The 136,563-nt window shown below is 41.8% G+C and overlaps 3 protein-coding genes, 1 long non-coding RNA gene and 2 pseudogenes across 4 annotated transcripts; 5 read left to right on the top strand and 1 right to left on the bottom strand.

Annotated features, from left to right (window-relative positions):
- Window positions 1–28,732: 28,732 nt before the first annotated feature.
- On the top strand, window positions 28,733–38,392 carry LOC140198593 (uncharacterized; annotated as a pseudogene).
- Window positions 38,393–51,822: 13,430 nt separating this feature from the next.
- On the top strand, window positions 51,823–54,357 carry LOC140198732 (secreted phosphoprotein 24-like; annotated as a pseudogene).
- Window positions 54,358–55,352: 995 nt separating this feature from the next.
- On the bottom strand, window positions 55,353–114,446 carry LOC140198594 (uncharacterized). Its single transcript, XR_011886208.1, has 4 exons — window positions 114,159–114,446; window positions 110,077–110,213; window positions 57,359–57,425; window positions 55,353–55,550 (listed from the first exon to the last, which is right to left on the bottom strand). It is a non-coding gene; the product is annotated as an uncharacterized lncRNA (long non-coding RNA).
- On the top strand, window positions 78,738–85,549 carry LOC140199690 (secreted phosphoprotein 24-like). The gene is made up of 8 exons (XM_072262169.1): window positions 78,738–78,789; window positions 78,932–79,035; window positions 79,679–79,807; window positions 80,020–80,116; window positions 80,549–80,583; window positions 81,709–81,753; window positions 82,949–82,993; window positions 85,490–85,549. The coding sequence occupies exons 1-8, from the start codon at window positions 78,738–78,740 to the stop codon at window positions 85,547–85,549; spliced, it is 567 nt and encodes a 188-aa protein (XP_072118270.1).
- On the top strand, window positions 102,911–108,514 carry LOC140198592 (secreted phosphoprotein 24-like). The gene is made up of 8 exons (XM_072259593.1): window positions 102,911–102,962; window positions 103,105–103,208; window positions 103,869–103,997; window positions 104,219–104,350; window positions 104,465–104,509; window positions 106,497–106,541; window positions 108,107–108,151; window positions 108,274–108,514. The coding sequence occupies exons 1-8, from the start codon at window positions 102,911–102,913 to the stop codon at window positions 108,304–108,306; spliced, it is 585 nt and encodes a 194-aa protein (XP_072115694.1). The 3' UTR covers window positions 108,307–108,514.
- A 4,302-nt stretch (window positions 114,447–118,748) lies between the features above and the next one.
- LOC140198590 (secreted phosphoprotein 24-like) lies at window positions 118,749–127,329 on the top strand. The gene is made up of 8 exons (XM_072259592.1): window positions 118,749–118,800; window positions 118,943–119,046; window positions 119,978–120,106; window positions 120,323–120,454; window positions 124,514–124,558; window positions 125,169–125,213; window positions 126,885–126,929; window positions 127,052–127,329. Exons 1-8 carry the CDS (start codon window positions 118,749–118,751, stop codon window positions 127,082–127,084), a joined length of 585 nt encoding a protein of 194 aa, XP_072115693.1. The 3' UTR covers window positions 127,085–127,329.
- Window positions 127,330–136,563: the final 9,234 nt, after the last annotated feature.

Genomic DNA, 136,563 nt, shown 5'->3' with positions numbered 1-136,563 from the left:
AGGTACCTGTTCACCGGCTCCCTAATGCAAATATCTAATCAAGTAATCATGTGGCAGCAAATCAATGCATTAAAGCATACTGACGTGGTCAAGAGGTTCAGTTGTTGCTCATACCAAACATCAGAATGGGGAAGAAATGGACCTCAGGTGACTTTGTGGAATGAGTGTTGGTGCCAGACAGTGGTTTGAGTATCTCAGAAACTGCCAATCTCCTGGGATTTTCTGCACAACAGTCTCTAGAGTTTAAGAGAATGATGCAAAAACAAAAGAAACATCTGTTGGGCAGTAGATCTGTGGGCAAAAATCTCTTGTTAATGAGAGAGGTCAGAGGAGGATGCCTAGACTGGTTTGAGCAGACAGGAAGGCAACATTAACTCAGGTAACCATGGATTACAACAGTAGTGTGCAGAAGAGCATCTCTGAACCACGTGTTGAACCTTGAAGTGGATGGGCTACAGTGGCAGAAGACCACGAACATTCATTCCGCGACCACCTTCTTAGGCACAGGAGGTCCCTCAAATTGGCCACTGAGTGAATCTTGGCGAGTACTTCAATTCCCAAATCATAGTAGACTATGAACCAAGGGCTGGTAAATGGGATTAGTATAGCTAGGTACGTGATGGCTGGCATGGACATGGTAGGTGGAAGGACTTTGCTCTGTATGCCTCTCAGGTTCTGTCCACTACTCACCTCATGTTTTTACAAATATTGCAGGAACAGCCTTGATTTTCCCCCCCTACATCAAACTGAAAGACATGTTTGATCCTGATCTTCTAACCACACACTTAATACTTCTATTCTCTCCGTTATAACTTCTGTCCCTTAGAAACACGCACTTCAGGGAAAACACGAAAGGCATTAACTTATTTTTGTCTGTGTTGCCAAGGACTGTTTGCACCATTGACTATAGAAGATTTAATGATCTCCACCAATGCCCATCTTATTTGTTTCTGCTAATTACATCCAATTCTCTTTTAATGCATTCAGCTTGCCTTGATTTCTTCAGAGGCCCAGGGGAGTCTCAAAGCCATTTTGAAAGATGCAGAATAAATAGTGATGTATTCTGAAATGCAGTGCTCTGGAAAATTTACAATGTTGAGAAAGACAAGATAGTTTGAGAAAGAGTACAGACTGCATTTAGGAGCATGAGTGCTTTAATTTTTGTGAAAGGGTCATTAATCAATCTTAGCTATCCTGAAAAGTCAACAGCATTACTGTGAAAATTTGTGAATCAGATGCTTGTATATCATGGGATATCTGCACTGCATTAACTTATAAGCAATATTTGGCATGACTACCATAGAGGTCAATCAAATGACTGACATTTATAGATTTAATGTAATTAAAGTGCAGATGAGTGAAAAAGGTAACTCAAGAACAAAAGCCAATTAATCCAGGATTTTGTGAAAAGAGGAAAAAAGCTAAAGAATTCTTATTGGGAAAATTAAGTTGAGCTGGTCAGTTATGTGGGCCAAGTGGACTTGGGTTGACAGCACTGAGAACCAGTGGCAACATGATAATTGGGAAAGACCACTTGCCCATTTTAAAACTGCCCAATTTTTTGTTCTATTCTTGCATCTACCTGGCACCTTTCTCAAGACTCAATTCCAAACCAGTGAAACACCCTCCATCACTATCGTGGTGTAGGAAAGATAATGAAAGAGTACAATGAATGAAAGAGTACAATGATTGGAAAAAAGTTTTTTTTTAAAAAATAAAACATATCCAAACCTCATAACTAAAAGGGTTTGTTAGAACACACACAAAGTGCTGGAGCAGCTTAGTAGATCAGGCAACACCTATGGAAAGGAAGAAACAGTCAACGATTTGGGCCAAGAACCTTCATCAGGACTGAAAAGGGGACGAAACCAGAATAAAAAGATGGTGGAGGGGGAAGGAGTACAAGTTGGCAGGTGATAGGTGAGAGGGAAAGTGGATGGGTGGGGCAGCAGGGATGAAGTAAGAAACTGGGAGGTGATAAGCAGAATAGGTAATGGATTGAAGGAGGAATTTGATAGAAGACAGTGGACCATGGGAGAAAGAAAGAGAAGGGGCACCAGAGGGAGGTGATAGGCAGGTGAGGAGAAGAGAAGAGAGGAAAGATGAAAGCCAGGATGTGGAATGGAAAAAGGGGGAAGAGGGAGAAATTACTGGACACTAGAAAAATTGTTGTGTGTTAGAAACTAGCTTTGTCCTGTTCTCTTCATATGTTAGCCAAGCTGAAAGCCAGCCAGATCTTTTTCTGCTGGAATTGCCTGGCTGAGGAACAGGTCAATATTTTCATTAAGTTTTATATTTTCACTTTTCAGTTCAGAAAAAACATGCCCACCCACAAGCTTATTGGGAAAGTCAATGGGGTGCATGGTGAGAGGTTACTGCACAATAACACCAAGCCTTTTCTCTGTGACATCTACTGAACACTGACTTGAGGACTGCCTCTTAACAAAACTGAATAAGAGTCTAAGCCAAGTCAGTTCCAGAGGACAGAGACAAGGGGTATATTCACCATTCTTCTAAGAAGGGCAAGATATCTGAAAGTATGCATTACTATTTTATAAGAACATTGCTGGAATAAATTAACATTTATAATACTAAATCCTGTGTTACGTACCCCGTAACTGGGTTGCCAAACCAGCAGAAATGGATCACTCAGTTGGAGTCTGGATTACTAGAACTAAGAAAGTTTTATTAAAGAAACAAGCAACACAGTAATCGAAAGGATAATAAATGCAACAGTTCAGCAATGATAAACACACATGTGCACAGAATTAAGATAACAGCATCAATCAGGCTCTATCGTTGTCTAGGGGTAAATGACCAAATTTCAAAGTGACACAAAAGTTCAGTTCGCAGTAATCGTTGCCATGGCGATGGACAACGAGAGGGAGGGGGAGGGGGAGGGCTTTGTGATGTCACCTGAGGTCACCGACTGTGACCCCTCCTTTAGATGCGGTCGATCCTCTGCAGTGAACCCGGCACCCAAGCACACACACCGGGTTCCCGCTGATCGTACCTTTCCACCCTGTGCGTTTAAGGCTGATCCCCGATCAGCCGTCCAGGAGCTTCCCACCGACTTGTGGGAGGCGCACCGCTTCCAGGGTCTCGTTACCTCGGGTGTCGTGTGTGTCCTGCCTTAGCGAACCTGTCCCTTTTTATCCCCCTGCTGGGGTATCGCCTGTCCATCACTTCAAACAGTTCAGGGTTCAAAGGGGGAGCCGATCTTGGCAATACCCAGACTGATGGCTCCTTCATTAACATCTCCACATGCTGCTTCATTGTTCCTTATCTCTCCTTCCCCCTGAGGACAGGTGGCAGACCAACTGTTGATCAAACAGGACAGCTAACATCTATGTGTATTCTCGTCACACCTGAAAATGGATTGCCCAGCATACCCTTTAAAGTACTATGCAGTTCAATTTGCTTGAAGTAGCTCACAGTCATAGACACAAGAGACTGCAAATGCTAGAATTCTGGAGCAACACAGTGGGAAACAGACAGTTCATTCTCTAGGCCAAATCACTGGAGGAATTCAGCAGGTCAATCTAAGAAAGGAATTGGACACTAAACTCAATAGTAATGTGATTTTGATACCATTTAGCTGAGTGATCTGAGTTCTCCTCTTCATATCCCACAGATTTTCTCTTCTATGTTTGCCATTCTAATATTTGGCTCATATCTGAAACTTAATTAACCCAAAGACAGTGAAAAAGATGTGGGCTGCTCTTCTAGAAATGAGCATGGATATCTTGCCATCTTTCAGACAATCTAGCATTAGTGATTATTCTGGAGTTCTGAAATTATGGATAGCAGATATTTATTCAAATGAGTTTTCAAGACTTGGCAGAACAAGCATTTAAAAAATAAAAACTGTTCCAATGTAACTTCAGCTGATACTTTAATGCTATTAAAACCAATCACTGGTGTGGGGCATTCCATATCATTGAAACTAATTCGGGGAAGATAATTGATAAATATTCATCTTAATTGGTAGTCATTGAAAACTTCAGGAAGAGATCAGTGAAGACATTAAGTGGTCATCTTATAAATGCTAAGGGCTATCTGATAAGAAGGAATCTTGATCTCTGATCTACATCATTATGACCTTGCAGCTACTTATCTACCTACACTGCACTTCCTGTAACCATTATTCTGTATCTTGCAATACACACAAGCTGGAAGAACTCAACAGGCCAGGCAGCATCTATGGAAGAGAGTAAACAGTCAGTGTTTCAAGCCGAGACCCTTCATCAGGACTGTTCGCTTTCTTCTATGCATCCTGCCTAGTCTGCTGAGTTCCTTCAGCATTTTCTGTACTGCTTTGATTTCGAGCATCTGCAGGTTTTCTCTTGTTAGTGATTGCTTTTTTACCTCAATGCACAGTTATAAAAATTATGACGAGTATACACATAGATTAAGATCACACACACACACACACACACACACACACACACACACACACACACACAGAGAGAGAGAGAGAGAAAACAATGGAGCAGCATTTGGAGACAGGAGAGAGTAACGGAAAGAGAGCTGTCAAGATCAGCTCCCCCTTTGAACCCTGAACTGTTTGAAGTGATGGACAGGCGATACCCCAGCAGTGGGATAAAAAGGGACAGGTTCGCTAAGACGACACACACGATACCCGAGGTAACGAGACCCTGGAAGCGGTGCGTCTCTCACAAGTCGGTGGGAAGTTTTGGAAGGCCGGTTGCGGGACCAGGCCATAGACGCACAGGGTGGAAAGGCACGATCGGCGGGAACCTGGTGCGTGTCCACCCTTGCCTGGGTGCTGGGTTCACCGCAGAGAAACGATCGTATCTGGAAACGGAGGGGGTCACGGTCGGTGACCTCAGATGATATCACAAAGGGCTCGCATGAAAGCTGACTGCGAAGGTCTGTGTGGAAGCTGCTTTGAATATTCATTCGTTTTGCTCTCTCTCCTTCCCCCCCACTGTCTGCGAACTGAACTGAACTAAATTGAACTGAACTTTGCGTCACCTTGAAACTGGTCATTTACCCCTAGACAACGATAGAGCTTGATTGATCCTGTTATCTTAATTCTGTGTGCATGTGTGCTTTATCATTGCTGAACTGTTGCATTCATTATCCTTTTGATTAGAGTACTGTGTTGCTTGTTTCTTTAATAAAACTTCCTTAGTTCTAATAATCCAGACTCCAACTGAGTGATCCATTTCTGCTGGTTTGGCAACCCAGTTACGGGGTACGTAACATAAGTGGGGTTTTCATCCGCAATTTTGAATGCTAAATTTGGGATGGAGTAAATTGATTGGGTCAAAATTCCCAAAAGAAAGAAAAGACAAACAGCAGAAATGGAGATTGAGGAATTTCTAAAGGTGCCGACCTTGGAGGCATTAGAGGATGCCAGGAAATAGGAATTGGTAGCTGTGGCCAAATGGTTGAATCTTACTAAGGGGAAGTCGACAATGAGGAGAGAGGAGATACACAGAGCTATCGTAGAGCACTATGTATCTAAAGGTGTGTTTCCCCAAGGCGAGCTGGAGGTGGTGTCTATTGAAAAACCTGCTGCAGACGCAGTACAGGTGCACCTTGAAAAACTGAGACTCAAGCACGAGTTCCGGGTACGGCATTTGGAGCGAGAAGAGAAGGAGAGGGACACACAGTTGGAGCGAGAAGAGAAGGAGAGAGAGTTAGAAAGGCAGGAGAGAGAGAGAGAGACAGTTGGAGCGAGAGGAGAAACAGAGGGAAAGGGAATTCGAGCTGGAGAGGTTAAAGATAAGGGCAGAGCAGGGGCCCGTGCCGAACCAAGGTGGAGGGTTCCGGGCGACCCAGGAGGTTAGGCTGGTTCCCCCAATTGACGATACCAACGTGGATCGGTACTTTCTCCATTTCGAAAAAGTTGCTACAAGTCAGGACTGGCCGAGGGATAAGTGGGCTGTTTTGCTTCAGAGTGTACCGAAAGGGAAAGCCCAACAAGCTTACTCAGCTTTGTCCACGGAAGATGCCCAGAGGTATGAGGTGGTGAAAGAGGCCATCCTCAGGATTTATGAGTTAGTCCCGGAGGCATACCGGCAGAGGTTCCGGAATGCGAGGAAGCAGTGGGACCGCACGTATTTAGAGTTTGCCCGTGAGATGCAGACATATTGTGAGCGTTGGTGCGCCTCGAAGGGGGTAGAGGGGGATTATGACAGACTACTACAGCTGATCCTGATTGAGCAGTTTAAAGGTTGTGTCCCTGAGGGTATGAGACCCTACCTAGATGAGAAAGAGGCAGCCACGTTAGCCGCAACTGCTAAGTTAGCGGATGAGTATGTGTTGACGCATAAAATGAAGTTTGCCCCGAGTAAAGGCTACCAGAAGGGTAGTCAGGACGGTGGGGAAGAGTCCGCCAGAAAAGTCAGAAAGTAAGCCGGGGACTAGTGAGAAGGATAAGGTAGACCGGGAGCAGTCTGGCAGGAAGTCTCCTGGGGTCGTCTGTTATAATTGCAGGAAAGTCGGACACTTTGCGTCCAGGTGCTTTACCCCAAAGGAGTCGTCGAGAAAAGGAAAAACGGCGATTTTGTCTGGCTGTATTGAGCTGGTAAATGAACCGCTAGGAGAGGACAGGTCTGCCAAAGTTCAGGAAGGGCGCGAGAAGTTTATCTCGGCCACATTGGTGTCAGTGAAGGAGGGGTTAAAACCAGTTCCAGTGCGGATCTGGAGAGACACGGGAGCGTGTCAGTCACTAATACTGAAGGGTGTATTAGAGTTTAGCTCAGAGACCCAGACTGGGGAGGTCAAGGTCAAAGGTATTGGGGAAGGGACAGAGGCCATCCCTTTGCACCAGATACACTTACAAAGCAACCTGGTCTCTGGACTAGTCACGATCGGGGTGAGGTCCGAATTACCGATGAAAGGCGTGGAAGTCTTGCTCGGTAATGACCTCGCCAGGGGAATCGTGTTCCCAGCAGTGAGATTGACAGGTCAGCCTGCCAGCATTGAGGCCCCGCCCATGGACTCACAGGTTCATCACGGGACTGCGGTAGTAAATTTAGCTGAGACGTTTCTGCCAGCCTTGTACGAGAAGGGGGTAGAAAGTGAAAAGAAGGAGTGTAGTGAAACAAGAGGTAGTGAGGGAACTGAGACAGACTTAGCATTAGCCAGGAAAGAATTTGTGCAGGCGCAGGAGCGAGACGAGGGGCTGATGGTTTTGGCAGAGACAGCTCTCTCTGACGCAGAATTAACAAGGGAACTAGTAGGCTATTGTGTGGAGGAAGTGCTAAGGAAGAAAGGGAAACCAAGTACCGTACCCGCAGATGAGGAATGGGGGGTGGTGCAAAAGAGTTATGGGGATGAGATTTTTAACCTGGCCCACAAGGTACCCCCCGGTGGACATTTTGCGGTGCTGGAGGAAACAGTTGGTGGAATCATGAAAGAGGTTTACCGGCTGCCCAGGAGGAAGGATGTTATTGATTATGACTGACGCGAACTGAGACGGTCACAGGCTTTTGATATGCTCACAAACCTAGTCGGTGTCAATGAAGCGGAAATCAATGAAGCTCGGGGCCCCCTGATAGGAGAAAAAAAACATTTTGAAAAGATGAGTATGGTATGGACCAGATGGGAGAAGGCTATTGTTTTGGCCAGCTCTGCTGATAAGGTCTCTCCCTTAATCCCTGAACAAAGCGACTCTTTAGGAGAAGTAATTAAATGACACACACGTGTGTTTGATTGTCCCAAGGCGATGCAAAGAACTGGGACGTTGGGTGGTGTTTGTTAGCCTAGCGAGCAATATCCATATAGAATGAGTAATTCAGTCACAAAAGGGCTGACGAACACAGAGGTGTGTATTGGCAATGTAATACGGCTGTCTGAAGCCAGCTTGATAGTGAACCTTGAAAAAAAATGAGCTCGGCCACACGAAGGCCACTTATCTGGGAATTGTGGTGACACAGGGGCAGCTGGCAGCGATGCAAGCTAAAGTGCGGGCTATCGCTGACATCCCAACCCCAACAGACAAGAGGGTCCTCAGAAGGCTCTTGGAGATGGTGGGGTATTGTAGGAAGTTTTGCAATAACTCTGCGGTTACTACCCCTCCCCCTCCTACTAAGCCCTTGCGAGAGAAAACTTAAGTCGGAATGGGACGACTCTTGTTATTGTGGTCCGGGACGAAACCCAATGAGAGGTTACATTGATCGTAACTCAGTGTTTTTGGCCACTATGAAGTTTGCTAAATTGGAGCCTGGTCTAAGGGATTATTAATAACACATATAAAAGGAACAGAAAATGTTATGGTTGACTGTCTGCCAGCTGTTGACAACTTCAAACTCGCTGTATTAGCCAGTTAGCTGATAAAGATGTGTATTTGTGTGTATCAAATAATGTATTCATGTTTGTAATTTTTACCCCGGTGAAAATCCTTAAGGGGGGGGGAAATGTGACGAGAATACACATAGATTAAGAGGTTAGCTGTCCTGTGCTGGCACCAGTGGGATCAGCAGTTGGTTTGCCGGGAGAGGAGTGGGAGAGGAGTGGGAGAGGAGTGGGAGAGGAGTGGGAGAGGAGTGGGAGAGGAGTGGGAGAGGAGTGGGAGAGGAGTGGGAGAGGAGTGGGAGAGGAGTGGGAGAGGAAAACAATGGAGCAGCATTTGGAGATGTTAATGAAGGGACAGGAGAGAGTAACGGAAAGAGCTGTCAAGATCAGCTCCCCCTTTGAACCCTGAACTGTTTGAAGTGATGGACAGGCGATACCCCAGCGGGGGGATAAAAAGGGACAGGTTCGCTAAGGCGACACACACGACACCCCGAGGTAACGAGACCCTGGAAGCGGTGTGTCTCTCACAAGTCAGTGGGAAGTTTTGGAAGGCCGGTAGCGGGACCAGGCCATAGATGCACAGGGTGGAAAGGCACGATCGGCAGGAACCTGGTGTGTGTCCACCCTTGCCTGGGTGCCAGGTTCACCACAGAGAAACGATCGTATCTGGAAGCGGAGGGGGTCACAGTCAGTGACCTCAGATGACATCACAAAGGACTTGCCCGAAAGCTGACTGCAAAGGTCTGTGTGGAAGCCGTTTGAATATTCATTCGTTTTGCTCTCTCTCCTTCCCCCCCACTGTCTGCGAACTGAACTGAACTAAATTGAACTGAACTTTGCGTCACCTTGAAACTGGTCATTTACCCCTAGACAACGATAGAGCTTGATTGATCCTGTTATCTTAATTCTGTGTGCATGTGTGTTTATCATTGCTGAACTGTTGCATTCATTATCCTTTTGATTAGAGTACTGTGTTGCTTGTTTCTTTAATAAAACTTTCTTAGTTCTAATAACCCAGACTCCAACTGAGTGATCCATTTCTGCTGGTTTGGCAACCCAGTTACGGGATACGTAACAAAATTTATATAAATGATACACAAGACAAGCTTTTCACTGTACCAATGACAATAATAAACCAATTCAAATTCAATTAATGCACTGCTCAGCGCAGGTCCTTCTGTTACGTAATATTCTGGCTAGTTGCATGTTCATGGAACCCTCCCGCAACACTAACAAAAATGGTTTATTTTGCCTGGACTTTGTGCTGAGAAGCTTTTGGTCTAGCTACCAGTAATATAATGGGATTCTGCTAGTTAGGATATATGCCCATTATAAATGTAATTCTGCACAGTTACCTGTCCATATTGAAAATGTCTGAGTACTAGGAAGTACATGATAAAGTAGGCTGTAGTGCCACACACAAGGCTGCTTAACAAGCTACAAACTCATGGTATTACAGCGAAAGTTCTAGCATGGATAAAGCAGTGGCTGATTGGCAGGAGACAACGAATAAAGGGAGCCTTTTCTGACTGGCTACTGGTGATTAATGGTGTTCCACAGGGGTCTATGTTGGGACAATTCTTTTATGTTCTAAGTCACTGACTTAGATGACGGAATTGATGGCTTTGTTGCAAAGTTTGCAGACGATATGAACATAGGTGGAAGGGCAGGTTGTTTTGAGGAAGTAAAGGCACTATAGAAGGACATAGATTAGGAGAATGGGCAAAGTGGCAGATGCAATACAGAATCAGGAAGTGTATGGTTATGGACTTTGGTAGAAGAAATGAAAGCGTTGACCATTTTATAAATGGCAAGAAAATGGAAAAAACTCAGGTGAAAGGACATTTGGAAGTCCTTGTGCAGGATTCCCTAAAGGTTAATTTTAGCTTGAGTCTGTGGTGAGGAAGACAAATGCAATGATAGCATTCATTCTAAGAGGACTAAAATATAAAAACAACAATGTAATGTTGAAACTTTGAAGCACTGGAGAGGCCTCACTTGGAGTACAGGTGCCCTCCGCTTTTTGAATGTTTGCTTTACGAAAGCTCACTGTTACAAAAGACCTACATTAGTTACCTATTTTCGCTAACAGAAGGCGTTTTCACTGTTACGAAAAAAGGCAGCATAGTGGAAAAGCAGCTCGCAAAAAAAAAAAATCAGTGCGTGATAAAAGGCAGCGCGCCGCGAGCAGCCGCTCTCCCCTGGATTCGGAACGGCATTCTCGCCGACATTGCTTAAACACGTGCCTGTGAGCAGCCGTTTGCAAGATGGTATCAGAAAAGCCTAAAAGAGCTCGTAGGGGTGTTACACTTAGTGTAAAACTAGACTTAATTAAGTGTTTCGATCGTGGTGAACGAAGCAAGGACAAAGTGAGTTTGGCTTGTGGAAGCTGACGAAGATGATGTTGAAGAGGTTTTGGCATCCCATGACCAAGAACTGATAGATGAAGAGCTGATGCAATTGGAAGAGGAAAGGATAACAATCGAAACCGAATGTAGTAGCGAACAGACCGAAAGTGACTGCGTGAGATTTTCGCTGCAATGATAAAGTATGACTTTAATTTTGAAAGGGTACATCAGTTTAGGGCATATTTGCAGGATGGTTTGAGTGTTTACAAAGAACTGTATGATCTTAAAAAAAAAATGTGCGAGGCTCAGCAGTCAAGCAAGCCTTCCACATCAGCCACAGCAGACGACGAACCTGGACCTTCGACATCGTGGCGGGCAGTCATAGGAGAAGATGAGCTGCCTGCCCCAATGGAAACAGAAGACAATGAGATGACACCTCAGTGTCCTGCCACCCCAACCCCCGGACCGATACCGATTCATGGAGAATGCAGCGGTCTAGCGGTAGCCGGGAGGCACACAGCACATCTTTAAGAAAAAAGCCAAAATAAACAAGCTAATTAATTAAGTGCTGCCCAGCATGCAAATGTCAGCCCAGATCAGAGGCGATGCAATTGGTAATCGCCTCTGATCTGGGCCAACATATACGTGCCAGGTGGCACCTAATTAATTAGCTTGTTTATTTCGGCTTTTTTCTTAAAGATGTGCTGTGTGTATCCCAGCTACCGCTGGACCGCTGCATTCTTCGCGGATCGGTATCGGCCCACGGTCTGGGGGCCACTGCATCACCCCAACTTCTGATGACTGAGCCTAACACACCATCATCAGTGTGCTCGGTGTCTTCCCAATTCCCGTAAGTGATACTACACTGTACATACATTATTTCTACTTTATATCAGCTGTGTATTTTTACATGTTATTTGGTATGATTTGGCAGCTTCATAGCTTAAAGGTTACTGGAGAGTGTTTTTGCTGACAGCACTTGCGTGAGATTTTCGCTACGGACAACAGTGCAGGCAGTGATTGTGGAAAAGTATTTCTACTTTATATAGGCTGTGTATTTATCATATCATTCCTACTTTTACTATATGTTACTGTTATTTTAAATTGTGTTATTTGGCATGATTTGGTAGGTTATTTTTGGGTCTGCGAAAGCTCACAAAATGTTCCCATATAAATAAATGGTAATTGCTTCTTCGCTTTACGACATTCCGGCTTACGAACCATTTCATAGGAACGCTCCACCTTGGGATGGCGGGAGAAACCTGTATTGAGCAGGCTTGGTCACCCATCCTGAAAAGGATATGATGAAACTGGAGAGGGTTCAAAGTGGGTTCACGAAAACGATTCCAGAATTGAATGGCTTGTCATACGTAGAGCATCTGATGGCTCTGGGCCTGTATTCACTAGAATTCAGAAGAATGAGGGGTGATCTCATTGAAACCTGCCAAATGGTGGAAGGCCTTGATAGTGGATGTGGAGAGGATGTTTCCTGTGGTGGGAGTGTCTAAGATCAGAGGACACAGGCTCAGAGAGGGGCATCCTTTTAGAACAGAGATGAGGAGGAATTTTTTTTAGCCAGAAGGTGAGAATCTGTGGAATTCTTTGCCACAGGCAGCTGTGGAGGCCAAGTCTTTATATATATTTAAGACAGAAGTTGATAGATTCTTGATTGGTCAGGGCATGAAGGGATACAGGGAGAAGGCAAGAGATTGGGGCTGAGGGGAAAATTGGGTCAGCTATGATGAAATGGCAGAGCAGACGAGATGGGTCTAATGGACTAATTCTGCTCCTATATCTTGTGGTCTTATGTTATAATAGGTGATTATAGCCATTGAAACTGTGGCTAATCATTTATTCTTGTCATTGTGTGGGGGAGAGCTTTCTAGGTTCTTTCCAAAAGACCCGATATGTTCAATAAAAATCTTATGTTTCCCATTTAACACTTCCATGTGATGCAGTTTAATTAGTCACAGCAATGGAATGGGTAGAAGCATCCATTGTGCAATGCACCTTGACAATGGGATACATTTCATGCCCATTACCCATTTTTCGCTTGTTCTCCTTGCCTCTTTTCTGATAATGCCTCTTCTCCACCATAAATTTCTGTCAGCTTTAAAGTTTGTGGTTGTATGCTTCACATCAGTATTTAAGACTGTATGGTCTTTGGCCTGAAATGACTACTGCCCATTTTCCTTCATAGACACTGCCTGACTTGCTGAGTTCCTCCTGTACTTTGTGTGTTGCTTAAGATTTCCAGCATCAGTAGAATCTCTTTATGGTCTTTGGCTACTTTTTCCAGGGTACAGGAAAGCTAACATGATTCCACTTACCAGTAGAGCTGGATTGTACTGACTACAGTTGATTTCCCACCCCCCCCCCCAGAAGGAAATATCAGTGTTGAGCTATTCCAATCATAAAGTTGTACAACATAAGAACAGGCCCTTTATCTCACTGCCAGCCATGATGCCTAGCTACACTAATCACACCTGTATCCCTACATGCACTGCTCATAAGTACCTCTCTAAGTGATCTTAAATATTGAAGATGGTCGTTACCTGGGAAGCCCCGTTGACAGTAGGTGCCCGTCACCTCAAACATGCAGTACTCCAGCCAGAACTTTTTGGTGAAGAGATCACGAGTGCAGGGGTCCCTCTCACTAAGGTCCTTCTCTGCCAACCTGTTATGAATCTTGTGTCTTCCTCTCGAGGCGTTCATCCCTGCAGTCATCATGATGGAGCTGGTTATTTACAGCAGATTTAGTTGTTTGGAAAGGTACTGCATCATCCCCAGGTCAGCAGGTTAAGTTCTCATTTGGCAACCATTTGGTTGTGAAGAGTTGTCTTCCTTCTTGAATGTTTGAGTTCATCCACTATCTTCTTCATCAATCAACCTTCCATGACTGCTGTCCTGCGAGATCAGCATTGGTGATCACGCATTCTCCCCTGTCAGGTGAGGCCCTGGTGATCACTGATTCTCCCTGTCTGGTAAAAATTGGACACTTATACAAGCTGAAGAGAAACCAAGGAGAACTGTCTTTCTGAGCATATTTTCTTTCCTGTTCACTCCAAGGGACTTAAAGCTCTCATCTCTCCTGAACTCAACACTTTTGATGTACACAGTGTGCTGACCCCCTTCCTGATATCAATATCCAGTTTTTTTTTTTGTCTTATTGACATTGAGGGAAAGGTTGTTGTCATGAAGCCATGGAGTACAGGGATCACTGCTGAGTTATTTATTGTTTATCATTAGTGATTTGGGCATGAGTGTTTTCATAATTATTAATTTTGCAGATGGTACCAAAATGAGGACTGTCAGGGATACAAAAGGATCTAGGTTAATTGGAAAAGTGGATAAAGGAATGGCAATTCAGCAAGTTTGAAGTGATGCATTTCTAAAAAACTACACAAAGGTAAGATCTACAGGGTGGATTGTAGGGCACTGGACAGTTTTATAGAACAAAGAACTCAGGGTACAAGTACATAGTTCTGTGAAAATGGTAGCAGTTTGACAGAGGTGAGGATATTGTATGTCATGTTTGCCTTTATCAGAGGAGGCACCAAGCACAAACGTATGGATATCATGTTACACTTGATGAAAATGTTGCTGAGGCCACATTTGGAGTGCTGTATGCTGTTCAGTAGAGAGGTGATTAAGCTAAAGGGTGCAGAAACAATCCACAAGGATGTTGTCTGGATTGGAGTGCGTGGGTTATAAGAGACTGGATAGTCTGAGATTGTTTTCCCTAAAGTGGAGAAGGCTAGTAGGTGACATGTTAGATTCATACAAAATCATGAGGCAGAGATAGGGTAAGTAGCCAGTGCCACTCATCTGTTTCTCAAGTTCAAATCTCAAAGTCAATTTATTATCATTTAATATAAATGTCATTATGTATTACCTTGAGATTAATTTTCTTCCAGGATTTTACAGGAAAATTAGGAGTTTAAAACTAGAAGGCATTGGTTTAAGGCAAGGAGGAGGAAGTTCAAAAGGAATCCAAGGGTCCACTTTTCAGACAAAATGGTTGATATCTGGTCTGAGCCGCAAGAGGAAGCAGGAAGAGTAACAACATTTCAAGTACCTGTTTAGTTGCAGGACAATCGGGAAAAGGGGAATAAGACTCCGCTGTCAACGTTGAAGACACAGCCATGCTTCACCCTCCCCAACCAAAAATAGTGTACGTGCCCATTGTGAATGTCCTCACACTCCTGGTTTGTTACTTTGAGGGAGCAGGCAAGTGCATGGACATCAGGAACCCGTTTTAGATCTGGACCAGCAAAGAAGTGCCAGGTGAAGCTCAAGACCATAGGACATTAGAGCAGAATTAAGCCACTCATTCCATTTGTGTCTGCTCTGTTATTTGATCTTGGCTGATTTATTATCTTCTGAAATCCATTCTCCTGCCTTCTCCTTGTAACCTTTGATGCCCATACTAATCAAGCCATCAAGCTCTGCTTTAAATAGATCCCATGTTGTGGCCTCACAACCACCTGTGGCAAGGAATTCCATAGGTTCACTACCCTCCAGCTAAAGAAATTCCTAATTTCTGTTCTAAATGGATACCCCTCAATTCTATTGGAAATATCCTCTCTACATCCAATCTATCAATACCTTTCAATAAGATCCCCCTCATTCTTCTAAACTCCAGTGAGTACTGTCCAGGGCCATCAAATGCTCCTCATACATTAACCCTTTCATTCCCAGGATAATTCTCATGAATCTCCTTTAGCCCCTCTCTAGTGTCAGCACATCCTTTCTTAGATAAGGGGCCCAAAACTGCTCACAATACTCCAAATGCAGCCTGACTATAAAGCCTCAGCTAAGATGGATGCAAATTGAACTGTCATCTGTCCTCCCACAGGGTTTGCTATCAATAGACAATAGGTGCAGGAATAGGCCATTTGGCCCTTCCAGCCAGCACCACCATTCACTGTGATCATGGCTGATCATCCACAATCAGTATCCAGTTCCTGCCTTATCCCCATAACCTTTGATTCCGCTATCATTAAGAGCTCTATCCATCTCTTTCTTGAAAGCATCCAGAGACTTGGCCTCCACTGCCTTCTGGGACAGACCATATCCACCACTCTGGGTGAAAAAGTTTTTCCTCAACTCCGTTCTAAATGGCATACCCCTTACTCTTAAACTGTGGCCTCTGGTTCTGGACTCACCTATCAGCAGGAACATGTTTCCTGCCTCCAGCGTGTCCAATCCCTTAATAATCTTATGTTTCAATCAGATCCCCTTTCATCCTTCTAAATTCCAGTGTATACAAGCCCAGTGGCTCCAATCGTTCAACATATGATAGTACCGCCATCCCAGGAATTAACCTTGTGAACCTACGCTGCACTCCCTCAATAGCAAGAATGTCCTTCCTCAAATTGAGACCAAAACTGCACAAAACTGCAGAGGGAACTCATACTACAAGTTGGACAGCCCATGTCATTATTGCAATTAAACTGGACATATTGTGGCCCAGGACCATGCAGTCATTTGCAAGATAGTCAAGCAGGAAGGTCACCAGACCAAGGACTGCAGAGTAAGTAAAGCATGCAATCTGTATGGTGAGGCTTGCCACCTGTGCAAGACCTGCCCAAAATATGCCTATAACTTCACCCAGGCAATAAGAGGAGCCAACTCGAACAACTGCCAGAAGATGTCAGGCTTCCACAGGCAGACACCTCGCATGCTCCACCTAGCTCACAGTAATCACCTGCCAATCATTTCCAACTCATCACCTGCAGCCTATTTAAACCCAGCTGCCATCCACAACCCTTGTTCACCCATCAAACGAGCCAGCCTCAACCACTTGCTCTTAGATTTCAGTTACCTTATTGCATGCGGTGCTTAGTATCTGTTCTCTCATTTCATGGCTCCTCATGGCTTGTTATTTTGCAGTTTATTATCAGTCACCACTAAATAGACTCTGCTGCTCTGCTTTTGGGTCAAGCATCCTCTACATTACCTGACGGGGGAATGCTCATGCACCTCCTACCTTTGCAGAGACAGAGACCGAGAATGAGACCAGCACTGACAAGAGGCCACACTGAGCTCCCAAACCTGTCACTGGACTCATTCCCCAAGAAGGGGAGTCAATGGAAGAGGGGACAAGGGAATGGCAGGTGGTGAAAAGGAAGAATTCCAAGAAAACAACAACCCAAGTGACAACAGGCCTCAGAGTAAAAGTAATTAGAAAAGGGGAATGCAACAGACAGTCAGCTCTGACATGAATGGTTCCAACCCCAGCTGCTAAAGGAGGGGGGTTGGGCATAGGCCTAGCAACCCTGTCCCATAGAAACCCAGTACTACAGCAACACCAGAAGCTCCAAAGTCCTCATTTCTGGGAAAGGAAAGATGCATCAAGATGGGAGACAACTAAGGACAATTTGAAACCAGGACAGAAGACTCTGGTGAGCTATTGTTGGTGACCTATACCCCAGTAGGGGTGATGGGCGTAAGTAACAGACACCAGCAACCACCCCCAATGGCACTGAGAGAAAGCATCAAAACAGATGGAACAAAGTATGGGAGCCTGCAGACAAATTGTGAAGGGAAAACTCAGTCTGCTCCCCTCCATCTCAGAGGGAGAGAGTAGCACAATGTACAATGCCCCACAGCTCTGGAATCTGGGAGCAGTACATAAAAGTATCTCCCAGATCTGATAGACTGAGAAGAGCACAATGTCCGACATACTCCACCTCCAAGAGATGGAGGGTTTAGAACAATCAGATCAGAAATGGAATGCTCTGATCTCTTCTCCCCCCCCCCACCCCCCAGAGAAACCACCAGCATCATCACAACTTGGGAAAGGCATTCCCAGAACCTGAGCCCAAAAGCAATGGGGCATATCACCAAGGCTTTGAGTATGAGAGATCAGGTTGGTTGACAATGGAATGCATTTGCAAAACCATGAACTCTTAACTTAGCTATGGAGGTAAAACTGGCAACTTCAAATGTGTGCAGTGTGAAGAGAACCATTTGAAATGTTAATGCCTTGCAATACCTTGCCAAGATCAAGGTGGTTATGACATTTATACAGGAGTGCAGAGTACTACGCTTCTATAACTATTGGAGGTATTCGTGATAGTGGTCCTAAGGATTGTCTACATGGTCAGGGGCAGGGATGGAGGTTGGGAAGTGGCTGTTGCACATTCAACTGAGGAACTCTGCTGCAGGGAGGCAACTTTAAGTGCAAGTTTCAAATTCAAGTTCATTGTCAGCCAGTCATACACCTAAATACAGCTAAATGAAATATCGTTTCTCTGGGGCCAAGGTACGAAACTCAATACACAGTCAAACACAGCATAGCACATATAGTCACACTCAGTTATGATCCAGCACATAGTCACAAAATAACATTAGCAATCCCTGAGTGGCATGGCCTGAAAGTTGATGGATTAACAGAAAGTATGAGCTGCATGTTTATGTAAGACATTATAATGTTACTGACACCATGACATACAGCAGTTGAATTTAACTATTCGGCTTAAGTCAGTTCTGCCATTTCATGACAGCAGTTCCATTTCCCTCTCAGGCTAATGATCTTGCCTTCTGCCTGTTGCCCTTCAAGCCTTGACTAAGAACCTATCAAACTCTGCCTTAAGTACACCCAATGACCTGACCTCCACACCTGCTTATGGCAACAGATTCACCACTCTAGCTAAAGAAATTCTTCCTCACCTTCCATTCTAAATGAACATCCCTCCATTCTGAGGCTATGCCCTCTGGTCCTAGACTTCCCCACTATAGGAAACATCCTCTCCACATCCACTCTATCTAGGCCTTTCAACATTCAATAGATTTCAAATAGACCCCCACATCATTCTTCTAAATTCCAGCAGGAATTCTAAAACCATCAAAATGTTCTTCATACAATAACCCTTTCATTCCTGGAATCATTCTCATGAACCTCCTATAAACCCTGTCCAATGCTGGGATATCCCTTCTCAGATAAGGAGCCCAAAACAGCTTACAGTACACCAAGTGTGGCCTCACCAGTGCCTCCACATTACATCCTCTCTTTTATATACTAATCCTCTCAAAATGAATACTAACAATGCAATTGCCTCCCTCACCACCTTCTCAAAGGCCATCTAAAAACCCAAGTACAAAACTTCCACTGATTCTCCTTTGTCTATCCTGCTTGTTATTTCCTCAGAATTCAAACAGATTTGTCAGGCAAAATTTTCCCTTGAGGAAACCATGCCGATTACAAACTATTATGTGCTTCCAAGTACCCTGAAACCTCATCCTTAACAATTAACTCCAACATCTTCCCAGCCACTGAAGTCAGGCTAACCAGCCAATAATTTCCTTTACTCACAACACGCTGGAGGAACTCTGCAGGTCAGACAGCCTCCGTGGAAAAGATCTGTCGATGTTTCAGGCCGGAACCCTTCATCAGGACCGAAACGTCGACAGATCTTTTCCGCGGATGCTGCCCGCCCTGCTGAGCTCCTCCAGCGTGTTGTGAGTATTGCTTTGACCCCAGCATCTGCAGATTATTTTGTGTTTACAATAATTTCCTTTCTTCTGCCTCCCTCCCTTCTTGAAATTCACAATTTCAGTCCTCTGGGATCGTGCCAGAATCTATTGATTCTTGATAAAGCATTACTAATGTCTCAACAATCTCTTTACCTTCCTCTTTTGGAACCCTGGGGTGGAGTCCACCTGGTCCAGGTGACTTATCTACCTTCAGAGTTTCAGCTTCCCAAGCACCTTCTTCCTAGTAATAGCAACTGCACTCATATCTGCCCTGACACACTGCTAGTGTTTTCCACAGTGAAGGTTGATGCAAAATAAGTATTTAGTTCATCCTCCAGTTCCTTGTCCCCTATTACTACTTCTCCAGTGTAATTTTCCAGCAGTTCAATATCTAGTCTTTCCCCTCTTTTACCCTTTGTATCTGAAAACCTTTGATATTCTCTTTATTATTGGCTAGTTTACCTTCATATTTCATCTATTCACTCCTTATAGCTTTCTGGTGGTTTTTAAAAGCTGCCAAACATTTGATTACCCACTGATTTGTGCTCTAGTATATGCCCTCTCTTGTGCTTTTATGGTGGCTTTGAATTCCTTTGTCAGACACAGTTGCATCTTCCTGCCTTTAAAATACTACTTCATTGGGATATGTCTGTCCTGAGCCTTCTAAATTGTTCCCAGAAACTCCAGCCATTGTTGCTCTGCCGTCATCCTTGCTAGTGTCACTTTCCAATCAACTTTGGCCATCTGTTCCCTTGTGCCTCTGAAATTCCCTTTACTCCACTGTAATAGTGATACATTTGACTTCAGCTTTTCCTCTCAAATTAGAGTGAGTTCTACCATATTATGTTCACTGCCTCCTAAGGGTTCATTCACCTTAAGCTTCCCCATGATTATTGAAACATTGCCCTTTTGACTTACCTTTTCTATCCCCCATTGTAATTTGTAGCCCACATCCTGGCTACTGTTTGGAGGCCTGTATATACAGGCTGTCTTTTCCTTTGCAGTTTTGTAACTCTACCCTCGAAGATTGTACATCTGATCCTATGTCACCTCTTTCTAAGGAATTGATTTTTTTTTTTTTTTTTTTAAAAAAACCAACAGAGCCAACCCACCTCCTCTGCCTACCTGATTGTCCTTTGAATACATTGGGAGATTAAAATCCAAGGATACACAATGCATGAGGACCCTGGAACAGGGATCCAATTGCAGATCCAGTACGGTGCACACAGTGATATTAATCCCAAGGTCAAAAAAAAAAGTCCACTTCAAAGTTCAGGCAGAGATCAAAACATCCAGAGAAATCCAAAAACCAGAATCAGCAAATAGACAGAGTCAATATTTAGCCGGACAAAGTACAGATACGAATGCTGGAAAGGCTCAGGAAAATTCACTGGCACAATCTGGGAACAAACAAGTGAAAACACAGGACTAAAATACACTGAGCAGTAAACAGAGGCAGATGATAGGTGGAGCACAATAAGACAGAAGTGGCAGCAAAACAGGTAATAATGAGAAACAGGTGAGAGAGTACTCAGTAATACAGTAGAGCAGGAGCAGGGACAGCAGCACATAGGACATGAAAACAAACAACAGCACATGGCAATACAAAACAACAGACTGACGACTAAGGGGAAAACACACAAAAAGACAGTTCAACTGGAGGTACTGACAGAATGATAAGCTTCTTTCAGCCATGACTTAATGATACCCACAACATCATACATGCCAATCTCCAAATGTGCTACAAGATCATCTACCTTGTTCTGTATTCTATATACATTCAGATATAAAACTTTCAGTCTTGTATTTGTCACCTCTTTCATTTTTGTCCCCCATTACACCACAACTGATCCCATTGGCTGAAAATTTTCCCCATCATCTGCCTGTCCTTCCTGACAGTCTCAGTGCACACTGCTTCTACTTGTATACCAGTTGCCCCATCCTCAGCTTTGTCACTCCAAATTAGTTTAAACCCTCCCCAACAGTCCTAGCAAACCTGCCCGCAAGGATATAGGTCATCCTCTGGTTTAGGTATAACCCACCCCTTTTGTACAGGTCATACATTCTCCAGAAGAGATCCCAATGATCCAAAAATCTGAAGCCCTACTAAGTGCACCAGTTCCTCAGCCACAGATTCATCTGCCAAGTTGTCTTAGGCTTACCCTCTCTAGCATATGCCACAGGCAGCATGCCAGAGTGTACTACCCAGGAGGTCCTGCTTTTCAGCTTTCTACCTGACTCCCTAACTTCTCTCTTCAGGTCCTCCTCCCTTTTCCTACCCATGTCATTGGTGCCAATATGTACCAAGACTTCAGGTTACTCACCCTCCCAGTTTAGAATGTCATAGACCTGATCTGAGACATCCCTGACCCTGGCACCTGGTAGGCAACATACCAACTGGTTCTCTCTATCATATCCACAGAATCTTCTGTCTACTCCTCAAACTGTGGAATTCCCTTTCACTACTGCACTCTCCCCATCCCCCTTCCCTTTTGAACCACAGTGCCAGAGACCCAGTTGCTGCAACTCCCCCAGTAGGTCATCCCCTCAAATGTATCCATTTGTATACTTATTATTATGGGGAATAGCCACAGGGGTACTCTGCACTGGCTGCCCATTTCCTTTCCCTCTCCTGACACTCACCCAGGTACCTGCCTCCTGCAATTTACAGGTAACTACCTCCCTTGTAGCTTGTTTCTATCACCTTCTCTGTTTCCCATATGAGCCAAAGCTCTAGTTCCCTAACACATTCTGAGGAGCTGCAGCTTAGTGCACCTAGTGCAGATGTGGTTATCTGAGAGACTGAAGGTCTCACAGAATACCCACATCTCACACACACAACATATTACAACCCCTGGAGACATCCTCATTACTCTACTTATGCACTAACAGATAAAGGATGAAGAAGAAACTTGCCAGATATCAATCAATGCAACTGAACTTGCTGTGAAGACAGTCCACCACTCAACCCAGAAGCTTCTTCAGCTCTGATCCATGGTGGGTAGTTTTCTACCTAATAAACCCTTATAAACTCTTATAGCACTCACATGAGGATTGTTAAGGGTCGTAAAGGTAATGAGAGGGTCATTAGTCTTATCTTTGCATGAATGGAGGTGTGAACTATTGTGGAAATGCCTGGATAGAGATGTTAGGATTTCATTGTAAGTAGCTGATAGGTACCCAACCTTTCTGTTCAGGGATGGGTTTTCCAGTTTGACAAAACTGGCTTCTTTGACCCCTTTTTGAAACCACCTGTCCTCCCTGTCCAAAATGTGCACATTGTTATCATCAAAGGAGTGTCCCTTGTCCTTTAGGTGTAGAGATACAGCTGAGTCCTGACCAGAGGATTTATCCCTCTTATGTTGGGCCATCTGTTTGTGAAGTGGTTGTTTTCTCTCTCCAATATACAAATCTGTGCTGTTCTCAATGCACTGGATAGCATATACAATATTGCTCTGTTTATGCTTGGGTATAGGATCCTTAGGGTGGACGAGTTTCTATCTGAGTGTGTTTGCAGGTTTGAAAAACACAGGGACTTGGTGTTTGTTGAAAATCCTCCCGAGTTTCTCAAACTCCAGCTACATATAGGATGGTTATGTTTTTCTGTCTGCTTTGCTCCTCACCTCTGTCTGTTGGGCTGATGTCCCTGCTGGTTTTGGTTGCTGTCTTGGTGATTGTGGAGCAAATTGAGATGTGCTCGTGCTTCATCTTCTGAAAGGTTCAGAGAAGAGCTCTGAGATCCACAACCTTAAGGAAGAGGACCACTCAGTAGCTGTCCTCGCAGGCAGACATATAGATTCTACTATGCTGGTCCATAAGATAGGAAGGCTACAGACAACACAACTTCCAAGAACTTCCTGTCTTCCTTCACACAGAGGTGTTAAATGACAGTAAGCAAGAAAGTCTGGACCTGTCACTAACCCTGGAGAAGGAGCAGCCTGGCTCCATCCATTTCCTCGGCATGAATAAAACTCCCAGAAAACATGGCTTACCGACAGAATTGTACTTGGTTCTGCCAGAGCTGCTGGAAATGTATATCGCTACATCCCTGGCTGGCTGCATGTTAGACTCCATGTAGAACGGCATTATCATCTTCATTGACAAGCAGAAGGGAGAGAGGGAGGATGTAATCTACTGGAGTTCCATTTATCGTTTGAATATGGATTGTGCGATCCTTTCCAAAGCCATCGCCAACCATGTCAACTGTCTCAAGCTGGGTCTGAGGCAGGTGATTCACTTAGACTAAACCTGTGATGCACCATGCAGGAAAGTCACTGACTGCCTTGCACTGCTCAGGGATAGCATTGCCTACATGTAGGACAGATGAGTGGATCTTGTCTGGTCAGCTTGGATCAGAGGAAGGCCTTCGAATGAATATCACACATGTATATGATGGACAAGATCTCCAAAATGAGTTTTGGAGAGCGAGTCAGAAATTCGATCCAATTGTTCTATTTAGATGTCTTAGTGCAGTCTGAATTAATGCATGGGAAACAGATAGTTTCCCCATCAAGTCTAGAATCAGGCAGGATTGTCCACTCTCCCCTGTTTTGTTTGTGTGCTATTTAGAGGTCTTTGCTGATTCTGTCAGGAAGGATGAGAGTATAAGAGGGGTGATACTGTTAGTCAGTGGAATCACACAAGACAAAAATTCCTTGTACATGGACGATGTTCCCATCTTCAGCCTGGATCCAATGAAAATTTACAGCTTGATTGGCATCTGTGACCAGTCTGAGACTGCATTTGTTCCCACAGTCAAGCGCAGTCAAAACAAGACCAGGCCACAGTCTTTGGCAAATGGCCTGACCAATCCAATGTCTTCTTCGCTGTCAGGTCTGATTACCTGAAAGTGCTGAGAATTTGCTTTGGAGAGTCTAAGATGTGTAACAAGAATTGGCAAAGTAAAACAAAAACTGTGTTTGTGAAAATGGTGTTCTCTGTCAATAACTGGGAAGAACTTGGTCATAAGGTGCGATGTGCTCTCGGGGTTGCTGTACTTGGTGAAGTTGTAGACTGTTCTGCATTCCTCTGCCTTCGTAATTGCCTGGGACAAAGTCCAATTTATCAGAGGGTCTGAGATGGAGTTAGTCCGTTAGGGCAGGTTGCACGTCCCCTGAGAATGTGGGCAAAATCATACCCAACTTGGCTCTCAACTTGATGACCATCTTCAAGTGTGGCTGTATCAGGCAGTGTATGGACCAAAATACATGGGCACTACATGCTGAGGTTCAATCTGCTGGTGTTGCAGAGGATCAGCCTCACCCTGTTACCAAGCAACATCCTAGTCAGCTAGACATTACTGCCCTACCTGTCATTCATGGAAGAGTTCTTCCAAATAAACGTTTTGACTACAAGTCTATCGGGCAGTGGTAAGTACAAAACGTTATGCAGACACTGTGGGGCAGGGTCATTTTGAATACTGTGGGGTGGTTCCCTGAGTAAACAATCCAAATCATCTGGCAGAATGCTTTATCACCATATCTCACCAACAAGCATCAAGACTTCACTTAGCTGGTGGTGAGAGGGACCCTCTCAGTCAGAGCTTTATTCTACAGCCAGCATCTATCACTCTCACCGGCTCCACCCCCTTGCATGTTGCCCTTGAGATGGCTGTGATGGAAAGAAATGGTTATTCTCCATTTTGCAAACTGTGGTCTTGCTATCAGGGTGAGCAAATATATGCAAAATTCCATGACCTGGTTCATCCCAAGCAGCTGAGCATCAGGGGACTTTCTGATCTGTGGACACACACTGAGACAGACATGAAGTACTACTGGAAGGCCATCAACTTAATGAAAGATGCACTTTGTTCTGCTCGAAGCTTGCTGGTCTTCCAGCACATCAAGATGTCTGTAAGGGAATGCTATGCAAAAGCACAGTCCAGGTGCAGGAGTATGTGCTGAGGGTTGCGCTGAAGCTCAGTGCAGCCAATGCTCAAGCTCTCTGGTGAAGGAACACAGTCCAGTCTCCTTCTGCTACCTCATATGGAAGGGCAGAGTTGGGGGGAGGATACCCCTCAAACAATGAAAAGGTGTTTCCTCAGAGAGCCACGTGCGTGACAATGGTGTTATTTGTTGTCTTTTAAAGTTTACACCACTGAAGCAGTAACTATGAATGTAAAAACCCTTTGCACTCCTTCATTTGAATATATTTTTATTATCAATAAAGCCTATTTTTGATATAAAAAATCATAGAAAGCATTCCATCCTACTGCATCATGGAGTATGGCAAATACTCTGCCTGAGACCATTGTGGACGCAACTCAGCACATCATGAAAACCAGTCTCCTCTCTGTGGGCTTTGTCTACACTTGTTGCTGCCTCAGTAATGCAGTCAATATAATCAAGGACTTAACCTACCCTGGTTGTTCTCTCTTCTCCTGGCTCCCATTGGGCAGGAGTTACACGAGCCTGAAATCACGTAGCACCGGCCTCAAGTACAACTCCTATCCCCCTGTTATAAGAGTATTGAATGGTCCACTTATACAATAAGATTGAGTTTTGACCTTAAAACCTACCTCGTCATGCCTTGCACCTTATTGTCTGCCTGCACTATGCTTTTTCTGTAGCTGTAACACTATATATTATATTCTGACATTACTTTTCCCTTGCATTCTCTCAACGTATGATGTGATGAAGTGATTTGCAATGATAACATGCAAAACACTGCTTTTCACCATGCCTCTGTGCATGTGACAATAATAATCCAATCCTCCAATCTGAAATCAACCCTACACTACCATTTTCTGACACTTATAACCAAGCCTTTTTGTATCAAACTAGCTAATTTGCCCTGGATTCCATGCAATCTAACGTTCCAGATCAGCTACCACATTAAAGGATTTAATGAAGACCATACAGATAACATCTACTGCTCTGACCTCATCAATCCTCTTGGTCTCCTCTCACATCTTTCCATGCACAAAGCCATGCTGACTATCCATAATTTGTTATTGCTTTCCTGAATGCAAATAAAATATGTCCCATAGATTTAAACACGCTCCTTAGAATTCCTTCCAGTAACCTTCCCACCACTGATGTGAGCTTCCCTGCTGCCCTTCTTGAATAAAGACAACAATAGCTATCTTGTGGTCTTCCAATACCTCACCCATGGCTAACAAAGGTACAAATACCTCTGCCAGGATCCCAGCAGTATCCTCCCTAGCTTTCCATAATATCCTTGTTAACACCTGTTTGGACACCAGGGATTTATCCATTTAATATGTTTTAAGACATCTGACACATCCTCCTTTGTTATGTTGACATATTCCAGGATAACTCAGTTCAGTCTGTGTATATTAGATTCTGATGTTCTGGTGCAGAAATAATGACAAATCCTTTATCCCCACAGATGCTGTTTGAACTAGACACAAGAGATTCGGCAGATGCTAGAAAGCTTGAGCAATACACACAAAAATCTGGTGGAACTCAGCAGATCAAGCATGATATATGGAAGGGAATAAACAGCCGACATTTCTGGCCTAGACTCTTCAGTCCTGTTGACGGTTTTTCCCGAGCTCCTCCAGCATTTAGTGTGTTTTGCTGTTTGAACTGCTGATTTCCTGCAGCAGTTTGTGTTTATCACTAGCTTCCACTTCCTTCTCCATGGTAAATACAGATGGGAAGTATTTATTTAAGACCTTGCCCATTTCCCATCACTCCACACATAGACTACCACATTCATAAATTCCCAACATATGTGGAGCCACTACAAGACTAAGACTTCAAAATCGACAGTTTTCACTTACATTTCTCATTCTGTGGTACTCAGACCTAGCAGCTGAGTGTAAGGGAGCTGGTTGGAGGACCATCATCTACCCTGTGGAGGTAGGATGCCGGGGCTTCGTCGGCACTTTGTTACTCCTTGATATGGCAGTGACTGGAGCGAGAGTCAGGAAGGCCATGAGAGAGATGGCTGAGGAGGTAGAAAAGGGCAACATTTGCCTGTGGCTGAGGAGAAGGACAGGACTTGGACGACCGACTAACTCCATTGGAAAATGCAGGTGGTGGTAAGATGTCCCTGCCACTGCTCTGCCACCAGGAGAGGTACCATGGCTAAGGGAGCGAAACGTCAATGAGCGGTGGTCCCTGGCTGATGACCCTGCAGCTGACCTAAGGGCAGAGTTGGATGTCTGGCAGGTAGCCATGCCAAGGAGGAAACAACATCTTACTGTGAATCTCATTGTGGACCCCAGATTTGCTGGGAATTGTTATCATTGTCCTAGGCAACTTGCTTCTTGCATTTCTGTCCAGCCCAGATGAATGAAATTCATTGTTAAATGGTTCTTCAAGTTTTGCTAAATGCAAATTCTTGGGGCAGATTTCAACGTACATTCAGTATGGCTCCTTGCTTGACTTGAAGAGGCAGATAGTCAATGTTTGTGCTGATCATGATGGCAATCTGGACGGGTGCCATTTTCCTGAACCTTGTCTCCATCCTTACATTCTCTGCCAGTTTATGTGCCTGTCTAAATGGCCTATTTATGTTGCTCTGTTATCTGCTTCCACCACTGCCCCAGGCAGCATGTCCCTACTGCCTTACAAATCTCTTTCAAACTTACCACCTCTCACCCTAAAGTTATACCCTTTAGGATTTGACACATCCACCCGGGAAAATGACTCTGACTCCCTACCCTATCTATACCTCTCATAATTTAATGTACTTCTATTAGATTGCCCCTTAACCTTTCATACCCCGGAGAAACCAATCCAAGTTTTTCCACCTTCTCCTTATATACTCTCAAATCCAGGAAACATCCTGGTAAAGCAAAATAAAGTATATTTGCATGTAAGTGCCGATTGTCAGTGATTGATAATTTACTAAACTCAATTATTAAGGATTTAGTAATGGACTTCCAAGGAAATTATAACTTGATTAGTTAATATGACATTTTTATAGAAGAGAAATGGAGATTCTTGAGGATAGAATGTGGGAACTGGTTGGTGAAGAATATTTGGATCTTCACCATTCAGTTAATGATCTGCCTTTCAAAAGATAGTCATAAAGAATAAGGACTCACTGAGTTGAATGGTAGTTAAAGGTCAGGAAAAAGAAAGTAAAGAGTAAAAAGAAACATTCTGTTCAATGGTTTTTCAGCTGAAACACTAACTGTGTTTCTCGCTCCACAGATGCTGTCAGGCCGACTGGATATTTCCAGCTTTTTCTGATTTATTTAATGATTCCATGATTCATACAGTTTTGCTTTAAGAATCTCAGGTGGGACAATCCTTCTAACCCTCTCACAATAGTTGCTTTGTTTTCTCTCCAACCTCTGGTCAAGATCATTGCCACCATATACTTCATGCGTCAAATGAATGAGCCATGTGGGAGAATTTGGTTGCTTTGTATATATTTTCATCTGAGGAAAACAATAAATCTTTTGAAAAGCAGACTCACTACAACAACATGCCAATGATCAACTCAATTGAAGAAAAATTCTTAAAGGAAATTACTTTACTGAGAATTCATGCATAATTCTGTTATTTGCTGTTACTTCTACACTCTGAAAAGTTTGCAACTGAGTGTTTACATTTTTAGAACAGAAACATCTGGCTGTAGTTACAAAACTTTAATCATATTACAGCTCAGTTGTCAGCAGATTTCTGTGCCCACAATCACCAAACTGTGCAAATATGAGTCAGTGTTTAAATGTGGTGGAGGTGCGGTATAAAAAGACTGAAGCCAGTGAGGCGAAGGCAGATCGAGAGAGAGAGAAACAGCTCCTTCACTCTGAAAAACCAGCCTGCTCATCTCACACGAAGCAGAATGAAAACTTTCCTGCTCGCCATCGCTGCCTTGCAGATCCTCCACTGCTTAGGTAGGTACTGGCACCTCAGAGAGTAGGGAGTTATTGATAATGAGCTTCCATCAGTGTAATTTCACCCATGTGTAAGAAGAATTGATTGTAAAGGGTTCCCGCAAATTGTATAACTTTATTCTAACTAGTTCTGACTAATATCATTTCAACAAAGCAGCTGAGTTTATTCTGGAATATTTTCTGCAACTGTTCCTTTTCTATCTGCAGGAGTACCAAACCCCGAGGATGCCCTGAGAGCGGCGATTATAAAGCTGAACGAAATAAGTGAAATCAGTCATCTTTGCGGCATTGTCAGCGGCACAATAACAGATGTAAGCATGTTCTCGTCTCTGAGTGTTGCTTAAACTCCGGAAAAATACCAGTGAGAGCAGAATTTTACTGTCACTCTGCAGAGGGTGAAACACAGTTGGACGTCAACCCTTCTTTGAGTCTGATTAGAGTCAAATCTGTGCGAAACAAATGTAAAGTTCTTTTGAGGGTTTGCTAAGAAGTCGTCTTTCCTTTTCTGCTTCTTTGCTCCTTTGCAATTAACTACCTGGTGAATTATCAAGAGGAGATTTTGATTCGCTCTCACCTCTGGAGGCAAGGTAGTGTTAGGATTGGCTTTCAGCCGGGTATTGTTCTCCTGGGGCCTCCCATAGTCAACCCAGATCACATGAGGACCTCATTTCACACACTGGAGGTTACTGCAGTTCAGTGGCTTCCTGGGTTGTGATCTACTCAGTGTCATCCAATGCCAGGATCAAGAGACCCTGAACATTAAGAAGGTTAGCCCCATTCTTCAATGATCAGGGTGAGCAGCAACACCTCCCGAAGGCACTGCAATCATAATGTGCACAAATGTAATCCATTCCACCCCTAACCTCCTGTGACTCCACACAACCAGCTGTCACCTAGTTCAGAAACTACCTGTGATCGTAGCACCTTAGCTCCATTCACATGGAAAGCCACCCCATGAAAACCCTTTGACAACCTTTCCCACACCTAACCTTCTAAAATCCAGGTCTTACTGTTGCTGCCACAACACCCCTAGTCACAGACGGCACACACAATTACAACCCCTGAATGAACAATCCACCCCCTTCCTGAGATCACCATCACCTCCACAGTGACTAACACCAACCCCATCACATCTCCTTCCACAAGGTCAGCTCCCCAGGGAAGACAATCATATGCTTCCTGTGCTCACAGCCCCACCCACAGTAAACACAATCCTTCTAAAATCATTATGCAACACTCTAATTTTCCCATTATCCATTAAATTCCTTCAAGATCACAGCCTAACCCCTCACGATCACACCACTCTTCATAAATCTCCCATAATAACATCCACCCAATCCCATGATGTTAGACCACATCTGCTTCCCTCACTTACAACAGCTTTTAATTTGCACCAGAAGGACACATTGATTTAATTTATTTAATCTGATTAAATTCATTCCGATCTCTTTATGTGGAGTGTACAGCAATTCTGACAACATATTGCTTGTAAGAGGAGTATAGCATTCCATTTACCAGTACTGAGTCGCCCCAGAAAACTGGGAAGTGGTCTCACCTCTTGGTCAGAAAATTGCCTGGAGTCAATGGTCTTTGGTGTAACCTACTGATGATCTTCTACAGCCCATCTTTCACAGACAAGTGCACCGAGCTTCTAAATGCCACATCACATGAAGCAGAAAATAACTAAGCTGGAAACTGGGCAACTTTCTTGTTGTGATACTGAAAGCAACAGCTGATACACCTCAAAGCATAGCTTGTGGTCATGTTCGAGAGTTTATAACTGATACCTGTTTTTTTCATGTAGCTTTCTCCCACAGGAAAATTGTCATACAATGTGGATTTGGCATTTGCTGTGCAAGAAACGGTCTGCTCCAAAAATTCTGGGCTAGAATTTGATGACTCTAGTTGCCCTTTCCGGCCAGCAAGAATAGCTGTAAGTACTGAGGTTATGGCTCTCTCTTCAGTAGTTTTCGGTGAAGTTAACAAGCAATGCAAAACACTTCATAAACAACGGTGAATATTATGTAACCCCTGCTTACTGGGAGCTTGTCAGCTCTCAGCCACAGAGTCCTGCACTTTTGCTTTACAAGATCCTCACATATTTTCATTAAAGTGAAGAGAGAGTTGAGCCTGACATCCAACAGGTTTCAGCACAGAACGTCTATATTATATTAATTGTCAGAGGCATTTAACTCGGCATGGTGTTGAGTTGGCTGTTCCTAGCACTGTGGAGAACTGAAATTGTTTCTCTCCAAATAGAAGGCCTCAGGAAAGGGGGAAGTGTGGCAGAGGCAACTCCGCCAATCAAGCAAATTCAGGCTTCGATCAGAAATGAGTTGAATAAATCCAAATTAGCCTCAGGGATAAAAGGATATGGCCCTATTGAATTGATTTTATGCTCTAATTAGTTCAATACTGTTTTGCTGCGTCAATTCTTGTAAACTTCTAGGATCTTTTATTCATTCCTTAACCGGAAGGAACGTAAAAAAAAAACTCCACATTATGGAAATGTTAAATAAGCTGCACAGTTTTGTGGTTTGATCCTGGGAGGCAGTAATGAGATGACATCAAGGCAGATATAAAAACATTTTAAAAATTTAATATTTCAAGTGCATGAACATCCACGTTCTTTATATTGCATTCCTCTTTCAGCATGTTGTGTAATTGGCCAACAACAGCTTGCTGAGAACTTAACCCTTCCATGACTAGGTGATTCTCAAGGCCCAGGTGTTGGCTGAGCTCCATCCTTGCCTTGATCTCCAGGGAACTGGCAATGGACGAACAGGAAAGAAGCTGAGCAGCAGAGGAAGTGTGTAATGCTGGAATACAGTAGAGGCTACTATATACCACATTCCCATTGCATCCCAATATCAGCTCTGTGAGGCAGGCATTTTCCTTGCTCCTTGCACAAATGTTCTTAGTTGGGTGGAAACAGAGTGGGCCAAAATGCAAGATGACTGGTAAATCTACTCCTCCATCCTGTAGTTCCTTCTATATTATTTATTTTTCTCTGGCAAAAGAAAATGCCATCTTCTCTTTTCCCTGCGTTTACCTTCTGCTCATAGCACCTATGAGAAATAAAACATTTATAAAAATTAAAAAAAAACAATTCTTTCAAAGCGAATGTCAATTATACCCAATGACTTCACCTCTACAGTTGCATGTGGCAATGCATTCCACAGAGTCACAACCCTCTGGCTGATGAAAGGCCCCACCCCATCTTTGTTCTAAAGGGACTTTCTTCTATTCTGAGGCTGTGTCCTCTCATGACGTTCTGAAGTCTTAAACTGGGTTATCTAGAGGAAACATCAACTGCAAGAAATTGTGAGCTCTAGTATGTATAGGCAGAAGTCAGATCTACTCCTGGCATTCACCACCACCACCACTCCTCCCATGCTTACTGGACTGACTCCCTACTAAAACGATGCTGGTGGGGTGGAGACCAGGAAACTGTGCAGACTGAGCATGCTGACAAGTTCCACCCTACTATCACCATAGATATACCATAGGTGAAGGACCAGGAAAAGATTACCTGTCTGAGCTCATCCCAAGTATTGGCGACACCTTGCACTTCTCTTTATATATGAACACCAAACAGATTCCACTCAGAATCTCCATGTAGACACCAAACTCAGGCTAAAAATATGGACATACATAGTCATATAGTTATATTCTATAAATATAAACTATTGAGAAGATCAATTTTTGCCTCCTTAACACACACCACAATTCTTTAAGAGCAAGATATCTCTCTGGTCAATCATTCCGTCAGTTTATTTCATTAACCAATTGGGGCAGCATGCTAGCATAATGATTAGTGTAATGCTATGACAGCAACAGCAATCCGGGTTCAATTCTCACTGCTGCCTGTAAGGATTTTGTACATTCTCGCTGTGACCGTGGGGGATTTGGTTTCCTTCCACATTCCAAGGATGTATGGGTTAGTGGGTTAATTGGTGACATGGGTGTAATTGGACAGGCTGACTTGTTAGACTAGAAAGGCCTACAATTGTGCCCTGTCTATAAAAACAAATTAGAAACTAAATAAGATGGTTAGGTTCTCATTATGAATATTGTTAGAATAATGCCAAGAGGAAAATACAATCATTTCAGTTGACTACTTTACTCAAGAAAACGTAAGCTGCAACTCTTGAGAGTGAGTTAATGAAGCACAGGATTTTAAAGGGCCCAGTAAATATGCTTCAAGAACTTGAGTTTTGTTTTCTCAGGAAACTGCTAACTGCAGAAGTCGTGTTAAGTACATGGCTGATGAGGTGCTGGACGTGGATGTGGAATGCCATGGCTTTAGGAAGGCCAAAGGCAACGGAAACTCAATGGAAAGGGTGAAAGCGAATGGAGGAGTATCCAATGGAGGGAGAGGTCAGAGTGAACCAGCTGCAGGAACAAAGAGTCACACTAAGCCACCCAAAAGGGGGAAAGGACACAGAAGGCCATCCCAAAGATTCATCTATAGTGGAGGATCTTCAGAATTAATAAACAGCAGTGAAGAGGTAACCTCCAAACAAACATAAGACACAGGAGCAGATTTAGACTGTTTAGACCATTAAGTCTGTTCCACCATTCCATCATGGCTGCTTTATGATTCCTCTCAACATCATTCTCCTGCCTTCTCCCCTTAACCTTTAACACCCTTACTAATTAAGAACCTATTAACCTACCCTTTAAATATTCCCAAAGACTTGGCCTCCACAGGTTCACGTGACAATGTATTCCATAGAGTCACCACTCTCTATCTCAAGAAATTCTTTCTCACCTCTGTTCTAAAGGGACTTCCATCTATTTTGAGGCTGTGCTCTCTCATGATGTTCTGAGATCTTCAATCGGGCCATCCTGACCCTTTCTCACTTCACGCTAACAAAATGTTCATTTTTTAGAATGTATAATATGGAGGAGAGAAAAAAACTGTCAGCTATAAGATAGTGTTGTCCTCAGATCTAGGCTGCTGTACAGACGCTTATTCCATACTGTTTAATCTTCTCCTATAATCAGCAAAGTGATTGATTATAGAAGAATTCCTTATGTCCTTCATACACTACATCTGCCACATCTACCTTCAAAAATAAAATTTCTTTAAAGAACTCTGTGAGTTCTATTAAGCAGAAACCACTCTCCAGAAATTTGTGTATTTGCTGGGCAGCACAGTGATAGACCTTTTAGAGAAGCTGCCAGAGATCCAGGTTCAATCCTGACCTCAGGTACTGTCTGCGTGGAGTTTGCATGCTCTCTCTCTGACTGCATATATTTCCTCCAAGTACTCCAGTTTTGTCCCACATCCCAAAGATGTGTGGGTCAGTAGATTAATTAAGCACCGGAAATTATGCATGGTAGAATCTGGGGGAGAATGTGGCAATGTGGGGACAATAAAATGGGTAAGTTAGGATCAATGCAAGTAGGAGCTTAATGGTTAGTGTTGACTTGCTGGGCCAAAGCTCCTGTGTTTGTACCGCTTCTCTCTATGATTCAATGCATTTTCTATTTACCAAACGAATCTGAGAGAGCAACATTATTTTGTCGAGTTAGATGACACCATGGTTCAACGTGATGCAATTTTTCCTCTAATCCTTGCCATAAAGCTTTCAACAAATAAAGGTAAATATTGATCTCAGTAAGCTCCAGCAATGAGAATGAAGGGCCAAGGCTTGCAAATCTGCAATGAGACTGCCTTTCCAGATCATTCTCCAAGGCGGTTCAATTCCAGAACCTGGCTGGCCCAAGAGGGAGCCAAGTTATGATAGCCGAGAGGCTGCCTGCCTTGCTTTGCAGAAGCTAAATAGAATTTATAGATCCCATTGGCAGAGATAGGATTGTACTAATCTGAGTTCCCAAAGTTATTCAAAGGTCCAAAAGTTAATTTTATGCATGTACAGAACAACTCTGATATTCGTCCTTCTCCAGATAGCCATGAAATACAGAAAAACATGGGAGTTGTTGAAAGAGAAGGTATCAACATTCCCACCTCCCAGCCCAATAGCATCATATTGGCACATATTCTGCAAACATGGAAAATTATGAGCGAGGAGCAATTAGAAATTCCTCCCTAAATAATGGCTTAGCTTCATGCTCCTCCCTTATTCCCAAATATTACTCCTGCATTTCCCAACCTCTGATTTGGTGTGCTGCTTGTTCAATGCCCAAGGACCAACCATCCATAGTCAGTACAGATATGCTGGGTTGAAGGGCCTTTTCACAGACTTTACTGTTCTATATTTTATGTTCTGTGTTCCATGATCTGCTCATCAATTTTTTTTGCGCCCTTTCTTGGGAATAACATTGAGGATGGTAACATAGAGTTCTGTTGCTTGTCAGTATTGTTTGATGATCAACTTCACTTTGCTAAACATAGATATTTTATTAATTCCCCTGTACTAACATGAACTTCTTAATATTTTAATACAGCTGAGAATCACCTCAGAAGAATTATCACATGAGTCATCATCAAAGGTATGTGAGCTGAGCTTTCTTGGATTAGGAATAGCACACTCTAAGGATCGAGAAACACGCACACTAGTATGTTTCCTTTGGCATTCAGACTGACCGCTGTTGAGTCTAGAGCAACCAAAGCCTTCAAAACTATCATTGATAACCTCCGCCATGTTACATTCTTTCCTACAAAGCAGTTTAAGATTACTTTGGTGTCACCTTCAGCAAGACATGAATGCAGTTGTGGTAGTTCTTATTATACATTCAGCAGCCATTTTATTTGGTAAAGAGGTTCGGTTGTTGTTCAGACTAAACATCAGAAAGGGGAAGAAAGGTTTAACATATTGTGCATTCAGAGATGTTCTTCTGCACACCACTGTTCTAATATCTGGCTATTTGAGTTACTGTCACCATCCTGTCAGCCTGAGCTAGCCTAGCCATTCTCCTCTGACCTCTGTCATTAACAGGACCCAAGAACTGCCACACACTAGATGTGTTTTTTTTTTGTTTGTTGCACCATCCTCTGTAAACTCTAGAAATCCCAGGAGATCAGCAGTTTCTGAGAAACTCAAACCACCCCATCTGGCACCAACAATCATTCCACAGTCAAAGTCACTTAGACCATATTTCTTGATCATATCTGCATGTTTTTATTTATTGAGTTGCTGCTTCGTGATTGGCAGATTAGATATTTGCATTAATGAGCTGGTATACAGTTGTCTCTAATAAAGAGTTTATATTCCCCAGTTCTGGGCACACCTACCCTGGGAAACAAACATTGGGCACTTCCCTGCACTGTGCCCTTCATAATTTTATATACCTCTATTATATCACCTCTCAGCCTACTTTACTGCAAACAAACTAGATCCAGCCTCTCCAATCTTTCCTTTCAACCCATGCTCTACCTTGTGAATCTTTCCTGCACTGTCTCCAGATTAATGATGGCTCTCCTGTACTGTGGTGACCAGAAATGCACATGAGCAATCTAACCAAAATGTTGTGAAATTGTAGCATGACTTGCCAGCTGTTGTACTCAGTAACTGGCTAAGGAGGACAAGCATGCTCTGTCTACCTCTTGGAATTTTCCATGGAGCAAAGGAGGCTGAATCTGGTCCTGATAGACACATGCTAACTTTTGAGGACCATAGACTGGGGAACCAGAGGACAGAGGTCCAAGGTGATAGGTCAGAGAGGTCTGTGAAGTTTTATTTTTAACTAAAAGGTGATTGCAGTCTGGAATTTACTGCCTCACACTTCTTTCATTCATGTACTAAAAGGTGTTTAAGAAGAACCCAAAGAAAGGCTGAGTCTTGGCTCACATTTGTAATTAAGAAATTAATAGCTTTCATATTTTTTGTCCAATATTACTTAGATTGCGTTTTTCAGTGTTGTTTCCAAGGTCTGAGGTCATTGGACCCCTGATCGTAATAAGTATATTGTATATTTTAATGCAGCTGAAATTCACCTCAGAAGAGTCATCATTCGGTGCCTCAAGGGTATGTATAATTTTGGATTTTTTTCTATGATTTCATATTTATGTTATCAACCATAATAACTTGTTTAAATCTGGATTTGGTCAATAAATGATTCCATTCATTACAGGAATACAATGAGGATTCAAGAGTCCGACATCGCAGACACTAACCATGAATGGCATTTTTGAAAGGCAAAGTTTGGGATGAACTCAAAGAGACCTTGTTCAGATTAAAGTTAACATTTGTATTTGTTGATATATAAGGGAGACATTTTGCGACAACAAAGAAATCTCTGTACTTCGTAACTGTCCTCCTATGTATACTGCCTTTCATTTTAAACGTATGTGAAATATTGCACTCTAACATTCATCAACTTGTTGTTACTTTTCCCTTCAATGCCAAGCATGGAATTCTAACTCAGGCACCTAGTAACCTGCCTATGAAGTGCTTATAACAAGGTTCCTCTGTCTAATGGTTGCTGCTTCTGGAAATGGGCCATTAGCTGCAAAAGAACTGATGTGGGACAGATAGGCTACAACTTTAGAGCCTCTTATCTTCCCAGTATGAAGGTTTAAGTTCATGAGGTACCTGTATTCACATTTGGTCTGCAACAGCATGCTGGAAGCATTTGTGAGATGGTACCTACAGTTGGACAAAAGCAAATAATGAATATAAATGAGTCTTGTTTTGTTGAAAACTTCCCTCCTCAATTGGGTTCCTACAACCATACTTACAACTTTAGTCTCCTAAGTATAGTGAGATTTAAAAAAAAGATTAGGGCAGGACATATGCAGCAGGTCTGTAAACTTACGAAGAGAGGGAGATGAAGTTAATGTTTCAGCAGGAGTCTTCAGTCCTAAATATTTTTCAATCCAGCAAATTCTGGATCAAGTTTAAGAATTTAGCTGAGCTTAAAAGACTGTATGTACTTTTCCTCCAACGAGTGTCATACGAGGGGCAATGTGGCGGTAACAGAAGGCTCATTAAGAAACATTGGCGAGAAAGCTTCAATGGTCCCATTCATTGGAGGTTCAGGGCAGCAGCTGTTGGGGGTGAAGAGCAAGAGGAGAGAGAAGGATGTGGATGTGAGGCTGAAGCCTATAAATTATCCTCTTATTTGTTTGTTCCCATTTTTCTTCTTCAGTGTTTACGTAGGATTGCGCCTGTTTCCTGCCCCAGGTTGTCGGGTGCAGCTCTCTGTAGCTGCTCTCCACACTGGCCTACTTTCAGCTGGCGCAGAGTATGTGTGTGTGTGTGTGTGTGTGTGTGTGTGTGTGTGTATGTGTTTGTGTGTGTGTGTGTGTGTGTGTGTGTGTGTGTGTGTTTGTGTGTGTATGTGCCTGTGTGTGTGTTTGAGGCTGGGGAGGCCTTTGCCAATTCCAGTAAGAAGAACTTGTACATTTGAAATAGAGAAATAATTTCAGAGAACTGTTTAAATGTTCTGCCTGTTTCATGTGTTGCCTTTTGCTGCCAACATCAATGCAATATATTTTTAAAATCTAATTCTACACAGTTTACTGAAAGTAGATCAATAAAAATGATTTTATTGTTGACAGCAAGAATGATTAATTGCCCTGTTTCTGCTTAATGACTGTTTTCCTTACACTGTGCATTGTTGCAGGTTCTCCTATAATTTTCTTTTTCTCAGTCTAAGTCAAACATGTGTAATGAGCTCAAGAATGTAACGCCACCAGAGTTATGACCACATCACAAAATTGCTCCTAAAAATAGCAAAATTTGGAACAAAATTATTTGAACTGATACAGGGGTGATAAGTGTGAGTTATGGAAAAGTTGAATAATTTGTGATACCATTACTCATGAATGAAAAAAAAATGAAGTGTTCATGACGCATTAAACACTCCTCATTGTCTATTAAAGCTTATAATTGACTTGAAGAGGTGAAAGATCTGCCAGATTCACTCCTCACCAGGCCAGCTAAAACCAGTAGGCACTTTACCTCCAATAAGATCTCCAATAAGCTGCTGAAATTAATGCTAATGTGGACAGTGACCTGATCCTTCCTGACCTGATTAAACCCTGAAACATTCACATGACGTGGGACACCACACTCAAGCAAGCAAGATACTAGCTACTTATTCGGACAAACTGCACAAAGGTATCATACCTTACCTACAAATTCAGCGGCAACAATGTTCCCTCTAAGGTGTGCATGTGTGTGCGCGCAAACATCTTTTTGCTACTAGCACATAAGGGAATTTGCACTGCGCACAAAAGGTTGTTACCCTCTACCTTGTTGGCATGTTAAGGATATTTCACAATCGTACACTATCACATTTCCTTTTTCAATTCCTGATGTGGGTGGTGTCGACAACGTGGAGTTTGCGATGACTTGTCTGCAGATTTTAGAACTGGCTTATTTATACTGTTTTTATTGAAGAAACTATTCAATGTGCACACGTTGTTGTCACTGGGCAAATAAAACTGCACAGCACAAGATTTTTGTGCACGCTGGTCATTACAAGTTAGAGGGAACATTGTGACTGTGATGTGTCAGTGACGAAATGCTGCAGAAATGATCTGTCTTTAATTTAGAGAAAGAGAGAATTAAGAACTGAATGGTTAAAAAAATAAATGGGACGGCCTTGAAGTTGAATATTGGAGAGAGGCTGAAATATCACATCATAGAATTAAACTTGGAAGGCGGAAGCAAGAGTGTTATTCAGTGAGTTATGTAACAAGTCTTGTTCAATGTTTGTTAACATGGATCTCAAGCCTTCATCTTTGCTACTTTTTTTTTCGTTAATTAACTCCAAGCTAACTATTTCAACTAATCTGTATTGTTTATGCTCGTAAGGATTAATGTGTTTTGTATAATATACCCTTCAATTTTCTTTCCAAATGCACAATGACCCAAAAGAATCTGCGGACAGTGCCAGTGAAATCAAACACTCATGATAACATTTCCATTTCCATTTCTTGTCCTCCATAGCAATTTGGAAAATCCAACATCCTGACTGAAGCAAGAGAGGATGAGATATTCCACCAAAAAAATGCGTAAATAGTTGGAGTAACAGGGAGATCAAGGAAAAATCATGACACAACTGCAGACACACTTTCACCCTAAATCAAATGTGAACACTACGCATCATTGGTACATTCCTGGGCTCTTCACTTTGGTGAACAAGCAGTGACTGCTGACACCCTTTAGGGACAAAGCAGAAATAATTGGAGAAAGACATTATGACACAATTGTGGCATCATAGCAGCGAATTTAGGGGAGCTGCTGCTTCACAACTCCAGCCATCTGGTTTTGATAGTGATATCTGAGTTTGTATGTTCTCTCTGAGACTGTGTGTGTGATTCCCTCAGATGCTCCAGTTTCTTCCCACATCCTAATGACATGCAGATAGCTAGGTTAATTAGCCACTGTAAATTGCTCCCTCGTGTACAGATGAAGGGTAGAATCTTGGACAAGGTGAATGCAGGGAGAATAAAATTAGATTGTTTAGAAACAAATGGGTGTTTTCATCCAGGAATTAAATGGGTGTTAGAAAGGGTTTTTGTTGTCTGTGTGGATTCACTGAAGAGCATGGTCTTATGCTGTTTCACTATGACACCATGATGGCAATGGTCGTGCGCACAATGTAAAAAAATGCAAGGGAATGTTTTGCAGTTTTCTTCCTGCACATATCTGGCAGAATCCACAATTGAAGATCCTTGTCCCGTGAGTCTCAAAGCCATCACCTGCAAGTATATGACATGCAGGGTGCAGAAGTGTGACCCTTTCATTCTGTTGGCCTTCCTTCTGTTCCTGCTGTCTTTTCCCTGAATAGAGCAAAGTTCAAAGTTCATGGTAAAATTTATTATTAGAGTACATACATGTCACCATATACAACCCTGAGGTTCTTTTCCTCTTTTTCTGCGGGCATACTTAGCAAATCTATAGAATAGTAACTGTAGACAGTAATCATCAGGAACTATAAACTGGAAACAAACTGTACAAATGCAGGTATAAATAAATGACAATAAATAACGAGTGTGAAATAACAATATAACAGAGTCTTTAAATGAGTTTAGTTATCTTATTTTGCTCAAGAGCTTGATGACAGAGAGGCAGTAACTTCTTCTTGAACCTCGTAGAGCGAGTCCAGAGGTATCAGATGGCAGTAGTGAGAAAAGAGCACAGCCCTGGTGGTGAGGATCTGTGATGATGGATGCTGCTTTTCTTTAGCAACGTTTCATGTAGATTTGCTCAATGGTTGGAAGGGTTTTACCTGTGATGTACTGGACCGAATCCACTACCTTCTGTAGGATTTTCCACTCAAAGGGATTTGTGTTCCCATGTAAGGTTGTAAGGCAGCCAGTCAGCACACTTTCCACCACACGTCTATAGAAGTTTGCCAAGGTTTTCGATGACATGCTGAACCTCTGCAGATTCATGATGAAGTAGAGGCTTTCTTCGCAATAATGTTTATATAATGGGTCCAGGGCAGGTCCTCTGAGATAGTGACACACAGGAATTTACTGACCTTCTCCACTGCTGATCCTACAATGATAATTGGCTCCTGGACTTTGACAAGTGAAAAATCGTAAAGTCACTAAGTCATTACTTCATGGTTAGTGGACTTTTACTACTGGCAATGACTGCTCTGGCCTCCAGTTGCTTGACTTTTTGTAGAGCAGCCCTAGTCAATCTCCTGCACACTTTCCTCTAAGAAGAGGACCTCTCTCCTGGATCTACTGCTGACACCAGCACCTCATCTTCTCTTTGCATACATCTGGGAGCTCGATCCCTCTTAATGAAAGAATCTCTGCTCGGCCCCGTTGCAGACAGTGTACAGTTATGGGCTGAGAACCTGCCAAACAGATGAGTCTACAATAATCTCAACTAAGGTAGATGGCTGCAGGAAATGAACAGGTCGAAATATGACTCTGTGTGCAAACTGTAACAATAATTTTTAATGGCCACTTTGTTCAACTTTCCCATTGTTTGCAAGTTCCCCTGATTTTGTACAAAAGGAAAAAAAAATGGAGCTATATTCGGGAGCACAAAACTGGATGAAATCCAATTTCTAGCCTAAAGATACATACACCAATGAAACAATTGAGCATTATGTGAGTATGAAACGATAGAAAAGTACTAGGTTTTGAAATGGTGAAAAGCAGATACATGTATACAGAGGATCCCCGTAAACAAGCATGAACAGAAGATCCCAGTAAACATCATGTGTAGAGGATCTCAGTAAACATGCATATGCAGACAATCCTGGAAAACAGACTAATCTAGAGGATCACAATAAACATATGAATGTAGAGGATCTCAGAAAACATTTGTGCAAGGGATCTTAGTGTGAGTGGCCTGGTCATTCAGTCTGTAACTGTGACATACTCTAGGCATTACAAGCATTGTACTCATGTTTGAGCAGGCATCTTGCATGTTCCTTGTTGAATAACAAGGTCTGTGTTCGAAGATGAACCCTGCAAGCAATAACTTGTTTTCTGGATTTATGTGGGATTTCTATGGTTTCACTTGTTCATCCAATGGAAAATAGCAAATCAATTATCTGCAGACCAAAAGCAATTTATTTATTCCAGTTACCATATCATATTGGAATGTTCATTTTAATACCCAATTTTCTTTCTTCTTCTGCTAAGTGGAGAGTTTCAACTTTTTACTTCATTCTAAATACCACCAAGATGGGCCTCCCATTAAAATCATCATCCATATAACCAGAAAAATGTTGAAAACTAGTCAGTTTCTAGAACACCTGATCAATTCATAACAATTACTATCATTGGAATCCCTGCCAGACCCTTCCAGTGAAAGGATTGACAGATGTCAAATGCTGTTATTCTACTGGGACTTTGAAGTCTCAAAAACTACAGAATAGAAAAAGAGCTAATGGTTATATTTAAAGTGGAGGTTGATAGGTTCTGGATTAGTAACGGCATCAAAGGTTATGGGGAGAAGGGGAATAGGGTTGAGAGAGAAAATAAATCAGGCATGATCAAATGGAAGAGCAAACTTGATGGGCTAAAGGGCCTAATTCTGCTCCTATGTCTTATGGTCTTATGATCTTCCTTGAGGAAGAAAAAACTTCTGCGTTTTGTGCATATGATGGATCTTGAACTGATCTTCCATAAATAATTGAAGCCCTTTCAAGGAAGTCAATTAATTTTTCCAATGATAATATGATCAGAGTGGCAATGATCCAGATTTTGAACTAAAACTAATAAAGAAGTTATCAATCCTTATTATTATCAGGGAACAAGCACAGCATCAATCTCTGCCAGATACTGCTAAATCCGGAGCTCTGAAAACTGAAATTCTCTACAAGCAATACGTAACCGTATCTCACTGATGTGGCAGCATGGTAGCATAGGAGTTAGCATTACAATTTTACAGAGCCAGTGATTTCCAATTGGAGTTCAACACTCACCACAGTCTGTAAGGAATTTGTACATTCTCTCTGTGATCATGTGGATTTCCTCCAGGTGCTCCTGTTTCCTCCCACATTCCAAAGACTTATGATTCAGGTTAGTGAGTTGTGGGCATGTCGCTCTGGCGCCGGAAGAGTCTTGATACTTGAAGGCAACCCAGCAAAATCCTGATTTGATTTCATACCAACAATGCATTTCATGGTATGTTTTGATGTACATGTGACAAATAAAGCTAATCTTTATCTAGCATTGTGCACCTTCACGTGTTCTGCATTTTTGTCGAGTTTTATTGAGAGTTGGAATGCTGTGATAGGGTTTGTCCTGAATTATTACATAACATAGGACTCAGTGATGTATGACAGGTCCTAGGAATATCATTGAAATAAATGGAATACCAGCAACTGAGTGAATGATACTTGCTGGTATGTCTCAGGTTCACTGCATTCCCGAGCAAAGTATCGACCAGACAGAGAGTTCAAACTGGCAGGCTCTAATGTCCAGATATAATTGCTAAGGGATGGACTACTGCAAGACTCCGTGAAAATTATCCACCATTGTACATGTACCAAAAAAGAACAAGCTAACATGCCTGAATGACTGGCATCCTGTTCCCCTCACCTCAATAATAAGCAAATGCTTTGAGAGGCTGGTCAAGGACTACATCTGCAACAGGCTACCACCCACACTGGATCCCCCACAATTCGCCTACCGACGCAACCGATCAACAGAAGACGCAATAGCCACTGCTCTATATACCGTCCTTACACATCTGGAGAAGAAAGATGCTTATGTGAGAATGCTGTTCTTGGACTACAGTTCAGCATTCAACATAATTCCATCCAGGCTCAGTAGGAAGCTCAGAGATCTTGGCCTTGACCCTGCCTTGTGCAGCTGGATCATGAGTTTCCTGTCAGATCACTGGCAGGTGGTAAGAGTGGGCTCTCTCACCTCCATCCCTCTGATTCTCAACACAGGAGCCCCTCAGGTTGTGTACTGAGTCCCCTCCTTTACTCCCTGTATACCCACGACTGTGTCACCACCCACAGCTCTAAACTACTAATTAAATTTGCCAACGACACTACATTGATTGGCTTAATCTCAAACAATAATGAGGAAGAAGTCACCTCTCTGACACAGAGGTGTCAAGAAAACAACCTCTCCCTCAATGTTGCAAAAACAAAAGAGCTGGTTGTCGATTACAGGAGCAATGGAGACAGGTTATCCCCTTTTGATATTTCAATCTCAATCTGAGGAGGTTGAGAGGGTAAACAGCTTTAAGTTCCTCGGCTACCACATCACCGAGGACCTCATGTGGTCTGTACACACCAGCTATGTGGTGAAAAAGGCATAATAGTGCCTCTTTCACCTCAGATGGTTGAGGAAGCTTGGTACAGGCCCCCAAATCCTCAGAGCTTTCTACAGGGGTACAATTGAGAGCATCCTGACTGGCTGCATCCCTGCCTGGTATGGGAACTGTACTTCCCTCAATCACAGGACTTTGCAGAGAGTGGTGCAGACAGCCCAGCACATCTGTAGTTGGGAACTTCCCATTATTCAGAACATTTACAAAGACAGGTGTGAAAAAAGGGCCCGAAGCATCCTTGGGGATCTGAGTCACCCCAACCACAAACTGTTTCAGCTGCTACCATCCGGGAAACAGTACAGCAGCATAAAAGCCAGAACCAACAACCTCCAGGACAGCTTCTTCCACCAGGCCATCAGACTGATGAACTTACGCTGATTTGAGTGTATTCTCTGTTACATTGACTGTTCTATTTATTAAAGTTATTATAAATTACTATGATTGCACATTGTACATTTAGACGGAGACGTAACATAAAGATTTTTGCTCCTCATGTACGTGAAGGATGTAAGAAATAAAGTTAATTCAATTTTAAAAAGATCAAGTTTATTCCTTTCCTAACACTACACATTAATTGGATTAGATTTGTTAAGACTGCATAAGCTATTTGCTTTAAAGTTGTAAATCAATTATAATTGACGATGTGCTGACATTAACTAGTAGGAATAACATAATTGCGAGAGCTTCTTCGTTATAAAGTAAGACGTTTAAAACTGAGATAGCGAATCTCTGGAATTTATGGTGAAGGACAGGTCATCAGATATATTTCAAGGGAAGACGAATAAATATTCGGAAGACTGAGGGGAAGTAGCACAGAAAGGGAGCTGAGATCACCACAGATCACTCATGGTCACATTGAATGCAGGACCAGTTCCGAACCAGGATGACGTTTATCATCACTGACTTACGGTGTCATGAAATTTGTTGTTTGATGGCTGTATATAAAATAATTAAATTAGATATGTAGTGCAAAAATAATGAGGTAATGCTTGTGGGTTGGTTCATTGTCCATTCAGAGTTCTGATGGTCGAGGGGAAGAAGCTGTTCCTGAAATGCAAACAACAGGAATTCTGCAGATGCTGGAAATTCAAGCAACACACATCAAAGTTGCTGGTGAACGCAGCAGACCAGGCAGCATCTCTAGGAAGAGGTGCAGTCGACGTTTCAGGCCGAGACCCTTTGTCCTGATGAAGGGTCTCGGCCTGAAACGTCGACTGCACCTCTTCCTAGAGATGCTGCCTGGCCTGCTGCGTTCACCAGCAACTTTGATGTGTGTTCCTGAAATGTTGAGTGTGTGTTTCTGGGTTCCTCTCCGATGGCAGTGATGCGAAAAGCGCATGTCCTGTGGAGTGGGGGTCCTTAATACTGGATGACAGGTTTGAGGAGCTGAGTGGCCTCCTCCTGTTTCTATATTCTTGTGCTCTTGTGACTTGACATAAAAATGTTGATCTGAATGATCTGTATGACATAATTAAGGTCTTCTGTGAATAAAGAATGTTTTGGATAACTTAAAAGACTGAAATCTACATGCATCAGAAGTATGATTTGCCTATTTAATGTGGCAGTAAACATTGGATTAGCTGAATTGAAGGATAAATTAACTTTTAATTCTACCTTTCATTCCGTATCTTTAGTTCATAGTTTGCACATGATGCAGATGTCATCAGAGCTCCCTGGTTTGATCCTGAATAGCTTAGTGTGAATATTTTCAGCCTGACTTGTTGAAAAGGACACAGCCCATTGAAACATGCCAGGTCCGTTGAAGGGTGCCGTACAGGAACAGACACCTGATTTCAGCAAGGCCACACAGAGACTATACCAGAAGCACTGAGAGCAATGGCAGAGTCAGGCAAGGAAAAGGTATTCTCTGGTAGTTGAATGGAAAATATTGGTTGTCCTTGACAGTAATGTTTTCAAAGTTTCAATGTTTTAGGCTGCATTTCTACAGAAAATACAGATATTGACCATGCCATACAGTAGTGATAAGGAATGTATACAGCATGCCTGCCTTCATTAGATGGGCATTGGCTGTGGGAGTAGGGACATCATGTTACAGTTGTATAAAATGTTGGTGAAACTGCACCATGTCTACAGGAAAAGATTCTCAAGGATGTTGCCTAGATCCGAGGGTTTTAATTATGGAGAAAGACTGAAAAGGCATTGTCTGCTTTCCCTGCAGTGAAGGAGGTTGAGAAGTGATCTTACAGTAGTTTATAAAATTATCAGGGAGATAGTCGGCGTCTCTTTCCTGTGGTAGTGGTATTTAAATCCAGAGAGTATGGTATTAAGTAGACGGGGCATAGAAGAACATGGAATGAATGCAGGCAACCATATAAGCATGATAGTTGGGACTGAGGCAGTGGGACAAATGAGCTGTTTCTGTTTCTATGCTTAGCAAATTCATAATTCAAGAATTTCTTAAGGCTAGTGCAGATGGATACCTGCAAGACAAGTGGCTGAGAGATTATATGGTGTGTGGAGGTGAGGTTATAAAGAGATCAGCATGATCACATTGAATGGTGAAGCAAATCTGAGGGGCTGACTGGTGTCAGTGTCCAGGGCTTGTTTAGAACTTCAGATTCAGATTTATTTGTCAAGTGTATTTCAAAACATACTGTGAAATGCATCATTTGCATTAACAACCAACACACCCAAGGATGTGCTAGGGACAGTCCACAAGTGTCGCCACACATTCTGGCGCCAACGGATAAAGATAGACATATAGCCACAGACACAAACACATATGAAAACACATACACACACACACACACACACACACACACACACACACGCACGCACACACATACACAGATACACATGCACACATATGCGTACCTACAAACACACATACAAATGATAAAGGCACCTACATAAACACACACACACACATACATGGAGATACACATGCACACACAAACATACACATAGACATGCATAATGCACATAGATACACGTGCACACACACATACACACAAACACACACAAATAGACGCACAATCACACATGCAGAGGCAAAGGGTCAGTTTCTTCATGACTTCCATCAAACCTCACTGACAGGGAACATTGCTCAGTTTCGCCATCATGTGGAAAAACCAGGATCAACTTCATGTGGTGAAATACACATTTCTTGATACAGAAGTTCTGATTCTCATAACATCCCAGTGACACAATAGACAATTCAGAATGTTAGCCCTAAAAATAATTTTGGTTGAAGTAAACAAAAACAGCAAATCTGTATGTAAATTTAGATGCAAACATAATTATTTTGGTACCAAATGCTGCAGATGCTGGAAATCTGAAACCAAAAAAAACTGAACAAACAGAAAAAACCTATTCTGGAAAGAGCCAAAAGGATGGGGAGCATCGGCTGAGGAATAATTGCATTTCAGGTTGAAATCTTTGCATCAGAAGAGGAAGGAAGTAAAGATGTGGCAGGCTTTGGGGTATAGAAAAGGGGAAGAAGCAAAGATCTAGAGTAAATGTTTATCAAAAGGTGAAAATACAGAGATTAATTGACATGAGGGATGCTTGTAGAAAGTTAAAGAGGTGAAGTTTTGGGACAAGGGAGGGTTAAATAGTCATCTCAACAATCAGAAACTGTCAGCAGGTTAGGGAGTGTGGGATAAACAGTTAGAAAGAGAGAAAGTGAGAGCAGTAGGGGAAGAAATTGCTGAAATGTGAGAACATTTTAGAGCATCACAGTAACACAGGGGTTAGCTGAGCTGGAGTTGAAGTTCAGTTCAGATACTGTCTGTAAGAAGCTCGTATGTCTGTCCCGTGAGCGCATGGGTTTCCTCTGGGTGCTCTGGTTTCCTCCCCGGTCCAAAGACGTACCGGTTAATTGGTCATAAAAAGTTGTCCTGTAATTAGGCTAGGGTTAAATAGATGAGTTGCTGGGCAATGCAGCTTGTTGGGCTGGAAGGGCCCGTTCCACACTGTATCTCTAAATAAAGAACATTAAATTGGACTGAAGCAGGTTGTGATGACTGAGCAGTGTTTGGCTTCTGAAGAAACATAAGGCCCTCGGATCAGATATAAGGAGAGTTGTGTAAAGTCATTGTTTAAGGGGAAATTATTAATGGTGGAACACGGTAACTTTCTAAGGAGCCCAAAATGTCAGGAATGATGTAGATGATGATAGAAGATTGACAGGAGAATTGGAAAAGGAAGGAATAAATTTCTTCTATTTGCTTTTCACCCGCCCTCATATGGATCCACCTATTGCTCGCTAGCTCTTGCTCCACCCCTTCCCTTCACCTTTTTAAACTGGTTGTCTCCTCTCTACTCTTCAGTCTTGATGAAGTGTCTTGGTCTGAAGTGTTGACTGTTCACTTCTTTCCACAGATACTGCCTGATACATTAAGTTCCCATAGATCTTGTTTATTACTCTGGATTCAAGCATCTTCAGTTTCTTATATTGACAAGAAATCAGTTCCTCTGGATGTTTTGCTCATGGATTGGTTAGGAGGCAGAGGACTACTTCAGATCCCCACCACCACCCCCCGCCCTTCCATAATTTGAAAACAGCTTAGAGTAATGTAAGAAAATGCAACTGTTCATAAATGCTCAGCAAGGAGGCACAAACAACATTGATTAAATGATTAGATTATTTGCTTCCGGTTACCTCAGCCAAATATTGACCAACTTGTCTGGTTTATCTTCTCCTAGGTCTTCAAAATTCTTCACTCTTGACCTTAAGCACCCCTTCCCTCACAACATCTTGCCCTCAGTTCCATCAGGGCCGAAAAGCAGGAAACCTCAAGTATGAAGTTCTCCACATCGGTCAACAAACCCCTAGTCCAACACAAATCCCTGGTGTATTTCCTACGCATGTGGACTGAATGACCTCTTTTGTCAGGCATACGTTGCTGAGATCACTCTCAAAGGTTTCTTTTCATAACCTTCTCATATACCAGCTCCACTGAATTGAATTAAAGGAAACTAATGACTAAATTCATCTCCAATCAATCAGCTGAAATGATGGAACCAGGGTGGCTTTAGCTAGCAAAATTAGGTTATATTTAAAATGTAATTTGGTGTTTTATAAATCTGCTGTTTATTTGAAAACATCAAACTGAAACAGAAAAACATCTTAACGCGCAAATCTAATTTGGATCTTAAGGCTAAAATTTTAGCCTTTGTAAACCAATTTTTTTTCTAAACCCTCTTAAAAATTCAAACTATGTGTGAATCAAGGAAAGTAAAAAAATACAATTGTGTTTCAGGAACTGTTGCAAGCACTGTGCTGTTTGGAAGATGTAGGCTAATGCTCTTCTGCCTTATTTATGAGAACATGCTGAAAATGAATTACATGTCTACCTATAGAGAGAGAGATACCAAGCTTTGCAGGACCTAATTATAAATATTTTCCACGCATAAGTATAGTTACAGGTTCCACCGGCTAGGGAGAGCTCATTTCTCCCTGCTAGCTTATATTGCCAGTTATGCTTCATACAGTCCTCCTCTCACCTCAGTCCACTCAATATTCCCCACTAATTTTCCATCTCTGTCTCTGCTGCTGTTCTTATCCAGTACTTGTGGAGGGCTTACCATGTTCTTAACATTCTTTGAGTAAAATAGGTATTTCTGAACTCTCTATTGGATTTGATAATGATAATCTTATGTTCATTGGGCTTTGGTTTCACCCAAGTCTGGGAGCATTGTTATTTTGAAGACGTTAATCAGGCCACTGGGAGCCTCTGTTTTCTTGGGAAAAATAGATAGCCTGTTTGGTATCCCCTGGTCAGTATATCTCCTCAGACCTAATGTCACCCTTGTAAACCTTTACTGGATCTTCTATGACATTTTTATAACATAGAGACTCAAACAATTTGGAGTACACCAAGTGTGCACTAATCAAAGATCTACATGTCTAACTTCCCTACTTTATAACATAATCCCATTAAAATAAACAGCAAGATGTTATTTATTATCTTTAATAACTTAATCTGACTTTTGGTCCATGATCTTACTTTGTCACTTATTTTCCTCAATTTCCTCTAATTTTCTGATGAAATTTGCTTTGAACTTTGATATTCAACATGATCGTAAGCAAATGAGCTGCAGCTGTTAACGTCTTAAGTGTGTTTCAGATTTGTTTTACATCCTCTCAGGTCTAAAATCAAGTTTAACAATTTCATATTATAATGTTACTATTTCCACATACATTTCACCCGGTGCCATGATTTATTTCAAATCGAAAACCAAATCAAATCAAATCAAGTTTAATTATCATTCAAACCATACATAGTTATAACTGAACAAGAGAGTGTTCCTTTGGGGCCAAGGTGCAAAACATTCAAAATAGCAAGCAAACATTCAAAGTTAGCAAGTAACATAATTCAGTATAACAAGCAAAGAAGCAATGTCACATCCTTTTACACTTTCACCGTTTTTAATCCTCCCCCGCTTTCCACTTTATAAGTGATGTTTGTTTCTTCACTTATCCTTATTCTCATCCCACTATTCAGCCTCCATCTCCACTCTCCTTTCTCCTTATTGTAAGATTTATTTTTATCTCAAACCTTTCCCAGTTTTCAATGAATCATCTAAAAAAATTAACTTTGTTTCTTTCTGCACATCGGAACTGGCTGATATATGAAGAACTTCCTGCATATTCTGTATTTCTTGTGTATTTTCCAAGCAGTTTGAAACCTTCCTACCAAATGCAACACCTCACAAAAAGACAACCTAAGCCACTGACTTAAAAAAGACCCGCCGATGCAAGAGATTATGATGCAGAGATGCCTCAGCTTGGACATTGGCAGAGTGAAATTCCTTCTTGTATAAATAGATGATTGGGCAGGGGAGTTTATGATTGCATTTCTGGCTTTCAACTGGCATTAAATTAAGCTTGCAAAATATTGCCATTGCTATAAGCGGTCACTGTCCCAATAATTTCAAGTACTAATTGTAATAGATGACAGTGGCATTGTATAGATACAGATATCAGAACCAATTCTGCTTACTAACACATACAAAATGCTGAAGTAACTCAGCAGGTCAGGCAGCATCGTTGGAAAGGAATAAAGAGTTGATGTTTCCAGCCGAGACCCTTCATCAGAACTCCGCTTACTTTTGTTCTTCTCTCAGGAATAAAGCCTGATCTCTCCCTTTTACCAGTGGATCTTAAAATAATGATGCTATTCGGAGGAAGCACTGCCCAGATCACAGCTCACTTGTCAGCAGATTTCTGTGCCCACAGTCAACAAGCTGAGCAAATATGAATCAATGTTTGAATGTGGTGGAGGCGCAGTATAAAAAGACCAAAGGCAGTGAGGTGAAGGCAGATCGAGAGAGAGAGAACGAGAGAGAAGCAGCTCCTTCACACTGAGAACCAGCTGACCGATCCCACTCGAGGCAAAATGAAAACCTTCTTGCTCGCCATCGCTGCCATGCAGATCCTCCACTGCTCAGGTAGGTACTGGGGAGAGTGGGACCTCAAAGAGTGGTGATAATCCAGCTAATGAGCTTCAGTTGGCAACATTTCACACGTGTGCAAGAAAAATTCACTGAGGTTTGTTGGAATGTCTTGTACAACTTTCCCTCTCCTTCTGCAGGAGGGCCAAGCACCAAGGAAGCTCTGAGAGCCTCAGTTATAAAGCTGAATGAAATGACCGAGATCCCCAACCTCTGTGGTATCACTGGCAGAAGAGGGAAGAATGTAAGTTTGCCCTGTTTCCAGATCCTTCACAGGTGATGCTCTTTTAACAGTGTTACTAAGTGTAGGTAGACCCATCATTGGTAATTGGTTCATTATAGACACAAGTACAGTGAAATGCTTCTGCTTGAATGCCATGGAGACAGATCATTCCATACATAAGTAAGATTATTCCAGTCATATTCACACAGGAGCTGAGCATGATAGGCATGTAACTGGCCAATTTTTGTTCAAATCAAAACTGTGTCTATTATTTTGGAGATTTGAATTGGAACTAGGGTTCAGATTAGAAAATGGAAATTTCCAGAGGTTGGGATTTGGGGTTTATTTATGTCTTGGTTACTTCCAAATCCCATAATGGGATAATCTGTTTGTTAGATTCTTTTCGTTATTAACTCCTGTGTTTCAAGCATCTCCAGTTTAATGGCTAAAGAGGTGATTTAGTGATTGGACAAATTATATCTTGTGCCTTTGCCATTGATGATTCTGAGTATCTCAGGGGAGGCAGATCCTGAAAGTAAAGACCAATGTTCTGAGTTTTATCTAATCAGAAATGGTAACACATTAACTGTATGGTTTCCTATCATTAGGTCTATCGCACGGGGAAACTGTCATACAGCGTGGATCTAATATTTTCAGTGAAAGAAACTGTCTGTTCCAAAAATTCCAGACTGGAATTTGATGATCGCAGATGTCACTTCCGTCCCAAAAAGACTGCGGTAAGACCTGATCTACGTTATCGCATCCAAACCACCATTTCTACTGAGGTGTATCACAAAAAGGCTGTGAATGTTCAAGTAACTGATCGAGGCATGAATACTGAGCCATTTGATAGAAAGGGCTAGTTATACTGCAGTTAGTCATGGAATATGCCAGTAGTACTGACTTAAATCATAGAAGTAGCTGTGAGCAGTGAATTATCTCAAAGAAATTACTGCAGGTACTGAATTATTATCTCACCAAAGGGTCATTAGTATTGAGTTATTTCATAGAAATTGCCTATTAATTACATTGCGCCATAAAGAGCAACACGTAACAATAATTTTTCTTTTGCTATTTTGACAGGCAAAAGGAATCTGCAGAAGCAGCGTTGAGTACTTTGCTGGCAAGGTTGTTGGCATTGATGTGGATTGTCGAGGTCTGAGGAGAACTGATAGCAAAAGTCATTCATTTGAGTCGAGAGAAAACAGCATTGAGGTAAGTTCCTTATCTACAGATCAGTTCAAGGCAACACACACAAAATGCTGGTGGAACTCAGCAGGTCAGGCAGCATCTATGGAAATAAATGAACAGTTTTCGGTCGAGACCCATCTTGTGATTGTGATACAGTTCAGTTTAATGGGCCTTTGTGATCTGGACCAGGTTTATAATTTTGCTTACTTTATTTAGAGAAAGCCAGGAAGCATTGGAGCAGACCTCTGAGCTCTATTTTTTTTGTTTCATTGGATGCACAGATGTCTGGAAATATCAGAATTCTGTCATAACTTACTTGTGCAAAGTGTGCTGTACGTTAATCAGTAATGGACACCATGCTTCTATAAAATATGGTTCTGTTCAAGTCAACAGAATAGAATTTCAGAAGTGTATTGCATGCTGCCTATGTTACAAGACTGGGTGTTTAGAGTTTGCAGATGAGGTCCAACTGCAGCCAGAGCTAAGCAAACAATACCTCTCTATTGATGAAGGAATAAGACAACAGAGTTCATTGCGTGACTGGCTGTATTGCTATTGCTAGGATACTCAAATCCCTTGCCCTTTCTGAGCCAGTCCAACTACAAGTGAATATTAAAGATGCAGTATTAGTGTCTCCTCATTTCTTATTTGATTTTAGAATAAACTTTATCAACTTTATTTACTTTATGCATTTTCATGTAAAGGAATTAGCAGTGGAGTGTTTGCGTGACGTAACAAAAAACAATAGTCAATAATTATCAGTTAGAAGTTTGACTTTTGAGATAACACTTAAGCATTGGATTAAAAAAATCTCATCTATCATCGTACTAATCCTAATTATGTTAATATTTTATATAGATGAAAGCCTGGAGAACACCTGTTCGAGATGTCTATAAGCGTAAGTACTGTTTGCCAGATTATTAATAATGCAGCATCAACACCTGGGCTTTACCAGCTGGATTACAATTTGTCACAACAATGATTCAGAATTAGCTTCCATGGAGTCATTGATAGGACCTTCAGCCCAAATCATCCATGTCAACCAAGTTGACTATCAGAGCTTGTCCTATTGGCCTACATTTTAGTCATATCTCTCCAAACCTCTCCTATCCATGCAACTGTTTAAATTCCATGCATGTTCCCACCACTAACATTAAGCTGACCAGTGTGTGATTCCCTGGACATGTCCCATTCCCCTTTTCAAATAAAGGCACTTATACTGCTTCAGTCCTCCAGTACTCTGCAATTACTTGAATATTGCAGAGCACTGGAGAACTCCATTTCCAACCAAAAGATTTTCAATTTAGCCTACACAACTGAGAGGTTTTTATTATTTTGTAAATGTTAGGTCAAAATAAATTAATATCTTGGTTTCATAGGTATAGCTGCTTCCATTGACATAATCTACTAGATCATCATTGCTAGTTCTTTTGGGTGTAGAGCAGAATATAGGCTAATTAGTTTCAGCAATCATGAGTTATCCATTGACTCCACAGCCTCACTCTATCTGGGACATAGTGACTGAAGTGGTACTGTAGAATGTGTAAAATTTAATAAGGACTTTCCATTTCACTTAGTCATTGAAGCAACATAGATACTTATAGAGTTAGCACATCAGCATATTTTCATTTAGTTATATGGTATCTGTTACTTACAGATTATTATGATAGATTTCAAATATTAAGAATATTCTCTGGTACCTAGATTAAACAGGAAACCTAATATTTCATTATAGGTGTAAAACACGTCAAACGAATCGTTGGTTGAAGAATCTTCAAATGTAAGTGTACACTGTTTTGTGGAAGATAATTCAATGATCTTGATCACCTTTATCAATAATAATAAAACACTTGAGTTCAGATGGAATTCATCTCATTTCTTTATTCCAGGAGAACAAGAGGATTCAAAAGTCAAAAACCAAAGATGAATGAAATGCCTGAAAGATCAAGTATGAACACAAGACAACCTCATTCAGTTTAAATATTTAATCAATTATACAGTACATGTTCATATTTAGTGGGGGTTCCGGGGATTCCTGACTGTACATTTTGTTGCGACTGGAAGATTCAATAGATTGTATATGTTCTGTCATTCAGTTTGTATTGTAATCTTGCATTCTGTGAATCAAATTAAAGGTGTAAAGAAAATATTTACTGCTCTTCCAATTGCTGTTTCTCAGTTCACACAAACCATCCATGCATACATTTGGGAGAAGTGTCCTCAGTCTATTGACAGCTGCTGGTAGTTTTGCTTGTTTAAGGCTTGTGTGGGTTGGGGTGGGTGGGTGTAGGAGGATTTGGTGGACAGGCATTGCAGTTTCCAATCATAAGCACTACTCACCTTCTCTCTTGTTCAAGATAATGGACTAACAATAAACTGGGAAATTATAGGCCAGTGAGCCTGACGTCAGTCATGGGTAAATTATTGGAAGATATTCTAAAGGACAGGATATATAAATATTTGGATAGATATAACCTGATTACAGATAATCAATATGGCTTTGTGTGTGGTTGGTAATGCTTCATGATTATTATAGACTTTTTTGAGAAGGGTTCCAAGAAGGTTGATGAAGGAAAGGTGGTGGATGTTATCTATATGGGTTATCGCAAGGCCTTTGACAAAGTTATGCATGGTAGGGTGCCCAAGAAGGTTAACTTGCTTTGCATTCAGTATGAAATATTCAATTGGATTGAATATCAACTTAGCAGGAGAAGCCAGAGAGTAGTAGTAGATGTCTCTCTGACTGGAGGTTTGTGACTAGTAGTATGCTGGTGGAATTGGTGCTGGGCTCATTTGTCATCTATTTTGTATGACTTAGATGATAATGCGGTAAACTGGATCAAGAAATTTGAGGATGACACCAAATTTGGGGACACAGTGAACAGCGACAAAGGATACCAAAGCTTTTAGTGTGATCTCAACTGGTTGAGAAAATGGGCTGAAAAATGGCAGATGGAATTTAATGCAGACAAAACAGAGGTGTTTTCCTTTGGAAGAACATACCAGGATAGATGAACACAGTGAATGGTAGTGCATGGAGGCACAGGGGCCTGGAATACAGTTCCATAATTCCTTAAAAGTCACATTGCAAGTAGATAGTATCATCAGAGAGAATTTAGCACGTTGGACTCCATAAATCAGGACATTGATTACAGGAGTTCGGATGTTATGTTGACATGAGTTAAGTTGAATTTGGAGTATTGTATGCAGTTCTGGTCACTTACCTATTAAAAAAACTTATCAATAATCATGAAAGAATACAGAGAAAATGTACAAGAATTTTTTCAGTATAATTGAAGACCTCAATTTTAGGGAAAGGTTCAATAGATTGGGACTTCATTCTTAAAATGCAGGTCAATGAGGTATAGAGGTTATTATAAAGGCATACAAAATCACAAGGGGCATATATGGTACAAGGTCAATGCATGCAGGCTTTTTACCCTCAGGTTGGGTTAGACTAAAACTAGTTTAGGGGGCAAGAGTAATATTTAAGACAATCTGAAGGGGAACTTCTTCACTCAGACGTTAGAGCAAGAGTGGAACGAGCTGCTAACAGATGGGGTAGGAATGGGTTCAATTATAATATTTAAGAGGTTTGTTTATGTACATGGATGAGAAGGGTATGGAGCACTATGGCAGGATGAGGACTGGGCAGAAGACCGGGTTGGCATGGACTAGATGAACCAAAGGGCCTGTATCTGTGCTGTGTTATACCTTTTAACTCTTTGACTACTCATTTAGTTGTTTGGCTTGTTGGAGTCACTTCCTGTACCCTAGGTGGAAGTGAACAATGATGAACTGAACCAATATCCTTCATGCTTACGTTCCACCTCATTAATTATGACCGGTATATTAGTGGAGTATACAAGAAGGAAGATGATGAGGCAGTTAGAGGGTGAACATGCTGGAAAGGTGAGATGCATACCTTGTGCATTTTGTGGAAATCTGGAGTAAAATAAAGCACTGGACATATTCAGCAGGCCAGGTAGCATCTAAGGAGATAAAAATACTGAGTGAATGTAAGTCCAGCAATGGAACTGTGGTTTGTGACACTATTGCTGGCTTAAAGCTTCTGTTTCCTTCCTTTGGTATCAACCAGACAAATTCAAAGAAGAGCAGAGAACTTCTACAACTCCTTCAGTCCACGTTGACGTGTGAGGCCTGATCCGTGAGCTGCCCTGGACCAACTGCTCTCTGAGGCTGCATAGCAGCCTAGCGCATGTCTCATTGATTTGGAGAAGCTCTGTTCACTATTACCTAGAGTTACAAATAAAATTCAGTTCAGCAACAGGCTTTGTTTTAATGTCAATATTAGAGTTGTTATATATTTATAAAGAAAAAGTCCATGGTGAGTTCCAAAACCTCCATGCACGCTAGTGTTCAGACAATTAATATGGCATATCTCTAGCTATGAAAACTTAATCTGTTTAGTTGATTCTAGTTTGGCCCAAATTCTGAAACAATATTTCCTTTCTGAATCTCGAAGCAGCCATCTAAACGACAAAAATATGTTTGTGTGTTTCATAACTTCCTTTGTTATATACAACTCTACCAAAGTTTGTGTCATCAGAAAACTTAGTAATCAGTCCACCTATATTTTCTCCTATTTTTATATATGTAAAGCATAGAACATAGAACATGCAACACAAGAACAGGTCTTTCAGTGGACGATGTCTTTGCGAACTGTGATGCTGAATCAAATTAAGACTGTTTGCCTGCACATGGTCTCTCTATTCCCTGCATGTAGCTGTCTAAATGCCTCTTAAATGCAATCTTTGTTCCGGCTTCCACCACCATACCTGGCAGCATGTTCCAGGTCCCTACCATTCTCTGCATTAAAAAAATTACCTCACACATCTCCTATAAACTTCAACCTTCACCTCAGAGCTATTTCCGTTAGTATTCAACATTTCCATTTGGGAAAAAGACTCTGACTGTCTGCCCCAAACAAGCATCTCATAATTTTAGAAACGTCTATCAAGTATCCTCTCCTCCAATAATGATCTAGAGAGGACCACCCAAGTTTGTTCAAACTCTCCTAATAGCTAATCTCTCTAATCTAGACAGCATCCTTTTGAACCTTCTCCAAACTCTCCACATCCTTTCTAGAAAAGGGAGACCAGAACTGCATACAATAATAAACAATGTTCCTAGCATCATTCCCTGTGGTAAACCACTGGTTACAGACCTCTAGTCAGAAAAACAGCCCACCCATTGGTTTCTGCATCCTATACACAAGTCATTGAAGGTCAATGTGTAGATACAGTGGTATGCAAAAGTTTGGGCACCCCTGGTCAAAATTTCTGCTACTGTGAATAGCTAAGTGGGTAAAAGATGAACTGATTTCCAAAAGGCATAAAGTTAAAGATGACACATTTCTTTAATATTTTAAGCAAGAAAACTTTTTTATTTCCATCTTTTACAGTTTCAGAATAACTAAAAATGAAAAGGGCTCAAAGCAAAAGTTTGGGCACCCTACATGGTCAGTACTTAGTAATACCCCGTTTGGCAAGTATCACAGCTTGTAAATGCTTTCCGTAGCCAGCTAAGTGTCCTTCAATTCTTGTTTGGGGGATTTTCACCCATTTTTCCTTGCAAAAGCCTTCTAGTTCTGTGAAATTTTTGGGCCGTCTTGCATGCACTGCTCTTTTGAGGTCTATCCACAGATTCTCGATGATGTTTAGGTCGGGGGACTGTGAGGGCCATAGCAAAACTTTCAGCTTGCGCCTCTTGAGGTAGTACATTGTGGATTTTGAGGTGTGTTAAGGATCATTATCCTGTTGTAGAAGCCAACCTCTTTTCATCTTCGGCTTTTTTACAGACAGTGTGAAGTTTGATTCCAGAATTTGCTAGTATTTAATTGAATTCATTCTTCCCTCTACCAGTAAATGTTCCCTGTGCCACTGGCTGCAACACAAGCCCAAAGCATGATCGATCCACCCCCATGCTTAACAGTTGGAGAGGGGTTCTTTTCATGAAATTCTGCACCTTTTTTCTCCAAACATACCTTTGCTCATTGCAGGCAAAAAGTTCTATTCAAAAGGTTCAAAGGAACATCTAAACAAGCCTGATGCATTTTGGAAACAAGTCCTGTGGACTGATGAAGTTAAAATAGACACTGGTTCTGTTCTTTTAGTCATTTCACAAAATGAGTTTGAACAGCATTTCAAAGATAATACACTGAAGCCTGCAGATATCCAACTAAGAACATATACTGGACAAAAGATAACTACTGTGGGAATGACATTTGTAACTGTGAAATACGACAGCCAATAAGTCACATTGGGCTTGTATGTGGAAAAAACTGAAGGACCGGCGTTGTGGGGCATGATTGGCTAAGACAACTATCACTTGATTGGAGATCCATTCACAATTTGCATGCTATATCCCCGCAATGAAGCCAAATTAAACTGAATTAAGAAAGGTACTGGATGATGCCACAGCAGTGCTCAGGGATGGCATTGAAAAACTCAAACATATCAAAGGCTTTAAATAAAAATGTCACACCCAAGTTTTGAAAAGCCCATCCGGTACTTACACCATCTGTGATAAAGTGGCCAGTGAGCTAAATTGTATTGAGGTTGAAGGAACTCTTTCCAAGGTTGAGTGGAGCCCATGGGTAATGCCAGAGGTCCCAGCAGCCAAAAAGAATGGATCTATCAGGATCTGTGACGACTTTAAGATTACCATCCACCCAGTACTGGAAGCAAATCAGTACCCTCTGACCAGAATAGAGGATATCTTTGCAAACTTTTTCGGGGGGAAAACACTTCAGAAAATTGGACTTAGCCGAGGCCCATTTGCAGATGGAAATGGAAGAAGAATCCAAAGTGTTTCTCACCATAGGCATTCTCAATGGGCTTTATCACTATAATAGGCTTCTTTTTGGAGTGGCATCTGCAGCTACATATCGGCAGAAAACTATGGGCCAGGGACTGCAAGGCCGCTTTGGCACTCAGGGTTACCTGAATGGCATTGTTACTGGTAAGAATGAAAAAGAACATCCCCAAAACCTAACGACAGCGTTAAAAAATTAGAAGATTATGGGCTCAGAGCCAGATGTGACTGCTGTGAATTCTTTAAACCAAGTATCACTTACTGTGGTCACACAATTGACACACAAGAATTACATGTGTTCTGAGAAAATTCAAGCAGTGGTGGATGCTCCAAAGCCAAAGGATGTGACCCATTTGTGGTTCTTTTCGGGATTTGTCAATTACTATAACAGGTTTCTGCAAAACCTGGCTACTGTGCTGAACCCCTTGAACTCATTACTGAAGATTCAGAAAGAAATGGCAATGGAGAAAGCAGTGCTTCAAAAAGGTGAAGGAAATGGTGACGTCAGACACTGTACTGACACACTGTGATTCACATTGTCCAGTGAAACTTGCCTGTGACACCTGGCCTTATGGTATAGGTGCAATCATGTCACGTGACGAGTGACGGAAGTGAACATCCTGTCACCTTTGCATCATGTTCCCTTACTGCTGCAAAATCATGCGCAGATTGACAGGGAGGCCTTGAGTCTGGTTTGGGGTGTAAAACATTTCAACCAGTACCTGTATGGGAGAGAGTTTACCCTCATGACTGATCATCAACCACTGGTGTTCATTTTCAATCTACAGAAGTTTGTTCCACGAACAGCAGCAACACAAATGCAGAGATGGGCTCTGCTTCTTGGAGGACACAATTACAAGACTAAATTCAAGATGACTAATCATTGAAATGCTGATGGATTACCCTTGGAAAAGGAAGTACCAGAAAATTTTACTAAAATAGACACTCCCCTTGAAGTATTCTCCCTAACTCCCTTTTACAGCAGGGTGATCCATAGGGAAACCAGAAAAGACCCCACACTGTCTGAGGTCTACAAGGTCACCCAAAGTGGCTGGAATGTGCAACAGAATATCCAGTTTCCCCTTTTTTTAACCAGTGCCAAAAGGAACTTACCCTTGACGGAGGTTGCCTTATGTGGGGATTGAGAGTTGTTGTACTATCCAAGCTGAGAGCTAAAGAGTTAGGTGAGACACATCATCCGGATATGTTTAAAATAAAAGCATTTGCTCGAAGCTTTGTCTGATGTCCTGGGAGAGATCAGCAGATCGAGCAGCTAGCCAGGTACTGTACAGGATGCCAACATGTCCAGAAGGCGCCAAAAGCAGTGCTTACCTCCACCTCTGGAATGGTCTGCATTGCCATGGTGGAAGAATCATGTGGATTTTGCTGTACTGTCCAAATTTCTGCTGCAAAGTGGCCAGAAGTGTTCCCAATAGCCTCCACTACAGGTTTGCACACTGTTGATGTGTTGGGAAGCCTCTTCTCAAGGACTGGTGCTGCAGAAAACATCGTCAGTGACAATGGAGCACTGTTTGTGTGGGAACAGTTTCAATCATTCCTAAAAATGAATGGAATAAGACATAGTACTTTTGTACTGTACCACTCAGCTACAAATAGTTTGGTGGAAGGCTTTGTCCAGAGTCTAAAGAATACTGTTAGCAGACACATTGTACTAACGCTGAACCAGAAGCTCATCAGCTTCCTCCTTGCACATTGTAATGCCACACACTCCACAAACAATGACTCACCAACTGTGCTGTTCCTTGGTCGTCCTTTGTGTTCATGCTCAGATCTCTGCAAATCCAATCTCAGAATCAAAATGCAGAACAAGCAGTTGAAACAGATTAAAGGCTCCTCAAAGAAGTTCGACATTTCGCTCCTGGACAAGGCATCCTGGCGAGGGACTACAGAGGTGATCAAAATTGGGTACTTGGGAGGATTAAGGACAGAACTGGACCACTCTCCCATACAGTGGAGATTGAAATCATCTGGAGGTGACACATTGATCAGTTGAGGAGAGCAGAATCAATTGATAGAGTAGAAAGTTGGCTACCACTATCAGAATCACTTTCTGCAGTCTAGAAGTCAACTGCTACAACCACCAGGGAGGAGACCACAGAACCAGAAATTGTTTCACAGCCACAAGTCTCACCTGATAAGCAGAGTGATCCCCCCTTGTCAGGAAAGATATAATCCCACAAGGGTAAGAGATCCTTCACAGCAATTAAATCTTTAGGATTAAATAGGACAATTTAAAATTTACTATGCTATGGGTGTTTGAATATTATAGTTGTGTTATATAATACACTGTGTATACTGTATAGTAGAGATGAGTTCTGCATTGAGTTGGAGTTTATAGCCAAGCAGGGAGGATTGTGTGTATTTGTGAGTAATCTTGTATATATTTTGCTCAACTAAGCATTCTTGGTCATTTAAATGCATAACTACATCAATTGCATGCATCATCACATACTACGTGCATGCCTTGCCTAAAGTAAAGATTAAGTTCCAGCATATTTCGGACTCCTGTGTTTTTCTTTTGAATTGTTTAATATTTTGAAGTTACAAAGCTTAACAGGTGCACTTCAGAGAAAGAGAAGATAAGAAAAGAAGCAGAGAAAGGGAAAGGGGGGAGTATAAAAGGAACATCTCTGAAAGTGGGGAGAAACTTAATGCTGCAAGTGTACAATGCTGAAACCATCCGGTACAAACCACTGCAGTTGCTGAAAACCTAACATAAAAGAGAATGCTGGAATACCCAGCAAGTCAGACAGCTTCTGTGTGTAGTGAGGTAGTTCAGTCCCTTTGATAAGCAGATCCTAACTCGGGTCATAGCACAGAGATCTTGAGGTTGGGCTTGGTGGGTGGCAGATGCTTCCCAGGGGTCATCAGGTGGGCACCCCCCTTCTTAGATGTTCTGTCTGTTTAAGCCCACTACATCTCCAGAGAGCTCAACAGTGCGACCCGGTGTCCCAGGTGCACCCACTTCACATCTGGCCACCCAGGCATCATTTTAAGGCCCAGTTGCCGTCACTCCTCTTCATCCATAACCAGTGGCTGCTTCGCTCAGCTGCCTCAGAGAGGTCTTTTATAGCTTGCCGCTGGCCCTGGCCTCGGACTCCCAATCCCTCCAACAATCTGAACATGGAAGTAGCAACAAACCCTCTGCAGCCAACCTCTTCTGGGAAAATCTGCACCTTCCATCCACGCTGCTTATCATCTGTGGCCACCTCAGTGTACCTGACATGCTTCCGATCATACACCTCGCAGGCTGCATCTTCGCAGGGCACAGTGAGCTCTGAGATTACTACAGCTTCCAACTACTGGGCCACGAGACCAAGTCTGACAAAAAGCTAATAGCTCCCCCGAGATAGCCACTACAACCCTCACAGGGTCGACAGCCATGTTTCAGTCACGAGCAGGCACCAGTGTGCCTGACACCGACTGCTTCAGTGAGGGTGGCACTATCTGTCCTTGCCAGACAAAGGGGATGGTGGTTCTTCCAGTCATATGGGGCTTAGATCTGTTATTCAGTCTTTGCTTCTCCACAATGAATGCCAAACGTCTGAGGACCTAGTTGTGCCTCCATGTGTAACAGCCTCGAGTGAGCCTTACATTGCAAGATGAGAGAATGTGCTTGTGGTTTGCTGTTCTTCCACAGAGTGGACAAGCTGGGTCTTCATCAAGCCACTGGTTCAGATTTTTGGGGGTTGGGCGAACATCATAAACTGCTCTTATAAGGAAGCTAATCCTCCTTCCTTCCTTTTCCCATCAGTCTTTCCAGCTGAATTTTCTTTCCTCAATGTTTTCCCACCTTCTCCACTGTCCCCATTTTGCCTGAGACACTGCTCCTGCATACCTCATCTACTCCTCCTGTCACTGTATTTGCTCCACCACCATAGCTCGCCTTTGCTTTTGTGTTGCCGCCTTCTGCCAAATGGGCCTATTTGAACCTGCGCCAAGGCTCCCTCTTCCAGATTGCACCTGGCCCACCATATCTTCAAACCTGAGTACTGATTTTGCCTGTTTCACTGACTCTGCCGGACACCACTTTTTCCCTGTTAAAGTCCTGGGTGCAGTATCCTGTACAACACTGTCACAAGATCCCAAGAGAGTTGTCTCAAGCCTCACCGTGGCACACTTGAATCTTCATGCAGCCCCATGACAGTCACCTCCAGAGCTCCTTTGCCATACAGGTAGATGTCATTTCGCAAATTTGGTAGGCCCATCCCTTCTTAATGAAGGAACTAACTGTCCTCTCCAGCTTTTCAACGTGAGTGATGGGGACTTCATACACCAAGGGAACAATCCAAACTGAAGGCACCAGAGCTTGAGGTTTCCCGGCAGCAAGGTCTTATCGGTGGTTTTAAGCCCTCTGATGATTTCTTTTCTCAGCAGTTTCACTTGATTTGTGTCACTGTGGTTTACATCGTACCAATGCCCCAAACTTTTAACTGGCATTTCTGACACAGTAGGAATTACTTTCCCATCCACATGGAACTTAAAGTCCACCAGCCTTCCCTTGACTATAGAAATGCTCCTAGACTTCTTCGTTTTAATCATCATTCAGGCCCATTTGACGTTTGAATGGAGCTTCTCAAGGAACCATTTGGTACATGTGATGGTAGTGGTCTGGATGGTTAAATCATCCATAAGTGCCCAGATTGTTGGTAGGCGTAGTCCTGACTTCAGTTGTTCTCCTCCTACTACCCACTTAGAAACTCTAATGATTACTTCCATTGCCATGGTAAAGGCTAGTGGAGAGATGGTGCAACCTGTCATTATGCCTTATCTCCACAGGCTGGCAGGCTGTGTTGTACTCTGTGGCTATCAATGAGAACTGGAGATCTTGAAAGTAGGCTTTGACCAGGGTTGTTTATTGTTTAACACTGAACTTTATTCTCCAGTGATGAGGCTGCTTTCTTGACACATTAAGGTCCGACTGGACCTACTAAATATTACCTATGGTCCGAACACGCACATGGTCCTTGGCATCATCTGTGAATTATTCTTGAACGCCTTCATCCAGCGGATTCCTAAAGCAGTAAAGAGCAATGGACCCAGCAGTATAGGACACCGTGGGAGTCTGATCATCAGGCAGATCCAAAACCATCTATAGATTTGTCTTCACCTTTCCAGACAGGCTATGAGAAGGTTTAAGCCACAAAGTAATACATATAGAGAGAGAAATGAGAGTTTGTACTCAGGCTGGGCAATGTCACAGTATTCTGAACCTGAGCTGCAGACTCCCAGAAAGAGTGGCCACAACACGTAAAGCTAGTTTCTCTCTAGGTCCTACTGATTCCTCCCATGAACCAAAGACATATGAGCTGGTAGGTTAACTGCCACTGTAATTTACAGGTGAGTGGTGGAATCCGGCAACAGTAATTTAATGTAATCAAATACTGTACTATACACTTGCTTTCTGTACTTATGAACAGGAATATTTTGCATCAAAAAGCCCATAATCCATTTCACCCAGCCTTTTCTCTGAATGAAATTTCCACTGACTAAGATGTTTACCTGGAAACTCCTGTTTTTTCAAGTCCACGAAACGCTGCCCATGTACCTCTTAAATACAGAAGTGTTGTCTTGGATACCAAAGATGGATGAGCAATTTGAAAGGGGTTCATTGATAATTAAAACAATGTGTCAATATGATTGAGGAGAGAAATGGTTCATCTCATGAAGATAGGGGAACAAGGAATAAAGCTCAACCATCACAGAGACCAATCAGGAAACAATTTCCCAAAGGTTGCTGGAACCTGGAACTGCCTTGCTCAGAAGACTGGAGTTGATGGAGCAACTTAAGGCTTTATGAAGGGGGCAGCCGGATTTCTGTGATGCTTTCATCTTAAGGTATCAGGATCAAGTGATTAAGTGGCACAGGTCAGTCCCAATCTTCCTGAAAAGTCAAGGCCCATTCTGGTGTTCCTACAGATCCAATCCACCTTATATTAATGTATAGAATGTAAATTTGCTCACACGTTATTTCCTCTGCCAGTGACAATTTCGGCATCCTATTCTGCTTTGAAAGAGGAGTCAGTAGCACTTCAAGCAGCTACTACTGACTGAAACTTGCTTCAGCGAGCAACATGAAGATGAAACACCTGCCACAGCTAATGAATTTTTCCATGTAAAGGGTTAACTGAAATGCACTGCGCAGCAAAATCTGGGGACAAGTGCTCTTCTCACAAGGCAAATTGATTCAAGTCTTCCAACTTCTAAAATACCTTGCAATTTGTTTTTGTACAAAAGATGATAATGTTATTCTTGTTCAAAGTACGATTGATATTTTTGTGGATATGTTGACACATCTATTCTTGGCCAGTCAGCCTTCCCTTGAACTATTTATCTCCACTAATTGTTTTGATGTTCTCATTTCACTCTCCACTTCCCCTCCCACACAAACACTGAGGCCAGCATGCAGGCTAGGAGCCAAGAAGCCTGACTACAGGTTTCTTTACAGCTGTCAACCATTATCCATCTAAAACAAAGTCCTAGGTGAAACACCCATGCTCGGAGTACTAAATAGCTTCTGTTATTAGGAACACGTTGCAGAAAAATCTTTGTATACAGACACAACTCTGCTGTAAACAGAACTCATTGTGTGTAGAGGTTTGAGCAAATGGTCAATCTGTGCAACACAGTGAGGATCAATCTGTGACCATGGTCTAAACTGCCCCAAGGACCTGTGAGCATTAACAATGGGTTTAATGTGAACATAGGGTCATGAGCATGCCAGGTATTTTCTGCACTATTGATTGCTTTGGCATGAATTTACTTGAACAGAATGGCACATTCTGACATAAATTTGTCAGACCTCCACTGGGGCTTTTGCCTGTTGCACTGTGAATGCTTCAATTCCTGGATGCCATAACACTCATAATCCTTGCCAACTGTTTATCTGTGTGTTTTCTCATTTATGTATCACCAAATTGTGAAGATGCAATCTTGGGAGTGAACTGGGGAATGTATCTCACACAGTCTTTCCTGGCAGATAAAGTGAGTGTCAGTTCACAAGCTGCCCACGAAACTATGTTGGTCGTGGCCAATGTGAACCCGCTGACCCTGCATCAGTGAACTGGTACACCCACACATGGCATGGTGAATCACCTCAATGGTCAGTGCAGCTCAGAAATACTCAACTGTGTGAAATCATCAACATGTGTTTACAGATCAGATTAACCAAACATTGCCATGTTTCCTTAAGGGGAAGTCAAACATTTGAACCAAAAACATTTTCTTAAGAGGAAACCTTGCTTGGCAGACCTTTTGGAACTCTTTGAAGAAAGAGCAGGCAGAATAGAAAAAAGCGGAGTTAGTGGATGTTGTTTATCTGAATTTTGATATGACCTTTAACAAGGTGACTGAGGCTGCTTAATAAGGTAAGAGCTCATGGTATTATAGGGAAGGTACTACTGTGTGTATCTGATTGACTGGCAGGAGACAAAGAAAGGGAAGAAAAAAGGCCTATTCTGGTTGTCTGCTGGAGACTAGTGGAATTCAGTAGGGGTTGGTATTGGGACAGCTTCTTTGCACGTCATATGTCAATGATTTGGATGAAGGAATTGATTGCTTTGTGACAAAGTTGGAGGATGAAATGAAGATAAGTAAATGGAGGGGCAGGTAGTGTTGAGGAAGCAGGAAGTCACCAGAAGGACATAGACAGATTGGGGAGATGACCAAGATGATTGCAAAGTGACCAAGTAAACTCTGGACTGGTGATGCCTTGAACTAAATAGAAGGATATAGAATTTAGTAGTGGTCAGTGGAGACTATTAATTCCTCAGAATGGTGGGCAAGCTGTGAGGGCCATTGATTTACAATATACTTGTCACCAAGAGAGTGGGAGGGGAAAATGTTGGAAGAGATTAGCAGATTGTGCAGAAGCTATGGAAAAACAATTGGCATTTCAGGTTGATGACCAGTTGATCAGAACATTTCTGAAGAAGGCACGTCTATTTTCCTCAAAGAATTTCCTTTAGAACAGAGATGAGTAGGAATATCTTTAGGCAGTGGTGGTGGTGAATCCAAGGAATTCATTGCCACAGACAGCTGTGCTGGCCAAGTCATTGAGTATATTTAAAGAGGAGGTTGATAGGTTCTTGATTAGTAGGGGCATCAAAGATATAGAGAGAAGGCAGGAAAATGGGGTTGAGAGGGATAATAAACCCACAATGATGGAATGGTAGAGCAGCAGAATGGATGGGCTGAATGGTCTAATTCTGCTCTTGTATCTTATGGATCTGCAAAATCAGCTCTCTCACACGTACTCTCTCTTCCTCTCTCTTTGTTGCTCTCTTTCTCTCTCTCTCTCTGCAGATGCCATCTGATTCACTGAATTTCTTTAAATATTTTCTGTTTTTATTTCAGATTTCCAGTGCCTGCAGATACGTTTGTTCCCACCTTGTGAGAAGTGAGGGTTGGATAAGTTTCTTCATATGGAACAACTAGAATATTCTTTGTGCTGCCATTTTAAAGATCTGTACATTTTAAGGAAAAGATATAAAAGCAATAAAGCAAAAGAAATAATTCTAATAATGCTTAAGCCAGGCTACAGTGTCATACCCTGTCAAATCTTGCTTCACCCCTTTCCTCACTTTATTTCCAGCCCAGATGAAGAGATTTAAACCAAAATCTTGCTCGTCCATTTCCCGCCATTCATGCTGCCTGACTTGCTAAGTTCCTCCAACGTTTTTGTGTGGTAGTCCAGATTTCTCCCAGCCATAGTCTCTTGTGTGAACATAGTATATTAGAGCACAGTACAGGCCCTTCAGCCAACAATGCTGTGCTGACCTCTTAATCTATTCTAAGATCAATCTAACCATAAGACCATAAGACATTGGAGCAGAATTAGGCCATTCAGCCCGAGTCTGCTCTGCCATTCCATCATGACTGATCCCGGATCCCACTCAACCCCATACACCTGCCTTCTCGCCATAAACTTTGATGTCTGACCAATCAGGAAATGATCAACTTTTGCATTATATATCCTACGGACTTGACCTCCACAACTGTCTGTGGCAGAGTGTTCCACAGATACACTACTGTCTGGCTTAAAAAAAATGTCCTTACCTCTGTTCTAAAAGATCGTCCCTCAATTTTGAGGCTGTGCACTCTAGTTCTGGACATGCCCACCATATGAAACATCCTCTCTGCATCCACCTTATCTAGTCCTTTCAACATTCAGTAGGTTACAATGAGATCCCCCTGCATTCTTCTACTTTCCAATGAGTATAGACCCAAAGCTGCCAAATGCTCCTAGTATGTTAACCCTTTCATTCCCAGAATCATCCTCGTGAACTTCCTTCGGACTCTCTCCAATAACAGCACATCCATTCTGAGATATGGGGCCTAAAACTGTTGACAATATTCCAAAGTAAGGCCTGACTTGGACTAATGTCATAAAACCTTAGCATTATCTCCTTGATTTTAGATTCTATTCTCCTTAGCTCTTCCCTTTATTTTTCTATCATCCATGTACCTTTCTAAGAGTCTCAACTATCGCTAATGTATCTGCCTCTACCCCACCCCACATCCCTAACAGGGCATTCCATGGATCCATCACTCTCTGTATAAAATACTTACTTCTGACATCCCCTTTATACTTCACTCCAATCACCTTAAATTTATGTCCACTTATGTTAGTCATTTCCGCCCAAGGAAAAAGTCTCTGGCAGCCCAGTGCATCAATGCATTTTAATTTGTACATCTTTATCACTTCATTTAGATTAGATTATTTTACAAACGTAGATTAGATTATGAGGACACACAGTCCTGTTTTATTGTCATTTAGTAATGCATGCATTAAGAAAGGATACAACGTTTTTCCGGAATGATATCACAGAAACACATGACAAACCAAGACTGAAAAACTGACAAAAACCACATAATTATAACATATAGTTACAACAGTGCAAAGCAATACCATAATTTGATAAGAACAGACCATGGGCACGGTAAAGTCTCAGAGTCTCTCGAAAGTCCCATCATCTCACGCAGACGGTGAACCTCCAGCGCCGCAAACTTGCCGATGCAGCATCCCGGAAGCATCCGACCACAGTCTGACTCCGAGTCCGTCTGAAAACTCTGAGCCTCCGACCAGCTCCCCGACACCGATGCACCGAGCACCATCTCTGTCGAGCGCTTCGACCCTGGCCCCAGCAACAGGCAATAGGCAAGGCCGAGGATTTGGGGCCTTCCCTCCGGAGATTCTCGATCGCGCAGTAGCAGCGGCAGCGAAGCAGGCATTTCAAAGTTACTCCAGATGTTCATCCGTGCTTCTTCACGTCTGTCTCTATCAAATCAGGATTGTGCATGGCATCCTTCTTCACAGATACGATATCAATTCGGAACGGCCACGTGCGCTGCGTCACACCGCCATCTTCCTCCTTCACTCCAAAGTGAAAAGATCGAGCTTGCTCAACCTGTCCTCATAAGAAATGTTACCTTTAGGCAGCATCTGGGTAAATCTCCTCTATACTCTCTCTGAAGGTTCCACATCCTTCCTATATTTTGTAAGGTGGATTAGAGGTCAGGCCGGAGTTTAAGTCTCCGCTCCGGGTTCGATCACCAGTGACACAGATGAAGGACATCTGTGGCTAGATGTCAGATGTTGGGTGACAAACCTGCAGAGGATGAACAAGACCCCTCCCCACCAGGTCAATGAGTTAGAGTCATGGAGGCATAGAGACCTACAGCAGAGAAACTGGCTCCTTGGCCCATCTAAACTGCCAGACCATTTAAACTGCCTGGACCCGTCGACCTGCACCTGGACTGTAGCCTTGTATACCCCTGCCATCCATATACCTATCCAGATGTCTCTTAAACATTGAAAACAAAATCGCATCCACCACTTGTTCCACACTCTGAACACCCTCTGAGTGAAGAGGTTTCGCCTGAAGTACTGCTTAATCATTTCACATTTCAACCTTAACCCATGACCTCTAGTTGTAATCTCACACATTGGAAAAAGCCTGCTTGCATTTACTCTGTCCATACTCCTCATAATTTTGTATACCCCTATCAAATCTCCATTCAGTCTTCTATGTTCCAAAGAATAAAATTCTAACCTATTCAATCTTTCCTTACAACTCAGGTCCTCCAGTCCTGGCCACGTCCTTGTAAATTTTGTCTGTACTCTTTTAATCAAAATTTACATCTTTCCTGTAAGTGACCAAAGCTGCACACAATACTCCAAATTAGGCCTCACCAACATCTTATACAACATCAACATAACATTCCAATTCCTGAACTTTGATCTATGAAGGCAAATGTGCCAAAAACTTCCTTTCTGGGCCTATCTGCTTGTGACGCAACTTTCAATGAATTATGGACCTGTATTCCCAGATCATTTTGTTCTACTGCATTCCTCTAGTGTTCTCCCACTCACAGTGTAAGACGTACCCTGAAAGTCCAACGCTTCACACTTCTCTGCACTAAATTCTGTCTGCCATTTTTCAGCCCATTTTTTTCAGCTGGTCCAAGTCCCACTGCAAGCTTTGATAGACTTTTTGCTGTCCATTGTTCTGCTGAGTATTGTGGGCCTACTCAGTTGGTGTTGGAATGTGTGATGGCATTTGTGGGCTGCCCCTAGCAGATCCTCAAGTGACACACATCAAAGTTGCTGGTGAACGCAGCAGGCCAGGCAGCATCTCTAGGAAGAGGTACAGTCGACGTTTCAGGCCGAGACCCTTCGGTAGAGGGAAAGTGTTCAGAGACCAGGAGGAAGAAAGACGATTCGGGGGGACGGCTTTTGGTTTCCGGCGTCTGAGAAGAGAGTGGCCGAGTTGGCTCGACTGGAAGCTGGCTGTGTTTTGCTTGATGCGTGAATGTGGTTTGGAACCTGTTGAGGGAAAGAGAGTGGGGAAGGAACGGAAATTGCTGGGAGGGGATCGTATGGGTCCGGTAATGGCGGACAAGATAAGAGGCGGGTTTGAGGGAAAGAAAGTGGAGAAGGAGAGGGATAGAGACTTGGGACCAGAGGTAGGCAGCTGGGGAGAGGTGGATTATTGTGAAGGGAGAAATAAAGGGAATGAGGAGGTAGTGAGGGGTCGGATGAATAAAAACCAAGACAAAGAGAATAAAAGAATAAGAAATGATAGTGGAGAAAGCTCTGAAAGTGAGGAAGATGAACAAGCTCAGAGAGGAGGTGTTGTCATAATTAGGTTTAATGAGAAGGCTCAGGGACATATGAAGAAAATTAACCCATTTGTGCTAACAACAACTCTGACAAATAAGATAGGGGAAATAGTATTTGCAAAAGTCCGTAATGATGGCAACTTATTGGTAAGATGTGCGAATGAGGAACAACTTGAGAAAGCACTCAAGCTAAAAGAGATAGGAAAATGCAAGGTGGAATACACTGGGAGGGTTGGAGCACAAAACAATGGTTGTAAAGGAGTGATCACGGGGATACCAATGAGTATAAATATGGAGGAGATAAAGAGGAATATCAAAGGAGGGAAAGTAATGAATGTTCAAAGACTGAAAACAACAAAGGAGGGAGTGAAAAAGGAAAGTGAATTTGTATCAATTGAATTTGAAGAAGAAAGAGTGCCAAGGAAGGTGTTCCTGGGTTTCATGAGTTACCCAGTAAGGGTGTATGTGCCAAAGCCATTGAGGTGCTATAATTGTCAAAGGTTTGGACACGTGGCTAAAAGGCAGAGGAGATGTGCTAGATGTGGGGGTGATCATGAATATGGAAAGTGCGGAACAGGAGTTCAACCAAAATGCTGCAATTGTGGAGGAGCTCATAATGTGGCATATAGTGGGTGTGAGGTTGTCAGACGGGACACTAAAATTCAAGAAATAAGAGTGAAAAGAAAGATCACTTATGCAGAAGCTGTAAGAATGTCAAGAGAACAGAATAATGCTCCTAATGAACATGGAGCAATAGGGATACGAGAGATGCAACAAAGAACAAATGACAGGATTTATGTAGACAAAAGGGCTCTAGTAACATTCATTGCAGGAGTGATTAATAGTACTGCTGAGGTAAAGTCAAAAAGTGACAAAATTCAGCTGGTGGTAAAAGCAGCAGTAAACCATTTAGGGTTAGTAGGACTGACATGGGAGGAAGTGAGGGAGAACCTCAGTAATTAGTCAAGCCAGGAAGTGTCATATGTTGGTTAATACTAATTATGGTGATTCTTTTACAATGGAATGCAAGGAGCTTACTGGCCAATAGCCAGGAATTCAAGCACTTTATTAAAGAAATGGTTGTAAAACCGGATGTAGTGTGTATTCAGGAAACTTGGTTGAAACCAACTTTAGACTTTGTGGTATATGGGTATACAATGATAAGGAAAGATAGAAATTTAGGGGGAGGAGGGGGTTGTGCTATGTTAATCAAGCAAGGTATACCATAGAGGATACTGAAAAAAGGAGATGATCAGGAATACATAGTGGTGGAAGTGTGGGAGAGAGGGGAGGGAGTGGTTATAATTAACTACTACAATCCATGTAAAAGGTTGGATTTGGACAGCCTATTAAAGATACAAGGACAAAACAGACATAAAGTAGTGTGGTGTGCAGATCTCAATGCTCATAGCACAATATGGGGGGATCAGATTACAGATCCAAATGGAAAGGTAATTGAAGATTTGATGGAAGAAAGGGATTTGGTGTGTATGAATGATGGTAGCGGCACAAGGATAGATACAACAAGGAACTGAGTCAGTGTTAGATATTATGTTAGTGTCTAATACCTTGGCTGGCATTAGTAACTGGGGAGTTTGGACTGCTTCAACAGTAGGCAGTGATCACTACCCAGCTTTGTGTTCAGTGGGTGAAAGAGTTGAAGTAAGACCAGGTGGCGGAACCCCAAAGTGGGTGTTTGAAGAAGCTGATTGGGGTAAGTTCCAGAAGTTGAGTGAAGAAGGGTTGACAAAGATTGATATTTCTGGAAATGTAGATGAATTAAACAGTCAGGTGACTTCAACAATTATCATGGCAGCAGAAGGATCTGGGAGGAGATAGAAGGGAATGGGAATATCCAGTAATGATATCTGAGGAGGAAATTGCAGTCTCCAGTAGGGATAAGGCTGAGGTCATGGCTAAGTCATTTGTACTGATACACAGTTCAGAAAATTTGTCTGAAGAAGGGAGAAGAAGAAGGGAAAGAATAATGAGCCAACACCCAGGTGTGTTAAGCAGGAGGGAAGGAACAGATGATATAATTGATGATCCATTTACATTAGCAGAAATGGTGAGAGCAATAAAGAGATCGAGACCAACCTCCCCAGGGAAAGATCTGATATGCTCTGTGATGCTAAAAAATCTAGGAGAAGGAGCGCTCTTGAAGTTGCTGTATTTTTATAACAGAGTGTGGGAGGAGGGAAGATTACCAAGTGCATGGAAAGAAGCAGTAGTAATTCCAATAAGGAAGCCTGGCAAGGATCTGTCAAAACCCACTAGCTACAGACCAATTGCATTAACATCAAGTACATGTAAGATAATGGAAAGGATGATAACAGAAAGGTTATCATATGAGCTTGAGAAAAGGGGAATGCTGACAAGTTATCAGAGTGGTTTTAGAAAGGGAAGGAATTCCATGGACTCAGTGATTATGTTAGAGACTGAAATAAGGAAGGCCCAGGCAAATAGAGAGACAGTAGTGGCAGTGTTCTTTGACATTGAAAAAGCCTATGATATGATGTGGAATGAAGGATTATTAATTAAACTGCACAAGATGGGGGTTGGTGGGAGAGTTTTTAATTGGATTAAAGATTTTTTGTTTGGTAGAAAAATTCAAGTTCGGATTGGATCAGAATTATCAAAACAGTACATAGTGGAAAATGGCACACCTCAAGGTAGCGTGATTAGCCCGTTACTTTTCATCATTATGATCAATGACATCTTCACTAAGGTACCAGTGGATATAGGTAGGTCACTGTTTGCGGACGATGGGGCCTTGTGGGAAAGAGGCAGGAACATGGACCATATAATCAGGAAACTACAGGAAACAATTGATGAAGTTGTGGAGTGGGGTTATGATTGGGGATGTAGATTTTCAGTAGGTAAAACTCAAACTGTATTTTTTATCAGGAAAAGGGTTGAGGTAGGGAAGAAGTTAAGAATGTGTGGGGTTGAATTAGAAAGGGTTGCATCATTTAAATTTCTGGGAGTTATATTTGATTCACGATTAACATGGGCAGACCATATCAGGAAAGTTGAGGAGAAATGTAAAAAAGTAATAAATGTGATGAGATGTTTGACTGGTAGGGAATGGGGAGCAAGTTGTTCAGCTTTGAAGAGAATGTATGTGGCTTTAGTGAGATCTGTATTGGATTATGGAAATATAGTATATGGATCAGCAGCTAGGTCTCTTATAAGGAAACTGGATGTGATTCAGGCTCAGGCCTTGAGAGTGTGCAGTGGGGCTTTTAAAATGTCACCAGTGTCAGCCCTACAGGTAGAAATGGGAATAATGCCTTTGGAACTAAGAAGGATGCAACTGATGGCAAACTACTGGGCTAACTTGCAGGGGCACAATGATTCTCACCCTACTAAAGGAGTGTTGCAGGAGTGCTGGGAAAATGGGAGGCTTCAGAGGGATACCTTTAGTTGGGTAGGGAATGATATTGCGAAAGAATGTGGAGTATTTGATCTGAGGATAAGCCCTTCAGTAGTTTATCCGGTTGTAGCTCCATGGAAGCTTGTATGGCCTGACATAGACTGGCATTTGTTAGAGGTAAAAAGGAAAGAAAGATATAAAACAGATTTGGTAAATGCATTTAACTGTCATGTGATGGAAAAGTATAGTGATTATACTCACATCTATACGGATGGTGCGAGGGAACCTGAAACAGGAGTGACAGGGTTTGGGGTGGTAATACCAGCAAAAGAAATTGGAATCAGCAGAAGAACATCTAATAAGTTAGGGGTGTTTACAGTGGAGATGCTGGCAGTGTTGGTTGCATTGCAATGGGTGCAGAAAGCCAGACAAGCCAAAGCATTGATATGTTCAGATTCATCCTCAGCTCTAGCAAGTTTAAGGTCTTTTCACACAAACAGTCGGCAAGATGTACTTTATGAAGTCCTTCAGTTAGTTACAAGAATTGCAAATCAGAGAGGTCAGGTAAAATTTCTATGGGTTCCAGCACATGTAGGGGTGAAGGGGAATGAGAGGGTGGATGAGTTGGCAAAGAGGGCGTTAAAGAACAAAAATATGGAAATGCACATTAGTATCAGTAAAGCAGAGGTTAAGTGTGTAATCTGGGAAAAAGTCAACCGAATGTGGCAAGAAAGATGGGACAGGGAGGGGAAAGGGAGGCATTTATATCAAATATAAAAAAGTGTTGCAGTTACTAGGGTAGGTAATGGAAACAGAAGAGAGGAAATTGTGTGGACTAGGTTAAGGCTGGGGCATTGTGCATTAAACAAAACATTGAAAATGATAGGGGAGCACCAGACAGGATTGTGTGAGGAATGTCAGGAAGAGGAGTCAGTAGAACGTGTAGTTCTGAGTTGCAGGAAGTATGGGATACAGAGAGAGATGATGAGAAATAAATTAAGGGAGTTGGGGATGCAGGAATTCACATTAAAAGGGGTGCTGGGCATGGGTGAGAGAGCACAAGTCCGGGTATTTTTAACATTTTTAAGGGGTACAGAGGTTTTTTATAGAATATGACGAATAAACAGGAATAGGATACTAGGATGGTCAAAGATGGGAGGGTGAAGTGTAGGTTTGTATATATATGTGTGTGTGTGTGTGTGTGTGTGTGTGTGTGTGTGTGTGTGTGTGTGTGATTGGGTGAAGGGATTTAGAATGTATGTCTAGTGCACATTCTGGAGCAGAGGGTGGTGGTAATGCATCATTAAGCTGGATGCCAACCGCCGTAAAACAAGATACAGACAGACAGAACACACCAAGTGCCTTCTTAACAATCCTGTCAACTTTTGCTGCAACCTTGAGATAATCTGTGGACATGGAACCAAGATTCCTCTTTTTCTCCACACTCCTAAGAATCTTGCCATTAACACCATATTTTGCCTTCAAATTTGACTTTCCAAAGTCAATTACTTCTCAATTGTACCCTCAATTTGAAGATGCTAACTCTGATTGGTGATATTCCTGGAGTAGTAATTGGACAAATTCTTCCAATTGCCCACAAAGCTTATTTACCTCTAAAAATGTCATCAATATTACTGTAAACATTGATAGAACATGAAAAACATACAAGGTTTCTCTCAACATACTTTGGATTTATCCCTCAGGTTTCTTTCAGCAGTGTGCTGGTAATTCCAGCACATTCTTCAGAGGGTGGAGCAAAGTCAAGATGGTGCTAAATGGTAACTCCCTTGCTTGCATCTTCAGAAGCAGCTCTATTTCTATCTTTGATATCTCTTTTTTTCCTTTTCAGGGTTCTTTTGAAGACCCTGACCCTTACACACTGACTTCAGTGCTTTGCGGGAATGGAACCCGTTCTTGGGACCACACGACTGGCCGCTTTTTGATATCCCAAGGACACAGCCTGGAAGACTAACATTGTTTCAGGGTGCTAGACTTTCATGGCTCTGGAGATGGGCTGATTCAAGGCCAATGCCCCTGACAGAGGCGTCGCGGAAGAACAAGGAACATCAGGAGCAGCGAGTTATCTGCCAACTGCGTGCCCAGAGACCTAAGCCTTTTCAGGGCCGATTCTCTGGACGCAGAGCTCGGAAAAAGCGACACAACAGACTTCTAACATCGTAAATCAGTGAGCTGTTTGTTATGTCTCCCCTTTCACTGTGAAACGGGGACACTTCTTTTTCCCTTATTAGGGAGAGAGAAAGAGCCTGTGGTATGTTGAATTACCGGGTAAACAAGTAGTCTTTGGGGTACTGCAAGTCTGTGACATTACTGATGCTTTGTTGCACACTTGAGTGCTCAGTAGGGGGGCACAGATACTTTTTTTGCTGGTGGGGGAGGGGCTGTCATCTTGCTGCTGCTTGTGCGTGGAGAGGGAGGGGTTAAGGAGGGCTTTGGGGTTCTAACATTTAACTGTCATTCATTCTTTGGGGCACTGCTCTGTTTTTGTGGATGTTCTCAATGAAAAGATTTCAGGATGCATATTGTATACATTTCTCTGACATTCGATGTACCTATTGAACATTGGAGGTGCATTGGAGGTAAATCATCATGGTGCAAAGTGGTTTTGTACAAGTTTGAGATGATTGCTTCTTCTCTGTACATATACTATTTCATATTCCAAGGAATGAAACATGAACGGGCTCAATTTCCCAGCAAATCTAAACATGATGATGATACTAGGAGGAAGCTTGCCCATAAGTGGAGCCCACCTTTCATCTGGTTCCGGTGCCCACAGTCAGCAAGCTGAGCAAACACGGGCCAGTGTTTGAATGTGGTGGAGGTGCAGGATATAAAGACTGAAGGCAGCCTGGTGAAGGTAGATCAATAGAAAGAGAAAAGCTGTTCCTTCGATTTGAAAAACCAGCTGGCTGACCCCATACGAGGCAGAATGAAAACCTTCCTGCTTGCAGTTGCTGCTGTGCAGATCTTCTACTGCTCAGGTAGGTACTGGTAAGAATGGAACTTCAGGGAGCAGTGCGTTGTTCATAATGAGCTTCAGATAGCAACATTTCAGCCATGTGTAAGAAGAATTCACTGGGGTCTGTTGGAATGTCTTTTACAACTTTCCCTCTCTTTCTGCAGGAGTGCCAAGCACCAAGGAAGCCCTGAGAGCCTCAGTTATAAAGCTGAATGAAATGACTGAGATCCCCAACCTCTGTAGTATCACCAGGAGAGGAGTGACAAATGTAAGTGCGTCCTTGGCTAATTGTGTTTCACAAACTATGTCAGAGTGCAAGTTAATTGGCTGCTAAAACTTATCCTAAGATTAGGTTAACAGAAAAATATCTGAGGAGACATGATGGTATGTAATAGGGACAACATTATGGAGATTTGAATTGAAGGGAAGGAGAGTAGGATTGATGGGATTGGTCTGCTGGGAGCCAGTGTAGGCCAGACGGGGTGAATGACACAAAATGTATAATTCTAGGTGTAAGTTCTATAACATAGAAGATAAGATGGAATCTAAGTATTCAACAAGAGCTGAATATTACATTGTGTTCAGCAATTTAATTCCTAATCAGTGTTTGAGTTGTGGACCAAAATTTTGGAATTAACATTCAAAGATCTATCGGTCTTTGATTTGGAAGTCCCTGAAAGTTTTTCCAAAATTGTTTGTTTTTTCCCTCCAATAATTAAGGGTTCCTGCAAACTAAGTAACCATATCATGATGGTTTTAGTAACAGTTTTACCATTGGGCAAAGTAATTCTCTTGTCCATTTTGGTTGATTGCTCAGATACGAAAAGCCCCTAGTAACTCTCAGTTTTAACAGAGTGGTGAAAGAACACCAGACACAATAATTCACCAATAATCTCTTTTTCTTCCTTCAGACATATCACACAGGTAAACTGTCCTACAGCATGGATTTAACATTCTCTGTGAAAGAAACTGTCTGCTCCAAGAATTCTGGACAGGAATTTGATGATCCCAGCTGCTCCTTCCGCCATAAAAACATTGCGGTGAGTCCAGAGTTATATTAGATCATGCAAGTCCGTGTATGTAAAGGCATCAAAACGCAAGCTTTAATTATGACATATTTGATAGAAATGACCATACATATGCAGTTATATCAAAGTAAAAGCTAAGAATTGACTTAGAGCTTAATCACATTGATTTATTGTCTTGCTTGGAATCATGAATAATTTCCTTCCATTATGCTTCATACTAACAGGAGAAAGGGTTTTGCAAAAGCCATGTGGAATTTTTTGCTGATAAGGTAGCTGATGTTGAATTGGAGTGTGACGGTCTGACAACAGCTGACAGCGAGAGTGGACTCAACAGAATCAAGTGAAAACAGTATTGAGATAACTGTATTCATACAATTCAGGACAATGGAATTTGTAACACAAGATCGTTTACTGAACATTTCATTGTTTATGTATGCTGAAGATCTAAAAATAAATATCTTTATCTTACAGGCACAAAGCAAATCAAAAGAAACATCACTTGAGGAAACCTCAGATGTGAGTATTAATCAGTAATTTATCAGATTCTTTTTTTCTTGTTGATTTCAATTGTTCGTGATGAAGTCATAATTGTTAGCAATGAAATGTTAAGTTCTCCATTAGGAATAGTGGATAAGACAGCATGTTATCCCAGTCTGATGTTTAGGGAGGGGATCCTAATATTAGATTTCAGTGCATGATGAGTTTGTTCTCTGCTGAAGATGAACTGAGCAATTGCAGAACAGGGTAGAAGAGAAGTGTCTGTCAAACTCTCATCACTGAGTCATGAAGTACCAATCCTTCCATGGATTCAATATAACAGATGGCATGATGCCTGCGCCATCTATTGCAGGAATAGCCATTCATTCTGCTCCAGGCACTTACTGTAGCCAGGCACTTTTTTGAATATCAGTGTACTATTGACATTAGTCTTTTTATTGAAGCTTCTGTAATCTAATGCTAAGTAATCGAATCATCATTTAGAAATGTCAGGATTACTAACCTTCATCTAATGTTATAAATGTTCATGCTTTTATAGGAGAAAAGTAAATTGGAAGACTCTTCACTGGAAATATCTTCAAATGTAAGTTTAATTTGGGCGGTGATGCCTCAGTCTTTCAATGGAATGTGAAATCTAGATTGATCTGTCAGAATAGAGTCTGAGGATCTTACTTCATTCTCGGCCAAATTCCAGACAGTGGTGAGCGAAGATAGAGAGAATATTAAGTATTAGCTTCCACCTCAATGCATTTTCCTGTAGAACACTGTTGGCCTTGATTCTGTTAACATCCAACAATTCACCAATCCCTGTTTTGAATGAACTTGCGATTGAGACTCCAGAGCTCTCTGGGGGGGGGGGGGGGGGTGAGGGTAGCAAATTCCAAAGACTCACCAACTGAGTTTCACCCCATTCCTCACAGCAAAGCTCTTATTTTGAGACTATGAGCCAAGCTGTCAACTCCTTAGATTGGTGAAAATCCTTCCCCTGATATCCAATCAAACCCTCTCGGTATTTTGCTCATGGTAAGGCACCTCTCATTCTTCCAATCTGTCATAGATAGAGTCTATCATACTTAAACTCTCCTCATAGGGCAGATGCACCATTCTGGAAACTATACTTGTATATCTTTGCTGTATCCTCTGTCTCAAGCATATCCTTCTTCAGAAAAGCAGACCAAAACCATAAAATCCTCACCAAGGTTCAATACAATTGTGGTATTCTTCTTTTCAAATCCTCTTGCAATAAAGGCAATTTGCCTTCCCAATGGACTGCTGCATTTGCTGCTGAAGTGCTCAGAGTAAACAAAGACTTTGCTATATTTCAATACTTAATACTTGAGCAAACTGAAAATTTTTCAGTTTATGTCTTTTCAAAATTCCTCACATAAACATATATAAATATTATTTCCATACAGGAAAAAGACAAGTCAAAAGAGACATCTCTTGAAGATTCAGCTGATGTGAGTATAAATGGAAAAAAATCAGATGATCTTTTTGATCTTGACAGAAAGTCAATATGTTAAATATATTCAATTCAACTATGTCTGAACAGAGGGAGGGAGGACCATTTAGACCATAAGAAATAAGACATAGGAGCAGAATTAGGCCATTTGGCCCATCAAGTCTGCTCCACATACTTTAAGTCTAGGGTTGCCAACTTTCTCACTCCCAAATAAGGGACAAAAGTAGCAGTCAAATACGGGACACTTGTGTTTACCCCGAGAAAGACTACCATGACCATGAAGCCTTGCGCGGGCACCTGTGTGCGCATGAGTGACGCGCGCATGCATGATGTGTGCATACGTGTACGTGCCGATTTTTTTCTACAAATCGGTTTTGGCTTAATCTTCCTGACTGTACATACATTATCTCTACTTTATAGAGGCAGTGTATTTATCATATCATTCCTGCTTTTACTATATGTTAGTGTTACTTTAGGTTTTATGTGTTATTTGGTATGATTTGGTAGGTTATTTTTTGGGTCTGGGAACGCTCAAAAATATTTCCCATATAAATTAATGGTAATTACTTCTTCGCTTTACGCCATTTCGACACGAAAGGTTTCACAGGAACGCTCTACCTCAGCAGGGGAAATATGGGACAAGGCAGTCCTGTATTGGACAAACCAATTTAGCCCAATATACGGGATGTCCCAGCTAATACGGGACAGTTGGCAACCCTATTTAGGTCAATGCATTGAGAAAGGTATTGTGATGTTTTGTTCCTTGGGGAAGTTTGACCGAGGGGCTCCAATACAGAGAACGAGTTTGCTTCCCTTCAAGGATAAAGTGAGCTGGATATCAACATGATTGGGTGCTAGGCATGAGGGAAATAGCTGTAACATTCACCAGTTTTGGAGACCAAGATGCAGAGCAGTTTCAATATACTTAATGCCAATTAATTAAGTGAGAGTGACATTTTACCCAAATTATCTACAGACCCTCCACACCTCACATTATCCGGGCGATATGATTATTGTCGCAGAATGTAATTGTTCTGGTGAGCACTTCTCCACTACAATACTGAATCACAAATCATGATAAATCTAGGTTTACATGTAATAAATCATTAAAGGTTTTGTTCAAAGGTTACTCTACAAATTTTCATTGATTAACATGCTGAGCATATAAATATTGATTTTTTTTCTTCATGCAGGTAGAGAGAAAGTCAAATGAGACATCAGTTGAGGAGTCTTCCGATGTAAGTCTAATCATGGAATTTTTATCTATTGATTTTCAACTATAATATAGTGAAGAAATGTAATTAAATGTCTACATAGAGCAGGGAGAGGATGGCATATTAATGCACAGATTCTCCAAAATATTCTCTAGTCATTTCTTCTAATGCAATTCTAATCTTGGATTTTTCATTTATTTATTTTTCAACCATAATATACTGATGAAACCTAATTTGGGAAAACATAATAAATGACTACTTAGAGCAGGGAGACGATGGCATATTAATGCACAAATTCACCATCTTAGATGACCAACTTCACCCTGAGTTTGTTCTTCACTTAATTTTGAAATAAAATTAGAAAGGACACTGTCTCCTGAGGTCAATCATGGTCTGTGGATTGATATAACTGGTGTTTTCATGAAAGGAGGATCCACTAGTTTTCCCTTGTTCAATTGATTATAACCACTGGCTCAGGGTTACTCTTGATGGTGTGGAGGATCAGCAAGATCAGGGGTCGATGTCCATAGGCCACTCAAAGCTGCTGCACATGTTGACAGTGTTGTTAAGAAGGCATATGGTGTATTGGTCTTCATCAACTGTGGGATTGAGTTCAAGAGCCGTGAGATAATGTTATGGCTATATAAAGCCTTAGTTAGACCCCACTTGGAGTACTGTGTTCAGTTCTGGTCACCTCACTACAGGAAGGATGTGGATGCTATAGAGAGTGCAGAGGAGATTTACAAGGATGTTGCCTGGATTGGAGAGCATGCCTTGTGAGAATAGGTTGCGTGAACTTGCCCATTTCTCTTTGGAGCGACAGAGGATGAGAAGTGATCTGATAAGGGTGTAAAAGATGATGAGAGGCATTGATCGCGTAGATAGCCAAAGGATTATTCCCAGGGTTGAAATGGCTAACACAAGGGGGCATAGTTTTAAGATTCTTGAAAGTAGGTACAAGGGGATGTCAGAGGTAGGTTTTCCACACAGAGTGGTGGGTGTGTGGAATGCACTGCTGGTGACAGTGGTAGAGGCGGATACAATAGGTTACAAGAGCCTCTTAGATAGGTACATGGAGCTTAGAAAAATTATAGGGCTATGTGGTAGGAAAATCTAGTCAGTTTCTAGAGTAGGCTACATAGTTGGCACAACATTGTGGGCTGAAGGATCTGTAATGTGCTGGAGATTTCTATGTTCATTGTCTAGAAGTGTATGGTGCAGGGAGATGTCAGCACTGAGGCTCTCTGTTGGTCTGGGCCGACCATGGGAGGTGGTGTCCCAGCTGTCTAAGTGGCACACAAGCCAGGGCGGTATGATATGGAGAGCAAGCTGTTGTCCATGTAGCAGCCTTACCCTCTCCACTTAGCTGATGAGTCCAAAGGACGGCAGAGACTGATACAGTTTGGCATCAGTGGTGCCGCAGGAGTTGCCAGTCAGCTTTGAACTCAACATAGGACTATCTTAGGGACTGCAGATCCAGAGCTTTCCTTGTGGTTTTACTCTGAAAGCAATTCCCATGGGTGGCTGTAGATGCAATGCAGTGGAGGTTTGAGATCAGAGTTTTGCTTCTTCAAGCTGAGCTGCCAACTAGTTGTAAGGCACCAGTAAATCATCTTTGCCCTTTCTCCGGTCAGTAGGAACAGTTCCATGGAGTTGGTAGCTAAGGCACACGTGAAGGCCTGGAGCTGGGTTTGGTTGTCAGAGGCTATTTAAGATACACGGCATTGAGCGCATTTAATAAGTAGTGGGAGCTTATCCTATAACAACCTTAAGCAACCAATGTCAGCATAGTTGAGAACAAATGAAGGAATTAATCACCCCTCTATTAATGATTAATGTTTAATAGAATCATTGAACTATACAATGCAGGAGCTGGTCCTTTGTCCAATTCATCTGTGCTGAGCAAGTTGCATACATTTGGCCCATATCTCTTAAAAATCCTTCCTGTCCATGGAACTGTCTAAATGCATTTTAAATGTCACCTACTTCTATCAATTCTATTGGTCATTCATTCCCTAAAACCACCATCTCTGTTGGAAAAAGTTGCCCCTCACATCATTTTTGAATCTTTCCCCTTGCACCTTTAAACCTATGTTCTCTCATTTTAGACTCCTCTACCCCGTGGAAAATACTTTGGCTATCTGCCTTATCTTTTCACCTCATAATTTTATAAAGCTTCCCCTACTTTATTGCACTCCAGAGAATCTAGAGAATCAACTCCTCACCTATCCAGTCTCTCCTTATAGCACAAACCCTCCAGTTCTGGTAATATCTTCATAATTCTTGTTTGCACCTTCTCCAAGATAATGACATCCTTGTAATATTCAATCTTAGAGTACCATTACATTAATACTTTGCTGAAATTCAGATTGTTTGTGAAGCAAAGTGTTTGCTGGGATTTCTCGGTGACTTGAAATTCTGAATTTAAAGTGATTTCACTTGCCCATTTACCAAAAAAAACTTTAAACCTTGCATCTGGTGATGATTTCTAATGCTGCAATAATTTATCTCGTAAAACAGATGAAAAGCAAGTCAACGGAATTATCATCCGAGCCGTCTTCAAATATAAGTATAAACTGAAGATCTGTGACTGATGTGACCATCATTAAAAATAATGACAAAATATTGATGTCAGAGTGAGCTCAGTCGAGCTGAAAATTACAAATCTGTTCATCTTTCTATTCCAGGAACAAAATGAGGACTCGAGAGCCCAGCACTAACCACGAATGAAACTCCACAGAGTCTGAACTCAATGTGAACACAAGAAAACCTCATTCAGAATATGTAAAATGTTAACAATTGTACTGTACCTACTGATTTCAAGACTGAGGGGCCTGGAGCTCCTGACTGAAGATCTTATTGTAGATGGGAGATTTGATTGTTTGTAAATGCTCTGTCCTTTGCTGTATATTATTGTTTAATATATTGTGGATCAAAATAAAGTAATAAATACTATATTGTATATCGATGGAACTGCTTACGGAAGTTGTTTTGGTTGTCACTGACCTATGGGAGCTCATCTAGTTATTATGCTCATGTTCACCTGTCGCCTGCTGATAGTGCATCTCCTTCATCTGGTGGGCATTCCTGGTGTGTGGCCAACTGCTGGTGCAGATGCTTTGTCTGGTGGGACCTCTAGATGTGGGATCTCCTGGTGATTTAATTCCTTTTTCTGTTGAAATCTCCTGACGTGTTGGCAAATTTGCTGCTTGAAGATTAACATCAGGCACAGAATGATTTGTCATGCATTCGGATTGCTAATTTATCTGCAGCAAGTTTGAAGTCTTTGGATTGTTTAATTCTGCCTTTTTATTTTGTTTATAATTTGCAACAGCTATATTTTGAAGGAATGAGAATTTGGGGCCCATGAGATCTTTTAGACGTAATTAGGAATGAGATATCATTGGAGTGAATGTCTGCCACATTGCAGCAGCTCCAATATTTATAAACTCGAGTAATTCTGCAGACGCTGGAAATCCAAAGCAACATGCTCAAAATGTTGGAGGAGCTCAGTAGATCAGGCAGCTTCTCTGGAAATTAATAAACAGTTGTCATTTCAGGCTGAGGCCCTTTCTCAGGAGGAAAGGAAGGGGGAAGAAGCCAGAATAAAAAGGTAAGGGGAGGGGAAGGAGGATAGCTAGAAGATGGTTGCTGAAGGACTGGAGAAGGAGGAATCTGATAGGAGAGGAGAGCGGACCATAGGAGCAAGGAAAGGAGGAGGGGGCCCAGGGAGAGGTCATAGGCAGGTGAGAAGAGATAAGAAGCCAATGGGGAATAGAAGAAAAGGGGAGGGGAGGGAATTTTTTTTTCTCTCCTGTTCAGAGGGTAAATATCCAAACGTGTACAGTTGAGTATAGGTATGCAGGCTCCTCTACCTCCTGCACAATTTCAGTAACTAGAGGACAGCATATATCAGATGTTTAGGGTCTTCAGTGAAGGATGCTGCCTTCCTGAGGCGCTGCCTCCTGAATAAGTCCTTGATGGTGTCCCGTACTCCTTTGTCTGGTGCATTCACGAGACATGTTGATCAATTTACTGCCTTCAAATTGACGTGTTACAAGTATCTACCCCTCAGGGAGGCACAGAGAGAATCTGTAAGTGCCAACAAGTACCTTTATTGTCTCAGCGGAAGAGCACATGAACTTAGACAACCAAGTGCCTGTGTGCATACCTACTAAGTTTTCCTGACCTTCCATGAACAATTAAAGTATAGAAAAGGTAATAGCAGTAAAAAGGAGTCTCTGCTGGCCAAGTTTTCCTCATGGTCCATTTTTAATCTTCACATAAATGCCCGTGGGACACTTCACATTAGTAATGGTGCACCTCTAAAGAGTCATCGCATACCTAGCGTACCTGAAGCGTCAGCTTTTATATTCATTCCTTACCAATTCAAATGTTGCACTTCTGTGTTATTGGCTAAGGGTAATCTGACTGATCTTTAACACCTTCTTACTGGGTTTGATCCAAGCCAGTATCCATTTATTACACTACTTCTGTAAGTGACAACTGGTAATTTATGGCTCTTTGTTCTCAATCAGTAACCAGTTTGAATCACTCAGGACAGACACAGACCACAACATTCACAAATCTGCATGTTATATTATATCAAAGAATGCCTTACAGATAACTTCTTATTTGGAAATGATCTCTGGCCCAGCAGATTACCTGGAGCACCATTGTGTCTACTTTAAAGCATTAATCAAGTCAAGGAACTTCAGTTTAAAAACTAGAGGGCGCAGAGGCATTGCACAAAATAGCAGTCCCCATCTCCTTCAAACTCATGACAAGAATGAAGACAATTGATCCGACTTTCCTCCGCTGTCCTTGATTCTTTCGAATTTACTGATTTGTAGACTGTAGTTCTTTCTGGCCAACATCTCTCCTCTTGATCCAAAGATATTTATCTTAGAATCACTATCCCTCCTCTCATTCTGTTGACTACCCATAGGATTGCCATGAACCTCCTGCAGATGTGCTACAGTTACGTTATACAAAAATGAAGGTACCATTTACTTACTGAATTGATACACTCTTTATACTGGCAATCACCTTCTCTGTATTCCAAAACGATCATCCTCTACCTTTTGCACAAATTCAACCTTCCACCTTCTAAGGTGGTACATCTTGAACAGTAATATTATCAGCGTACATAAAATTAATACTACAGCAGCATACAATACTATCCTCACCCATGGATGTATTTGAACATTTGATCCCCAACTCCAAAACTTATCCCAAGAGTCTGACTCATGCAATATTTAATTTGCTTTATCAGCGTGCCTTAATAACTTTTGTAAGTTTAGTCCATTGATTAATGATCTCCTTTACCTCCTCCACAACTCATGGCCAGTCTGCAGTTCAGTGAGGAATCAGTGGCAAATCTGAAGCAACATGGTCCCACAAATATTAATCCATATCAGTTCTTTGGATTGTGAGCTTCTATTCACTACAGCATTTATTGCTAGCTGAGACAAAGTTCATTTTCCAACAGTCAGACCTAGTTTTACTCCCAAGTGCAGCATTATGGCTTTACAAAGGGCATTATTTCCATTCCTTGGTATAACTCGTTGCTGCTGCTACGTATAATATGTCTGTCCGACCAATGCATATTGTAAGAAAAATGCATTGAACTGTAGTAAATTCATAACATTCATGGCACGCAACCAACTACCATATGTAGCATAGATTTCAGTTTTCTCTGTTTCTTTAGACATGAGGTCTAGGGAGGTAGGAAACAACCTTTTCCTTATTTTCTTGACAAAACTTTGCCGGTTCTCAAAATTAGGAGAATGGACAAATTCCTCCTTGGTCAAGTCTGTCTCCATTTTCTTGAAACAGCTGTTCCGACCCCAAGTCTTCCAAATCAGGATTACCATGTACATTGATTGTCAAGTCTCCGAAATCAGGATCATCATGTGCATCAATTGTTATGTGCCAATGGTGATAACACTTTGGTTTTCTCTCCGCCAATTTCAACTGGGTGGTATGACACCACCCACTTTTATCTGGAGAAATCAGTGCTATATACACTGATGGACTTGTCTATAATTTAATAGGGCCCTACAATACTTACATTTAAAAATCAGGTGGGTTAGTGTATTCTAATCATCACTCTTTGTCCTGGACTTAATTCTATGGAACTGACTTCTGAGTCAAAATAGGCTTTGCTCTGTTGACTTTTCTTTCCTAGTTGATGGGCTGCCCCACATAATAGGCCTCTTTCACTACCTCTACCAATTATTGTACCTACTTTTCTGACATAATCTACTCTATTTCAGGTTCTAACAAATCTAATCTTAACAATTCCTTCAACCCTCTCATGTCTCTTCCAGTCATGAGTTTATAAGGAGTGTAACCCATCGATGATGCCACTCTATTCCTTATCATCATCAGTACATAAGACAAAACTACCTGCCATGTTGTTGCACCATTTTGGCAATTATATTTTTTAGTGTTCAATTCATCCTTTCCATAATTCCACAAGACTGTGGTCAATAGCATATGTGAAATCTCTGCCTGATCCCTAAAAATGCCTTGATATCTTGCATTACCTGTGCTGTAAAATATGTGCCTTAATCTGATTCTACATTCTGAGGTCATCACCAGTGAGTAAAGACCCTTTCCAATAAGATTTTTGCAGTGCCTTTGACCATGTTTGTCTAAGTCAGGATAGCTTCCACCTACTTGGTGAAAGTATCTAGCACTAGAAGAATATATTTGTAATCTCCTGGGGTGAGTGACAAGGATCCAACATAATCTAATGCAAATTAGTCCAAGGCCCTTCCACTGTCAGTATGTCAGAGGGTTGCTTTCTTTACATTTCTTTTTAATTATTTCTTCTGCTAATCAGTTAAATCCATAACCCATCTCCTTCATCTTTAGCTGCCACGCCTACCCATTTAAAACACCTTGCTTCACTAATTCATCAGCCTTCTTATTCCCTTTAGGCAATAATTTTTAACCTTTAAGATTCCTTATTCTTTCCCTTTTGTTTCTTCAAATATATACTGCAACAGAGCAGTATATTGGAGGGGCTTTCAGTCAGTTGAAACAAACCCTCTTGCTTCTCACAGAGAAATATGTTTTGCAAAGTTATTACAAACATACATACTATCAGAATGGATGACTGATCCAGGCAAACTACATATGCCACTTCTGCTGCCTGTGCACTCATGATGTTGGATAACTTTGAAGCTATACTCTACCTTTCTGGCCACGTTCATCCTCTACATATGTACCACATCCAGTTCTCCTCTCATCCATTTTACTGATGAGCCATCTACAAGAAATTTTCAAATACAGTTTTTTTCATTTGGTTGTGTCTTTGTTCTTGAGTATTGCTTTCTGTTGTTCAAGCTCGACCTTATTATTTTGCTATAGGTGATCCCTCGGGATAATTTACTATCATAACCTGATGCCCATGTGGTTCTCCAATACCATAAAGATTTTGTTCAAGGAAGGTAGAAACTTTGATACCTTCTACAGCTACATCGCAACCATGCAGTGCAAAGGTTGACAGACCAAGACATTTTAATTCAAACATCTTGCAGCAGCCAGATAAATGTGTGCTTTAAAATGGTGAAGAAATTAATGATGAAATGCTGTTTGCATCAGTCCAATATTTAAATTGAAATTCCATTTGCAGTTCGCGTAACTAAACATTAGTTACTTCAAAACTATTTTCCAAAGGATCTCAAACTCAAAATCAATATGTCAAAAGTCTCAAGCAATGTCATTTATATTCTGTAAATGGAAGTGCTCTTGTTAATTAAACCAACTTTTATGATTGCTCCTGACATGCTCCAATCAAAATTTAACTGTCCACTAATGAGCAATTTTCCTGAATGCTAATTTCCGTCAGAAATGTGGACATCACATGTTCGGAATAGAGATGCACAGATTTCCATCTCACCCCAGATTACACCTGGCCAGTGTGGAAGCTGAGTTTCACTAAAATCAATTCCACGGAAAACAAATAAAGAAATACAATCCAAAAACACAGACAGGACAAACAAAAATCCATGCTTTCACTGTTCTTCTTTTTGAACATTCTGCAAGTAACTGTAAAAATTAAAATAAACAGTTTATTCCCACCATGAATAGCTTTCACACATTTTTCAAAGAACCAAGAAAAGAGAAAGAACTGTGGGGTGGGGGCTTATGCCACATTAACACATTAATACAACTTCTTAAAGACACAGCCTCTTAAAAACTGCCTTTGCACTCTTTGTCTCACACACACACACACACACACACACACACTATCAGTCTTTCTCTTTCTCTCAAGAGAATTCACAAGTGGCCATACTTTACATACTCGAGACCTGCATACCTACCACACTTTAAACTATTTCAGAAAATTTCTTGTGTGTAAGGGTTAAAATGTTACCACAATATTCAGTTACAATTTGATAACTTTGAAGAAATATGTTATTCTAAACTTTTAAAAGAAAAGAATATTGGAATTTATTCATCATGCACATGTAAACAACTGTCAACAAGTTTAAAGCATGAAATCCCCACATTAACAAAATTCCAATATATTCTGACCCTTCTGTAACTCCAATCTTTGATTTTTGTTAGGATTTAGATTATATGAACTGTTTGCTGTACAGTTCCAGGCATAATAACTCATGTTACCACAGATAAAACAGCAGGTTTGAACACCCTACTGCCCCTGACAATGGCGCCCATGATTGAGTGAGGGTGCACTCCAGCACTATGTTACTCCCCTTCTACAGTCTCTCTGCTGGCTTATGTCCCCACATGATACCCCGTGCATTTTCTCAAAGGGAAAACACCTCAGCTGTCTCTGGACTGTTCCTAAAGTTAAAATCTCATTCTTGCACTTCCTTCTCCCATGCTCTAATAATCTTCCTAAGTACTCATGCCTCGGTATGTGTAGGATCACTGGGATCAAACAATTCCAATGTCTCCAGATTCATCAGTACTATGAGACACTAATGTTCTTAACCATCTATTTTTGGGTTCTGGCTCTAAATGATTGCAATCTAATGTTGATCCATGCACCCCTTGGACACCATCCACAGACGGGAGGTAAATGCAGTGGGGTGTTCTCCTTTATTCCTGGTAGCATTTATGTAACTCATCTATTAGATCCCCACTAGTAATACTCATAACAGTCAGCATAGCATTCCTTAACTCATTTGTTTCCTCTGCATCTTGCTGTGTTTCTGGCAAAGTGGTGCGCATGTTAGGATGCAAGCATATTATAATCAGTCACCTTTGTTTGGTATCATCTAGTCCATGTATTGCTCTCTGGTAACTAATTGCTTGGAACAGTTCCCTATGATCATCCCTGGGCATATCTGTCCCGATATCCTTAGCAATATCCCTCAGCAACCGTACCTTGAATGGTACAGTGTATGTTTTATTCTGGTTTTGATTTTATGCCCTGGTTTATCCCTCTCTGATAGTAACTAAGGGGTGCCAATCATGCTGTTGATAGCACAGGCTCTTTTTGGTTATGCATCGATGGGAAATCCTCCAGTGAATGTTCCTCAGCATAATCATATCTCTTCTTCTTATCTGCTAAATCACTCCAATCCATATCTCCATATTCATCCTCCCGCTGTGTACGTACATCTATTGATGCTTCTGGACACATCTTCAGTGATGTCTCTGGAATCATCGGGTGTTTCGGGTCTTTCAACATCATACAACCTCCTCCAGGTGACCCAGCCGGGGCTGATCAGACCCCAGCTTGCGTCCATGTGGCTAGCTACTTATGACTCCATGGCTCCCCTCTTTTGAGCCATAGCCATCTTGAGGCCCTCTCTGCCGCATCGGCGATACTGCGGATGGCTCTCCTCTTCCTCTCTCCCTCGATGCCCAAAATGCTGAATGCTCTAACTAAAGAACGGGCTATGAATCCCCTACAACCAACCTCCACTGGGAGACACCTTGCTCTCCATCCAGCCTACTGACAGTTGCTGACCAGTCCTGAGTACTTGGAGAGCTTCCTTTCAAAGGCCTCCTCCAAGCTATCTTCCCATGGGACTGTCAGCTCCAGCAGCACCACTTGCTTAGTAGACTCAGACACTAGGACAATGTCTGGTCGCAGGGTGGTGGCTGCGATATGGTTGGGGAACTTCAGCTGCCCTTCGAGGTCTACCAACAGCTGCCAGTCCCTTGCAGAGGTCAGAATGCCTGCAGATGTTCTTTTGGCAGGTATTGGCTGCTCCCCGGCTCTGACAAAGGCAATGGTCTGCTTGGATGGTCGGGACCGCTTCGCCCACTCAACTCCTGCGCTGACGGCTTCAGCGATGGTCTTCAGGACCTGATCATGCCTCTAGCTGTACCATCTCTCACCAAGTTCCCTTGCGCAGCCGCGGAGGATGTGCTCCAGGGTTCCTCGCTTGGAGCACAGTGGGCACGCAGGTGACTCTGCCTTGCCCCATGTGTGCAGGTTTGATGGGCTTGGAAGCACATCGTACACTGCCTGGATGAGAAATTGGATGCGGTGTGGTTCGGCTTTCCAAAGATCAGCCCAGGTCACTTTCCTCTCAACCGCACTCTCCCATCTTGTCCAAGCTCCCTGTTGCTTCATTCCCACCGCCTTGCAGGCTCTCATCTCCTCCACTACTGCTCTCACCTCCTCCTGAACTAGACGACGCCTTTCCTTCCCTCTGGTGTCCATTTGGGGAGTTGGAAAGGATCCTAGCTCAGCTCGGCCTCGTGTGACCTCTCCCACCAGCCTCCTGTGACGCAGCCTCACCTCTGCCTCCTGAACAGCTTCCTCTACCCTCCACTTCCTGCCAGTACTTACTTGGATCCCTGCTCTAGCCACCTTCAGGTCACTTGAGTCCCTATACTGTAGCACTTCTCTGGCTCTTGTTACCTTGAATTCTTCCTCCAAGGATTTGAAGCGCAGTTGCAGTTTGTTGTGGTGTCCATAGAGTGTGATGCTGCTCAGGCTCTTTGGCAGCCCCAGCCATCTCCTGAGGTGGTTGCTAACCCTCCTCTCTAAGGTTTCAACTGTTGAGATCGGAACTGCATAGACGAGGAGGGGCCACAGGATTCTGGGCAGAATGCCATGCTGATACACCGACAGGCTTACAGGCTTTAAACTTCCCAGGTAGGCCAGACTTGTTCACAGATTTCAGCCAGCCATCCAACTTGGTGCAGGTTGCCTGAATGGATGTTGTGTCCCTTAAAGAGCTGTCAAAAACCTTGCCTAAGCTCTTGACTGGCTTTTCTGTGATGGCTGGGATGGCTGTGCCTGCAATGCTGAACTGGAACTTGTTCTCTACCTTCCCTTTCCTCAGCACCATTGATCTTGATTTGGCAGGTTTGAAACGCATCTGGGCCCACTCCACCAGCTTTTCGAGCCCTTGCGGAATCCTCCGGCAGCCTGGGACTGATTCTGTGGTGAGTGTGAGGTCATCCATGAATGCCCTGATAGGTGGTTGCCGTTGAGCGGAATTCATTCTGGGCCCTCTGCACTCTGGTTCAGCAGACTTAGTGAGCATGTTCATGGCTGGGGAGAACAGTGTCACTGAGATAGTGCACCCGGTGATGATGCCGATCTCCATCTTGTGCCAGGTTGATATAATTGCTCCTGAAGCGACCCCCATCCTGAAATTGCTGTAATAATCAGCGATAAGGTCTCTGATTCTGCTGGGGACGTGATACTTGGTCAGTGTGAGTTGCACCAGCTTGTGTGGAATGGAGCCATATGCATTTGCCAGTTCGAGCCACACACTGACAGGTTGCCCTTGTTCTCTCTGGCCTCCCTGATGAGCTGTGTCACCACACCGATGTGCTCCAGACAGCCCGGCATCCCTGAAATGCCACCCTTCTGGACTGATGTATCAATAAAGGTGTTCTTTGCTAGGTAGGTGCACAGCCGCTTAGAAACTGCACTGAAGAAGATCCTCGCCTCGACACACAGCAGGGAGATGATGCGAAACTGATCTATCTGGGTGGCATTTTCCTCCTTCGGGATCCACACCCCTTCAGCCACTCTCCACTGTTCTGGGATCTTCCCCCTTCTCTAGAAGATTCTCAGGATCTTCCACAGACACAGCAGGAGTTTGGGGCAGTTCTTGTACACTTTGTATGAGGTGTTGCTTGGTCCTGGAGCTGAGTTTGCCCTTGCTTTGCGGACGACCTCTCTGACTTCCTTTAGTTGCAGCTCTGACATGTCGAACTGCACATCCGGTTCAGGTGGGTCTATTAGGATGTCACACTCTCCCAACTCCTGCTCTCTTTTAGGATCATTATATATCTTCTTCAGATGTTGGTCTATGTCTTCCTGCAAACAGGCCAGTTTCCCACTGCGCTTCTCCCCCAGCAACTCCTTGAAGGCTTTGGCGATAAAGGCAGCACATTTTCGAGCCCTTTCACAACGCCGCCTCCGATGCTACTCTGCCCGGCGGAGGACCCTGATCTTCTTTCGTAGTATGCACATCAGCTGGGTCAAGCCAATGCGCTCCTCTTCTCCTGCCTCCTTGTATTGGGACTTCAGCGCTTTCATCTCCTGCCTGATGTTGCGGATCCTCAATGCTCTTTGGTTCTTCGAGTAAGATGTTTTGGAGCCTTCCTTCTCCTCTTCTCCAAACCGTTCAGCTGCGATATTGACAATAATTGTTGTCATGGCTTGCAGCTTCCTATCAACCCCTCCCTTTGCCGTTGCCTCCAGAATTTGGTTAACATCTTCATCAAACTGCTTCCACAGTGAAGTCATGTTAGCTGCAGGCCATTTGATCCGCCTCCTGTTAGACTTCATGTTCGAGGGATTAGTTTGCAACACTTGGAGGTTCCGGGCACTATGGGGTGATTCCGGGCCTGGCCCCTCCTTCGTATCACCAGGTTGGACACCTGCGCGTTGTGCTGCTCCTGCTCCCGCCAAACACTTCATCCTCGCTTGGTGGATCTTCAAGCCGCGATCATTCCAGATCTTTCAGATCCAAAAGCACATATTATTCCTCTCTAGGCAGCAAGATGATCCTACAGCTTTTGTATCACTTTGCATGGTCCTCAATGCTGTGTTTCTTTTCATTTACTGACTTCTGTATCACATTCATTGCTTTCTTTAAATCATTGTACTGTTTCTTTAATCCCTCAACCTTGTTTTTTAGCTAAATTGGTTTCCTTCTCCAGTTTATTCTTTTTTTTAATGAATTCTTTACACTCTAACTGAAATCCATATTTCTCTGTCCCTGTAAATCAGTAAGCTTCCCCATAAGGTTTAACACCTCCTTGCAAAGTCTTTTGTTTTCCTGTCTCAATATATCTTGCTTGTGCCGACCTTCTCTCAAATCCTCAATTAGACAGGCAACTGCTATTGGCTTCTGTAACCCTTTAAATTCCTCATCTGACAATTTCCCCTGAGCAATCTTAAAAAGAGCTTCACCAGCAGTTTTCCCTTCAGCACAATTGTGACCAGCATACTCCCCATATTGTGGCCTGTTCCCCAATGTGTATTTCTAGAGGAATCCCCTTCAATCAAAACAATCCAAATACTCTAGACTTGCAGAATTCCCTCAATTAACTACCCAGCCTCACATTTCTCTGTTTCTCACTCTTGTGGTCTGTCTCTAGTCTCCTGCTTTTCTATTCATTCCTTACCAATTCAAATATTGTATTTCAGCGTTATTGGTTAAGTGTCATCTGACTGACATTTACCACCTTCTTATTGGCTCCAATCCAAGCCAGCATCCATTTATTGCCCTACTTCCACAAGTGACAACTGGTAATTTATGGTTATTTGTTCTCAATCAGTAACCAGCTCACATCACTCAGGGCAGACACAGACCCTAACATTTGCAAACCTGTATGTTTTATTATATAAAAGGACACCTCACAACTAACTTTTTATTTGGAAATGATCTCTAGTCCAGCAGAGTACCTAGAGCATCATTGTGTCTACTTTAAAATATTAATCAAGCCAAGCAACTTCAGTTCACAAAATGGAGGATGCCAAGCTGTTTCACAAAATGGCAGCCTCCATCTCCTTTGTTCTTGTGGCAAGAAAATAGATAATTGATCTGTCTGCTTCCAGTGTTCTTGATTCATTCAAATTGACTGATTTGTAGACTGTAGCTCTTTCTGGCAAACAAACATTAGACACTGGAGAGGTTGACATGCATCCTGGACTGCTGATTTCAGAGTCGAAGTCTTTGGGCTGTTTAATTTTTCCATCAGCTTTTTTTTTAACTTTGCTTAAAATCTGCAATAATGATGTTTTGAAGGAATGAGTCCTTGGGGGCCATAAGATTCATCTGACGTCATTAGAGAGCAAAAAGTGGGGCAGTGTTTATGGGTTAATGATTCATTCTGAAATCTGATGGCTGAGAGAATGAACCTATAGATGCCACCCAGTTGAAGCACTGCCTTTCAATATGTCTTTGATGGTGAGAAGGCTAGTGCCAATAATGGAGATGTAGATGGTGATGCAACCAGACAGGATGCTTTTGACAGTACATCTGTAGAAATTTGTTAGAGTAATTGGTGACATGCTAAATCTCCTCAAACTGTATGAAATATAGCTGCTGTTGTGCCTTCTTCATAATTGCATCAATATGTTAGGCCCAGGATAGATCTTCAGAGATGCTGACAACCAGGTATGAGAAGCTGCTCTCTCTTTACACTGCTGGCATCTCGATAAAGACTGTTCTTCCAGCTTCCTCTTCCTGAAATCCACAATAAATTCCTTGGTCTTATGGACATTGAGTGCAATGTTGTTGTCACAACACCACTCAACTAGCTGATGTCTTATGGCTGTATGCCTCTTTGTCACCCTCTGAGATTCTGCCAACAACAGCTGTGTCATCGGTGAATTGAGAGATGGCGTTCTGGTGTTTCTCTGGATCCAATCTGCCTTGTATAATACATAGAGTGTAAACTTGCTCATACTTAGTTTTCTCTGCAAATGCCAGTCATCAAACTATTCTGGGATCCCATCATCCTTTGAAAGCAGAGTCTGCGGCATCTCGTACAGCTACATTACTGACAGAAACTTCGCTTCAACGAGCAAACATGAAGATGGAACACCAGCCACAACTAATGAATTTTGTCTTGAAAAGAGTTAATTTAAATGTACTGCCCAGTAAAAACTGGGGATAAATGGACTTCTCACAATATAACTTGATTGCAGTCTTCCTAGTTTTAAAGCATTTTGTAAGTATTTATGTTGAAAAGATGAGGGCTTAGATCTGTTCAAAATATGACTGATAATTTTATGCAAATGTTGGCACATGTTTTCCAGGCAGATGTTGAACTGAACTGTTTACTTGCACTAATTAATTTAGCTTTTTTTCTTTCACTCTTCCCTTCCCCTCCCACATGAAATCTGGGCATACAGCCCAGGATCCAGGAACCCTGACCACAGCTTTCATGACCACTGTCAATAACTCCCAGTCCAAAACAAAGCTCTGGCTGAATTACCCATGCTTGGGTCACTAAATACTTTCTGTTTATTCAGATGCCCTTCCCTTTATTTGGATACTATTCTGTAGTAATGCTACAATAATATGAACTCAATGTGTGTAGAGGCAGCTGCTAGATATGAAATAGTCTCTTTATTCAACAACATGAGACACAGCAGGCATCATATTGAGACCCTTTTGGAGGAAGAGGCTTGCTTGTCCCAACATTACATGACATTTTATATGCTAAAGATCAAAGGACAATTCTATATTTATGATGTATCTACAATACTTTGAATTACATACATCTTTCACACCTCCTTCTTTGTCCCCACACTACAGATATCCAATTGAATGTTAAATCATCATTGGCTGTTTTTCAATGGGCACGTTGGAGCCCATTGACCAGATCTGCATTTTAAGTTTAATCTGCAGAACATATTCAGATCTGAAGATTGGTGGCTGAAGTTAATAGTTAATATTTTGCCATATGTCCTAAAGAGGTTTGAGCAAGTGCTCCACACATTGAAGATAAATGCATGACCATGGTCAAAACTTCCCCAAAGACCTGTGATTCAAATCTTTGAGCATTAACTCTGGGGTAAACACGAACACAGGATTATCAACACATTTGGTGTTTACTGCACTATTGCTATTGTTGACAATAGGTGACTGGAACAGAATAACATATTCTTATATCACTGTCTCAGAGACTGCACTGGAGCTTTGCAGCATCTTGTTGCCTGTTGCAGAATGAATGCTTCAGTTTCTGTGTGCTGGATTACTCATAATCCTTGATTACTGTTTATCAGAATGTTTGTTAATTTATTTATCAGCAAACTGGATTCTTGGGAGTGAAATGGGGAATTTATCCCACACAAACTTGGCTGGTAGATAGAGACCATCAGTTCATGAGCTTACCACAAAACCATGTTGGACGTGGCCAACGTGTGCACACTGCCCCTGCATCAGTGAACTGGTACTCCCACACAGCACTGTGGATCATCTCAACGGTCAGTGCTGCTCAGAAATACACAACTGTGTGTAATCATCATTCTGTTTACGGATCAGATTAACCAAACACTGACATGTTTGCTCCAAGTTCAACCCATTGAAAATGAATGAGTTAAAGTCAGTGTTACTGGAATGATGCCTGGAAAATTGTGGCAGAGCTAAGAGATGTCCAGCACACCACAAGCCAAATCAGAGTTGAGTGTTATTGAATGCTCTTACGTCAGAACTTTGCAGATGACGGAGTGGAACGATGTTGCTTCAGGTCTCTGTCCTTCACTCAGACTTCACCCTTGACGTTACCTACCAGTTGGCGACCACGTAAAGTGCTACATCAATGATGCCAAGAAATGGTCTCAACAGCAATAAACCTCTTGAACTGGTCATGTCTCACATGCTCCTGTAACATCCTGTATTGGGATCTGCTGGGACCAAGGAAACAAGCTGCCAGAGAGGTAGAGAGGGCATTGAAACTACAAAAAGTGGATAGAATGGAAATACTGGCATGTTACAAATGATAAGATACCGAAAACAGGAAATTTGAGATTCCAAGATAATTTTCATCAGTGCAGAGAAGGATTAATAGGAAGTCAATAGAGCTTCATTGCAGTCAATGGGAGATGATCATTTCCTAAGAATAAAGAGTGGGTTGTGAGGGCCATTGATTTAAACCTGTCCCCAAGAGACTGAGAGTGATGTGGTGATGTGAAATCAGGCAATGCTGGAAATAATTGCCAGGTCAGGCAGTGTTATGGAGAAACTGTGGAGAAACAATTGACATTTCAGGTTGTTGACCAGTTGATCAGAGCAGTTCTTGTTCTTTCTCTCTTTCTGTCTCTCTCTCCCCCCTTCTCCCTCTCCCTCTCCCTCCCTCCCTCTCCCCTCCCTCTCCCCTCCCTCTCCTTCTCTCTCTCTCTCTCCCTCTCCCTCTCTCTCTCTCTCTCTCTCTCTCTCTCTCTCTCTCTCTCTCTATCCACTAACTTTCTCTCATACTTTCTGTTTTTATTTCAGTTCTTCAACATCTGCAGGTATTTTTCTTCTCACTTTGTAGGAGTGACAGCTGGAGACATTTCATGTGTAGCTATTAGAATAGTTATTGCAATGCTGTTTTAATGATCTGTACACTTTAAAGAAAAGGTATAAAAGCAATAAAGCCAAAGAAATAGTTCTAATAATGATTAAACCAGGCTACAGTGTGGTACCCATTCAAATCTTGCTCCCCTTCCCTCTCTTTTTCATACAAACCATCTCCTCTCTTTAGTTCCAGCCAAGCTGAAGAGACTAAACCGAAATCTTTCCTGTTGATTTCCTGCCATAGATGCTGCCTGACCTGCAGAGTTCCTCCAACACCTTCGTATGGTAGTCCAGATTTCTACCATTCGCAGTCCCTTGTGTCTTCAAAATTAGATCATAATACATTAGAGCACAATACAGGCCTTATGGCCCACAATGTTGTGTTGACCTTTTAACATACTCCAAGATCAATCTCACCCTTCCGTTTAATTTTCTATCCATTATTTTTCTATCATCCATGTGCCTTTCCAAGTGTCTCTTAAATATCCCTGATGTGACTGCCTCTACCACCAACCCAGGCAGCGTATTCCATGGACAAATCACTCTTTGGATAAAAAACTTACTTCTGACATCCTCTTTATACTTTCCTCCAACCACCTTAAACTGATTGTCAAGGATGAGGTTACAGAGCACCTGGAGGCATATGACAAGATAGGCAGAACTCAGCATGGATTCCTTAAAGGAAAATCCTGCCTGACAAACCTATTACAATTTTTTGAGGAAATTACCAGTAGTCTAGACAAGGGAGATGCAGTGGATGTTGTATATTTGGATTTTCAGAAGGCCTTTGACAAGGTGCCACACATGAGGCTGCTTAACAAGATAAGAGCCCTTGGAATTACAGGAAAGTTACATATGTGGATAGAGCGTTGGCTGATTGGCAGGAAACAGAGAGTGGGAATAAAGGGATCTTATTCTGGTTGGCTGCCGGTTACCAGTGGTGTTCCACAGGGATCAGTGTTGGGGCCGCTTCTTTTCACATTGTACATCAACGATTTGGATTATGGAATAGATGGCTTTGTGGCTAAGTTTGCTGACGATACGAAGATAGGTGGAGGGGCCGGTAGTGCTGAAGAAACGGAGAGTCTGCAGAGAGACTTGGATAGATTGGAAGAATGGGCAGAGAAGTGGCAAATGAAGTACAATGTTGGAAAGTGTATGGTTATGCACTTTGGCAGAAAAAATAAACAGGCAGACTATTATTTAAATGAGGAAAGAATTCAAAGTTCTGAGATGCAACGGGACTTGGGAGTCCTCGTACAGGATTCCCTTAAAGTTAACCTCCAGGTTGAGTCAGTAGTGAAGAAGGCAAATGCAATGTTGACATTCATTTCTAGAGGAATAGAGTATAGGAGCAGGGATGTGATGTTGAGGCTCTATAAGGCGCTGGTGAGACCTCACGGAGTACTGTGGGCAGTTTTGGTCTCCTTATTTAAGAAAGGATGTGCTGACGTTGGAGAGGGTACAGAGAAGATTCACTAGAATGATTCCACGAATGAGAGGGTTAACATATGAGGAACGTTTGTCTGCTCTTGGACTGTATTCCTCGGAGTTTAGAAGAATGAGGGGAGACCTCATAGAAACATTTCGAATGTTAAAAGGCATGGACAGAGTGGATGTGGCAAAGTTGTTTCCCATGATGGGGGAGTCTAGTACGAGAGGGCATGACTTCAGGATTGAAGGGCGCCCTTTCAAAACAGAAATGCGAAAAAATTTTTTTAGTCAGAGGGTGGTGAATCTATGGAATTTGTTGCCATGGGCAGCAGTGGAGGCCAAGTCATTGGGTGTATTTAAGGCAGAGATTGATAGGTATCTGAGTAGCCAGGGCATCAAAGGTTATGGTGAGAAGGTGGGGCAGTGGGACTAAATAGGATAAAATGGATCAGCTCATGATAAAATGGCGGAGCAGACTCGACGGGCCGAATGGCCTACTTCTGCTCCTTTGTCTTATGGTCTTATGGTCTTATTATATAGAAACGTAGATAGAAAATAAAAAAATAGAAGATTTCTCTAAACATACCTCGGATTTTTCACTCAGGTATCTTTCAGCAGTGTGCTGGTAATTCTAGCACATTCCTTGAACACTGGATGTGCATTGGAGTTAAATCATCATGGAATGTAGTTTAACTGCATGGTGACTTTGTACAAGTTTGTGATGATTGTTTCTTCTTTTCTGTAAATTTATTTTTTCATATTCCAAGAAATGAAACACGATCTCACCCAATTTCCCACCAAACCTAAACATGATGATGATACTAGGAGGAAGCTTGCCCATAATTGGACCCACCTTTCATCTGGTTCCGGTGCCCACGGTCAGCAAGCTATACAAACACCAGCCAGTGTTTGAATGTGGTGGAGCTGCAGGATATAAAGACTGAAGGCAGCCTGGTGAAGGCAGATCGAGAGAGAGAGAAGCATTTCCTTCACTCTGAGAAGTCATTTGACTGATTCCACACGAGGCAGAATGAAAATGTTCCTGCTTTCCATCTTTGCAGTGCAGATCCTCTACTGCTCAGGTAAGTACTGGGGAGAGTGGAAAATCAGAGAGCAGAAAGTTGTTGGTACTGAGCTTCAGTCAGCGGTATTTCACCCAGGTGTGAGAAGAATTCACAGAGTTTTGTTGGGATGCCTTGTATGACTTTCCCTCTCTTTCTGCAGGAGTGCCAAGCACCAAGGAAGCTCTGAGAGCTTCAGTTATAAAGCTGAATGAAATCACGGAGATCAGCAACCTCTGTGGTATCACCAGGAGAGGCGTGGCAAATGTAAGTGTGCCTTTGGCTGATTGTGTTTCACAAACTATGGATATGTCTGAGTATTTTAACAGCAAAAAACAAATTAACGGAGAGATATGTTTGTGATAGGGAAAATAAGTTGCTACATCATGGGGATTTAATGAAGGGGGAATTGGATTGATTGGATTGGTTTGCTGGGAGCCAGTGTAGGCCTGAAGGGCTGAGTGGCTTCAAACTGCATAATTCTAAGTAAGAGATATATTTTAAGATAAGATGAAGTCTTGAGTGTTCGACAGGAGCTGACTATTATATTATGTACAGAGTGGTCTGCTATTTAACTCTCCATCAGTATTTCAGTTGTGGTACTTTGATTGGACCAAAGCTTTGGAAATAAGTTTGGAAGTTCAACCAGTCTTTGATTTGGATGCTTTCCCAATTTTGTTTACTAATTACCTCCAATAATTAAGCATTCCTGAAAACTATGCAGCTATGTATCCCTATTCATGATGGTTTAAGTGGTAATCTTATCATTGGAAAAATTAAATGCATTGTCCATTTTGGTTGATTGCTCAGACACTATCCATGTTATCATCTGCTGGAAATAAAGCCCTGTGTAACTCTAAGTTTTATCTATCACTGTAAGAACACCAGACATAATAGTTCACCAATAATCTTGTTTCCTTTCTTCAGACATATCGTACAGGTAAACTGTCGTACAATGTAGATTTAACATTCTCCGTGAAAGAAACTATCTGCTCCAAGAATTCTGGACAGGAATTTGATGATCCCAGCTGTTTCTTCCGCCCTAAAAACATTGCGGTGAGTCCAGAGTTATATCTTAGATCATGCAAGTCCGTGTGTGTCGTAGCATCAAAACACCGGCTTTAATTACAACCTTTTTCATGTAAATGACCATACATATGCAGTTATATCAAAGCAAAGGCTAGGTCACATTGGTTGAGTTAGATCATAATCATGTTGGTTTTGTGTCTTGCTTGCAATAAGGAATGATTTCCATGCATTATGCTTCATTCCAACAGGAGAAAGGGTTTTGCAAAAGCCATGTGGAATTTCTTGCTGATAAGGTAGCTGACGTTGAAGTGGAGTGTGACGGTCTGTCGACGGTTGACAGCGAGAGTGACTCAACAGAAACAAGTGAAAACAGTATTGAGGTAACTGCATTCATACAATTCAGGACAATGGAATTTCTAACATAAGGTCCTTTACCGAACATTTCATTGTTTATGTATGCTGAAGATCTAAAAATAAATATCTTTATCTTACAGGGACAAAACAAATCAAAAGAAACATCGCCTGAGGAAACCGCAAATGTGAGTATTAATCAGTAATTTATCAGATTTTATCTTGTTGATTTCAATTGTTCATGATGAGGTGATTATAATTGTTTGCAATGAAATGTTAAGCTCTCCATTAGGAATAGTGGATGAGACAGCATGTGTCCCAGTCTGATGTGTAGGGAGGGGATCCTAATATTAGATTTCAGTGCATGATGAGTTTGTTCTCTGCTGAAGATGAACTGAGCATCAGCAGAACAGGACTACGGGAGAAGTGTCTGACAAACTCTCATCACTGAGATTCACGAAGTACCAATCCTTCCATGGATTCAATAAAGCAGATGGCATGATGCCTGCGCCATCTATTGTAGGAACATCTATTCACTCTGCCCCAGGCGTTTACTGTAGCCAGGCACCTTTTTTGAATATCAGTGTAGTATTGGGGGTAGTCTTTTTATTGAAGCCCCTGCAATCTAATGCTAAGTAATGGGAACATCATTCAGAAATGTCATGATTAATAGCTCTTCATTCGTAATTCAGTATTCTGGTCTGTTAATTGCTGGGAATGTTTTCTGGTATCTTCAATTTCTCAATAAGATGTGAAACCTAGATTGATCTGTCAGAATAGAGTATGAGGATCTTAATTCATTCTTGGCCTGCTCCAGACAGTGGGGGTGAGAAGACAGAGAATATTGAATATTAGCTAGAGCCCACCTCAAACCATTTTTCTATAGTAAAACTGTAAGTCTTGTTTCCCTTAATATCCAACAATCCACCAATCCCTGTTTTGAATGAACTCATGATTGAGCCTTCACAGCTCTCTGGGGGCAGCGAATTTCAAAGATTCACCATTTGAGTTTCACCTCATTCCTCATTGGACAAGCACCTAGTTTGAGACGTGAGCCAAGCTCTCAATGCCTTAGACTGGCAGAAACATACCTACATTACCAATCAAACCCTCTCATAATTTTGCTCATGGTCAGGCAATAACCCCTCATTGTTTTAACCTGTAATGATTATCCAAATTATCCAACACAATTCATCCTCTTCTCATGTGGCATATGCATCTTTCCAGGAAACTATACCATTGCTGTATCCATTACCTCATGCAGATCCTTTTTCAGAGAGCAGACCAAAACTACACAATACAGGGATCACTACAATTTTAGTATCCCTCTTTTCAAATCCTCCTGCAATAAAGTCAATATGCCTTCCCAATGGCCTGCTGCATTTGTTGCTGAAATGCCCAGAGAGAACAAAAACTCCATGATAATTCAATATTTAATACTTGTCCAAGCAGGAATTTTTCAGTTCATGTATTTTCAAAATTCATCAGTGTCCTGTGGTAAACATATAAATATTATTTCCATGCAGGAAAAAGGCAAATCAAATGAGACATCTCTTGAGAATTCAGCTGATGTAAGTATAAATGGAAAAAAAAATCAGATGATCTTTTTGACCTTGACGCTATGTAAATATGTTAAACATCTTAGATTCAACTATGTCAGAATAGAGAGAGAGTGGGCCATTTAGAGAATAAGATATAAGATAGGTTGGTGCATTGGGAAAGGTATTGTGATGTTTGATTCCTATGGGGAAGTTTGACTGAGGGGTTCCAATACAGAGAGTGAGTTTGCTTTCCCTCAAGGATAAAGTGAGCTGGATATCAACAAGATTGGGTACTAGACATGAGGGTGATGTCTGTAACAATCACCAATTACAGAGACCAAGTGTTGGTGCAGAGCAGCTTCAATATATCCAATGCCAATTAATTGAGTGTGAGTGATATTGTTACCCAAATTATATACTAACCCCCACACCTCACATTATCCAGGTGATGTTGATCATTGTACAGAATGTAATTGTTCTGAGGAACACTTCTCCACTGCAATACTGAAGCACAAATCATGATAAATGTAGGTTTACATGTAATTAAATCATTAAAGGTTTTGTTCAAAGGTTACTTGACAAATTTTCATTGATTAACATGCTGAGCATATAAATTTTGATTTTTTTCATGTAGGTAGAGAGCAAATCAAAAGAGACATCAAATGAGGAGTCTTCCAATGTAAGTCTAATCAATGGAATTTTTATCTATTGACTTTCAATCATAATACATGGTGAAACCATAGTTGGGCAAACATGATTAAGTGACTACCTAGAGCAGGGAGGGGATAGCACATTAATGCACAAATTCTCTAAAGTATTCTCTATTCATTTCCTGAGGATGACCAACTTCACCCTGAGTGTGAGTTTGTTCTTCACTTTAGTTTGAAATAGAATTTGAAAGGGCACTCTCACCTGGGGTCAATCCTGGTCTGTGGGAAGACATAACTAGTGTTTTCATGAAAGGAGGATCCATTGCATTTGTGAAGCAAGCCAGTGCACAAGCCAGGGCAGAATGATATGGAGAGCAAACCGTTGCTCATCCTCCTCACGCAGTTGATGAATCAAAAGGACGGCAGAGACTGTTACAGATTGGCACCACTGGTGTCAGAGGAGTTGCCAGTCAGCTTTGAACCCAACATAGGATTTCCTTAGGGACTGCTGCTCCAAAGTCTTCCTTGTGGTTTATTCCCGCACCCTATCATATGAGCCGCTATAACCACAAAGCAGCGGAGGTTGAGATCAGAGATTTCCTTCTCCAAGAAGGAAAGCATGGCTGACGTGCCCCATCTGCCCAAAGGACTTATTTCAAGGCACCAGTAAACCACCTTTGCACTTTCTCCCGTCAGCAGAAACTGTTCAACCAGGCTTAGTAGCTAAGGCACGCATGAAGGCCAGAATCTTGACTTGGTTGCCAGAACTATTTGAGATACACACCATTGGTGGCATTTAATAGGTAGCGGGAGCTTATCCCTATTATCATCTCCAGCTATAACAGTCGTAAAGAACTGATGTCAGCACATCACGACCCACTGAAGGAATAAATCATCTGTCTTAGATTAATAGAGTCATAGAGTTGTACAATGCAGAAACAGGTCCTCTCAACCAATTCATCTGTGCTGACCAAGTTGCTTACGTAATGTAATCCCATTTTGCCTACATCTCTTAAAAATGTTCCTATTCATGGAATCATCTAAATGCATTTTAAATGTCATACGTGTACCCAACTCCACCAATTTGACTGGCAGTTCATTCCATAAACCCACCATCTCTGCTTGAAAAAGTTGCCCCTCAGATCACTTCTGAATCTTTCCCCTTTCAATTTAAAATTATACTCTCTAATTTTAGACTTCCCCTGTGGAAAATACTTCGGTTATTTGCCTTATCTATTCACCTCATAATTTTGTAAACCTCTTTTATGTCTTCCCCTACTTTCTTGCACTCCATGGAAACAACACCTCACCTACACAGCCTCTCCTTATAACACAAACCCTGCAATACAAGTAATACACTTACAATTTTTGTTGGCACCTTCTCCAAGATGATGACGTCCTTTGTAATAAACTATCTTAGAGTCTTATTATGTTAATATTTTGCTGAAATTCAGACTGATTGTATGATATGGATCTCTCAGTGCTGTGCAATTCTGATTTTAAAGTGGTTCTACTTAATAATTTAGAAACTAAATCTCATTAAACTGTGCATCTGGAAACGTTCTAAAATGCAAAATTTCTTCTCGTAAAACAGATGAAAAGCAAGTCAACAGAAATATCACTGGAGGAGCCTTCAAACGTAAGTATAAACTAAAGCTTTGTGTCTGATGTGATCATCATTAAAACTAATGACAGAACATTGATGTTAGAGTGAGCTCAGTCCAGCTGAAAATTACAAATCTGTTCATCTTTCCATTCCAGGAACAAAATGAGGACTCTAGAGCCCTGCACTGACCATGAATGAAACTCCACAGAGTCTGAATTCAATGTGAACACAAGAAGACCTCATTCAGAATCTACAAGATGTTAACAATTGTACTGTACTCACTCATGTCCAAGACTGAGGGGCCTGGAGCTCCTGACTGTAAATTTTGTTGTAAATGGGAGATTTGATTGTTTGTAAGTGTTCTGTCTTTTGTTGTATATTATTGTTTAATATATTGTGGATCAAAATAAAGTAATAAATACTGTATGGTATATTCACAGAACAGCTTCTGGAAGTTGTTTTGGTTGTCATTGACCTACGGGAGTTCATCCAGTTATTATGCTGATGTTCACTTGTCCCTTGGTGATAGTGTATCTCCTTTGTCTGGTAGGACCTCCTGATATGGGGCCATCTGCTGGTGCAGCCGCTTTGTCCGCTGGGACCGTCTGATGTGATGCCAGCTGCTTTGTCTGGTAAACACAAAATACTCTGCAGATGCTGGGGTCAAAGCAACACTCACAACACACTGGAGGAACTCAGCAGGTCAAGCCCCTTCCCTCTACAGTCCTGACGAAGGGTTCCGGCCCGAAACGTCGACTCATCGTTTCTACGGATGCTGCCCAACCTGCTGAGTTCCTCCAGCGTGTTGTGAGTATTGCTTTGTCTGGTGGGACCTCCAGAAGTGAGATCTCCTGGTGATGTACCTTCTTTTTCTGTTGGAACCTCCTGACATGTTGGCTAGTTTTCTGCTTTAAGATTAAGGTCATGCACTGAATGAGCTGGCATGCATCCTGGGCTGCTTTTTTCAACTGCAGCAAATCTGAAATCTTTGGAATGTTGAAATTGTTTTTTTTTTATTTTGTTTAAAATCTCCAATTAAAGGCATGAGACTGTGGGGTCCATGAAATTGTTTAGACATATTTTGAAATGAGATATCATTGAAATGAACTTTTTACCTCATTGCAGCAGCTCTAATATTAATAAACACAAGAAATTCTGCAGATGCTGGCAATCCAAGCAACACACACAAAATGTTGGAGTAACTCAACAGGTCAGGCATCTTCTATGGAAATCATTAATCTGTTGCTGTTTACCTGTTACTCTTTTTCTGGACTGGAAAGGAAGTGGGAAGATGCCAGAATAAAAGGTGGGGAGGGGGAAGGAGGTGATAGGTGACAGTAGGTGGGTTGAAAAAGGAAGTGCTGGAGAGGAACGAATCTGATAGGAGAGGAGAGTGGGTGACAGGAGCAAGGGAATGTGTAGGGCACCCAGGGGGAGGTGATAGGCAGGTGAGAAGAGATATGAGCCAGAGTGGGGAATAGAAGAAAAGTGAAGGGAGAGAGAAATTTATTTTTTTCTTGTTCGGTGGGTAAATATCCAAAGGTTTACAGTTGAGTATATGTCTTCAGGCTTCTGTACCTCCTTCCCAATTTCAGAAATTAAAGGACAACAGGTGTTAGATGGATAGGGTCTTTTTGAAGGATGCCACTTTCTTGAGCCCCTGCCTCTTGAAGATGTCCTTGGCAGTGTGAGGGGTGTTCCTGTGATGGAGCTTTCTGGGTCTACAACTCTCTGCAGCATCTTTCAATCTTGTGCCTTGGAGCCTTCATACCAGATGCCGATGCAACCATTTCGAAAGCTCATCATTCTACATCTGTAGAAATTCACAAAGACCTTTGATGACATCCCAAATCTTCTCAAACTACTAATGAATTGGAGCTGCTGGAATGCCTTTCTAATTGCAAAAATGTGCTGGGACTGACAGATATGTGGATGCTCAGGAACTTGAAACTGCTCACCTTTTCCACCACTAACACCTGAATGAGGGCTAGTGTGTGCTTTCCCGACTTCTCCTTCCTGAAGTTAACAATCAGGTCCTTGATCTTGATGATGCTGAATATCAGTTTGTTGTTGTGGGACCATTCAACCAGCTGATCTATCACAAAATCACAGAGTCTTAGAGAAGTACAGCACAGAAACAGGCCCTCATCCCATCCAGACAGAACCAATCATTTAAACTGTGTACTCCCATTGACATACATTGGGACTATAGTCCTCCATACCCCTACCTATCCAATCTTAGCCTGAATGTTGAAATTTAGCTTGCTTGTCCCATTTCTTCTGGCAGCTTGTTCCACACACTGATGACACTCTGAGTGAAGAAGTTCTCCCTCAAGTTCCCCTTAAAATTTTCACCTTTCGCCCTTAACCCATGACCTCTGTTTGTTGTCCCATTCAACCTCAGTAGAAAAAGCCTGCTTTTATTTACTCTATTGATACCCCTCATAATTTTGAATACCTCTATCAAATCTCCTCTCTATCTTCTCCATGCCAAGTAAGTAAAACCTAATCTATACAATTTTTCCTTATAGTCCAGGTCTTCCAGACCTTGCAAAACCCTTGTAAATTTTCTTTGTTCTTTTTCAACCTTATTTACATCTTTCCTGTAGGTCGGTGACCAAAATTGCACACAATACTTCAAATCAGGCCTCACCAATATCTTATACAACTTCAACATAACATCTCATCAATACATTGATATATGTACTTGATAGTGTGAGAGATGATACATTGATCAATGTGCCGAAAGCTTTCTTTATGACTCTATCTACCTGTGACGCCACTTTCGATGAATTATGGACCTGTATTCCTAGATCCCCATTGTCCTATCACACTCCTCAGTGCCCTACTGTTCACTGTGTAAGACCTATCCTGGTTGGTCCTACCGAAGTGCAACACCACATACTTGTCTGCATTAAATGCCATCTATCATTTTTCAGTACATTTTCTAGCTGGTTCAGATCCCACTGAAACTGTCTCTTCTGTACAAGTCCCACCTTCCCTGGATAGAGCCCAACAATTTAAAAATCTTATGCCCTCTCTCCTGCAGCAACTCCTTTGCCATGTGTTAAACTGTATCATATTCCTAGTTCTGGCCTCACTTGCATGTAGCATGAATAGCAATCCTGATACAACAACCCTGGAGGTCCTGCCCTTTAACTTGGCACCTAACTCCATGAACTCACTTTGCAGAACCTCATCACTCTTCCTACCCATGTCATTGCCACCTACATGGACCACGACCTCTGGCTGTTTGCACTCCCACTTAAGAATGCTGAGGACTCAATCCGATATGTCCTGGACTCTGGCAATTGGGAGGCAACATACCATCCAGGAATCTCGTTCTCGTCCACAGAATGTCCTTTCTGTTCCCCTAACTATCAAACCCTATCGCCACAGCTCGCCTCTTCTCTCCCCTTTCCTTCTGAGTCACGGAGACAGACTCAGTGCTGGACACATGCTAGGTCAGTCCTCCAACAGTATTCAAAGTAGTCTTCCTGTTGTTGAGGGGGCAGGCCTCAGGAGTACTGTGCAATGGCTGTTTAACGCCTTTCCCCTCCCTGAGTGTCACCCAATCCATTTGCCCTGCACCTTGGGTGTAACAATGTCTCTACATATCCTCCCTGGCACCCCCACAGCCCCCCAGATGATCTAGAGTTCTTCCAGTTCCAACTACAACTCCTTAATGTGGAGTGTTAGAAGCTGCAGCTGGATGCACTTCTCACAGGTACCAATAAGTGAACATGAGTGATCTATGTCTTCTCAGGCTTCTGATCTCTGATTTGGCACTGCTTTTTAAATTATATTAACTCTTTCCACTGTTTGGAATTAATGCAGAGACCTTGTGACAGAACAACCCATCAGCAGACCTATGGGCAGTGCTTATCCTACCAGCTGCTCTGTGGCCTGGCACTTGCTGATGGAATGGCTGAGGCTGGGAGATCACAGGACCCAAAAGATTAATGTAACCATAGTTTGGGGTAAGGCATGAGAGGGGTGAGACCACAGGCTGTGGCTTGAGTGGGTTGTAATCCACAAAAGTTTCAGGCCGCGGATAGGTGAAACAACTTTTACGATGCAGAGGAAAGGAGCAGACCCAGGCAGAACAAAGGAAACTTCAGTGATAAGATGGAAGTCAATAGACACTAAATGATAGGAAGCTTGAAAGCCCAAGGTGAAAGAAAGGGCCATTTGAGCAAGCAAAGTAACAAAGAAATCTGAATGCAGACAGAGACTTTACAGATGCTGGAAATCTGGAGTAACACACACAAAATTCTGGAGCAAAGTTCAAGATTTATGACAGCATCTACATAGGGAAATGAACAATCAGCATTTCAGGCCAGGACCCTTCATCAATCACGACTGTTCATTTCCCTTCAGAGATGCTGCCTGGCCTGCTGACTTCCTGCTACACTTTGAGTGTGTTAAAACTGAATGTACCAAAGGAACGTGGGGGGATTTCTGGAAATCTGGATGAAATATGTAGGAAATGCTGAGTACCTGAAATTGTTGGTTGCTCTGCTGAGTTAGGAAGGCCTGGTGAGAAGATATTAAGCGGTTCCCCCGACTTATATTGAAGAATATGAGGTCAGGGGTGACCAAGATTGAAAATGGCAAGACTAGCAGTTTGGTTTTGCACTGGGATAATGATCTCTTCACTGCTCTGCCTGTTGCTGCAAAGAACAAGTCCCGAGAAGTGTCTACAGTGTATTGTCCAGAAACAAGGTTCATCAAAGATCAAGGATTATCAAGGATTGATCATATTCACCATCTACGTTTACAGTATACGTATTAGGAATTTGCTGTGATGTGCTGGAATGACATGCAACAAAAAAACAACATTCAGCAATTATAAAGAATACGATAGTATATAAAAGATAAATAGAGTTTAAAGTGTCAATATGTAATAAAATGTGCAACAATACATTAATAGCAACCTGTATTTACAACATAAGCACCATTATAAAAAGTGGTTTAAATTGTTTACAGTGTAGTGCAGTGATGAAGGCTAACTATATGATCAAAAAAGTACAGATAAACTGTTGCTCTGGGTAGAAAAACTGAGTGTGGTCTCGGACATTGGTGACAGGAAATAGAGGCCGGCTATTGTATGAGAAGTGACGGACTCTGTGCAAGATGTTTGCCTGGAAAACAATGTTTTTTTCTGTGATGTTGTTACCTAAAGGTGTCAGAAACAAGTGATTAAGTGGCACAGACAAGTAAAAGCTGCTCATGTATTTCTTAAATGTTGAAGGCATCTTTTGTTTTGTCTCAAATCTAGAAAACGTTTGAGAGATTTGAATAGGGTTCATTCCTAATTAAACAATCAGTTGATATGATGGAAAGAGAAAAGGATCACTTTCCAAAGGTACAAAAGCATGACATAAAGTTTGGCTATTGCGCAGAAGAATCAAGAAACAGTGTCTCAAGTGTAGCTGGAACCTTGAACTGCCTTGCTGGAAGACAGGTACTGAAGGAGAAACTTAAGGCTCTTTGAAGGCTGCAGATGGACTTCTGTGATGTTGTTATCTAAAAGTAACAGGATCAAGTGGTTAGATGCATTGAGGTCTTTTCTCTCAACTTCCCCTTCCTGAAATCCACAATAAATTCCTTGGTCTTACTGACATTGAGTGCAATGTTGTTGTTGCAACTATCTGATGTCTCACTGCTGTATGCCTCTTCGTCACCCTCTGAGATTCTGCCAGCAACAGTTGTGTTATCGGCGAATTGAGAGGTGGCACTCTAGTGTTCCTCCAGATCCAAACCACTTTGTATAACACATAAAGTGCAAACTTGCTCATACTTAGTTTCCTCTGCAAATGCCAATCACCAAACCGTTGTTGGCATCCAATCATCCTTAGAAAGCAGAGTCGGCAGCTGCATTATTGACTAAAACTTTGCTTCAATGAGCAACATGAAGATGGAACACCAGGCACAACTAATGAATTTTGTCATGAAAAGGTTAACTTAAATGTACTGCCCAGTGAAAACTGGGGATAAATGAACTTCTCACAAGATAATAAGATTCAAATCCTCCTACCTTCAAAACATTTTGCAAGTCTTTATGTTGAAAAGATGACAGCCTAGTTCTGTTCAAAATATGAATGGTATTTTCATACAAATCTTGGCATATGTTTCTCCAGTCAGATGTTACCTTTTCCTGAACTGTTTACCTCCCCTAATTGATTTGATGTTTTCTCCTTCACTCTTCCCTTCCTTTTCGACATGAACTCTGACAGCAACTTGCAGCCCAGAAGCCAGGAACCCTGACCACACCCTTCATGATCACGGTCAACAACTCCCAGTCCAAAACAACATCCCAGGTGAACTGCCCATGCTCAAGAGTACTAAATAGCTTCTGTCATCAGGAACATATTGCAGAGAAATCTTTGTAATGGGGTTGATTCTTTATTTAGACACTAATCTGTAGTAACCCTACAATAATATGAATGCAATGTCTGTAGAGGCAGTTGGTAGATATGAACAAAATGAGACACAGCAGGCATTATACTTACAGCCTTTCAGAGGAGAAGGCCTGCTCGACCCAACATTACGTGACATTTTATATGTTAAATACTGAAGGACAATTCTATATTTATGATGTATCTACAATATTTCCTTCAAATTACGTATATCTTTCACACCTCCTTCTCTTCATCCACACTATGGACACCTAATTGAAAGTTAATTCAGCAATATTTGGTTTTCCATTTAACTGCGGTTCACCTTGACCAGCACCGCATTTTAAGTTTAATTTGCAGTCCGTATACAGATCTGAACTTTGGTGGCTACAGTTATAGGCATCCGTTAGTCTCGTGAGACCATGAATTTGCGCCTTGGAAGGTTTCCAGTGCGCAGGCCTGGGCAAGGTTGTATGGAAGACCGACAGTTGCCCATGCTGCAAGTCTCCCCTCTCCACACCACCGATGTTGTCCAAGGGAAGGACATTATGACCCATACAGCTTGGCACCGGTGTCGTTGCAGAGCAATATGTAGTTAAGTGTCTTGCTCAAGAACACAACATGCTGCCTCAGCCAAGGCTCGAACTAGTGACCTTCAGATCACTAGGCGAACACCTTAACCACTTGGCCATGCGCCAACACAGTGAGTTGCTGAAGTTAATAGTTAATGTTTTTTCCATATTTGTCCTAACCCCAAAAATGCCCAAGCAGTGGTTTGATGAACTACTCCACACGTTGTGGATCAATGCATGACTACGGTCAAAACTGTCCCACAGACATGTGATTCAAACTCTGAGGTAAAGTGAACACAGGACCATCAACACATTAGGCATTTACTGCACTATTGCTATTGTTGACACAAGGTGACATGAACAGAAAGACACATTCTGATATCACTTACTCATAACCCTTGATTGCCGTTTATCAGCACATTTGTTAATTTATTTATCAGCAAACTGGATTCTTGGGAGTGAAATGGGGAATTTATCCCACACAAACTTGGCTGGTGGATAAAGAGACCATCAGTTCATGAGCTTCCCACAAAACCGTGTTGGACGTGGCCAACGTGTGCACACTGCCCCTGCATTAGTGAACTGGTACTCCCACATACATCACAGTGGATCACCTTAATGGTCAGTACTACTCAGAAACACTCAATTGTGTGAAATCACCATTCTGTTTACAGATCAGATTGACCAAACACTGACATGTTTGCTCCAAGTTTAACCCATTGAAAATGAAAGAGTTAAGGTTCTCATTCCTGGAATGATGCCTAGAAAATTGCGGCAGGGCTAAGCGATGTGCAGCACACCACAAGCCAAAACAGAGTTGAATGTTATTGAATGTTCTTATGTCAGAACTTTGCAGATGATGTTGCTTCAGGTCTGTGTTCTTCTCTCAGACCCCATCCTTGACGCTGCCTTCCGGTTGGTGACCTAGTAAGCACTGGATTGGTGATACCAGGAAATGATCTTAACAGCAATAAACCTGTTGAATTGGTCACCTGTCACTGGCTCCTGCAACATCTTATGTTGAGCTCTGCTGGTATCAAGAAATCAAACTGCCAGAGCGGGAGAAAGGACATTGAAACTATAAGAAGTGGATAGAATGGAATTTCCGGCATGTTAGGAATGATAAGAAAATGCAGTTAGGAAATTTAAGATTCTCATTGGAGCAGAAAAGGATTAATTTAATAGGAAGTTAACAGAACAATTCAGAAATTTGTTGCAGTCAAAGGAGGTTATCAGTTCCTAAGAATGAAGAGCAGGTTGTGTGGTCCATTGATTTAAACCTGTCACAAAGAGAGTGAGAGTGAAGTGAAATCGGACAATGTTGGAAATACTTACCAGGCCAGGCAGTGTTATGGAGCAACTGTAGAGAAACAGTTGACATTTCAGTAACCAGTTAATAAGAACAGTTCCAAGAAGAGACGTCCCTTAAAGAGGAGGATTTCTTCAGGCAGAAGATGGTGAATCTGTGGAATTCATTGCTACAGACAACTAAGGTGGCCAAGTATTGGGTATATTTAAAGTGAAGATTGATTGGTTCTTGATTTGAAAGTGTGTCAAAGGTTACTGAGTGAAGGCAGGAGAATGCATTTGAGAAGGATAATGAATCAGCCATGATGGAATACGGAGCAGACTTGAGATACCAAATGGCCTAATTTTGCTCCTATGCCTTATGGTCTTATAGGACAGCAACAGCAACTCTCTGTCTCTCTTTCTCCCCCTCTCTCTCTGTCTGTCTCCTCTCTCTCTTTCTCTTTCTCTCTCTCTCTCTCTCTCTCTCTGCAGATGCTGCCCAATCCACTGACCTCCTTTCATGTTTTCTGTTTTTATTTCATATTTCCAGCATGTATGGGAATTTTTGTTTTCATCTTGTGAAAAGTTGGGGGGTTGGAGACATTCCTTCATGTGGAGCAAATGGAACATTCATTGTATTGCCAGTTTAAAGATCTATACACTTTAAAGTAAAGGTATAAAAGCAATAAAGGAAAATAAATAATTCTAATAATGATGAAACCAGGCTGCAGTGTGGTAGCCTGTCAACACTTGCTCTGCCTTCCTCTCTTTTTTATACTAACTACCTCCTCTCTTTATTTCCAGCCCAGATGAAGAGACTTAAACTGAAATCTTGTCTATCCATTTCTCGTAGTCCAGATTTCTATCATCCACAGTCTCAAAATTAGAACGTAGTACATTAGAGCACAGTACAGGCCCTTTGGCCCTGTGTTGACCATCTAATATACTGTAAGATCAATTTAACCCTCTCTTTATTTTCTATCCTTTATTTTTTAATATGCTTTTATAAGTGTCGCTTAAATATCCCTGATGTAACAGCCTCTACCACAACCCCTGGCAGGGTCTTCCATGGATCCATCACTTTCTTTATAAAAAAACTTACTTCTGACATCCACCTTTTTCATTCTTATACATTTATCACCTTAAATTTATGTCCACTCATTTTTGGCATTTCCATCCTGGGAAAAAATGTTTCCGGCTGCCCACTCGATCAATACCTCTTATCTTCTACATCTCTATCACTTCATGTCTGATCCTCCTTCAATCCATACAGAAAAGAGGAACAGGGCTTGTTTTTGCTGTTGCTGGTTTTGCTTGTTGTGTTCTGTATTGATCTGCTGAGTACTGAGGGCCTGCTAAGCTGACGCTGGAGTGTGTGGCGACACTTGTGGGCTGCCCCAAGCAGAGCCTCAGGTGTGTTGGTTCTTCATGTAGGACGTATCTCATTGTATATTTCGATGTACATGTGCCAAATTAACTTAAATCTATTTGAATCCAGATTGAATCAACCAGTACTGAAATCAATATTTGAAGGGTAGTCTGATCAGGGACTTACATCGCTGCAAATTTACCTCTTGACTCTTGAACTCAATTCCCCAAGACACTAACTGCCTTCCTAACAAACTGATGAACTTTCATGGCATCTTAGAGGAAATCTATAGACATGGCACCAGGTTTCCTCTGTTCCTCCAACACTGTTAAGATTCCTGCCATTAACACCAAATTTGCCTTCAAATTTGACGTTTCAAAGTCAAATATTTCACAATCAAGTTGAAGGTGCTAACTCTGATGAGAGATATTCCTGAAGCAGTCATGACACATACTCTCCCAACTGCCCTCAAAACTCCTTTACCTCCAGTAACGTCATCAATATCACTGTAAATAGGAATTTTGATAGAACATGAAAAAATACAAGATTTCTCTCAAAATACTTTGGATTTATCACCCAGATATTCTTGCAGCAGTGTGCTGGTAATTCCAGCACGTTTTTGGACCACTGGAGGTAAATCATCACGGAATTTAGTTTAAATGCACAGGGATTTTGTACAAGTTTGAGATGATTGTGTCTTCTCCTCTGTAAATTTATTATTTCATATTCCAAGGAATAAAACATGATCTCACTCAATTTTGCACCAAATCTAAACATGATGATGGTACTAGGAGGAAGCTCTGCCCATAATTAGAGCCCACATTTCATCTGGTTCTGGTGCCCACGGTCAGCAAGCTGAGCAAACACAGGTCAGTGTTTGAATGTGGTGGGGGTGCAGGATATAAAGATTGAATACAGCCTGGTGAAGGCAGGTTGAGAGAGAGAGAGAAGCTGTTCTTCACTGTGGAAAAACTAGCTAATTAACTAGCTGAACCAGAATGAAAACTTTCTTGCTTGCCATCACTGCTGTGCAGATCCTCTACTGCTCAGGTAAGTATTGGGGAGAAAGGAAAATCAGAGAGCAGATAATTGTTTGTACTGAAGTTCAATCAACAACATTTCACCCAGGTGTGAGAAGAATTCACAGAGATTTTTTGGGATGCCTTGTATGACTTCCCCTCTCTCTCTGCAGGAGTGCCAAGCACCAAGGAAGCTCTGAGAGCTTCAGTAATAAAGCTGAATGAAATCACCGAGATCACCAACCTCTGTGGTATCACCAGGAGAGGCGTGACAAATGTAAGTGTGCCTTTGGCTAATTGTGCTTCACAAACTATGGATATGTCTGAGTGCAGGGTAATTGTCTACTTAAACCTACCCTAAGAATAGTTTAACATCAAAAAACAAATCAAAGGAGAGTAAACACGAGGAATTCTGCAGATGCTGGAAGGAGAGATAATGTTCTGTGATAAGGAGAATAAATTGCAACATTATGGGGATTTGATGAGAGCGAGAGTGGGATTGATGGGATTGGTCAGCTGGGAGCCAGTATAAGTCTAAAGGGCTGACTGGCCACAAACTGCATAAAACTAATTGTGAGATACATTTTATCAGTGTTTGAGTTGTGGAAATTTGATTGGACCAGAGTTTCAGAATTAAGGTTGGATGTTCTACCAGTCTTTGATTTGCAAGTCACTGAAAATTTTCTCAAATTTGTCAGTTAATTTCCTTCAATAATTACGAATTCATGCAAATTGAATATCCCTATCATGATGGTTTAAGTGACAGTTTTACCATTGGGCAAAGTAATTCTCTTATCCATTTTGGTTGATTACTCAGGCATGACCTGGCTGGTGGCGTAGTGGCATCAGCATCGGACTTCAGGACGGAAGGTTCTGAGTTCGAATCCAGCTCCAGCCGGCTCCCCTGTACGCTTTCTATCCGCGCTGGGTTAGGAGCTGGTGATCTCTTTGGAAACTCACCTGGCAGAAGGCAATGGCAAACCATTGCTGTAACTTGCCTCGTACGCGGTTCCCCGCTACGTCAGAGACGTGGATGGAAATTGTCTGCTAACCGGAGAAACTCCGGATATGACATACAAAAAAAAACTCAGACATGACCAGTGAAACCATCGGCTGGAAGTAGAGCCCCTGTAACTCTGCGTTTTCTCAGACCCGTGGAAGAATACCAGACGTAAAAATTCACCAATGATCTCTTTTCCTTTCTTAAGACATATCGTACGGGTAAACTGTCCTACAGCATGGATTTAACGTTTTCCGTGAAAGAAACTGTCTGCTCCAAGAATTCTGGACAGGAATTTGATGATCCCAGCTGCTCCTTCCGCCATAAAAACATTGCGGTGAGTCCAGAGTTATATTAGATCATGCAAGTCCTTGTATGTTTTAACATCAAAATACAGGCTTTAATTACAACCCATTTCATAGAAATGACCATACATACATATGTAGTTATAATAAAGGAAAGGCTAAGAATTGAGTTAGATCATAATCATGTTGATTTATTGTCTTGCTTGGAATCATGAATAATTTCCTTACATTATGTTTCATTCTAACAGGAGAAAGGGTTTTGCAAAAGCCATGTGGAATTTTTTGCTGATAAGGTAGCTGATGTTGAAGTGGAGTGTGACGGTCTGACGACAGCTGACAGCGAGAGTGACTCAACAGAAACAAATGAAAACAGTATTGAGGTAACTGCATTCATACAGTTCAGGGCAATGGAATTTCTAACAGAAGATCCTTTACTGAACATTTCGTTGTTTATGTATGCTGAAGATCTAAAAATAAATATCTTTATCTTACAGGCGCAACCCAAATCAAAAGAAACATCACTTGAAGGAACCTCAGATGTGAGTATTAATCAGTAATTTATCAGATTTTTTTCTTGTTGAACTCAATTGTTCACGATGAAATGATTAAAATTCTTCGCAATGAAATTTTAAGTTCTCCATTAGAAATAGTGGGTGAGACAGCATGTTATGGTAGTCATGGGAGATTTTAACATACAGGTTGATTGGGAAAATCAGGTTAGTAATGGATCTCAGGGGAGTGAGTCTGTTGAATGCCTAAGAGATAGCTTTTTAGAGCAGTTTGTTGTTGAGCCTCCTAGGGGATCAGCTATACTGGATTGGGTGTTATGTAATGAACTGGAGGCGAGTAGGGAGGTTAATGTAAAAGAACCCTTAGGAACCAGTGATCACAATATGATTGTGTTCAACTTGAAATTTGGTAATGAGAAAGTGAAGTGTGATGTAGCAGTATTTCAGTGGAGTAAGGGAAATTACAGTGGTATGAGAGAGAAGATGGCAAAAGTAAACTGGAAGGAGCCGCTGGCAGAGATGTCAGTAGAATCACAATGGTGTGCGTTTCTGGGAAAAATGAGAAAGGTGCAGGACATGTATATTCCAAAAATGAAGAAATACACACATAGTAAAATAGTACAACCGTAGCTGACGTGGGAAGTCAAAGCTATTATAAAAGCAAATGAAAGGGCATACAACAAAGCAAAAATTAGTCAGAAGATAGAGGATTGGGAAGTTTTTAAAAACTTACAGAAAGCAACTATAAAAATCATTAGAAGGGAAAAGATGAAATATGAAAGCAAGCTAGCAAGTAATATCAAAGTGGATAGTAAAAGATTTTTCAAGTTAAAAATAAAGGAGAAATAAGAATGGATACAGGATTGCTAGAAAATGAGGCAAGAGAAATAATAACGGGGGACAAGGAGATGGCTGCTGAATTGAATGAGTATTTTGCGTCAGTCTTTACTGTGGAAGACACTAGCAGTATGCCTGATGTTGTAGTGTGTGAAGGGAGAGAAGTGGGTGCAGTTACTGTTACAAGAGAGAAGGTGCTCAAAAAGTTGGAAAACCTAAAGGTACATAAGTCACCTGGACCAGATGAACTGCACCCTAGGGTTCTGAAAGAGGTTGCGTTAGAGATTGTGGTGGCATTAGAAATGATCTTTCAAAAATTATTGGACTCTGGCATGGTGCCAGAGGACTGGAAAATTGCAAATGTTATTCCACTCTTTAAGAAAGGAGGAAAGCAGCAGAAAGGAAATTATAGACCAGTTAGATTGACCTCAGTGGTTGGGAAGATGTTAGAGTTAGTTATTAAGGACGAGGTGATGGAGTACTTGGTGACACAGGACAAGATAATACAAAGTCAGCATGGTTTCCTTCATGGAAAATCCTGCCTGGTGAACCTGTTAGAATTCTTTGAAGAGGTTACAAGTAGGATAGATAAAGGGAATTTTGTGCATTCGGACTTTCAGAAGGTCGTTGACAAGGTGCCACACATGAGGCTGCTTACCAAATTAAGAGTCCATGGTACTAGAGGAAAGTTACTAACATGGTTAGAGCATTGGCTGATTGGAAGGAGGCTGCAAGTGGGAATAAAAGGGTCCTTTTCTGGTTGGCTGCCAGTGACTAGTGGTGTTCCGCAGAGGTCGGTGTTGGGACTATTTCTTTTTATGCTGTATATAAATGATTTAGATGATGAAATAGATGGCTTTGTTGACAAGTTTGCAGATGATAGAAAGATTAGTGGAGGGGCAGGTAATGTTGAGGAAACAGGTAGGAAGCAGAAGGACTTAGACAGATTAGGAGAATGGGCAAGAAAGTGGCAAATGAAATACAATGTTGGAAAATGCATGGTCATGCACTTTGGTAGTAGAAATAAATGTGTGGGTTATTTTCTAAATGAGGAGAAAATCCAGGAATCTGAGATGCAGAGGGACTTGGGAGTCCTTGGGAGTCCACTCTTAAGATTAATTTGCAGGTTGAGTTGGTGGTGAGGAAGGCAAATGCCATGTTAGCATTCATTTCAAGAGGTCTAGAATAAAAGAGCAAGGTTTTGATGCTGAGGCTTTATTAGGCACTGGTGAGGCCTCACCTTGATGATTGTGAAAGGTTTTGGGCCCCTCATCTTAAAAAAGATGTGCTGGCATTGGAGAGGGTCCAGAGGAGGTTCACAAGGATGATTCCAGGAATGAAGGGGTTATACATGCAGTCGCTGGAATTCAGAAGGATGAAGGAGGATCACATTGAAACCTTTCGAATGTTGAAAAGCTTAGACAGAGAAGATGTGGAAAGGATGGTTCCCATGGTGGGAGAGTCTAGGACAAGAGTGCACAGCCTCAAGATAGAGGGGCGCCCTTTCAAAGCAGATGCGGAAAAATTTCTTTAGCCAAAGTGTGGTGAAATTGTGGAATTTGTTGCCACATGCAGTTGTGGAGGCCAGGTCGTTGGGTGTATTTAAGGCAGAGATTGATAGGTTATTGATTGGATGTGGCACCAAAGGGTACGTGGAGAAGGCTGGGAACTGGGGTTGAGAAGGAGATAGAAAAAAAAATCAGCCATGATTGAATGGCGGAGCAAACTCGATAGGCTAGATGGCCTAATACTGCTCCTATGTATTATGATGTTGTGGTCTGTGGTCTTGTCCTAGTCTGATGTGTAGGGAGGGGATCATAATATTAGGTTTCAGTGCATGAGGAGTTTGTTCTCTGTTGAAGATGAACTGAGCATCGGCAGAAGAGAACTACAAGAGAAGTGTATGACAAACTCTCACCACTGAGAGTCATTAAGTACCAATCCTTCCATGGATTCAATAAAACAAATGGTAACGATGCCTGTTTCACCTATTGTCAGAATATCCATTCAATCTGCTCCTGACATTTTTTTTGAGTATCAGTGTAGTATAGAGAGAATTTTTATTGAAGCTTCTGCAATCTAACGCTAGTTCATGGGATTATCATTCAGAAATGTCAGGATTAATAGCTCCATTCATAATTCAGCATTCTGGTCTATTATTCGGTGATAGTGCTTTAGATTTACTAAATATACCTCGTACTAATGCTATAAATGTACATATTTTATATAGGCAAAAGCAAATCAGAAGAAACTTCACTGGAATTATTTTCAAATGTAAGTCTAATTTGGGAGTTGATATCTTCAGTTTCTCAATAAGATGTGAAACCTAGATTGATCTGTCAGAATAGAGTCTAGGGATCTTAATTAATTCTTGCCCTGTTCCAGACAGCGGGGTTGAGAGAGAATATTGAATATTAGCTAGCGCCCACTTCAAACCATTTTCCTATAATAAAACTGTAAGCCTTGATTCCCTTAATATCCTACAATCCACCAATCTCTGTTTTGAATGAACTTGCAATTGAGCCTCCACAGCTCTCTGGGGGTAGTGAATTCCAAAGATTCACCATCTGAGTTTCACCTCATTCCTCATTGACCAAGCTCTTATATTGATACTATGAGTCAAGCTCTCATCTCCTTAGACAGGTGAAAACCCTTCCCCGATATCCAATCAAACCCTCTCACAATTTTGCTTATGGTTAGGCAATCACATCTCATTCTTCCTATCTGTAATGAATAGTCTATCATACTTAATCTTTCCTCATGTGACAGATCCACATTCATGGGCACTATACTAGTATAACTTTGTTATATCCTCTGTCTCAAGCATATCCTTCTTCAGATAAGCAACCAGAATTACACAACCCTCACCGGGCTCGATACAATTGTAGTACTCTTCTTTTCAAGTCCTCTTGCTATAAAAATAATCTGCTTTCCTAATGGCCTGCTGCATTTGCTGCTGAAATGCCCAGAGTGAACGAAGTCTACATTATATTTCAATATTTAATAATTGTGCAAACTGTGATTTTTCAGTTTATATATCATCAAAATTCTTCACTGTCTTGTACTAAACATATAAATATTACTTCCATACAGGAAAAGGACAAATCAAAAGAGACATCTCTTGAAGACTCAGCTGATGTGAGTATAACTAAAAAAATTCAGATGATCTTTTTGACCTCGTCGCTAAGTAAATACGTTGAACATATTCAATTCGGCTTTGTCAGAATAGGAGAGAGGGCAATTTAGACCATAAGATACAAGACAAAGGAGAAGAATTATGCCATTTTGCCCATTGAATCTGCTCCACTAACATTAGGTCAGTGCATTGAGAAAGGGAATATGTTGTTTGACTCCTGTTGGGAAGTTTGACTGAGGGGTTCCAATATAGAGAATGAGTTTGCTTCCCCTCAAGGATAAAGCGAGCTGGATTGGGTGCTAGGCGTGAAGGCAAAGTCTCTAATACTCACCAATTACAGAGTCCAAGTGATGGTGCAGAGCAGCTTCAATACATGCAATGCCAATTAATTGGGTGAGAGTGACATTTTCCCCAATTCATCTCCAGACACTCCACACCTCACATTTTCCCGGCTATGTTGATCATTATACAGAATGTAATTCTTCTGGCGAGGACTTCTCCACTGCAGTAATAAATTAATAATCAAGATATTTCTAGTTTCGTTCTCAGGTTACTTCACAAACTTTCATTAATTAACATGCTGAGCATATAAATATTGATCTTTTCATGCAGGTAGAGAGCAAGTCAAAAGAGACATCAGTCGAGGAGCCTTCTGATGTAAGTCTAATCTTGGAAATTTCATCTATTGATTTTCAACCATAATATACAGATAAAACCTATTTTGGGCAAACATAGTTAAATGACTACAGAGATCAGGGAGAGAATAGCATATTAATGCACAAATTCTCTGTGCATGTCCTGAGGATGCCCATCATTAGCCTGAGTGTGAGTTTGTTCTTCTCTAAATTTTGAAATAGAATTTGAAAGGACACTCTCTCCTGAGGACAATCATGGTCTGTGGATTGATATTTCTAGTAGTTTCATGAATGGGGGATCCACAACATTTCTCACATTTAATTGACTATAACTATGAGGTGAAGTGTATGGTGTAGATATCAGCACTGAGACCTTCGTTGGTCGGGTTGAACACGAAAGTTGTGTCCCAGCTGTCTGTGTCATAATCATAGTCATAGTCATACTGTATTGATCCCGGGGGAAATTGGTTTTTGTTACAGTTGCACCATAAATAATAAATAGTAATAAAACCATAAATAGTTAAATAGTAATATGTAAATTATGCCAGTAAATTATGAAATAAGTCCGGGACCAGCCTAATGGCTCAGGGTGTCTGACCCTCCAAGGGAGGAGTTGTAAAGTTTGATGGTCACAGGCAGGAATGACTTCCAGTAACGCTCTGTGTTGCATCTCGGTGGAATGAGTCTCTGGCTGAATGTACTCCTGTGCCCACCCAGTACATTATGTAGTGGATGGGAGACATTGTCCAAGATGGCATGCAACTTAGACAGCATCCTCTTTCCAGACACCACCATGAGAGAGTCCAGTTCCATCCCCACAGCATCACTGGCCTTACGAATGAGTTTATTGATTCTGTTGCTGTCTGCTACCCTCAGCCTGCTGCCCCAGCACACAACAGCAAACATGATCGCACTGGCCACCACAGACTCATCCTCAGCATCGTCCGGCAGATGTTAAAGGACCTCAGTCTCCTCAGGAAATAGAAACGGCTCTGACCCTTCTTGTAGACAGCCTCAGTGTTCCTTGACCAGTCCAGTTTATTGTCAATTTGTATCCCCAGGTATTTGTAATCCTCCACCATGTCCACACTGATCCCATGGATGGAAACAGGGGTCACCGGTACCTTAGCTCTCCTCAGGTCCTCAAGGTCCTCAAGTGTGTTATGCAAGCCAGTACTAAGCCAGGGCATATCTCTTAAAAATCTTTCTTATCTATGGAACTGTCCAAATGCATTTTAAATGTCACAATTCAACCTGTCTCTACCGATTCTACTGACTGTTCATTCCATAAACCCACCATCTCTGTTTGAAATAGTTGCCCGTCACATCACTTTTGAATTTCTCCCCTTGCATTTTAAACCTATGCTTTCTCATTTTAGATTCCTCTACTCTAAAAAAAATTACTTTGGCTATTTGCCATATCTTTTCACCCCATAATTTTATCTTCCCATACTTTCTTGCACTCCAGGGAATCAACTCACCTATCCAGCCTCTCCTTATAACACAAGCCCTCCAGTACTGGTAATATCTTCATAATTCTTGTTTTCACCTTCTCCAAGATAATGGCATACTTGGTATTACTCAATCTTAGAATCCCATTACGTTAATATTTTGCTGAAATTCAGATTGATTGTGAAGTTTCTGATGTGGATCTATCACTGATGTGCAAATCTGATTTTATCTCATAAAACAGATGAAAAGCAAATCAACGGAATTATCACTGGAGGAACCTTCAAATGTAAGTATAAACTGAAGCTTTGTGACTGATGTGATCATTATTAAAACTAATGACAAAATATTGACATCAGAGTGAGCTCCATCGAGCTGAAAATTACAAATTTATTCATCTTCCCATTCCAGGAACAAAATGAGGACTCGAGAGCCCAGCACTAACCATGAATGAAACTCCACAGAGTCTGAACTCAATGTGAACACAAGAAGACCTCATTCAGAATTTACAAGATGTTAACAATTGTACTGTACTCACTCATGTCCAAGACTGAGGGGCCTGGAGCTCCTGACTGTACATTTTGTTGCAAATGGGAGATTTGATTATTTGTAAATGTTCTGTCCTTTGTTGTATATTATTGTTGAATATATTGTGGATCAAAATAAAGTAATAAATACAGTATTGTATATACACGGAATTGCTTATGGAAGTTGTTTTGTTTGTCACTGACCTACAGGAGTTCATCCAGTTATTATGTTCACCTGTCCCTTGATGATAGTGTATCTCCTTTGTCTGGTGGGACCTCCTGATGTGGGGCCAACTGCTGGTGCAAATGCTTTGTCTGGTGGGACCTCCTGATGTGGGGCCAACTGCTGGTGCAAATGCTTTGTCTGGTGGAACCTCCAGATGTGGGATCTGGAGTTGGGGGGAAGGTGGGATAACCAGCAGGTGAGAAGAGATAAGAGGCTAGAGTGGGGAATAGAATAAAAGTGGAGGGGAGGGAAATTCATTTTTTCTCTTATTCAGTGGTTAATTATCCAAAAGTGTACTGTTATGCATACATCTTCAGGCTCCTGTACTTCCTCCCAAATTTCAGAAACCAGTTGACAGTATGTGTCAGATGGTTAGGGTCTTTTGTGAGGGATCCTGACTTCTTTAGTACCTGCCTCTCAAAGGTGTCCTTGGTGGTGTGAGGGATGTTCTTGTGATGGAGCTTTCTGGGTCTACAACTCTCTGCAGCCTCTTTCAATCCTGTGCCTTCATACCAGGTGCCAATGCAACCATTTTGAAAGCTCGTCACTCTACATCTGTAGAAATTCACAAGAATCTTTGGTGACATACCAGATCTTCTCAAAGTATGAATGAAGTAGAGCTGCTGGGATGTGCCTTCTTTGTAGTTGCACCAATGTATTGGCACCAAGATAGATCCTCTGAGATGCTGACACTCAGGAACTTGAAACTGCTCACCTTTTCCACCACTAACACCTAAATGAGGACTGGTGTGTGTTTTACCGACTTCCCCTTCCTGAAGTTAACACTCAGTTCCTTGATCTTGATAACTCTGAATGAGAGTTTAATGTTGGGGCACCATTTAACGATCTGATCTATCACAGAGTTATAGAGTCATAGAAAAGTACAGCACAGAAATGGTTCCCTCCAGTCCAAACCATTTAAACTGCCTGCTCCCATCGAACTGCATTGGAGCCATGGTCATCCATACCCCTACCTGTCCAAACTTCTCTTGAGCTTGGATGCCCCATTTGTACTGACAGCTTGTTCCACACTCTCATGGCCTTCTGAGTGACAAGATTCCCTATTAGATTAGATTAGATTATGAGGACACGCAGTCCTCTTTTATTGTCATTTAGTAATGCATGCATATTCCTCCGGTGTGATATCACAGAAATACAGGGCAGACTAAATAACTGAAGAATTAACAAAAACCACATAATTATAAAATATATTTACAACAGTGCAACAATACCATAACTTGATGAAGAACAGGCCATGGCACAGTAAAAAAGTTCAAAGTCTCTCAAATGTCCCACATCTCACGCAGACGGGAGAAGGAAGAAAACTCTCCCTGCCATGCCCGACCACAGTCAGACTCCGAGCCGTCCGAAAACTTTGAGCCTCCGATCAGCCCTCCGACACCAAGTACCGAGCACCATCTCTATCCGAGCGCTTCGACCTCAGCCTCGGTCGCCAGCAGCAGGCAAAGCCGGGGATTTGGGGACCTTCCCGCTGGAAGATTCTCGATCGCACGGTAACAATGGCAGTGAACCTGCATTTCAGAAATTTCTCCTGATGTTCCTCTGTGCTTTCACGTCTGTCTCCATCAAATCAGAATTGTCCACGGCCCCTATTTAACAGATATGATATCATTTCACCGGAGAGCTGTGCACGCTGCGTCGCGCTGCTATCTATACCTCTCATAAATTTGTACACCTCTATCAAATCTCCTCTCAATCTTCTACATACCAAGGAATAAAATCCTAACGTATTCAATCTTTCCTTATAGTTCAGGTACTCCAAATCTGGCAATGTCCTTGTAAATTTTCTCTGTACTCTTTCAACCTTATTGTCATCTTTCCGGTAGGTAGGTAACCAAAACTGCACACAATACTCCAAGTAAGGCCTCACCAATACTTTGTACAACTTCAATATAACATCCCGTCTCCTGCATTCAATACTTTGATTTAAAAGGGCCAATGTGTCAAAAGCTTTCTTTACAACCTTATCTACCTGTGACGTCACTTTCTATGAATTATGGACCTGTATTCCCAGATCCCATTGTTCTACCGCACTTCTCAGTGTCCAATCATTTATTGTGTAGGACCTACTCTGGTTGGTCCTACTGAGGTGCAACGTCTCAAACTTGTGTGCATTAGATCCCATCTGCCATTTTTCCAGCCAGTCCAGATCCAGGCTTTGATAGTCATCCTTGCTCTCCACTCATCCTGGTGTCATCCACAAATTGCTGATCCAATCAATCACATTGTCACCCAGATTGTTGATATAGATGACAAACAATAATGGACCCAGCACTGATCCCTGCAGCACTCCATTAGCCACAGGCTTCCAGTCAGAGAGGCAACCATCTACTACCATTTCTGGCTTCTTGCACAAAGCAATGTCCAATATAATTTACTATGCCATCTTGAATGCTGAGAGACTGACACCTCCCATATTGGACCTTATCAAAGGCCTTACTTTAGTTCATGTATATGACATCCAGTGCCTTGCCTTCTTGAACTTTGCTGCTAACTTCCTCGGAAAACTCTATAAGATTGGTTAGACATGATTTAGCACACACAAAGCCAGGCTGACTATCCTTAACCAGTTTATATCTATTCAAACACTCATATATCTGGTCCCTCAGAATCAGAATCAGCTTAATTATCACTGATATATGTCATGAAATTTGGCCTCCTGTGTTCACCAGCAATTTTGATGCGTGTGCTTGAATTTCCAGCATCTGCAGAATTCCTGTTGTATGTCATGAAATTTGTTGTTTTGTGGTGGTAGTACAGAACAACACATAAAAAATACCAAAAATTGTAACTGGAAATATAAAACATAAACAAGTAGTGTAAAAAGAGAGCAAAAAGTGGGGCAGTGTTTATGGGTTCATGATTCATTCTGAAGTCTGATGGCTGAGAGAATGAATCTGTAGATGCCATCCAGTTGAAGCACTGCCTTTCAATATGTCCTTGATGGTGAGAAAGCTGGTGCCCATGATGGAGATGCAAACAGACAGGATGCAGTCGATGGTACACCTGTTGAAATTTGTAAGAGTATTTGCTGTCATGCCAAATCTCCTCAAACTGTATGAAATATAGCTCTTGTTGTCCCTTCTTCATAATTGCATCAATATGTTAGGCCCAGAATAGCTCTTCAGAGATGCTGACAACCCAGAGCTAGAAGCTGCTTTCTCTTTACACTGCTGGCCACTCGATGAGGACTGGTATGTATTCCCCCAACTGACCTTCCTGAAATCCACAATAAATTCTTCGGTCTTACTGACATCTAGTGTAATGTTGTTCTTGTAGCACCACTCAACTAGCTGACGTCTCACGGTTGTATGCCTCTTCGTCACCATCTGAGATTCTGCCAACAACAGTTGTGTCACCGGTGAATTGAGAGAAGGCGTTCTGGTGTTCCTCCAGATTCAATCCACCCGGTATAATGCATAGAAGGTAAACTTGCTCATACTTAGTTTTCTCTGCAAATGCCAGTCACCAAACCTTTCTTGGCATGCCATCCACCTTAGAAAGCAGAATCTGCACCATCACATACAGCTACAGGAAAGTGGATTGGGAAAACCAGGTCAGTACTGAACTTAAAAAGAGAGAATTTGCAGAATGTCTAAGGGATGGCTTTTTGGAACAGCTTGTTGTTGAGCCCACTAGGGGATTGGCTGTGCTGGATTGGGTGTTGTGCAATGATCTGGAGGTGATAAGAGAGTTTAAGGTTAAGGAATCCTTAGGGAACAGTGATCACAATATGACCGAGTTCACATTGCAATTTGAGAGGGAAAAAATAAAATCCAATGTGTCGGTATTTCAGTGGAATAATTACAATGGCACGAGAGGGGAACTGACCAAAGTTGACTGGAAAGGGACATTTGCAGGAAGGACAGCAGAGCAGCAATGGCTGGAGTTTCTGTGAAAAATGAGGGAAGTGCAAGACAGATATATTCCAAATAAGAAGAAATTTTCAAAGGGAAGAAGGACACTACCGTAGCTGACAAGTGAAGTCAGAGCCAAAGTATAAGCAGAAGAGGGGACATACAAGGAAGCCAGAGCTAGTGGGAAGATAGAGGAATGGGGAGCTTTTAAAAACTTGCAGAAGGAATCTAAGAAGGTCATTCAGAAGGAAAAGATGAATTATGAGAGGAAACTGGCAACTAATATCAAAGAAGATACAAAAAGCTTTTTTAAGTATATAACGGGCAAAAGAGAGTCGAGGGTAGATATAGCACCAATACAAAATGACACTGTAGATCGTGTAATGAGAGATGCAGAGATGGCAGAGGAAATGAATGTGTATTTTGCATCAGTCTTCACAGTGGAAGATGTCTGCAATATACCGGACATACAAGAGTGTCAGGGAAGTGAAGTTTATGCAGTGAAAATTGCGACTGAGAAGGTGCACAGGAAGCTTATTGGTCTGAGGGTGGATAAATCTCCTGGACCTGATGGAATGCACCCTCGGGTTCTGAAGGAAGTAGCTGGAGAGATTGCTGAAGCACTAACAATGATCTTTCAAGAACCGATAGATTCTGGCATTGTACCGGATGACTGAAAAATTGCAAATGTTACTCTGCTTTTTAAGAAGGGTGGCAGGCAGCAGAAAGGAAACGATAGACCTGTTAGCCTGAAATAAGTGGTTGGGAAGTTGTTGGAATCAACTGTTAGGGATGGGATTAAGGAGAACCTGGAGGCAGATGACAAAATAGAGCCAAAGCCAGCATGGTTTCCCGAAAGGAAAATCCTGCCTGACAAACCTACTGCAATTTTTTGAGGAAATTACAAGCAGGGTAGACAAAGGAGATGCAGTAGACGTGGTGTACTTGGATTTTCAGAAGGCCTTTGACAAGGTGCTGCAGATGAGGCTGCTTAGCGTGACAAGAACCCATGGAATTACAGGGAAGTTACTAGAGTGGGCTGGTCGGCAGAAAACACGGAGTAGGAATAAAGGAATCCTATTCTGGCTAGCTGGAGTTCCACAGGGGTTGTTGTTGGGACCGCTGCTTTTCACAATGTATGTCAATGATTTGGACCAAGGTATTAATGGATTTGTGGCTAAAATTGCCGATGATACAAAAATAGGTGGAGGAGCGGATAGTGTTGAGGAAACAGAGAGCCTGCAGAGAGACTTAGATAGTATAGGGGAATGGGCAAAGAAGTGGCAAATGAAATACAATGTTGGAAAGTGTATGGTCATGCACTTTGGTAGAAGAAACAAATGGGGAGACTATTATTTAGATGGGGAGAGAATTCAAAATGCAGAGATGCAAGGAGACTTGGGCGTCCTTGTGCAAGATACACTAAAGGTTAACCTCCAGGTTGAGTTGGTTATGAAGAAGGTGAATGCAATGTTGGCATTCATTTCTAGAGGTATAGAATATAACAGCAGGGGTGTGATGTTGAGGCTCTTTAAGGCAATCGTGAGACCACACTTGGAGTATTGTGTGCAGTTTTGGGCTCCTTATCTTAGAAAGAATATACTGACATTAGAGAGGGTTCAGAGAAGATTCACGAGGATGATTCCAGGAATGAAAGGGTTACCGTATGAGGAAAGTCTGGCAGCTCTTGAGCTGTATTCTCTGGAGTTCAGTAGAATGAGGAGTGATCTCATAGAAAATTCCGAATGTTAAAAGGCCTGAACAGATTAGATATGCCAAATTTATTTCCCATGGCAGGGGATTCTAGGACAAGAGTGCACAACTTCAGGATTGAAAGACATCCTTTTAGAACTGAGATGCAGAGAAATTACTTTAGTCAGAGTGTGGTAAATCTGTGGAATTTGTTGCCACAAGCAGCTGTGGAGGCCAAGTCATTGGATGTACAAACGTTTGTATTTAAGGCAGAGATAGATAGGTTCTTGATTAGCCGGGGCATCAAAGGGTATGGGCAGAATGCAGGGGAGTGGGGATGACTGCAAGAATTGGATCGGCTCATGATTGAATGGTGGAGCAGACTCAATGGGGTAAATGGCCTACTTCTGCTCCTATATCTTATGGTCTTATGGCCTTATTATTGACTGAAACTTTGCTTCAATGAGCAACATGAAGATGAAACACCAGCTACAACTAATGAATTTTGGCATGAAAGGGGTTAACTTAAATGTACTGCCCTGTAAAAACTGGGGATAAATAGATTTCTCACAAGATAACTGGATTCAGATTTTCCTACTTTTAAAACACAAGTCTTTATGATGAAAAGATGAGAGCCTCATTCTGTTCAAAATATGATTGATATTTTCATGCAAATATTGGCACATGTTTTCCAGGCAGATGTTGACTTGTTTCCTTTTCCTGAGCTGTTTACCTCCACCAATTGATTTAGTGCTTTTTCTTTAACTCTCCCCTTCTCCTCCCACATGAACTCTGACACCAGCATGCAGCCCAGGAGCCAGGAACCCTGACCACAGCTTCCATGACCACCGTCAACAACACACAGTCCAAAAACAAAGCCCTGGGTGAAGTACCCATATTCGGGTCACTAATTAGCTTCTGTCATCAGAACATATTGCAGCGAAATCTTTGTAATGGGGTTGATCCTTTATTCAGACACTAATCTGTAGTAATGCTACAATAATATGAACTCAATGTGTGTAGAGGCAGCTGGTGGATATGAAGTAGTGTCTTTATTCGACAAAATGAAACACAGAGGGCATCATGATGATACCCTTTCGGAGGAAGAGATCTACTCGACCCAACATTTCATGATATTTTATATGCTAAAGATCAAAGGACAATTCTATATTTATGATGTATCTACAGTACTTCCTTTGAATTGCATACATCGTTCACACATCCTTCTTTGTACCCACACTACAGATACCCAAATGAATGTTAAATCAGCATAGTCTGGTTTTTTAATTAATTGCAGTTCACAGCTCTTTGAAACCTATTGGCCACAGCTGCATTTTAAGTTTAATGTACAGTCCATATTCAGATCTGGAGCTTGGTGGCAGCAGTTAGCTGCTGAAGTTAATACTTAATATTTTGCCATATGTCCTAATCCCAAAAATGCCATAAAGTGGTTTGAGCAAATGCCCCGCACATTGAAGATCAATGTATGACCACGGTCAAAACTATCCCAAGGACCTGTGATTCAAATCTATGAGCTTTAATACTGGGGTAAATGTGAACACAGGGCCAGCAACACATTAGGTGTTTACTGCACTATTGCTATTGTTGGCACTAAGTGAATGGAACAGAACGACACATTCTTATATCACTATCTCAGAGACTGCACTGGGGCTTTGCAGCATCTTGTTGCCTGTTGCAGTGTGAATGCTTCAGTTTCTGGGTGCTGGATTACTCATAATCCTTGATTACTGTTTATCAGCATGTTTGTTAATTTATTTATCAGCAAACTGGATTCCTGAGAGTGAAATGGGGAATTTATCCCACACAAACTTGGCTGGTAGATAAAGAGACCATCAGTTCATGAGCTTCCCACAAAACCATGTTGGACGTGGCCAACGTGTGCACACTGCCCCTGCATTAGTGAACTGGTACTCCCACACACGGCACAGTGGGTCATCTCAATGGTCAGTGCTGCTCAGATATACTCAACTGTAGGCAATCATCATTCTGTTTACAGATCAGATTAACCAAACACTGACATGTTTGCTCCAAGTTCAACCCATTGAAAATGAATGATTTAAGGTTTTCATTACTGGAACGATGCCTGGAAAATCACAGCAGGGCTAAGAGATGCACAGTGGAACACAAGCCAATTGTAGTTGAATGTTACAGAATGCCCTTACGTCAGAATTTAATGATGGAGCAGAATGATATTTCTTCGGGGTCTGTGTTCTTCTCTCAGACTTCACCCTTGATGTTGCCTTCTGGTTGGTGACCACATAAGCGCTGGATTGATGATGCCAAGAAATGGTCTTAACAGCAATAAACCTGTTGAACTAGCCACCTGTCACTGGCTCCAATAACATCCTGTGTTGGGCTCTGCTGATACGAAGGAATCAACCTGCCAGAGAGGGAGAAAGGATGTTGAACCCACAGCAAGTGGATAGCATAGAATTTCTGGCATATTAGGGATGATATGAGACTGCAGTTAGGAAATTTTAGATTTCAAGACAATCTTCATTGGAACAGAAAAGGATTAATTTAATAGGAAGTTAATAGAACAATTCAGAAATTTGTTGTGGTCAATGGAAATGATCAATTCCTAAGAACAAAGAGCAGGTTGTGAGGGCCATTGATTTAAACCTGTCACCAAGAGAGTGAGAGTGAAGTTCAGATTTCCAGCAACTGAGGGTATTTTGCTTACCGAATGTCAGATGTAACATTTAGAGAAATTTCTTCATTTGCAGCAATTAGAACATTCATTGCACTGTCTTTTTAAAGATCTATACACTTAAAAAAAAGCAAAAAAAAATAAAGGAATGAAATATTTCTAATAATGAATAAACCAGGCTATAGTGTGTTATGCTGTCAAATCTTGCTCCATCACTTTCTTCACTTTTATACTAACTACCTGTGGTAAACCATATATATGTTGTAACTAGGTTACCTGTCTGGACACGCCCCTCTGCTGACTGCTCCTGTAGCTCCTCCCACAGACCCTGAATAAAGGCGATTGTGCCATTGCTCCTCCTCTCAGTCCAGGACAGATACTCAGCACGGTGGAGGTCACATTTTACTGCTAACAAAAGCCTTTCAGTACTTACTCTACTTCTAAGCTTTTGGAGTTATTGATAGTGCATCACTACCTCCCCTCTTTATTTCCAGCCCAGATGAGAGACTTAAACCAAAATCTTGCCTGTCCATTTCCCACCATAGATCCTGCCTGACTTGCAGAGTTTCTCCAATGCCTTTGTATGGTAGTCTAGGTTTCTACCATCCGCAGTCTACTGTGTCTCCAAAATTACATTAGAGCACATTACAGGCCTTCTGGCCCACAATGTTGAGTTAACCCTTTTAATTTCTTTATTTTCTGCCTTCTATATTTCAATCATCCAATCACACAAACTCTCCCAACTGCTCAGAAAACTCATTTACCTCTAATAATGTCATCAATATCACTGTAAACGTTGGTAGAACATGAAAAACATACAAGACTTCTCTCAACATACTTTGGATTTATCACTAAGGGTTCTTGTAACAGTGTGCTGGTATTTCCAGCATATTTCTGGTACACTGTAGGTAAATCATCAGGAAAATTAG

The sequence above is a fragment of the Mobula birostris genome, chromosome 6 (genome assembly GCF_030028105.1).
Source record: "Mobula birostris isolate sMobBir1 chromosome 6, sMobBir1.hap1, whole genome shotgun sequence".
Taxonomy (NCBI): Eukaryota; Metazoa; Chordata; class Chondrichthyes; order Myliobatiformes; family Myliobatidae; genus Mobula; species Mobula birostris.
Note: the sequence above shows the minus strand (reverse complement) of the source record. Positions and strands in the feature narration are given on the sequence as shown.

What these genes read in the sequence shown, in the direction of transcription:
- LOC140198590 (XM_072259592.1), top strand. Translation starts at nt 118,749, where the DNA reads ATGAAAACTTTCTTGCTTGCCATCACTGCTGTGCAGATCCTCTACTGC. An exon ending in CAAATGAAAACAGTATTGAG is followed by an intron (nt 120,455 to 124,513) that starts GTAACTGCATTC and finishes ACTTCCATACAG; the next exon opens with GAAAAGGACAAATCAAAAGA. An exon ending in CACTGGAGGAACCTTCAAAT is followed by an intron (nt 126,930 to 127,051) that starts GTAAGTATAAAC and finishes TTCCCATTCCAG; the next exon opens with GAACAAAATGAGGACTCGAG.
- LOC140198592 (XM_072259593.1), top strand. Translation starts at nt 102,911, where the DNA reads ATGAAAATGTTCCTGCTTTCCATCTTTGCAGTGCAGATCCTCTACTGC. An exon ending in GCAGATCCTCTACTGCTCAG is followed by an intron (nt 102,963 to 103,104) that starts GTAAGTACTGGG and finishes CTCTTTCTGCAG; the next exon opens with GAGTGCCAAGCACCAAGGAA. An exon ending in CGCCTGAGGAAACCGCAAAT is followed by an intron (nt 104,510 to 106,496) that starts GTGAGTATTAAT and finishes TTTTTCATGTAG; the next exon opens with GTAGAGAGCAAATCAAAAGA.
- LOC140199690 (XM_072262169.1), top strand. Translation starts at nt 78,738, where the DNA reads ATGAAAACCTTCCTGCTTGCAGTTGCTGCTGTGCAGATCTTCTACTGC. An exon ending in TCCGCCATAAAAACATTGCG is followed by an intron (nt 79,808 to 80,019) that starts GTGAGTCCAGAG and finishes TCATACTAACAG; the next exon opens with GAGAAAGGGTTTTGCAAAAG. An exon ending in CTCTTGAAGATTCAGCTGAT is followed by an intron (nt 81,754 to 82,948) that starts GTGAGTATAAAT and finishes TTCTTCATGCAG; the next exon opens with GTAGAGAGAAAGTCAAATGA.